Source organism: Cibotium barometz, chromosome 6, assembly GCF_041138505.1.
Source record: "Cibotium barometz isolate CiBa-2024 chromosome 6, ASM4113850v1, whole genome shotgun sequence".
In the NCBI taxonomy this organism is placed as follows: Eukaryota; Viridiplantae; Streptophyta; class Polypodiopsida; order Cyatheales; family Cibotiaceae; genus Cibotium; species Cibotium barometz.
The window spans coordinates 57,425,143-57,569,321 of NC_141051.1; the positions used below are offsets into that span (position 1 = coordinate 57,425,143).

The following is a 144,179-nucleotide window of genomic DNA, read 5'->3' on the forward strand; positions in this document are numbered from 1 at the left end:
GGAGAATTTCTTTTGAGCTTTTGTTTGATGGAAACATATTTTTGATATTAGGAGAATTTTTTTTATCCAAAAATATCTCAATGTTGAATTGCCACTCTCTAGAATTTTTCATCTCTCTAGGCAAAAACAAGGAAAAATAATATTTTCTTGTATTGAGGAATAGGGAATGATTACAAGGGATTGAAGTAGAGCCTATTCATTATTCAGGCTGAGGAGGAATCTTACAAACAAGCCTTGCTCATCCCAGAGAGTTTTCGGATCATTCAGTTCCTGCTTAGTATCTAGATCAAAGAACACATGCATCTTAGTAATGGAAAAAATAGATGAATACCATCAAGGATTATACAACTGCATACATAAAAAAAGGATTATAGAGGTGTATACGGAAAATAATGGTCACCATAAAAGACAATGGTGATACTACACCTTCCTCCTAGGATTGCCAAGTGCAACAGACAAGTCAAAAGCATTCACAATGAAGGTTGATGCATGAAAATGTGCTCATGCTTATCAAGCCCCAACATACATAGAAAAACATAATAAATATGCTTACATGTAAGATACACTTTTTTGGCAACTTCTCATTTCTAGAAGTCTAGGTAAGTACATTGTAGCTCACTTTTTATATACACCTCATAAAAGTCCCCTATTTCTCAAACCCCACTCTTGCAACATGGAATATAACATGTTTAGAGGGTTGCAATAGCCTCCATTTCTTGATTATTATGTACTTTCTTGTTGACATCCTTTAATATAAAAGGATGACATCTTGTCCGATATGTAAAGAGCTATGATCCATTCCAAAATGTGAGGGTCCATGTTACATGTCTGGTTGTGAAGGTGAATGCAAAGAGCTTGCAAGAATTGTTATCCCCCCTTCCGTTGTTGTCAACTCCCTCATGGGAGTTGTATGGATAGTTATATGTAGTATAAAACTAGCAGGCAACTAATTCCCTTGCTTCCATGGTTGTGAGCCTAGTGCCTTCCTCTAACTCCCACACATGGGGAATCTTTTTAGGAGTATGCATAATGTTGGGATCTATTTGCCCTATATGTGTAACATCATCATTGTAGAACCACACCATTTGCACCTTTGAACCTCATTTGCCAGGGTGTTTGTGCTCTGAATAAAAGCAAAGTGATGGCACACCTTTTCTAGAGCTTTTAAAGGTACTTATTACACTTGAGCCATCCATCTAGCAAACCAAAGCACTTCAGTTTTAAGTTGACAGTGTTATGGCTCACCCTAATCCTCCTTGAAACACATCCAAAAAGAGATTACACAACTGTCATCATGAGGATCTTTCTAATGGCCGAGCTCGTGACCCTTGAGGTCTCCAAGCTCTACAACTCCTTGGAAGCAATTCCACCGTGTCTCCCACGAGTGTTGTCACACCGCCGCATTGCACCATGGGTCCTCGTCCCTCCTCTCACCTCACTTCACTCACACACACTCACTAGCATGCATTAGGGAGAGAGATTAGCAAGAGCAAGTATTATGAGAGAAATTCACTTATATATGGCCATAAGTGTTGACACTCACTTAAACTGTGGCCGTTGGCCGGGCACTTTAGGCTCATAAGAGGCCTAATGCTATTATAATGACTACTGTGGCCATAAGTGTTGACACTCACTTAAACTGTGGCCGTTGGCCAAGCACTTTAGGCTCATAAGAGGCCTAATGCTATAATAATGACTACTCTCATAATATCCATGAATTACATCACTTAGGACTTCATCCTATCTTTCTGCCACATGCTCTTGAAGCGGAAATTGCCATAAATACTCTGTGGGTGACACCATTACAGGCGCCCGTCCAAGTTGTAGCTTTGGAAACTATGGCTTCATATCTTGAATGTATGACCCTTTGGTGTATCTACCATGACTCCTTGATGTAAGATAATGGCGATAGCTCTTGTTAATCCTAGAATTGGGTTGACATTCCCCCTTTCCTGATGGCGATCGCATCCACTTGATCGCGTTTTGAAGACCTTTGTATGGGAAGAATGAATAAGATTTGTCAATGATGGCGTTGATGTTGAGTGACGTTCAATGGTCTTTGTTCCTCTAGAAGGAATAAGAAAAGCTAGTTAATGAATGAATAGGTTAGTGGTGTACTAGGAATTCCTAACGGGGTGGGAGGTGGGGTTTTTTTGCGAAATGATTGCATTTTTATATTTGTGTGAGGCCCTTTTTTTGGCTCAATTTGTTTTTGGCAATCATCGGCAAGGTTAAATGTGATTTTTGTTAGTGGGGACACTAAGAGATGTTAATAATGGAAGAGAAGGATCCAGAGGAACAAGTGACACTGATTTTTGAAGTCTTCCACAAAACATCCTTGAGGATTAAACCTCACTTGCACACCCTGCTCGACCATTTATCCAATAGAAACTAGGTTTTTTGTAATATTTGGAACATGAAATACATCTACCAAGTACTTCATTTTGCCATCCTGTATAGATAATGGCACTTTACCAACATGTGCAATGGGATGTGCAGTATCATCACCTGTTTCTACATAACCTAATTTTTCCATTTTCTACATGTCTCTAAACCACACACCATGACTGATCATGTAGTTAGAGGCACCAGAATCCACATACCATATATCTTTAGATCCTAATACATCTCTTGTTGTGGAATTGAGCATGTGTTGTATCATAAATAGCTGCTCACTTTTGTCATCACCGCCCTATTTACTAGATGATGCAAAGTTATCTTGCTACAACTTTTCACTTTTAATGTCATTTTATTTTTTAAAGCAGTCCTTTGCCATGTGCCCTGGTTTGCCACGATAATAGCACTTTATGCTATTTGCACTTTAAATTCTTTGACAACCACCTCGGCCCCTCTCATTCCCCCTATCTCTAGACTGACCTCTTCCACCTATGTATGATTGTTGCTGCTCTATGAATCATTGGAATGTTATTGTCCATAATTTTAGTTTCTATGTCAGTCCCCCACCACCACCTTGGCCTTGACCATGACCTATATCTCTGCCTCTACCTAAACTAGAGTAGAAGACATGTTCTGAGATGTGTTCTTGCTTTGTGAATAAGATTCCTCACCCAAAGACTTTTCTTCTATGATCAACATAGACACTAAGTCCCGAAATGGAGGTCTTGAATGGCTTGTACTCTTTGCCAAGCCCATTTAGACGGACGCTTGCTAAGTCATGATCTTTCACCGGTACATTAATAGACACAAGGGATTCAATAATGCCCTTGATCTTTAAAGCATACTCATTGATAGACATGATTTTCTTCTCCACAGTATGTAAATCTTGTATTAACTAGTTTACTTGCCTTTGTGTTGATCTAGAATATCTGCACTAGTTTCTGTCACATGCAGTTGGAGTGTTCGCATCCTATATGTGGCCTATCATTGTGTCTATGACACTAATTTAAAGCCAATACATGACTTTCCTTGCACCTTGGTTCTTGCTAGACTGACATTCTCTTTAGGCAACTATAGAGGCTCCTCATTGTCTCCTTCGACATAGTCCCAAAATCCTTTACCCATCAGGAAATTGGTCATTCTAAACTTCCAAGCATGGAAGTTGTTCTTATTCAGCTTCTCACTGACAATATAATTGATTCCATCAGACATGTTTACTTGTAGCAACCACAAATAGATAATTTTTGGATGCAACCTATAACACAACATTATCTTCTATTATTACCACACAACGGTACTTCAACATAACCTGTATGTCACTAGATGTGACCAGACTACATATACATACACCTAAGATTAACAATATATATGTAAACAGCGTCTGCACTCCCAAAATGCACTGTTGCACTATGCAATAACTAGATTTTGAGCAAAGACAATTCTCAACTAGAACTAGATTTCGAGCAAAGACAATTCTCAACTAGAACTAGATTTCAAGCAAAGACAGTTCTCAACTAAAACTTCTCAAAAGTGCCCAAAAAACATTGTAGTAATTGAATGGAGACCAAAACACATTTTTGGCCATTAAAATGTGCATCTTACAAGCACCTCCAAGCTTGTGAGTGAAGATAGCTTCTCAATCGTTCGCAGAAATGTTTAGGTCTCGGAGCTACCTAGGGGGTGTTGTACCTAAACAAGAAGGGGAAGATATGATGATGCTCTTACCCGTGTACCACTTCCTTGCTTGATTTTTTCTTGCTTTTTGCTTGCCTCCTTAGCTCTCACAAAAACTCAAGCTTTGATATCATAAAGAGAATGCGGGGGGGGAGAGAGAGAGCTTGAGTTTCTTGCAAGAAAACACACATATACAAGAGAGAGTAAGACACAAGAGAGATATGGATGGCTGAATTTTCTTCTATCTTCTTCTCTTCTCTACAACCATATAACTAAAAAGATAAGTATATATACTATAAGGGAAAGTACTCTCCTACACTTGAACATACAAAGTTTGGTCCATAGTGTGAACTTGTGTATATGATTTGGTAGTATAACTATGCCATAACTGTAGTACTCTAAAGTGACTGTCACATAGTCTGTCATCCACTAGCTGCATATCAACCATAATCTCACCAACCACGTGAGTGGCATAAGTACAGAAGCTATCACCTAGGCAGGTCATCATCGATGCCTGTAACACTAGTTAAGCTTGATATCTCAACATACTCGGTGTGTATGGTCAAACTACACCAAGGAGTTTCACAAATCGCCTTTCCCTCCATGCCTCATTCGATTGACTAAATCCACACCTGATGTAAGACCCTTGGTAGATATCTTGAATATATAGAACATCTTTCGTCAAGTAACCCGTGACGAAAGACTTGGAAAGTGACTTGCATGAAAAAATGAATAGGTTGATCTTCTTTTCAACAATAAAATGCTATCAAACCCTTCTCCAACTAGCATTTTGGACTTGTGTTGAGGAAGAGGTTTTGACTGTCGAGGCACCCAAATTTGATTAGAACCTTCATAGTAGCCTTGAGCTACAAGTAGCTGCTTCTCCACCCACATTTTGATACTATTAAGATATCGTGATTGTGGGAGTCTTGGTGGAGTTTTCTTTAGGGTTGATGTTGAAGGTTTGGGGCCCTCCTTAACTTTGGTTGGCACTGAGGCTGCATGTTTGAGACTCATGGGCATTGTTGATGTGATGAGGTTAGAGTCTCTTGTGAAGTGGCTGTCGATTGACGAGGCCTTTGAGCATGTGGTTGTCTCCTTTGGTGAGGTTTGTCAATGAAGATGCATAGGCTCCGGGGTCTTTCCTTTGAGTTGCTTGTTAGAGATAGATGGTTTGGTTGTAGGAACTTTTCCAAGAATAGATGATGATTGCGAGGTCTTGGCACATTGAACTTTGTAGGTGAGGATGGGGTTGAAGGTGTAGAGGGGATTTTGTGGAAGAGGCTTGTATCCTTTTGCGTTCATACTCCCATTCACTTTCATCCTCATTTTGGCTTTCAGCTTTTTCAAGAGTACCCAATGCGTACATTGGCACACAGCCCTCTGACAATTCTTAATGTGGTCTGTTTAGAAACTTGTGAATCCTCACAGTCTTGTTTTATGGAGTTCTTTATGTCTTGGTATAGCTCAGGTTGAGCCCTTAAAGGTGCAAGTGCTGATGTGATGTTGGCTTTATCATGAGAGAAGAGCATTCCTCTGAATGAGGTTTTGAGAGACTGTTTTAATCTTGTAAAGGGAATTATCGAATTCCTCACGTGCTTTGTCAAGCGTATAGTTCGTACAATCTGTCTCAAATGACTCTTCTATAGAGATTATGTCTTCCTCTTGAAAGGGGAAGCGGTACTCCTCTGGGCTTTGTATTTTGGTTGCTGTTTTAGGATTGGCATTATGAGGCTCAATCACAACCGACGACCGTGTAAGACATTCAACCAAGCTAAGCATGCTCTCCTGAGCTTGCTTTTTGCGTTCCGCATTTGCCATGTGATTATTATTATCCATTTGGGGTGGTTGGGTGGGTTCTAGTTTCTTGATTAGTCTTTGTGGTGCACTGAACTAAGAGTAAGAACTTGTTTCATCCTCACTTAGTGATGTACTAGAACTTGTTTCATTCTCTGACTTTCTTTGGTTTGTCAGTTCTTCATTATGTTTACCCATGGCGACGAGATCGAATTTTCTTTTGGGTTTTTATATCCTTTGTCGCACATATGGGTGTCGAGGTTTGTGTGGTGGTCTTTGAGGTGGATGCTTCTACATCATGTATAGCTTTTGTCTCTTTTGTGTTTATGTCCCTTTTTGGGTTTTTGTTCTTTACAAACTCCTTTTCCCTGTCTTTTAATTCGACCTTGGCTTCCACAGTTTGTTGTCCTTTGTTTTTCTTGGTTTTAGAAGGTTTTGCTCCTTCTTTTGGGTTCTATTTTAAAGCATGTTCTTGTATCCATGATGATGTGTTGTCTTTTACATTCTTTTTTACTGTTTCTTGTGCCTTGGCTTGTAAACATGTAAGCACATTCAAGGGTACTGCGGCCAGTTGCCCATTTTGTACACTTAAGATGTTAAGAGTTATATTTTGTGAGACAAGTTGCATTGAAGCAACTCGTCTTGGGCAATCTTGGAACATGTGATCAATGCCACATCATTCACACGTTGGTCTCATAAGGTGTCAGTGACTATGGGCATGGAAGTATTCCAAACTATGTAGTCTGCCACCTTGTGAGGTCCACGACAATAGAAACACTAAAGTGTTCAATTAACTGCCTCCTGAGCAGTTTCTACCCTTTGGACTGTTTCTATTTGGTGCACGAGAGATGGAGGTTTTGAGTACATTGTGGATGAAGTGGGACATTTTTTAGGGTCATGGTCAAAGGTTTTACAATATATGCAATATAGAAGAATAGGTGCCTTGTATGCACAATGAGAATTGGGATGGTCGTAGTGCTTGCATTCTATACAAGGCATTTCGTTCCTCACTTTTAGAGGTATCAAGGATGTCTGGTTTTGAAGGTTTTCATCCTCTCTTAGAGATATTGGCTATAAGGTTTTAAGTAAGGCTGCATATAATTCTAGGAATGTCAATTCCAAGATCGATCTTTCTTTTGCCATTTCTTTACTTGGTTTAGATGAGGAACACCTCATAGCATGATCATCTTCTAGCATGTTGTCATCTAAATGTATTACTTCTTTACAACATTGATCGAATGTTTCCAGATTGGATACAATGATCAAGTTGTGTAAGTGGTTATTCTTTAAGCCCATCATGAAACATTTCTTCAATTGAACATTGTTTAATTTTTCCATGACTCACAACGTGAGTCCAAGAGTTTTATTCTAAGGATAAAATCTCTAATGGATTCATTTGGTTGACGCTCAATTGAATAGAGTTCTGTTATTGGACTCCATCGATCACCTTGTCTAGAAAAGCCATGTATAAAGGCTGATTTCAAGATTTTAAAGTTGGCCTTGATCACCGGCATCAATGTGATGAACCATCGACTAGCTTTTCCCTCTAAGCATAAGTTTAACGCATATACCTTAGTGGGGCAGTTGGGATTTACAAAGGCTTCGCATCTCTGTTCAAACATTTGAATGAATGGAACAGGGTCTGTTGTTCTGTCATATTTGCCCATAATTTTAGAAATTTGTATGGCCGTATTTCTGTATGAGTCACTGAGGTCATATGTGAGTGCTCTTGTTGGAAGAGACTCAGTGAGTCCTTGGGCCACCCCCCTTCCTAGACTAGTCAGTATGTCCAAAGTGTGGGCATTCAGGAAAGGGTTGGTACTTATAGAATTTGCAGGAATATTAGGCAAGGAGCCAAAGCTTGGTGGAATTAAAGGGATAGGGGGTGTGAAACCTGATGACACGCTTGTTATAGGCATGGCCAATGGTATTGGGTGGTGAATTTATGGCATAGATCTCAATGGCTCGAAGATGTCAACCATTGGATTTAGTCCTTGTGTGATCCCTGGCAGTCCCTCTATTGTGGCTATGTCGGAGTACCTAAATGCTTCTTAATGAGCAATCACAGTTTTTTTTTTAATATCCTCCCACAGTCCGTTATAACCTCAAGAGGCTTGGCATACCCTTTGTTGGATCAAATGAATGTCCATTTACCCTAATTAGCTTAGGCACTGCTATATGCACGTGAACGAGCTCTTAGAGATATTTTTTCAGAAAAAGCATATGCTAGGAACTTCTGAGATGGAAGAGGATGTCCTAAAACCTATTTTTCATCATTATCTCAAGTCGATAAATGTTTCTGAGAATTTTTTCCCTGTTTCGTAGCACGCTTTTGAGGGTGTTCCAAAAGGAATTTTGAAAAACTCTGTATGAGGGAGTTGTAGTATTTTTGGAGTACTACAACTTTGTTTCCCTGAGTCGTCTGTGATTTGGTCATTTTAGACTCTCAAAAAGTAGCCCGAATATGGCTCATCGTCGTTTTCGAGCTATTTTTTGTGATTTTTCGTGATTTTTGGGCTGTTTTTTGCCTCGATTTCGGAGTCAAATTTTGAGATTGCTAGTCGAAAGCCAAAATAGTCGATTTTAATTTCAGACGACCACGTCCAAAGTCGAAGAGCTCGATATCAGCTTTCCAATGAGCCCTAGAGCGCCTTCATCGGATATATGGTTTAGGAGATAGGGGCCTCCAAATTTTCACGCAGTCAAACTTTAAATTCACACCGTGAACTGGATTCCGTTTCACGGAAAATACAGGATTTTTTTTTAGACGCCTGATTTTTCATGGCTGAAATTTCTTTCATGGCCAAATTTTTTTTCGCCAGATTTTTTTCGCGGTTGGATTTTTTTTGTCGAAATTTCTTTCACCATCGCGGAATTTTCTTTCACGGTCGGATTTTTTTTCGCCGAAATTTCATAGTCAAAAATTTTCACCGGAATTTTTTCATGGTCAGAATTCTTCACTGGAATTTTTTTTCACAACCAGACTTTTTTCGTCGGAATTTCTTTCATGGCCGAAAATTTTTCACCAGAATTTCTTTCACGGTTGGAATTTTTTTCACAGCTGAAATTTTTCACCGGAATTTCTTTCATAGCCAGAATTTCTTTCACGACCGAAATTTTTCATCGGAATTTTCATTCACGATCAATTTTTTTTTTCGCTGGTTTTTTTTTAGTCTAGTGGGAAATACGAATTTTTCTTTTTGGAGGGGAATATTTTTTGAATTTTAAAAGGAAAAGGGTATGGGCATTTTCCCAAAAAGGTAAGTGGGAATCAAAAAAGTTAACCTTTTAATGACACCCCTTACACTCCTCATAAATGACCCCCAAAATGGATAATTTTGACAACTCATGAGCATCTACTCATTGAATGCTCATTAGCCTTAATGAGTTATGTAAAAAAGTTATTGAAGATTAATCTTTTCACTAATCTTTCTCTCTTTTATACTAATCAAGGACTCTAATTAACCACTAATCCTTAATTAATTCACACAATTGAGCACATCATTGGATAGAGCAAGGAAATGCTAATCTTTATGTATCAATAATTATGTAAATTAATCTAAAATAGGAAATTAATTAGACTCTTAATTATGGTCTCCTCTTTTAAGATAAAATTAAGCAAATAAAGTCAAATTTCTCCAATTGATGTGATTAGGTGTTTTGATGCATCTAGATGCTCTCAAAACACTCAAAAACACTAATTTTGACTACTCATATGATCCATATAGACCCCAATTAACACATTTTCTAACTTTTTGACCTCTTGAATAAGATTAATCACCCTTAATGACAAAAACCAGTCCATTAAGAGAAATTAGTCAAATTCAAGGGTTTTTTAATGGTTTTAAGAATTTTTTTTAAAATATTAAGCTACTCCTAATGCTTGCTAATACTCTAATCCAAATAATTTCAACAACAAACACACAATTAAACTAGAATTAATGATCTTAGTTCTATGTTTAACATTAAAGAGAGCTAACATTCACTAAAAATTACATTCTATTGCATTGTTTGATGCAATGGATGCAAATTAAGCCTAATACAAACTATGTGCAAGTCTTAAGAACATGAAAAATCATAAAAATAACAAATTAATCTAAAAATTAAGCAAAAAATATTCTTTTCAAAAATAAAAAAGAGAGCTATTCTACACCAAATCTCACACAAATCACCATCAAATCCATATCTTTTTCATGGGAAACCATTAATCAAGATAATGGGCAATAGGTTATGCGTAGATTAGAGGTAAAACGATGGAAAAAGCCAAGGGATGGCTCCTCGGCATCGGTGCCAAAAATGTTATGGCTCACCCTAACCCTCCTTGAAACACATCCAAAAAGAGATTAGCTGGGGGCAACTATTGTGAGGATCTTTCCAATGGCTGAGCTCATAACCCTTGAGGTCTCCAAGCTCTACAACTCCTTGAGAAGCAATTCCACCCCGTCTCCTGCGAGCATTGTCACACTGCCGCGTTGCACTACGGGTCCTCGTCCCTCTTCTCACCTCACATCACTCACACACACTCACTAGCATGCATTAGGGGGAGAGATATTAGCAAGAGCAAAACTCAATTACACAATAGGAGAATATCTTATATTATGAGAGACATTCACTTATATACATGGCCCCACAAGTGTTCACACTCACTTAAACTGTGGTCGACCGGGCATTTTAGGCTCATAAGAGGCCTAATGCTATTACAATGACTACTCTCATAATATATCCATGAAGTACATTACTTAGGACTTTATCCTATCTTGCTGCCGTACACTTTTAGCGCGAGAATAGCCATAAATACTCCGTGACACCATTACAGGCGCCCGTCCAAGTTGTAGCTTTGGGCACTATGGCTTTATATCTTGAATGTATGACCCTTTGGTGTATCTATCGTGACTTAATGGCAATAGCTCTTGTTAACCCTAGAATTAGGTTAACAGATAGGCTTCCTCCTATGCCAAAATGTCTTATGTACTCTTTCTTCTTTTTAACATCACTTGCTAGAAGCTATGGATAAACTAGAGAGAATGACCAACACCATCTCTTATTGGAGTATTTTCACTCTGTGGTGGATGGAAGTCAATTTTAATTGGTCTACCCTTTTGCTTTCTATCTCAATTTTCCATAACATACCCTGGATGGTGTGAGTTGGCTTCCTCCACACCTATTGATCTCCGTTTCTTTCGTTACACTCTTTCTCTATCTCCTTGGAGAGACCTCGGCTGCTCATACATAGGGGTAGCTGCAACAACCCCATGGATGGTTTGCACTATTTGTGGGGGAGTTGGTGTGCTTCTTGTGACAAAGTTGGTTCAACCAAGGTCTCTAGGCTAGGGCCACCACCAACATCCCTACCTAGCATATAGGCATATTGTTTTGTACTTTGAAGCAATTCAATGCTCTAAAGAGAATGCGGTGGGAGAGAGAGAGCTTGAATGCTTTACAAGCAAACACACACACACACACACACACACAATAGAGAGCAAGACACAAGAGAGAGATGGATGGCTGAATTTTCTTCTAACTTCTTCTCTTCTCTACAACCATATAACTAAAAACATAAGAGTACATACTATAAGGGAAAGTACTCTCCTATAATAACATACAATGGTCGGTTCATGTGTAAACTCGACTATATGAGTTGGTAGTATAACTATGCCATAACTCTAGTACTCCAAGGTGACTGTCACTTAACCTGTCATCCCCACTGGCGGCATATTAACCATAATCTCACCAACTATGCTAGTGACATAAGTGCGGAAGCTATCACCCAAGCAGGTCATCAATGTCTACAACACTAGTCGAGCTTGATATCTCAACACTCCCCTTGAGCTCAACTCCACACACTACACTCTAAGTAAGCTCCTAAACCTATGAAGCTTCTCTGTGCTACCCAATGCCTTCGTGAAGATGTCAACCACTTGATCCTTTGTGCTGACATATACTAGATCTACATCACCTCCTAGAACCTTCTCCCTCATAAAGTGATAATGCTCCTTAATATGCTACGTTCTAGCATAGTATATGTGGTTATTGGCCAACTATATGCTACTCATGTTGTCACAATAAATAAAAATTTCCTTATCCATGGGCTCACCCATATCACTAAGTAGCTTTTGAAACCAAGCTACCTCACAAGCTGCCATAACAGCACCCCTATACTCTGCCCCTGTATACTTGAAAAAGTAATTATTGGCTATTTCTTACTACTCCAACTCACAGTAGCACTCCCAAACAAAAACATAAAGCCACTAGTAGACCTCCTATCTACGACACTACCAGACACATCCAGGTGTGGCTTCCTAGGGGCTGTATAAACTAACTCACAAGTCTAACAATATAGCTCAATTCTAGCCTAGTAATGGTCATGTAGATCACGCTACCCACTATACACCTATACATTGTGGGGTCCTCCAAAAGCTCACATGTATCTATGGAAAGCTTTGTGTTCTGCTCTAATGCCAGTGAAATAGGCTTACACCCTTTCATACCATACTTAGACAACATGTCCAAGCAATACTACCTCTATAGTAACAAAATTCCATGAGATAATCTTACCACCTCTATGCCTAGGAAATACCATAACTCACCCAAATCCTTCATCTCAAACTTCTACTTCAAAAGCCTCATGACATCATGTATGTCAGCATCATCACTATCACCAGTTATAATAAAGTCATCCACATAAATCACTAATAGCATGATCCCTCTATTTGTCTTTTTCACATAAAGTAAAAAATTTACATTGTATATCTAAAATCCAATGGTAACAAGATACTTCCTGATCTTGTTTGACCATGCTGTAGGTGCCTTCTTCAAGCCATATAGGGCTTGCATAACCTGCACACAAAATCTGTGTGCATCACTCTCATAACCTGGTGGCTACATCATGTATACTTCTTCTTGCAAATCACCATGCCAGAAGGCATTCTTTACGTTCATTTGATGTAAAGAACAACCCTATGCTACAGCCATAGCAATGAAAACTCTCACGATAGCCCAGTTGCCATTCTTGCAACCGAGTTGAATGTCTCCTCGTAGTCAAATGATGCAATAGGTCTGCGCATAGTCCTTGGCAACCAATCTTGCCTTATACCTGCTCATTGAACCATCTGCCCTATGCTCAACGTCATACACCCACTTACATCCAATTGACTTATTTTCCTTAGGCAAAGGCACTAACTCCCATATTGCATTATATCCAATGTTGCCATCTCCTCATTCATGGCATCTTCCCATTTTTTATTTCCAACAAAACAAGTGGGCTCCAACTCTTGTATTGCTTTAACCATGTAAGCATAATGATGGGTTGTATATTCATCATATCTCAACATGTCTCAACAAGGTACCTAACCCTTATAGACGTGCGTACACTTGGATCACTTACGAGGTTTCCTCAACATAGCCTTGGTTCTCCTTACACTAGGAGTAACCACAAACGAAATGCCAAGCTTCTCATCAAGGCTCTGCTCAGAGCCACTAAATTCACCATCCACATATGAGTGACCTTGCTGCTTGGCAAATTAAGCACAAAAGGTTTATCTATCTTTTCCTTCCCTTTGCATGATACATGTACTCTCTAAAAGTGAGCAAACACCTCACTTTTCTCCTTCATAAAATAAACCCACACTTTCATAGTGTGATCATCAATGAATATAACATAATACCTGTAACTTGCAATTATTGTAGTCTTAGTCAGTCCCCATACATCTACATGTATAACATCTAGTGGCCTTGCATTGACATGCTTTTCTTGTGGGAAAAGTATGTTTGGCCTACTTACCAAGCTGGCATGCTTCACATACTTTACGCATACCATCAACATTAAACTTTAGTAAACTTGCAACAATATTTTGGGCTTGCATAAACGTCAATCGCTATATATTCACATGACCAATGCACTTGTGCCATATGTTAATATTTGTAATGACACATGTTCCATGCACAAACATGGCTGCCTTCACCTTGAGCATGTTCACATCCAAAGTAAACAACCTGCCATTTCTGTTACCCTTTGTAACCACCAAGTGACACTGATTTTTGAAGTCTTCCACATAACATCCTTGAGGATTAAACCTCACTTGCAGACCCTGCTCGACCATTTGTCCAACAGAAACTAGGTTCTTTGTAATATTTGGAACATGAAGTACATCTACTAAGTACTTCATTTTGCCATCCTGTATAGATAATGGCACTTTACCAACATGTGCAATAGGATGTACAGTATCATCACCCGTTTCTACATAACCTGATTTTTTCATTTTCTATATGTCTCTAAACCACTCACCATGACTGGTGGTTAAAGGCATCAGAATCCACATACCATATATCTTTAGATCCTAATACATCTCTTGTTGTGGAATTGAGCATGTGTTGTATCATAAATAGCTGCTCACTTTTGTCATCACCGCCCTATTTACTAGATGATGCAAAGTTACCTTACTATAACTTTCCACTTTTAATGTCATTTTATTTTTTAAAGCAGTCCTTTGCCATGTGCCCTGGTTTGCCACAATAATAGCACTTTATGCTATTTGCACTTTAAATTCTTTGACAACCACCTCGGCCCCTGTCATTCCCCCTACCTCTAGACTGACCTCTTCCACCTATGTATGATTGTTGCTGCTCTATGAATCATTGGAATGTTATTGTCCATAAATTAGTTTCTATGTCGGCCCCCCACCACAGCCCCCCACCACCACCTTGGCCTTGACCATGACCTCTATCTTTGCCTCTACCTAAACTAGAGTAGAAGGCATGTTCTGATGTGTTCTTGCTTTGTGAATAAGATTCCTTACCCAAAGACTTTTCTTCTATGATCAACATAGACACTAAGTCCCGAAATGGAGGTCTTGAATGGCTTGTACTCTTTGCCAAGCCCATTTAGACGGATGCCTGCTATGTCATGATCTTTCACCGGTACATTGACAGACCCAAGGGATTTAATAATGCCCTTGATCTTTAAAGCATACTCATTGATAGACATGATTTTCTTCTCCACAGTATGCAAATCTTGTATTAACTAGTTTACTTGCCTTTGTGTTGATCTAGAATATCTGCACTAGGTTCTGCCATGCAGTTGGAGTGTTCGCATCCTATATGTGGCCTATCATTGTGTCTATGACACTAATTTAAAGCCAATACATGACTTTCCTTGCACCTTGGTTCTTGCTAGAATGACATTCTCTTTAAGCGACTATAGAGGCTCCTCATTGTCTCCTTCGACATAGTCCCAAAATCCTTTACCCATCAGGAAATTGGTCATTCTAAACTTCCAAGCATGGAAGTTGTTCTTATTCAGCTTCTCATTGATAATATAATTGATTCCATCAGACATGTTTACCTATAGCAACCAAAAACTTGCAAATAGATAATTTTTGCATGCAACCTATAACACAGCATTATCTTCTATTATTACCACACAATGGTACTTCAACATAACCTGTATGTCACTAGATGTGACCAGACTACATACATACACCCAAGATCAACAATATATATGTAAACAGCGTCTGCACTCCCAAAATGCACTGTTGCACTCTGGTCACTAGATGTGACCAAACTATATATACATACACCCAAGATCAACAATATATATGTAAACAGCGTCTGCACTCCCAAAATGCACTATTGCACTCTACAATAACTAGATTTTGAGCAAAGACAATTCTCAACCAGAACTAGATTTTGAGCAAAGACAATTCTCAACTAGAACTTCTCAAAAGTGCCCAAAAAACCTTGTAGTAATTGAATGGAGACCAAAACACGTTTCTAGCCATTAAAATGTGCATCTTACAAGCACCTCCAAGCTTGTGAGTGAAGATAGCTTCTCAATCGTTCACAAAGATGTTTAGGTCTCGGAGCTACCCAGGGGGTGTTGTACCTAAACAAGAAGGGGAAGATATGATGATGCTCTTACCCGTGTACCACTTCCTTGCTTGCTTTTTTCTTGCTTTTTCCTTGCCTCCTTAGCTCTCACAAAAACTCAAGATATGATACCATAAAGAGAATGCGGGGGAGAGAGAGAGCTTGAGTTCCTTTTGCAAGAAAACACACATATACAAGAGAGAGTAAGACACAAGAGAGATATGGATGGCTGAATTTTCTTCTATCTTCTTCTCTTCTATACAACCATATAACTAAAAAGATAAGAGTATATACTATAAGGGAAGTACTCTTCTACAAGAACATACAAAGGTTGGTCCATAGTGTGAACTTGTGTATATGATCTGGTAGTATAACTATGCCATAGCTGTAGTACTCTAAAGTGACTGTCACATAACCTGTCATCCACTAGCTGCATATCAACCATAATCTCACCAACCACATGAGTGGCATAAGTACAGAAGCTATCACCTAGGCAGGTCATCATCGATGCCTGTAACACTAGTTGAGCTTGATATCTCAACATACTCGGTGTGTATGGTCAAACTACACCAAGGAGTTTCACAAATCGCCTTTCCCTCCATGCCTCATTCGATTGACTAAATCCACACCTGATGCAAGACCCTTGGTAGATATCTTGAATATATAGAACATCTTTCGTCAAGTAACCCCTGACGAAAGACTTGGAATATGACTTGCATGAAAAAATGAATAGGTTGATCTTCTTTTCAACAATAAAATGCTATCAAACCCTTCTCCAACTAGCATTTGGGACTTCTTTTCTTGGGCAACAATCCTTCTAGACCTATATATATATATATATATATATCATATAATACTATTGACATTAATTCATTGTCATATCATACTTTTGATTTTCCACGAGTGGAACTAATTCTTCTAAAATGGTTGGTGAGCTCAACATCCCCTATAGTATGTAATCCATCCGCATTATCATCTTCAAGGACTATGGACATTAGCTCCTTTGCAATAGTCATTTAAACCTTCCTAGGTCCTACATTCCTCTCTACCTTGATAACATCTGCCACCAATTTATTTGTTTTCTCAATATTATCTTGGAAGTCCTTGGTTGTATTGCATGCCTATGACCACCATAATGAACAATGAGCCTATTCATAGTATTATCAGAGAGGGCATTACATAATACACTACACAATCAAGTATCAATGCAATATGCAATCCTCTGGCAAAAAATGGCATGTGACTTTATTGGTTTAATCCTTTGGCAGTGGACCAAAAGCAACCTTTCTTTGGAGACAGCCTTTGAAGCAAGTCCTATTGAGTTTCTTATGATTGAGATAGAATGGGCAAGTGTTTCTATGGCACTTTAAAGAACCAATACACAGTAGCCCAACCTAAAAGTGCATTGGATAGACATATTAGTGGTCATAGGCTTTGTTCAAAGGTGGCCATCATAGTTCTGCTCCATGATGTCCATGCCCTAACATCATACAACTCCCACTCAATTATAGCTTCAGTACCCATAGATAGAATGAGTAATGTGGATGCGGAGGTTGAGGTTGAGATTATAGAACAAGTGTGGATGCAGAGGCTGAGATTGTAGAAGAAGTTTGTAGTGGCTTTTAGTTAATGACCCAAGGTGGATGTGGAGCAATTACAACACTAAATATGCTATCATGACGAGATTTTTCCCTAACTTTATCACTTCTTTCATCATTAAACTTAATATTCAGTTTGTAGGGGCTTTTAGTTGACGACCCTAGGTGGATGGGGAGCAATTACAACACTAAATATGCTATCATGAAGAGATTTTCCCTCAACTCTATCACTCCATTTCATCATTTATTTTTTTAAGGTCCAAGGATGGTGCGCTAAGTCGTCACATCTCTAATTGATGGTACACGAGCTCAATAAGATTTTGGGCACCTCTTATTTAATTTGGACATTATATTGTAAGATGTTCAATTTGGGAAAGGTTTTTTAATTGTAACATTATCTCTCTTTTTTTAAAGGAAACTCATAAAATAGGAAAGGTTTTAGGCATTATATTGTAAGATGTTTAATTTGGGAAAGGTTTTTTAATTGTAACATTACCTCTTATTTTTTTAAGGCCTAGGTTTTGTCTTGTTACTTTGTGCAACCAGTGTTGCCACAGTGGATAATGCTAAAGGAGGAGCATGAGGCTTAGGTCATCATTTGCCCCATCGGTAATAGAGCAAGCAGAAGACGCGAGCAGGGGAGAGGGTGTGTGCAGGTCCATCGTTCCTCGTCATGGTCCATCGGCAACAACAAAGGAGGCGTAAGCAGGGGAGTGGCATGCAACAAGGTAAGAGGAATGCACCCCATGTACCATATTGTGTATTACATGGGCTATTAAGGCCAAAAAAAAAAAAGACAGGGCCGTGAGCCCCATTGGTTTTGTTAGTAAAGACCATGGGGGGCTCATGACCCCTCTCTTTTTTTGCCTTGATCACCACCCATGTGAGCTCTTTTACTAATTCTTACTAAAGGATTTATGCCATGGTTGTAGCATGTGAGGAGCTATTTTACCAAATCTCTTAAGGAGCTATGCCATGAGGTTCACGTGGGTGGCTATCAAAGCCAAAAAAGAGGGGGGCTGTGAGCCCCCATGGTGTGCACTAATGCAGACCATAGGGGGCTTATCAACCTCTCTTTTTTGGCCTTTTAACATAGACCATGGGGGCCTCTTTTTTGGCCTTAATAGCCACCCACAATACAAAGTCAAGAAGCTCATAAAACAAACCCTCGATATACAAAGGGCAAGATTACATGAAGAGGAGATTGATTTGGAATGAGAGCTAGATCTAGGCAGCTACAAAATGACAAAAAGGCCCAAGGACAACAAGGAATCAAGAAGCCACCATAGGTCCCTTAGGAAATGACAAAAGGAGTGGATTTGAAGATACTAGGAAGAAACAGAGTTTTGATTAAGCAAACTAGCTAGGCCTGATAAAATACTCCCAACATGTGTTATATGGATACAACCCTTACTGAAGCCTCACAAGATATTGAACAACTATCCAAGAGCAGGCAAAATATAAAACAGTGGAACAATCAATAGCCTACAAGTAATGAAGAGGTAATGAAAAGAACTAGGAAAAGTGCCCTTAGATTGGGTGATAAGAAAAACAAAGAGTTTCTAAGCTTCAGTGAAGAATTACAAAAGCAAAGAAGACTGGAAGAAGAAGCCCAATGAAAACTAAGGTAACATTAATGATCAAGAGTTGACTTGACAAGATGAATGTGAGAAAGAAGAATCTCCATCAAAAGTTACAATAAATTAAAGCAAAGTATAAAGAGCTTTAGGAGAATACCAAGGCCAAGCTACAACACACAACAAGGCTCCTCTAAGAAACACAACACTAAGATGGAAGTTGATCTAAAAGGAGAGAAAAGGATAATCAAGAAGCTACAAAATAAAGTACAAGACAAAAAGGAGGATGCAAACTTTTATTGGATGCCTGAAGACGTAATAAAAGCCTAGAGTTCAAAGGTGGCAAAGCACCAACAAGCAGTCTAGGAAGAGCACAAGCACATGGAAAACTTGAAGCAATTACTATGGTGAGGCCCCCTAAATCATGCAGCAGACATGTAGATTTGATTAGGCAAGATTACCAAGAGGATAAAGGAGAAGCATTCCAAGAGCTGATACTCCTTCTAGGGCAAAGCAACAGCACAACCAGAGAATAGAAAGATGTCAAAGGCAACACTAAATACCAACAAGCTACGCAAAACAAGCTAGCCTAGATAAAAACACTAAAGAAAAAAATAAAGGATCTAAAGGAAGAAAATTCTAAATGAAATATAGCCCTTATAATAAGAAGGAATGCAAGAACTAATGAACCAATCATGTAGGAAAAATGGGATAAGGAGGAGAAGTTAAGAAAGGAAAAAGGCACATTTTTGTGGGTGAGTTTTGATTAGGTTAAGATGGAATTAGGAGAAGTTCTATAAGCAAGAGTTTTTCCATTTTGTACGTAGAACAACTTTGCTTAAGTGAAAATTTTGTGATTCGCATTATTTCACGTCTGTTTGGTGACTCCAAAATGGTTTTGAGTGGTTTTGTGTTAAAAATGTGTAAGTTTTCGTATCGAGACATTGCCAAGTCCTAAACAATGTTCAAGGACAAAGATTTGACCTTGGATGAACAAATACAAAGTCGAAGAGGAGGATGGAACGTTCGAGATAATGAGCTATCGAGCATCCTCATTGGGTCATTGAGGCACTAGTTGCATGCCATGAGAAAAGGCTATTTTCCCAATGTTAAAAAAACAATCTCATAGGAATGACGACCGCGTGCGAAGAAGGCTTCCCAAACACACTTTTCCAAAAAAGTGCTACATCACCAAAAATATGGCATACGGTTCAAGAAAGCTCAAGAAATGGCTACTTTTGGCTTTCCGTGTGTGAAGAAGAGATGGATTGCATAGAGGTATCTTATGCATAAGCTCCTCTTATTGTATAGAGGTATCTTATGCATAAGCTCCTCTTATACATAGAGGCCTCTTTTGCATAAAAAGCCTCTTCTTCCATGGATTGCATAGAGGTATCTTATGCATAAGCTCCTCTTATACATAGAGGCCTCTTTTGCATAAAAAGCCTCTTCTTCCATGGATTGCATAGAGGCCTCTTTTGCATAAAAATCCTCTTCTTCCATGGATTTCATAGAGGTATCTTATACATAAGAATCCTCTTATGCATAAGAAGCCTCTTCTTCCATGGATTGCATAGAGGTATCTTATGCATAAGAATCCTCTTATGCATAGAGACCTCTTTTGCATAAGAAGCCTCTTATGCAAAATCCTCTTATACATAGAGGCCTCTTATGCATAAGAAGTCTCTTCTTCCATGGATTGCATAGAGGTATCTTATGCATAAGAATCCTCTTATGAATAGAGGCCTCTTTTGCATAAGAAGCCTCTTATGCATCTATGGATAAGAGGCTTGCACATGTAGAGGTCTCTTATGCATAAATAAGACTCTTACGTGTATGAAGCCTCTTATGCATAAGCCTCTTATGTGCATGAAGCCCCTTATGCATAAGCCTCTTATGTGTATGAAGCCCCTTATGCATATAAAGCCTCTTACGCATAAGAAGTCTCTTCTTCCATGGATTGCACAGAGTTATCTATTACATAAGAAGCCTCTTATGCCTAAGAAGTATCTTCTTCCATGGATTGCACGGAGGTATCTTATGCATAAGAATCCTCTTATGTGTAGAGGCCTCTTGTGCATAAGTAGCCCTTATGCATCTATGCATAAGAGGCATGTATGAATTCACTGATGAATTCAGGCCTATTATGAGAATATAGGCCTCTTATGCATAGAGGCCTATATGCATCAAGTGCCTTATTCACATACTTGCCTATATGCATCAAGGGCCTACTTGCCTATATGCATTATTGCCTTATTATAGTGCCTTGTTGGCATTATGTCTTTGTAGTGGCCTTTTGTATGCCATATCCACATGCCATTACATGGAGAACAAGCGGTCAAAAAGATATGCATGTACATATGTTATTTTCACACCCTCAAGTGCTTTGGGATCTTTATTTCTCTTCTCATATGCATTGCCCCAATGTATAATGAGGCCTCTATGCATATGCATTACCTCATGCATAGAGGCATCTATGCATCTATTCATATGTCTTGCATAAGAAGGCTCTTATGCATAGAGGCCTCTTCTTATGCATAAGAAGTCTCTTTGCATAGCTAATTATACGTATGAAGCATAAGAATCCTCTAACGTATATAGCTTGCACAGAGGTCTAAGAAGCATCTTATGCATATGAAACCTTTTATGTATATGCATAGAGGTCTCTTATGCATATGCATTGAGGTCTCTTATGCATAAGAAGTCTCTAATGTATAGAGGCATCTTATGCATAGAGGCCTTTTATGCATATGAAGCTCTAATGCATATGCATAGAGGTCACTTATGCATAAGAAGTCTCTCTCATGGATAGAGGCCTCCTATGCATAGAGGCCTCTTCTTATGCATAAGAAGCCTCTATGCATAGCTAATTATATGTATAAAGTCTCTTATGCGTAGCCAATTATCCTCTTATGTATATGGCTTACATAGAGGTCTAAGAAGCATCTTATGCATATGAAGCCTCTTATGGGAATGAAGTAGCGCGGCTGGCGAGGTCGAGGTATGCTAGATGGGGGAATCCAATGTCATTGTAATCCTCGATGCCGTAGATGTTGTCGGAAGGAATGGAGACGATGTAAGTATGCTCACCCCAGTCGTTTCCAGGTGAGGATTTCGATGAGGGTTGGCTATAGGGAGACGAGTAGTGCGTGCGCCACAGGGTGTCACTGCCGTAGTTACCTTTGATGTCGAGAGAGGAGCTCTCGAACCAGGGGCTAATGCTGTCCATCTACACCTTTCTGGCAGCCCCACATGCGGTGATGTATGCCTTGTCCGCCACGTTCGGACACAGCACCGTTCACGTACAGCCACGCCGATGTATCCCATGCGAGCAGCTTGCTTAGAATAATAGAGTCAAACTCGTTGATCACAAGTTGTCTCAAAGAAGTAGCTTCCCGTTTAGGATACATTTCAACAGGCCATATTTGTGGTATTCACACATGTAAGGGTGGGATCACTTTTAAAAAGTTTCCCTTCAAGTGAACCTCGCAAGAAAGTAGGCACAATGAATGTTGTTGCTACTGGAATTTAACTTTACTATCATGCATACCTCAGCAACGACGTAGGTAACTAGCATGGAGTAGCATATTTCTTATCGAGACTAGGGTCTAGAGAAGCTCTAATAGGGATCAAAAATGACTTTCCAGCTGCACAATTGTTTGTGGTAGATGGTGAAAAGCTGAACTAGTATAAAGAAATGATACAATTCTTGACTGACCAATCCTTCCCATAATACATGTTGAGGGACCAGAGCAAGAAGCTAACCCTTTGATATAAGTCATGCATGGTGATATGCCGAACAACTTTACAAAATGGGAATTGATCAAATACTGAGAAGCTATGTCTCAGAGCATGAGCAACATGCACACCAAGGAGTCAATGGAGAGCATTTTTAGGAGAAATAATAGGAAAGAAAATATTCCAAGCAGGACTGTGGTGGCCCACAACAATAAGGATGCTCACACCTTTGTTGTGCCAAAGGATAGGACAACCAAATGCTTCAAACAAAATTCCAAACAATCCAATGTTGAATAAGGGTCTAGACTTTGTAGGTTTGATCAAACTAGTACCCAAAGAACATGCAACAAATATATCTTGGTGGTAACAGACTATTACACTAAATGGGTGAAAGAGAAAAGGTAATGAAGATTGCAAAGAATCATCTATAAACAAATTTACGTATAAAGTAATCATGACAAGATATTAGGAAAGAAAGTGTTCCAAGCAAGAATGAGGTGGCCAACAAAACTAAGGATGCTCACACATTTGCAAAGGAATGTGACATGTGTCAAAGGATAGGAAAACCAAATGCTTTAGACAAAATGCCACACAATCCAATGTTGAATAGGGATCTCGACTTTGTGGGTTTGTTTAAACTAGTAGCCTAAAGGATAGGCAACAAATATATCTTAGTGGTAATGGACTGTTACACTAAATGGGTGGAAGAGCAAAGGTAATAAAGATTGCAAAGAATCATCTATAGACAAATTCATGTATGAACTAATCATGACAAGATCAATCAAACTTTTAAGTGACCAAGAAGGTACTCATTTTTTGAATGAGGTGATCAAGAAGCTAACATAACAACACATGGTGATACATAAGAAGTCAACAATGCATTATCCACATGGTCAAGCAAAGTCCACTAATTGAATCCCAAAGGGAAAGCTACATTTAACATATGGGCATTTTTGTGAGAACACCGTTAGATTGACACCCTTCAGTATGGTGTATGGGTACAGTGTCCATGGAATCCTAGTGCCAAGTCTTAGGATTACTATAGCAGAAAGGATGACTTTGGAAGAATCTGAGAAGCATAGCATTGAACATTTCCTGAAAAAGTTGGGAGGTTGGTCAGTGCATGGACAACATAAGTGGTTCAAAAGAGAAGGAAGCCTTAGGTGGATAGAACTCCAAGTCCAAAATCTTTAAATAAGGTGATATGGTTCTACTATTCAACTTAAGATGGGACCACATCTATGAAAACTTAAGATGACATAGGCATGTCCATATAACGTTTGACTTAGCAAGCAAGAGAGGTTGCCAAAACTGAACAGAACTCTAGATTAGATGTGGAATAACCACCAAAATCAGGAATGGATCATGAAATTGGTGAAAAAGAAGCGGATCTAGAGGAAACGAAGTGTGCATGATGTTGGCATATAGGGCAAAAGAAAAGACAACTAGCAAAAGGACCATGATAACCAAAAATAAAATCCCTATCCAGGCCGCATGGGGGAAAAGGAAAAAGGGTAACAACTATCCAGGCCGCATGGGGGAAAAGGAAAAAGGGTAACAACTATCTTTTCACACTTCTATGAAGGCTGCATGGGGCAATCTATGTATCAACACTAAGGAGCTAAATCAACATTGGATTTTAAGAAATCATGGAGAGGTTGAACATTCATGGCCATACCATTGGAAAATGCACACCATGCACCAATGGTCCATCATGTAACTTGAATGGTTTGGGTGGAATCACACTTTCCAATATGTGACATGTTCTGTTTCTTGTGCACCAATGGTCCATCATGTAACTTGAATGGTTTGGGTGGAATTGCACTTTCCAATATGTGACATGTTCTATTTCTTCTGCATGGTTTGGGTGGAGTCACACTTTCCAATATGTGAAATGTTTTGTTTCTTGTGTATCTCCTACCTTTTGAACATTGAGCTTTCTTACATTCCATGCTCTCTCTCTCACCCACCTCTAGCTTTCTTATGTCAAGGAGGAGGATGGTGGAGTTTGAATACCTCACCTCGACCCTGCACAAGCAAGTAGACAATCACATGGAAAGGGTTAACAAAGTTCATCTCAAGAGGTTTGCAGAACTCCCATGGGATGAACTCCATCAAGACTTTAGAGAAAGCAATGATATAATATGGACCACCAAAAATGTACCTTTTTTCAAATTTATGGAGACAAAAGACACACTTTCATGTCAAACATTTTTTCAAAACCACTACTTTTATGAAAAAGAATGCATAAAACATTACTTACATTTTACTCTAAACCCAAAAATGTCCAATTAAAAAAAGAATTACAAAGGAGAAGAAACTCTTCCAATCGACTAGGACTCATTGGACCTTTTGCTAAAAAATATCAATTGTTTTCTAGCAGAAGTGTCCAGGTTTTTTTAAACTCAAATCCATACACAAGAATTTCTATATCATGCAAATTAAGCATGTCCACACATGATGAATTCCACTTTTTTTTCCCCTTTTTTGCTTTGTTTAAGCATTTCTAGATCATACTTTCCCTTGAGCATGGATAAGTTTTGTACCAATACACATTTCTACACTGCGTGTTGTACGTAGCATGTTATAAACAAACTGATAGGTGATAAAATTGACGTTGCTTTTAGACCCAATATAATTTGATGAAACTCTCTTACATGGGGCTAGTGCATTGTCAAAAATTCTTTGTATACAAAGTTGATCCAATGGTTGAATTTAAGAATATTTTGATATTAAGACAGGTAGGTATATGGAGTCCATGGCTATAGAAGAGGTTTATTGAAAGCAAAGATGTCTCTAAATTTAGATAGAAATCCAACGATCAAAACGGTCAAATTTTATATGGTAGTAAGTACTATAATTTATCAGTTTACTTTATCTTGATCTAATAGTTCAATTTAGAGTTATAGTCTTTGTAAAAACACAGTTTTTTGTTTATAACAATTAGATTTCGAGGCATGAATATGATAATAATTGTTGTTTGAAAAAAGTGATGGAACTTTGGATTCCATAATCCACTTTGTTGACAAAGTGGATTCTAGAATTCAAAATTTCGTTATAACAGACTGACGTTTCTATTGTGATAGCGAATTTTTTGTTTGAAAAAATAGAAATTTAAGTCCATAAAGGACGACAATTTCACTTTTATTGGACAAAAAAAATTAGTCCATCAATAGGAAAAAAAATTGTCAAACGAAAAAAAAAATTCTGCAATGAAAATTTGGATTTTGGAATCTAAATTTTCGTTGACGGATTGAATTTCCATCGATGAAAATTTTAATCTATCAATGGAATTTTAATCCATCGATCGAAATTTAGATTTTGGATTCTGGAATCCAAATTCTCATCAACAAAAATTTTTTCCATCGAAGAAATTTTTTTACATCGTCGGACTAATTTTTTCGTCTAATAAAAGTGAAATTTGAGTTCATTATGGACCAAAATTTCTCTTTTTCAGACGAAAATTTAATTATCATGATGGAAACGTCAGTGTGTCTGGAATTTCATATTCTAGAATCCACTTTGTCAATTTTCATAAATTTTTCAAAACGACAGTTGTCATTTTCATGGCTCAAAATCTAAGTGTTATAAACTAAAAACTATGTTTCTGCAAAGACTTTAACTCTAAATTGAATTGTTACGTTAATTCCCTTTTCCAAGTGGAGCTTCTGATAAATTGTAGTACTCCCTATTGTCTAAAATTTGACCGTTTGGATTATTGGTTTTCTATCTGAATTTAGAGAAATCGTTTCTTTCAATGATATGCTTTAATTCAATGATTAGGATGAAGTGCAATGATTGGGATAAAGCTAGTTAAATTTTTGGAGAAGAAAAAGTACCATTTTGTGATTCTAAGTAAAGAATGTATTGTACATTACATAGACATGCGTGAATTATTAGTAGTTTTAAAGAATATTAGATCTTGTATTGACCTTGTTTTTTCCATTTTGTTATTTGACATGAAAAGTAGAAATTTTTTCACCTTTAAATTAGCAATATGTACATTTTTAAAAAGAAGCTTAAAACTATGCTTATTTTATAAAAGTTATAAAAACAGTTCTCTTTAATGTCTCCAAAAGATTGTAAAATTGATCAATATTTAGGACTAGTGAAAAATCAAGATAGCTTGTTGCAAACGACAACTCACGACTCGTAAACAATTTTCATGACTCGTTGTTTGTAGATGAGTTCTATAATTCACATAACATAGTCTTTCTTTAATTAACAATAGTAGGCACTTTGTACTCATGTTTGGACTCATTTTGAATAGTGCTTTAGCTCATATGGATTAATCTCTAGAGCATCCCCTTTGCTCACATAGATTGTAGTGGGCATGTTCCACTTACGGTGTTGGGGGCTCAGCTTAGGAGAGCTAGTCTAGATCCACTGAAGTGTTGGGTGTTGACCAAAGAACAACACTAATTGTTGGGGATATAATAAATTATGGGAATATTACATGTTAGGGAGACTTAGGGAATGACTGCTAGGGAATGAATGAGAGGAGTGAGTGAATAGATTGGGGGAGAAGAAATAGCTTGAGCTGTTGCAAGCACGCACACACTCTCATAACAATGGATCACACATACACAAAGATGGAAGGCTAAAATCTACTTCTCCTTGTTGCTCTCAAAAGAGTTCTACAAAAGATAAGTGAAAAACCAACATAAGTACTAGATTACTGTGTACAAGTGGATGCCTTTTGGACTCACCAATGCACCCATAATGTGAACACGCTAAGTAGGTGAGCTAGCAAGATAAGTATGCCATAACTTGGTTGGACTAGGTAGGTGTAGTCCAGCTCTAGAATCACTGGTAAAGATCTATTATGTCAGCTACCAAACAACTCAAGTTGTGTAAATGTGGAACGATCACCCGGGTGCATCATGAGTGTGAGCTCGTGTTGAGCTTGACATCTAACACTCCCCCTTAAGGTTAACTCCATCTCTAAGACTCCAAGCATAATGTGGAATCGGCGAAGCTTCTCTACTCCCAAGGCCTTGGTGAAAATGTTAGCTACCTACTCCTTTGTGCTCACATAGACGAGATCAACATCTCCTGCCAAGACCCTCTCTCTGATGAAGTGATAACGGACCTCTACGTGTTTGGTCTGCACATGAAACACTGGGTTCGTGGTGTTACTAAGGTTGTTGTAATAGATGACAACCTACATGTCCACATGTAGCCCTAAATCTCCAAGTAGCTTACGTAACCAAGCTATCTCATATGCAGTCCCAAATCTCTAAGTAGCTTACGTAACCAAGCTATCTCACATGCTGTCATTGCAGCATCCCTATACTATGTCTCTATACTCGACAAGGCAATTGCCAGATGCTTCTTGCTACTCCATGTAACAGCACCACTCCTAAAGGAAAATATAAACCCATTAGTAGATCTTCTGACCAAGATGCTACTAAGCCCAATCTACACATGCTGTCATTGCAGCATCCCTATACTATGTCTCTATACTCGACAAGGCAATTGCCAGATGCTTCTTGCTACTCCATGTAACAGCACCACTCCTAAAGGAAAATATAAACCCATTAGTAGATCTTCTGACCAAGATGCTACTAAGCCCAATCTACACATTAGAGTATCCATACACCTACAAACAACTGTATACCAGCTTCAGAGACCATAACTCACTGTGGACCTCACGTAGCATAGTATGTGCTTCACACTATCCAAATGTGGCTTCCAAGGAAACTACATAAATTGACTCTCCAACCCAAGTGTGTAGTTCATGTCTGGCGGCCTGGTGATTGTCATATAGATCAAGCTACCCAGTATCTTCGTGTACAAGTGACATCCTCCAAAATATCACTTGTGTTTACACTTAGCTTGCCATTCTGATCCAATGGTATAAAAATGGGCTTACAACTAGCTATATCATATTTGGACAACATATCCAATACATAAAAAATGGGCTTACAACTAGCTATATCATATTTGGACAACATATCCAATACATACTGTCTCTGTGAGACAACCATATGCTGTCAGACATCCTGATGACCTCAATGTCAAGAAAGTATCATAAAAATGGGCTTACAACTAGCTATATCATAAAAATGGGCTTACAACTAGCTATATCATATTTGGATAACATATCCAATACATACTGTCTCTGTGAGACAACCATATGCTGTCAGGCATCCTGATGACCTCAATGTCAAGAAAGTATCTCATCTCAGTCAAATTCTTCATGTCAAACTTTTTCTTGAGGAGACCCTTTGCGTTCTCGACTTCCTCTTCATTATCACCCCCAATAATCAAATCATCCACATAGATAGTGTGACCACAATCCCCTTATCACTCTTTTGCACATAGAGTGAATGATCCACATCTGCCATATGAGAGCCAATGGTGATAAGATACTATGTAATCTTATCATGCATGCTCTTGGTGCCTGCTTTAAGCCATACAAGGCTTTATGTAGCCCCTGCACACATAATCTAGGTGACTCAAATCCTCGTAACCAAGTGGCTATTCTAAATATACTTCTTCTTATTGTGCAATTCACCATGCAAGGACACATTCTTTACTTCTATCTGATGTAAAACCCAACCTTTTGATGCAATCACTACAATAACAACTCTCACGGGTTGCCATCTTGGCAATAGGGCTGAATGTCTCCTCATAATCAAATGTCGTAGATATGAGCATAACCTTTGGCAACGGGCCTAAAAGGTCTCTTCATAATTAATGCAATAGGTATGAGCATACCCTTTGGCAACCAATCTCGCCTTGTACTTGCTAATGCTTCCATCTAAGTTGTGCTTCACTTTGTAGACCCACTTACATACAATCACCTTTTTACCCTTAGGCAAAGGCACCAATTCCCATGTCTTATTTGTATCCAATGTAGCCATTTCTTCATCCATGGATTTCTCCCAATGTACATGCCCCCTAATATCCTTAAAACATGTGGGCTCAACCTCCTACACAACCTTTACCATGTATGCATAATGGTGAGCTACATAACCATCATACATCAATCTTTGAATAGGGTTTTTGACCCTATTTGACCTGCATGGTCCTGGATCTATCCTTGGTGTCCTTGTGGCGGCTACCTTAGCCTTCCTTGCACCAGGTGTCCTAATAGCTGGAATCCCAAACTCATTAGGGTTTTGCTATGAGCCACCAGACTCTCAATCAATATATGAATGCCATGTATGTCAAGCATACTAAGAGACTCATCCCACCTTCTCTTTACCTTTATGTGATGCACTTGCTGGAACCTGCAAGACTAATTTTTTTACGCACCATGCCACTCTATGGTCTATCAGACAGCTGCTAGAGGGCTCTCTCTGTCCACTCAGATTTTGTGGTGCAACCACCTCCTCTTGTGCATCAGCTCCAATTGAGTCTTTTATAGCATCATACCAACTGCTCATCTCATCAAAGACAACATCCGTGCTGCTCACCTTCATCTTACATTTGACAGGGTTATAACATTTGTATCCCTTTTGCACAATGGAGTAACCAATGAACACACATTTTTTAGCCTTTGGATCCAACTTACTACATAGCTCGTGAGGAATACCAAGTATGCAATGTATTTGAATAGCAAATGTGACAAATCTAGTTTTCCTCCACAATATACTTCTCCTCTAGAGTTACAGCATGCACTGTCGGGGTCCTGTTCATAATGTAAACTACAATGGCAATTTCTTCAACCCAATCATGGTGAAGTGTGCCCTTCTCAACCACCATCAATGCACGAGCAACCTTTGTAATGTGCCTATTATTTCTCTCAAAGTGCTCCCTTACGTTCGTGTCATGTGGAAATACTTTCTTTGTTTGCTTTCCAAACTGACATGCTTCACATACTTTATGCATCCTATCCACCTTAAACTTTGGCAAACTTGTAACAATTTCTGAATTTTGCATAGACTTCAATCACTGCTCGTTCACATGACAAATACATTTGTGCCAGATATCTATATCATCCATAATACATGTACCTTGTGCAAACATAGTAGCTTTTATCTCACGTATGCTTACCCACTCTTTTTCCCTACAACCAAGCGACATTTACTGTTGTTGAAGTCCTCTACATAGCAACATCATGGTTAAAGCATACCTACAAACCCTTCTCAACCATCTGCATAACAGAAACCAAATTCTTTGTTATATTAGGTACATGACATACATGAGCCATATCTCATCTTGCCAACCTACATAACCAATGGCACATTCCCAATGTGAGCATTAGGATGAGCCGTGTCATCCCCCGTCTCTACATAGACTGGTTTTCCAAATTTTTGACATCTTTAAACCACTCACTATGACAAGTCATGTGGTTAGAGACTCCCCAATCCACATACTGTACATCATCATCATTTGTGGATACATTTGTAGTCACTCAATTCAACATGTGCTGGCATAACAAACAACTACTCACATCTATCTTCAGCCAGCTTGCTCGAAGATGCATAATTGTTTTGCTATAACGAGCCACTTCTTATGTCACTCTACTTCTTACAACATTTTGCTACAAAGTGACCTAATTTGCCTTAATAAATACAATCCTTTAAACCTAATCCCAAATGCTACCTTTGCCAATCGCCTCAGCCTCTCTGGCTCCCCCTGCCTTGAGACCAGCCTCTTTCACTTGTTTGTGTTTATTGTTGCTACGAATCATTAGAATGTTGTTGTCCACAGTTTTGATTTCCCAAACGGGCCACCACCTTAGCCTCGACCACAACCTCTACCTCTACCTGTACTTGAATTTAAGTAGAAGGCCTATTCTGAAGTGTTCTTGCTTTAGGAGGAATAGTCTTCACCCAAAGACTTCTCTTCTATGATTAACATAGTCACCAAATCCCAAAAGTTGGGAACATTCTCTCTTACAGCAATAAAGGTATTGACTAGTTTGTATTCTTTGTTAAGCTCGTTCAAAAATAGACGCTCACCAAATCATCGTCTTCCACCGAGACATTAATAAATCTAAGGGATTCAATAATATCCTTGATCTTTAAGGCATACTTTTTCTCCACTGTATGCAACTCCTATTTTACCTGCAACTTCCTTGCTTTTGTGTTTGTCTTCTAGAACATCTTCCACAGGTCTTGCCATGTAACTGATGGAGTGTTGGTATCCTATATATGCCTTATCATAGTGTTTGTTACATTGGCTAAAAGCCAATACATGAATTTTCTTGCACCTTGGTTCCAGTCTTTGAATGCTTTTATATCTACTAGAGTTGCATTCTCTTCTGGCAATTTTGGAGGCTCCCCATTGTCTCCTTCAACATAGTTCCAAAATCCTTTTCCCATCAGGAAATTGGTCATTTTGAAATTCCATGCATGGAAGTTGCTCTTGCCAAGCTTCTCACTGATAACCTAGTTGATGTTGTTAGACATCTTTGCTTACAACAATAAAAAATTTACAAACAGACAATTTCTGTATGCAACTTGTAACACAATAATATCAGCTGTAGCTCATGTATAGCAGTACTTCTGCATAATTTGTATGTCATATCACGTGACCAAAGTACATGTACATGTATCCACAATTAGCAATACATGTACAATCATTGTCTGGATACCCAAAATGCACCGTTGCACTACAATAACCATTGTTCGGTCAAAATTAGTTCAAAATCAAAACTTTTCAGAAGTGCCTAAAAACACCTTACAGCTGAAACGCCAAACCTGAAACACGAATCTGCGCAGCTAAACTTCAATACAAAGTACAATGTAAAGTACTATGCACTATGCAACATGCACCTCCACGCTGCAAAGACAACTCCTCAATCGGAGATGTGTAGCTCCTAGAGCTACCCAGAGGGGGTTATTCCCAAACAAGAAGGGGGAGAGATGATGATGCTCTTACTTGTCTACTGCTTCCTTTGCCTCTGTAGCCTCCTTTGCTTGTAGCTGCGCTCCTTAGCCTGAACCAGGCTCTCATACCATGAAAAGATTGGGGGAGGAGAGGAAGCTTGAGCTCTTGCACACACACAATTTCACAACAATGGAATAATACACACATAAAGATGGAAGGTTAAAATCTTATTCTCCTTGTTGCTCTCAAAAGAGGTCTATAAAAGATAAGCGAAAAACCGACATAAGTACAAGAGTACTATGTACAAGTGGTCTATAATGTGATCATGCTAAGTAAGTGAGCTGGCAAGATAAGTATGCCATAAAATCATTAGCGAAGATCCATCATGTCAACTACCAAACACGGCAGTGGTGTAAATGTGAAACGGTTAACCAGGTACCTCATGAGTGTCAGCTTGTGTTGAGCTTGACATTTCAATAGTGAGCACTGGAAATTGACTGGCTACTAGGGATTTAGGATGTGTTGGAGATTGAGAAGTGCCAGGAGTTTGGAAAAAACCTGCATAGGAAGGGCATAGCTGAGTGCAGTGGTCTAATCATATCTTGCAAAGAGTGTGTTTACTACGTCATATAGAAGCTATGGTCATGTGACAAGTGATGTCTAACAAAGTTGTGCACATGGAGGCTACATGGAAACTGGTAAACACTCATCCAGATCAATGCGTTACCATCGACGTAGGCCAAGACTAGACAGATATGGTGGTGAGCTGCAGCACACAAGTCAACTTTGGAGAGAAGACCTATGAGACAACAAGCTTGCACACCCACATCAAGGGGTTGCATTACGTCTCAAAGGCAAGACCCAATGACACATGATTCAAAAAGGCAAGCACTTGACTTGAACATGAGTGTACTGTATGTATGCCTCCCTCTTATCTTTGAGTGTGTGGCAGCATCCACATTTTCTTTCATTGCGTCTCGAAGAAGGCAAGTCCCAATGATACATGATTTAGAAAGACTAAATAGCATAATCTATGCATGCTTCCCTCTCATCTTTGAGATGTGTGGCAACATCCAAATTTTTGTTCGAAAACAAAAGAGGACTATTTCCTTCAGTGTTTGTAATTAGACATTTACTTGTCGATTGGTTTTCCCAAAAGAGGACCATTTCCATGAGTGTTTGTACTTAGACATTTACTTGTTGATTGGTCAAACCTGCATGCCATATTCGGCCTTTGAGAAGATAATCTCTCTATTATATTTAGACCCATTGGCTTTGTAAAGTTTTTTTCGTGAGTCTTCACGAAGATTTATTAACAAATGAGTTTTTCCATGGCTAGAGCATGAGTGGCAAGGTTTGCCATGGTTGTGGACATAGCATACATGAGATCTACTCTTTTATGTCTTCGTGGTTCACAACTAGGTATGACGATGATGTATAATGATGGACCTGCTCTAGTCTCTCCATGGTTTACAAACTAGGTATGATGATAATGATGCACTTTCACTCCCTCCCCCTCCCCCCCCTCTCTCTCTCTCTCTCCCCCTCTCTTTCACTCTCTCTATGATATGCCCTTAATCCCTTGAGTCGAGTCCTGTTGCCATTGCATATGTTGTATGATGATGATCCTACATGCCCATATTATGTATGCCATTGAAAAGAGAGTTCATTTTACCATTGCGTATGTGCCCTTTTTCTTGATGTGAGTTGATATCGAAGTTACAATGCCACTTGGGTAGATTCAAATGGTGTTGTTTGCCATGATGTAAATTTAGCCTTCGCCATTGCGTATGTTGGATGATATTATGATGATGCATGTCCCATAATATATTAATCGTTGGCTATATAATATAGGTCTCGCTCTGTCTCTCTCTCTCTCTCTCATCGATACGCAGACCCATCATCATCGGGGGATGCCCTTGAGGGAGGAGGCTTGGTATTGCCATTGAGATAGTGCCCGGATTGTTGTCGGGCGTTCGCGATGAAGCGTGGGGGAACTGCCGGAGGGGGAGCAGCGACAGCATCAGCAACGACAATGACAACGACAACGACAACAGGAGGGGTGGGAGGTTCGGCCATGGCCAAGCAGCAGCAGCAAGTGGAGGAGGCAGCGACGTCGTCTTCATCGGCGGTAGGGGGGGTGGGCGGCGTGGAGAGCCCGTGGGCGCTGGGGCGGGCGGAGAAGAGCGTGGCGAGAGGCGGGGATCATGCAACAGCAGACGAGCCGCGCGAGGGCGGGCAGGAGTCCGTGGTGGTGGAGAGGCGCGGCGACCACTCCGCCATCTGCAAGTGGACCATCGTCCAGTTCGCCAAGGTCAAGGCGCGCGCATTGTGGAGCCGCTACTTCGAAGTGGGCGGCTACGATTGCAGGCTCCTCGTCTACCCCAAAGGTGACTCCCAAGCCCTTCCTGGTTACCTCTCCATCTACTTGCAGGTCATGGATCCCCGCAGTTCTTCATCATCCAAATGGGATTGCTTTGCTAGCTACCGCCTTTGTGTGGTCAATCACAGAGATGAGGCCAAATCCATACAAAGAGACTCATGGCACCGCTTCTCTGGCAAAAAAAAATCCCATGGTTGGTGTGACTTTACCCCCTCTGCCACCGTATCCGATCCAAAATCGGGCTTCCTTGCCAACGATGCCGTCCTCATCACTGCTGAGATTCTTGTCCTGCACGAGTCTGTCTCATTCTCTAGAGAGAATGAGCTGCAACCCATGATGGCCCCAATGCCCGAGGTTCTCAGTGGGAAATTCACGTGGAAAGTACATAACTTTGTCCTGTTCAAAGAGATGATCAAAACCCAGAAAATCATGAGTCCAGTTTTCCCTGCCGGAGAATGCAATCTTCGGCTCAGCGTGTACCAATCATCTGTTAGTGGCATTGAGTACTTATCCATGTGCTTGGAGAGCAAGGACACAGAAAAATCAGTTTCCATGGAGAGAAGCTGCTGGTGCCTTTTTCGCATGTCAGTATTGAACCAAAAAGTAGGGCAGAATCACATGCACAGGGACTCGTATGGTAGATTTGCAGGTGATAACAAGAGTGGAGACAATACAAGTCTTGGTTGGAATGATTACATGAAAATGTCTGATTTTGTTGCACCGGAAATGGGGTATCTTGTTGACGATACTGCTGTGTTCAGTGCTTCTTTTCATGTCATCAAAGAGGCAAGCACTTTTCCCAAGAGTCTGGGCTCCATAGCTGGAAGAGCTGGAGCCAAAAAGTTTGATGGGCATCAAGGAAAGTTTGTTTGGAAAATAGATAATTTTACAAAGCTCAAGGACCTTCTCAAGAAGCGGAAAATCACAGGATTATGCATTAAGAGCAGGCGTTTTCAAGTGGGGAATCGGGATTGCAGACTCGTCGTTTATCCAAGAGGTATGAATTTCTGAATACACATGCATGCATGCATGCACATATTGCATGTATGTGCACGTCGGTGTACACAGGCAAAACTAACTGATGCTTTGCAAATCTGGCTGCTATTGTTCTTAAACCTAGCCTTGTACAAATTAAAAACATCACTCTTTGGTCAAAGTAGCAGGGTTACACGATCGATTTAGGATTACAATGTGCTTACCCATTGTTTCTGATTCTGGTCCTTCAGGACAGTCGCAACCACCCTGCCATTTGTCTATGTTTCTAGAGGTCACAGATCCCCGGAACACATCAGCAGAATGGAGCTGCTTTGTCAGCCATAGGCTTTCTGTAGTCAATCAGCGCTCAGAGGATCGATCGGTGACAAAAGAATCGCAAAATAGATACTCCAAGGCAGCTAAGGACTGGGGTTGGAGAGAGTTTGTCACCTTGACCAGCCTCTTTGATCAAGACTCCGGTTTTCTTGTACAGGATACTGTAGTCTTTTCAGCTGAGGTTCTGATACTCAAGGAGACTTCTATTATGCAGGAAAATACAGACTCTGATGAACCCTTAGCAACCGTTTCCGGGACTGAGAGTAGTAAAATCTTGCACAGGGGTACATTCACCTGGCGGGTCGAGAATTTCCTTGCGTTCAAAGAAATCATGGAGACCCGCAAGATTTTTAGCAAATTTTTCCAAGCTGGTGGCTGTGAGCTGCGGATTGGTAGGTCTTCACTATCACATGTCACGGCTGCGCTTCTTTAAGGGTGGTGTACTGTTTATTTTCAGATTTTTGCTGTGATCAGCTAGTTTTTCATCTTTGCAGGTGTTTATGAATCATTTGATACTCTGTGTATATATTTAGAGAGTGACCAGTCTGCAGGAGCAGACCCGGACAGAAACTTCTGGGTCAGATATAGAATGGCGGTTGTCAATCAAAAGCATGCTGATAGAACTGTCTGGAAGGAATCGTCCATATGCACAAAGACTTGGAACAACTCAGTCCTGCAGTTTATGAAGGTTTCTGAGATGGTGGAAGCTGATGCAGGATTTCTTGTGCGAGACACTGTAGTATTTTCCTGTGAAATTTTGGACTGTTGTCCTTGGTTTGAGTTCTCTGATCTCGAGGTAAGGCTCACACAGCTCTTGATTCTCTTCTGAATGCAGCCATCTTTTGCATAGCTGAATCATTTATTGACGTCATCCATTTTGCTTATTTTATGTTGATGCATTGGTTTTGTACTTCCCCTCCTTTTGGTCTGGTCAGGTGATGGTATCAGATGAAGAGCAAGATGCAATCTCGACAGATCCCGATGAGCTGATGGACTCTGATGACAGTGAGGGTATCAGTGGTGATGAGGAGGATATCTTTAGGAATCTGCTTGCAAGAGCTGGTTTTCATCTGAGCTATGGTGATAACCCACCACTGCTTTTGGATCCTTCACAACTGCAGGTCACTCTCAGAGAGAAATTGTTGATGGATGCTGGGGCTATAGCAGCATTTCTTACAGGTCTACGTGTGTATCTTGATGACCCTGCCAAAGTAAAACGACTGCTTCTCCCTACAAAATTGTCGTCAGCAGCTACTAATGGGACCAAGAAAGGTACTGCAAAGGGGGAAGCTACATCTCCAAGCTTGATGAACCTGTTGATGGGTGTGAAGGTTCTTCAGCAGGCCATTGCAGATTTACTACTTGATATCATGGTGGAATGTTGTCAGCCATCAAACGGTGATGAGTTTGCAGAGGCCAAGTCAAGGTTTGTGCAGCCGGATACAAGCCACCTTGGTGTAAAGAGCTCTATTGTTTTGAGGGCTTTTGGGGCTGCTGCATCGGACGCTGCTGCCCGAAGTCCTGCTGTTCACAGACTGGACAATGACCTTGATGCAATGATGGCAACTCAAGCAGTCCAAAGCAGTGACACACTGGCCATAGATCCACAAGTTTCAAAAGGTTCAGTTCTGCCGAGTGGGTTTCTTTCCGAACCCGTGCAGCGAGAGACTTTTGCAGTCAACAATATGAGTCATTCGCAAAAGGTTTGTGCTGCATGAATTCTCCACTACAACTATACTAACAACAGAGCTACTGGGTTTTAACGTTGTTACTTAATTTCTTTTCTGGCTGTGTCATTGTAGCCAAAGTGGCCAGAGCAGTCTGATGAACTTCTAGGGTTGATAGTCAATTCGCTAAGGGCATTGGATGGGGCTGTTCCACAAGGATGTCCAGAACCTCGAAGGCGGCCAGAGTCAGCACAAAAGATTGCCTTGGTTTTAGAAAAGGCTCCAAAGCATTTGCAGCCTGATCTCATTGCCTTGGTACCAAAGCTTGTTGACGTTTCAGAACATTCCCTGGCAGCAGATGTGCTTCTTGACCGCCTCCGACAACCTGAAGCTGAATCTGCCTTGCACCTGCCAGTACGTTGTTTGTACTACAGTGCTCTCCGAAGTTGTGTTTAAAACCGACTTTGTTAGTCAGAATTCCACTTCTGTTCATGTTATTTTTCAGAGGGATGTCACATGCCATTCTGAAAATGTAGGTACTAGGGGCTCTTAGCCAGCTGGAGGTTAGTAGCAATGTTTGGAAGATGGTGATGGATCAGGCTTTGAAAATTCTTCCTGATTTGAATGACGAGTCTCTTGCTGCTGCGATAAGTTTTGCTTTCAAAGCAGCAGCCAAGTGTCAGCGACTATCACAGGCTGTATGCATATTGTCACCTCTGCAGCTCATTCTTTTTATTGTCTTCTTTTTTGCTGTTGATCTTCTGATAAGATTCATTTTGCAGGCAAAAGCTGTTCGGGAAAGGCTTAAACGGTTGGGTCCAACTGTCTCACCTCGGGTACTGGATGTTGTTAGGAACACAGTTTGTAGTCATGTGGACATTGCGAAAGCTTTACTAAGGGAAATTGACACAGATTGTGAGCGTAGTGAGCCTGATATGGCATTACAATCTTCAAATGTGTTGTTTGAGGATCGTGATGGTGGGGCTGCATCTGAGCAGTTGCATTTGGCAGCAGCCTGTTGGCGGGTGGCTGATGTGGACATCCTTGTAGAAATGCTAACTGTACCTTGTCTAAGAGTGGAAGCCCAGCAAGTATTTGAAAGAGCTATAGCTAGGGGTGCATTTGGTGAGCATTCCGTAGTCATGGTTTTGGAGAGACGGCATGCTCAAAGGCTAATTATGGATTCCAGATGCCATTTGAATGGCTTACAGAGTGCGGAGGCATCACTATCAGGCACGACAAGCATATCTATATCCGAGAATGATGATGATTTTCCTGTAATATTTGGCTTAGGAGAAACCTTGGCTCTCTCAAGAGATGTTCGAGTAAGGGAATTTGTCAGCACATTATATGCTGTCATGTTCAAGGTATATTGTGATGAAAGTTACCGGGAGCGCATGTTAAGGGGACTCGTAGAGCATACAACAAGCAATGCTCATACGCCTCCTGATGTTGAGTTGGGCATGGATATCCTAACCTTTTTGGTTAGAGAAGAAGAGGGCACTGCCAGACCTGTTCTATGCATGATGCGTGAAGCAGCCGAACTAGCCAATGCAGACCGTGCCACTCTGTATCAGCAACTTCGTGCCAATGAGGAGGAGATCACCCAGGCTCGGACTGAGAGGCAGGGAGAAATAAACAACCTTATGAAGGAAAAAACCACATTGTCTCAAAAGCTTTCAGAGACAGAGGCAGCGCAGGCACGCCTGAAAGTAAGCTGACTCTCTCTTTTTGGTGCCCCTCTTTTGCAGGATGTGGATCGCCTTTTCCTGTATGCTTCTCAAAGTTTCTCTATATTATGTAGGGCGAATTGAAGGCAGAGATGGATAGACTTTCACGGGAGAAGAGGGATCTTGCAGATAGGCTTCGTGAGGCAGAAAGCCAATTGGATTGGGTTCGTTCAGAGCGTGATGATGAGGTGGCAAGACTAGCTGCAGAAAAAAAGAATTTTCAAGATCGTTTGCGTGATGCTGAAGCACAACTTTCACAGCTCAAATCTCGCAAACGTGATGAGCTAAAGGTATTTTGTTGCTTGTGTCCGTTGTTTGCCCAATTTGTTCTCTTGGCCATTGCCTGCGGGTACAATTATTCCTCCATCATAGCATGCCAATAACTAGATGACAGAGATTCCCAAGTGTTGATCCCTCCATATTAGTCATGCGCAAGAAGAGAAATAAATGTTTTAGGTAGCAATTTTATGCTATTGTGATGCTGTCGGCCTGCTACAGCTGGCCGACGAGCTATCATGGGGAGTATATAAGGGCTGTCACCCTTTCCCCCATTTCATCTCATTCTTTTGCATCCTGTTGAGGTCATTAGCAGCTGTTTCTGCTTCTTATCATTGTACAGCACCTACGGGCTTCCCTCATGGTTAGTTTTCAGCAATAAACATGAGTTTCGCATTTACAAGTCTTGTACCTGGGCCTACATCTGTGTTTTCTATTTGCTTCACTTTTGTTTCATGGTATCAGAGAAAAACCCTGACGTGTGAGTAGAAGAGAGCTGCGTTTTCTGATTTGACGTAGAGGCTTCGACAGTTTGCTGCGTTTTCTGCAGATTTCAGCGTGGAAGGTGCTGCGTTTTCTTCCGGGAGCAGAGGCTTCCTCAAGATCGCTGTGTTTTCTTCATCTGAAACTTGGAATTGTTGTGCTTCTGAATTTTCAGCAAAGATTGTTGATTTTTTTCTATTGATTGGATTGCTGAAGCCCTCTTCTAGGTGCTAAGGACAGGGATCTACATCTTGGAGAGATCTTCCTTCTTCCTCTCCTTTCAGTTTCCCTCCCTCCCTCCCTCCCTCCCTCCCTGTCTTCTTGCTGTGCACAGCCTGACACGACAAGTACATGCTTCGCGGAAAAGGCAAGCTTTTGTTACCTCTGAAAAGGGCAAAGGCAAAGGTGGAAAAGGGAACTCCAACAACAACAACAACAACAACAAAAGCAAAGGCAAAGGCAAGGGTAAACAGGATTCTAAGGAATCCAAGGACAAAAGCAATGAATGTGATTACTGTGGCAGGTCAGGTCAGGTCAGGTCATACTGAGGCTCGCTGCTTTGCTCATCGTGATGATTCTCGAGGAGCCAAAGCCCAAGATGCTTCTAAAGCATCTGAAAGGACAACACCAAAAATAAAGGCAAAGTTTCAGAGGAGGGAACTACCAAAGTTGCATACATGGCCACTTCTTCACAGGATTCACTCCTCGTGATCACAGATTTGATTTCTCCTGAAGAGGTTAGTGACACACCTGAAGCGGTGGAATGGGTTGGTGATAGTGGTGCTTCTGTCCGCATGACCAATCAGGCCCATATCCTGGAGGACTACCAGACTCTCTTCTTTAGTTTGTATTGGCGACAACTCTTCGCTTTCTGTCACCGGTGTTGGTAATGTTTCTTTGGGTTCCTCTGCCACCTTACATGATGTTCTGCATGTACCATAGATTTCCAAAAATCTGTTTTCAGTATACAAAGCTTCTTAGAAGAGACTTGGTGTGTACTTTGATGATGAGGTCATCGAAGTAATCGACAGGAAGATGATGAGGTCATCGAAGTAATCGACAGGAAGACTCTCTCGGTTGTTGCCAATGGAGTCCATGATGGGAGTCTACAAGATCACCAATTTTTCTTCCTAGATCCCTCACACTGATTCCCATATTCATCAGCTTTTCTCCCCCTTGATGGCTTTGGTTTTTGAGGCTAATACTTCTCTGTGGCATTCTCGCTTCGGTCTTGTACCCATTGCTGTCTTGCAGAAGTTCCATTCTAAGCAGGTTGTCAACGGACTACCTCAGCTAAGGTCTCTCTCACACATCTGCTCATCCTGCATGATAGGCAAGCATCATCGAGATGCATTTCCAAAGGAGGCCACTCAACGAGCAACCCGACGACTGGAGCTTATACATGCAGATCTTGCAGGACCTATGGCGATTGAGTCTCGTGGAGGGGCTCGATATTTTCTCCTTCTTGTGGATGGTTTCACTTGCAAAGTCTGGGTATGTTTTCTGGCTCACAAGTTAGATACTTTGCCAGTTTCGGGACTTGGATCGCGATGGTGGAAAATCAATCTGGGGGTAGAGTTTCATTCCTCCGGAATGATAATGATGGCGAGTTTGTACCATTTGATGATTTCCTTGCTTTGAAGGGCATTCATCGACAGACTATAGTTCCTTACACTCCTTGGCAAAATTGAGTTGTGGAACGGAAGAACCGGACCGTCAAAGAGATGGCTCGTGCTTTGTTGCATCATGCAAGTCTCCCTCTGCTTTCTGGGGTGAAGTTGTGGCTACCTCAATTTATCTCATTAACCACTCTCTCACAAAAGCGGTTGAGGGGATTACTCCAGAGGAGGCTTTTACAGGTCACAAGCCTTTTGTTTCTCATATTCGTGTTTTCGGTTGTGTTGCTTATGTGCATGTCCCAGATAAGAATAGGACCACTCTTGTCACGTGCATCTCTCTCTCTCTCTCTCTATTTTCTGCACATCTCCTTTCAGCTTATGCGTTAATTTCCGTCGCGAAAAGAGTGCTGAATTATGAGTATTGAAGTTACCGATTCTTCTCCAAAGCTTCCGCATGTTACAACACTTGCATCTGGATGATCTTCACAGGTTACAGTTTGAGATCCAAAGGGTACCACTTTTGGGATCCGGAGGTTGATGACATCATCATTTCCCATGATGCTCGGTTTGATGAGAGCTTGTTTGGCATTGATTCCTCTCCACCTAATGCATCTACCGACTTTCTGGATGATCCATTCTCGGCAAATGCTAGTGATCTTATACCTCTTCCACGTCCAGCTCCTCCTCCTCCTCCTTCGCTTGTTGCAACCTCGGTGCCAGCTGCTACTTTATAACCACCCGTTCTTGTTGCACCAGCTTTTGCAGCCCCCAGTTCCTCTATGAGTCCTGCTTTGACTCCGGGATTACCCTCACCAGCGCTTACTTCATCACCACTTCCAGCAGCATCGGATGAGTCCTCTACTACAGTTGGATCTTCTTCTCCACGCTTTGAGAGGAAGGTTGGCCTACCTCGGTGGGTTCAGCAACTCTTTAGAGATTTTGGTCTCACTGATGCACAGCTCCATAACCAGATGTCTACCACCACCCCTGGGCCTCGCCGCTCATCTCGAGCTTGCACATCTCATCACACAGTGAATTGTGCTCTCATGAGTTCTCTCAAGGAGATCGATGAGCTTGAGAGTCCAGAGGAGGCTCCTTCACAGCCGTTGTGGTGGCGGCAAGCCATGGAAGCAGAGATTGCCTCTATTGAGAGGAATAACATTTGGTCTTTGGTGCCACGTGAAGGAGATAGCATAGGCGGAAGCATAACTAGTAAACATATGAGAGAGTGCAAAGTAGAATGAGAGTTGGACAGGATCACCTTTTATATCAGCAGTCTAGCTTTACAATGGCAATGGCGAGCAACTGAGTGTTGAACTACGTGCAAGGGAATTGGATGAAGGAGTGAATAATGGGGAACTCCTTATATAGTGCCTTAGTGAGCTGGCCAACCGCTTACATGACAAATAAATAGGAGAAATATGCTCTTGTGTGTGTGTGTGTGCGCTATTGGGCACTGATTACGTTAGTGGGGATGTCGTAGTATCTAGTCCATACTATGCATAATGGAGTTGATAGTTATATAGTCTTGTGGGTTGACTTGCTAGAATATGCAGCGGAGATCATGACCAAATCTGGGAACACGAGCAAACACAGTGCAGAAAAACAGCACAAGAGAAGTAGAGAGATAAAGGCGTGTAACTCTGCTGTATATACACAAGAAGATCCCGGAATACAACACAATGTGGCAAGGGGGTTGTGGGGCCATTTTATATGGCCCCTGCATTGCAGTCGGCCTGCTCTAGGACAGCTGACATGCCTTTATCTCCACGACTAGCATATATATACCTGGTCGGCCAGGTATGAACAGTCGGCTTGCATGGAGAAGGTGTCCATGACCTATCACACAGTCGGCCAGCACCAATAGGCATACAGCTGCAGTCGGCCACCTACTAAGACCTCCTGCCACCACATGGCTGCCACCCAAGCCACAGAAAAATGGGGGAAAAATACGGGGAGTGAGGAAAAATGAGAAAACACCTACAAGGACGGGCACACCCACAACAGAGGCCCTGGTGTATCAGTAAAGACAGGAGATGACTTCTAACACCCCCTCTCAGCTCCTGGCTGTGAAACCAACCACAGGGAGCTGGAGTGCCGCATGAGCAAAGCCTGAGATAGCGACTTTGTGAAGAGGTCCACCGTACTGTCCTCCGTCAAATAGAACTCTAGCAAGATGTCATCAGCAACAATCTTTTCACGAACAAAGTGCCTCTGGATGACTGTGGATTCCACCAGTGGAAACCCAATCCTGCCATGTAACCTCTGCAACCTCACCATCTCACAAGCAGCACCACAACCACCCTGGTACTCCGCCTCGATCGACGACAAGGCAAAAGATGACTGCCTCTTAAAGCTCCATAAAACTGCTCCTGGGCCTAAAGTAGAACTCCTCGTGTCTGAATCTCCTCCCCAAATTGAGTCACTCCATCCGTGGAGTCGGACTCCATCCATCAATCCCCCTCCTGTGTAAAAGAGTCCATGATCCTTCGCATGCTGTAGAAACCACAAGATACACAATCCTGTCTCCCAAAGAGTAAGCTGCAAACAAGAGCTCAACTGCCCCATCAGGAAGCTCCCATCCAATCTGGTATCCTTCAATCAAATCAATGAACCATTCTGCTTCCGAGTCAAAGAGGCACCATACTGCTCACAAGGATCAACACTTGTTATGGTGGGAAGCCAAGTCCTGGAAACCTGCTGAAGACCACGCAAGGCCTTCTGAAACCTGTAAACCACCCCCTCTGAATCCGGAACCACAAAGCCTGGAGAATGTGCAACAACCACCTCCTTCTGCAAGTAATCAACTGCCACCTGCCTGGCTTTCCAAGAGATCCCCGTGGAAAGAACATACTCATCTACAGGAGTTTCTTTGTCCCGAATGCTACGAAACATCAGAGCATAGGTCACCTGTAAAGTTTCCTCTGACTGATGAACACAAGAACTACCAACATCTGTACTGGAAAGTTCCTGCCAACTGCTGCCATCAACTGGCAAGCTATCCTCCATCTGGTCTCGGAAAGCCTGCACCTGCAGCGTATTCACACTTAAGTGGCCATTACCAGATTGCCACACATCACAAAATTGAGGACCGGGGAGAGAGAGTGCTGAAAGCTTGTAAACTCCATTCTCCACTCCGCCTTCCCATACTACTTGGCCTGTTGCCTTGTCCCAAAGAGCAACAAAATGCTCATCAAACTCCACCCGTACGCTAGTCTTGCAAACCTAATGCACTGACAACACATGAGGGAACACAAGAGCAAACACAGTGTAGAAAAACAGCACAAGAGAAGTAGAGAGATAGAGGCGTGTAACTTTGCTCTATATACACAAGAAGATCTCGGAATACAACACAATGTGGCAAGGGGGCTGTGGGGCTATTTTATATGTCCCCTACACTGCAGTCGGCTTGCTCTAGGACAGCCGACAGGCCTATATCTCCACGACCACCATATATATACCCAGTCGGCCAGGTATGAATAGTCGGCGTGCATGGAGAAGGTGTCCACGACCTATCACACAGTTGGCCGGCACCAATAGGCATACAACTGCAGTCGGCTACCTACTAAGACCTGCCACCAGATGGTTGCCACCCAAGCCACAAAAAAATGGAAAAAAATGGGGAAAAAATACAAGGACTGAGGAAAAATGAGAAAACACCTACAAGGGCGGGCACACCCACAATAGAGGCCCTGGTGTATCAGTAAAGACAGGAGATGACTTCTAACATGACTACCATGAGTATATAACATGCACGTTCCTAAAAGGTGAATTTGGGCATGTTCGTGGATTTATCTAGGTATATAAATAAAAAGCCTAGATAAATGGTAAAGCCCCAGAACACTGAAGTCTGAGATGCACAATTCTAACACCCCCTCTGCAACTCATAGTGTGCAAGAGTCGGAAGAAGATAAGTCGATGAAGATGCAACCATGGACACTCTAGCATCGCGAATACAAGAATCACCTAAGAGAGAGCATCCACCAACCTGTTTCCTCGAAACAAGATGCCACCATGAACAGCAAGGAACTTTGCTTGGCCACAAATTCCTACACAAGTGTGCAGTGAACTCCAAAAATGGATGATGAGCTGTTGGACACACCGCGCCTATAATCTGTAACTTGGTTGAACACAATGCTAATCAATACACTTAAATACACTAAGATTTGAAGGACACTTGCTCATATACAAGAAGTAAATTGCTGAATTGACAAGAGACATACAATGAGCCAGAACGGCCGACCTCTCCCTTGTGTAAATTGTATTACTATTGGAGAAATTCAATACATAGCTTCACGGGCATCCATTGCCAAATCCTCCATGCCAATGCATATGAAATTCAGCATTTAGAAAACAATGGTATGTCGATGTAGATCACCAAGGAGCTGCCTTGATGCCCGGCCCGACTTCAGTGCCCATATTCTCTACCATTGGCTCTATGTTCTACCAAGCAAGGTAGCAACATCTTCAAGAGCACATAGGACAAGAGAAATACTACACAGGGCGGCTAAACAAGGAGTCCTGCCCTTCTACTGAATAAGTAATGACAACACATTGTCCAATTAGCTTACTAGTCTTCATAGAAGTTATTGCAAGCGGAAGCCTTCGCGTTGGAAGCTTTAGAAGTGTTGATATCTTCGAGTTGCCGCAATCCTTCGCAACAAAAGTCTTCAAGAGGATGAAGGGAACCTTGGGAAAGCTTCCCCTATGGTTCAACTTGAGAAAGGAAGGCTGAAATTAGGGTTTTCAGCAAAAAGACCAGAAATTACAACAAAAATGAGAGCTGTTTTGCTGAATTTCAGTCATTGGGAATGAGTAGGAGAGTGATTAGCACTTGGAAACACTCTTGGAAGCTTGGAAAACACCCTAGCAAGTTGGGTATGGCTATGGAGAGCTTGGAAATGGAGAAAAATGGTGGAAAAACAGAGTTTTCAGTCTCCAAAAATCCTCATGAAGAGAAAACACGAATTTTCTCTTAATAAGTAAGTGAATTGGGGTCCAATCAGGTGAGAGGACATGGGAAGATGCCCATTTATGAGTAAAAAGGGAGAATCAGGTCCTGGACATTGAGTCTTGTCCGCCTCGGGACTTCAGTGAGTGTGAACTTGGAAGCGGTCATAATTTATAAGTGACTTTTGGGCGCCCAAACTTTAATGAAGTGGGAACGCACTCACTTATAAATATTGGCTAAGTCTTAAAGGCTATTTGAGCCTAGATTGGGTAATACTTACCACCTGTTCACATGCCACACAACCATGTCAGCAGACAGTTTCACACGCACGGTTCACGGGCGGGCGTCTCCTAGCCCGGAACTACACATAGGTCATGCAGGCATGAAAATAGCATGCAATTTCATTTGCAGGCAAGCACATAAAGATGCTATGCAATGCAGCATTGGCATGAGCAATTTCCGTTCATGAAACCATATAAGACCAGGCGTTTTCAGGTAAGTATATGCGATACCAGACCCAGTGGAAAGCCGATCCTCCAGGCGTTTCCAGGCATGTACACAAAGGCACAAGTCCCAGCGGAAAGCCAAGTCCTCTAGATATTCCGGGCATGATAACGTCAAGTCCCAGCGGAATATCATATCCAACTATACAGCATGACACGTGTCAATCACATGCATAGGCACATTCCATAAGCCATGGACACCAATCCAATATGTACATAGTGTGAAAGCAAGAGTGAACCATTCGGGTGGCCAAATGGTGACATAATCCCCAATAGTGGACGGAACACATCATGTCCCAAAAGTCTCGAACAATGAACTTGGAACAGATCCAGTTCATAATCTTTGCTGTACCAAAGATAACCATGTCTTGCCAGATGTCTAATGCATGGAACTCCGAATCACAGTTCCCATGCACTAGTAGGTGGAGCTGTAATTAGCCCCCTCTCCTGCCCACAAGCCTCTTCTAGCTGGAAGCACATGGAGGGAAACTGCATATGTACTAGAGAAGCACGTCATCTAGGGTCTCCTGAGCCGGAAGCGCCCCTGGAGCCCTAGAAGTGGTACCAGAATTTGTATCACTATCCTGTGTCGTGTCTTTGCCTTTCCGTTGAGATGAAGCCTTGCCCTTGCTCTTGTCCTTCTTCTTGGACAAACAATCCTTGGATAGATGTCCTCTTTTCCCGCAAGAGAAACAACGACTCCGACCTTTCTTTTGAACTGTGGAAAGTGCCTGGTCAGAACTGTTAACTGACACCTTCAACTTACCCTGTGAGATGAGAACGGATGCCTCCTCCAAAAGTAGGGAGCTAAGATCATCAAAATCCATCTGAGTGGATGTGACCTGGCACCACAAAGATCGAGAAATAACATCATAGTCCGGAGGAAGCTTGGTGAGGATAAGAGCAGCCTGCTGAGAAGAAGACAAAGCAGCACCCATAGCCAGTAACTGGTCATGGATAACTTTGGCCTTCATGAGAAAAGATTGCATTGAATTGCCTTCAGGAAATAACAAGCCGTAGAGCTGCCCCTGCAAGGTAACTGTCCTCATCGATGAATCTCGTGTAAAGAGATCCTCCAATTTTGACCATACCTGATGAGCACTAGTGAGAGTTTGCATGGCCGATGAGACCTCCTCGGTGATGGTCTGCATGCATAAGCACAGAATGCGTCTTTGAGTCCCGATTTTCCCAGTCTTGTAATTCCACAGCAAATTCATCCTCCTGATCCTGAGTCCACCTCCTAGAGTTTTGAGGACACTCGGGCTTCCTTTCAGTGCCCTGAACAATGTCCCACAAACCCTTGTGGATGAACCAGACCCGCATTTGAAGCTGCCAATGAGTGTTGTTGGGTCCTTTCAACTTGTCATCTTTGTTCGTACAGGGAGGGAGCCATATCCACAGCAGCAAAGAACAAATCTCAGCTCTCAAACACTTCTCTCAAGTGCTTTCCAATGAAGCGAGGCACCAAGAACAATCAACCCCCTCTCAAACCGTAGAGAGAAAGTGGTGGGACAGCAGCAAAACAGTCTAAGATTCACTGGGAACCTCCTACCGGAAGGGCAGGGACTCGTGGAGGAAGAAGAAAATGTACAGCTACTTGTCTGGCAACTCCAAATGCAAGAGAACTCACCAAATCTGATGCCGGTGCAGAAAACACAGCCACAACTCCACCTTATACCTCTGTAGAAGAAAACGCAGCCACCAAAACTGGCCGGATAGCCACTGTAGGAGAAAACGCAGCCAAAACACTTCAAGATCTGCCTCTGAAGAGCAAAACACAGCCTCTAGGGCTGGCCGACAGCAACCAAAAGAGGGCTGGACCAGAAACGCAGCAAGGTACTGAAAACGCAGCAACTGTATGGACTGATCTGCAGCCGGAGAAGTGATGGAGGCAAAACGCACAGCAGAAGTGGGCAGATTTGCAGGGTTTGGAGCAGCTTGGACCTAAGCGTATGATACCATGAAGGAGATAGCACAGGCGGAAGCATAAACAATAAACATATGAGAGAGTGCAAAGTAGAATGAGAGAGTTGGACAAGATCACCTTTTATAACAGCAGTAAAGCTTTACAATGGCAATGGCCAGCAACTGAGTGTTGAACTATGTGCAAGGGAAATGGATGAAGGAGTGAATAATGGGGAACTCCTTATATAGTGTCTCAGTGAGCTGGCCGACTACCTCTAGGGCTGGCGGACTGCTCACAGGACAAATAAATAGGAGAAATACAATAAAATGCCCATATAAATGGTAAAGCCCTAGAACACTGAGATGCACAATTCTAACACCACGGCCTTTACATCGTCGTGTTATTGGTGTGAAATGGATTTTCAAAGTGAAGTTTCATGCAGATGGTACTTTGGACAAGTACAAGGCCCGCCTTGTTGCGCGAGGATATGCTCAGAAGAAGGCAGGTGAAGACTTTGATGAAATATTTGCTCCTACAGCCAGGTATACCACCATCAGGATTGTTTTGGCTCTGCCTGCACACTTCAGATGGCCCGTGTTCCAGATGGATGTCAAATCTGCTTTTTTGAATGGAGATTTAGAGGAGGAAGTTTATGTTGAGCAGCCTCTTGGTTTTGTGATTCTAGGACAGGACACCCATGTGTATCTTCTGCAGAAGGCTCTTTATGGTCTCAAGCAGGCACCCTGTGCCTGGTATTAGAAGATTGATGCCTTCTTGTTATGTCTTGTCTTTGAGACGGCATATAGTGACAACAATCTCTATGTGCTTCTTTCTGATGGAGATATTTGTGTCACTGTTTTGTATGTTGATGACCTCATTCTTTCTGGCTCAGATACTGGGTTGGTCACACAGGTTCAGTCCAAGCTTTCAGAGACATTTGAGATGATTGATCTTGGTCTTCTACATTATTTTCTACATTTGAGATGATTGATCTTGGTCTTCTACATTATTTTCTTGGGCTGGAGGTTTGGCAGAAAGATGACTGTATCTTCATTTCTTAGCAGAAGTATGTGAAGAAGCTGCTCTCACTTTATGGGTTGTCAGATTGTACACCTCTCTCTTGTCCCATGGATCCCAATGCCAAGTTATCCAAGGAGGATGATACACCCTTGCGAGATTCCATAGAGTACCGGCAGATTGTTGGCTCATTGCTTTACCTTGCCAACACCCGTCTAGACATCTCTTATGCTATGAGTGTCCTCAGCCCCAGTTCTCACTTGAAGGTCTCATTGGCAGGAAGCTTTGAGAGTTCTCGTTATCTTCGAGGTACTTTAGATTATCAGCAGGCAAGGACGTTGCAGTTCTTGCATACGTGGTAAGCAGCATAGGGAATCCTTTCCGAAGCAGGCTTCCAGGTGGGCTTCAAAACCATTGGAGTTGATTCACATTGACTTGTGTGGACCTCTACAGATACCATCATTGGGAGGATCTCTCTATTTCATGCTGCTTGTTGATGACTGTACGAGATTCACATGGGTCTACTTTCTTTCACAGAAGGACCAAGCTTTTGCACGGTTCAAGGATTGGCACGTGATGGTGGACAAAGAGTTTGGATTGTAGGTAAAGACTCTCAGGGCTGACAAAGGGGGTGAATTCTCCTCGAATGTATTTCTCAGATTTTGTGCAGATCCTGGCATCAAGAGGGAATTGGCCAATATAGGATCGCCTTCAGAGAATGGAGTTGTAGAACGCAAAAACAGGACTGTGGTGGAGATGGCGAGGACCATGCTGGAGCATTGTGATCTTCCTCGTCCACTTTGGGGGAGAGGCTGTGGCAACGAATGTCCATACCCTGAACCGGTCTCCAACGACTTCAGTACCTAATATGACTCCGTTTGAGGCATACTTTGGCAGGAAACGTGATGTCTCCCACTTTCGTGTTTTTGGGAGTGATGCGTATGTACATATTCCGAAGAAGCAGAGGGGGAAGCTTGGCTCCCAATCCGGCAAGCTTATATTTGTGGGGTATAATTCTCTTTCCAAGGGATACAGATTGTATGATCTAGAGAGGAATGAGATTGTTGTCAGTCGGGATGTGGTCTTTGATGAGCATGTTCCAGTATCCATTGTCGAGGAGCCGCCACTTCTTGGAGATCCAGAAGAGTCTGATGATGATTCCCAGACCATTGTTCCAGTCAATCAACCTCAGTTAGTACAGGAGGTTGAGCCCGCAGCTGGAGTAGAGCCCCCGCAACGGCAAGAGGCTCCATGATCTGTTCAAGTACCCAGGTGGTTGATGGACACGCTTCGGTAGTCAGGTGTCATGGAGTTACCCTCCGAGTGGACCCCAGAGGACGGCACTCGAAGATCGCACAGAGTCTGCGACAAAAGCAATACAGCGGAGCTTCTTCAGGTAAACTATGCTTTGATGTCTCGTATTATGCGGGACAAGGAGCCCACTTCCGTTACGGAAGCCCTGCTTCCTTTCACAGGATACTTGGAGGAAAGCGGAACTTGATGCCATCGAGAAGAAGAACAACACATGGGAGTTGGTACCGAGGCCGTTGAAACGGTCAGTCATTGGTGTCAAATGGGTCTTTAAGACCAAATATGCGTTAGATGGGTCGGTCGACAAACACAAAGCCAGACTCGTGGCTAAAGGTTATGCTCAGCGGCCAGGCATCGACTACGAGGATACCTTTGCACCGACAGCACGGATGACCACGATTCGGACCGTTCTAGCCCTTGCTTCTTCTCAGAGGTGGCCTGTGTATCAAATGGATGTAAAATCTGCGTTCCTTAATGGTGACCTGGAGGAGGAGGTGTATGTTGAGCACCCTCCAGGCTTTGTTGTTCCAGGATCAGAAGGGATGGTTTACAGGTTACATAAGGCCTTGTATGGTCTTAAGCAGGCTCCCAGGGCTTGGAATCAGAAGATTGATTCCTTCTTTATTCGGACTGGTTTTGAAAGATCGGTTGCAGATTCCAACCTGTATCTCTTTCGGGAACACGGCATGGTTACGATTATCATCCTTTATGTGGATGATCTCATTCTCACCGGGGGTCATGTGGAGCACATTGGCGTAACGAAGGCTGCCTTGTCAAAGGAGTTTGAGATGACCGACCTAGGCTTACTCCACTTCTTTTTGGGATTGGAGATCTGGCAGACCCAGAGGGGGTTTTTTGTCTCTCAATAGCTGTACGTTCATGAGTTGCTTGAGGCCTTTGGAATGGAGAACTGCAAGTCTATTACTTCGCCGATGGACCCAAATACAAAGTTAACTGTTAATGATCCTTGTGAGCCAGTTGATGCCTCGCAGTATCGGAAGTTGGTTGGTTCATTGATTTGGTTGCCGAACACCAGATTGGACTTGAGCTTTTGCGTGGGGCTGTTGAGCTCTTTTATGCAGACGCCATTGAAGTCTCATTGGGACGCAGGATTGCGGATCTTGCGGTATCTGCAGAGTACGAAGGATCTAGGACTCTTTTACACAGGAGGGGATGGAGTCAGACTCCAAGGTTGGAGTGACTCAAACTGGGGAGGAGATCCAGGCACGAGGAGATCTACTTGAGGTTATAGTTTTACCCTCGACTCAGGAGTAGTAAGAGGCAACCAACTATTGCCATATCTTCGACAGAGGCAGAGTACCGGGCTGCTTGTGGTGCTGCTTGCGAGGTTGTGTGGCTGCGGAGGCTGCTAGGCGAGATTGGGTTTCCACAGAAGGAGCCCACAGTCATCCAGTGTGATAACCAGAGTTGTATAGCTATTGCTCGGAACCCGGTCTTCCATGCCCGGACCAAGCACATAGAGATACAGTATCACTTTGTACGTGAGAAGATCTTGGCTGGTGACATCTTGCTACTTAATTGTTCGACGGAGGACAATGCAGTGGACCTCTTCATGAAGTCTCTCCCTTAGGCTACGCTCAGGTGGCACTCCAGCTCCCTAGGGTTGATTTCACAGCCAGGAGGTGTTAGAAGTCATCTCTTGTCTTTATCAGACACTAGGGCCTCTGTTGTGGGTGTGCCCACCCTTTGTAGGTGTTTTCTCATTTTTCCTCACTCCCCGTATTTTTTTCCCATTTTTTCCTATTTTTTCCATGGTGTGGGTGGTTGCCCTATGCTGGCAGGATGACCCAGAAGCTGGCCGACTGCACTTGTGTGCATGTGGAGCAGGCCGACTATTCTGTTCAGGTCGTGGACCTTTTTTTTTGGCTGGCCGATTGAAGGAGACCCAGTGGTGAGGCTGGCGGCTGTTTTTCCACTGGCTGACTGGATATATGGGGCCATATAAAATGGCCCCATTGCCCCCACATCATTGTATCTCTTGTTTTCATATTCGGGATCTTGTGTATAGAGAAGAGTTACACGCCTATCTCTCTCCTTCTCTTGTGCTGTCTATTTTCTGCACTCTACTTGCTCTTGTGGTCTCAGATTTGGTTATCATCTCCGCTGCGTATTTTGACAAGATGCAGCAGGCTGTAATGGCTGATTTACAGCCCTTTGTTGTTGTCCATGATGTCCATCATCATCAAAGATGACTCTGCCAGGCTCCTGTTGCCTTGCAGGCTCCTTATACATGCATGTTTCATAAAAAATGACATCATTGCTGCGTATGATCTTTCTATTCATGGGATCCCAAAGTCTATACCCCATTTCACCTCTGTCACCATATCCTAGGAATATGCATTTGTGAGACTTAGGATCAAGTTTGGTGCGCATTTCCCTGCGTATGTGCACGTACGCAACGCAACCAAACACTCTCAAGTGCTTGTATGACGGAGGCTTCCCTGTCCATACTTCTTCTGGCACTTTCCCACCAAGCCTCGTGTTAGGTGACCTGTTTATAAGGTGAACGGCTGTCATAACAGCTTCAGCCCAAAAACCATGAGGTAATGCAGCATGTGACAACATAGAATGGACCTTCTCCTGTATGGTCCTGTTCATCCTCTCTGCTGTCCCGTTTTGTGGAGGATCATAAGGAGTAGAGAGCTCCCTCTTCATGCCTTTAGCATCACAAAAGTCCTGAAACTGTTTGGACATGTACTCTCCACCATTGTCGGAACGCAAAGCTTTCAGTGTTTTGCCAGTTTGATTCTCAACAAGAGCAACAAACTTCTCAAACACTGAGAATGTATCACTCTTCAAACGAAGAGGATAGACCCACACCTTGCGTGTGGCATCATCAATAAAAGACACAAAATATTTTGCCCCTCCCAAAGAAAGCTGAGGCATCTCACATACATCTGTATGCACAAGCTCTAACTGAGCATCTTTCTGTCCAAGAGCTTTCTTGTGGGGGCACTGTAGTTGCCTACCATATATACAATGCTCACAAAACTGAAAACTTGAAAACTTTAGAGAAGGCAAGTAACCCAAACGAGACAATTGCTCCATTCCCTTGACACTCATGTGTCCCAACCGGCTATGCCACATAGAAATTTCCGGCAGCTCGGTTGCATTTACATTAGCATGGTGACAAACACCTGCATGCATAAAGTAAAGAGTGTCCACCTTAGAGCCTCTGGCAACAACCAGTGAGCCCTTACTAATTTTCCACTTTCCACTACCAAATGTGGTAACATAATCAGCATCATCAAGCTGTCCAGTAGAAAGCAGGTTCTTCTTGATCTCAGGCACATGCCTGACATCATGGAGCATAAGCTGTGAGCCATCTGAAAACACAAGCCTCACATCACCTCTGCCAAGAATCTTGCATGCATGGTTATCACCCAAATAAACCACTCCTTCATTGCCAGCAGTGTACCTGACAAACAAGTCTCTGCAACCTGTGACATGAAAGGAGGCACCTGAATCAATGATCCATGAGTGCATACCATGACCACCTGTAAGAAGTGAATGGGCATCAAGTGAAGACGTAAAGAGGACCTCATCCTCACTGCCACCTGCATGTGACACATTGATTTCTTCAATCTTGACTCCACTTTTGCCCTTTGGCTTTACATCTTTGGCTTCATCTTTCTCTTTGTCTTTGCCTTTTCCCTTTTCTTTTTGATCATTTTTCCATTTGTAGCATTGCTTTTTAATGTGTCCCTTTTTGCCACAATAATGGCATTCCAAATCCTTTTTCGAGCGAGACTTGCTCCTTCCCCTTTCTTGGCTTTTCCCCCTTTGCTGGGATCTCCCACGTGCATTCATTGCATTGGACTTTCCAACAGAGTTGTTTTTCCTGTTCATCTCTTCTTGAAGAAGAGCACCCTCAACATCTGCATATGACAGCATAGCATTCGAATTGCTAGTGGCTGTCCTGAATGTGTCCCAACTCTCTGGCAAAGTGCATAACAAAAAAGTGGCTTTGAACTCATCGTCCATTGCCAACTTTTGATTGATGACCTGGCTGACAATACCATTAAACTCATTTAGATGGGCTGTCATAGAAGCCCCTTCCTTCATCTGAAGACCTATGAGTTTCTTCAACCAATACACTTTGCTTGAGGCACTTTGCTGGGCATACAAGTCCTGCAATCTCTGCCACATTCCCCAAGCTGTCTTCTCTTCACGAATGCTGAAGTCTGACACAGACAACATGATAGTAGATCTTGCCAGCTCATCCATATCTTCCCACTCTTCAGCAGTAAGAGAAGCGGGCATTACACCCCTTTCTTTGATAGGCTTGTGCTGCTTTTTCTGGAGCAACACATTGTAGCACTGGGTTTGCCAAATATCATAATTATGCGAGCCTTCAAGCTGCTTGATGTGAAGCAATGAAGAGCTCTCACCTGTGGTTGCCATAGCAATATGCAACCTGTCAATGCCTGACTCCCTGCAAATGTGCAAACACTGCACCAAAAGCACACAAAGTGCTCACGGTTATTCTCCCAAGCTTTATCTCCCATTGCGGAAGCAAGAATGCAACTTTTCTCCCACTTTTTGTGATGAAAACACCAAAATCTGGTTGCTGCAGATTTTGGACAGCACCTCAAATGTGCTCTTTTGCCCTTCCAAAGTACTGTACAGCAGTACCAAGTGCTCACCAATGATGTACCAAACCTGTCCCGGCAAGTACAGCAGCTGAAATTGAACCTTTTGGTCACTCAAAACAGTGTACAGCCATGCCAAAACTTGTACAAAACTGTACCAAATTTGTACCAGCAGGTACAGTAGCAATAAATGCTCTCCTGGCTGTCCAAATGAGTGAAAATCAGACTTTTACAGTCCTGTACACTGCATGCAACAGTCCCGAACAGAAATTGGGCAAAAGCCCCTTGACTGCAAGCTGATTTCTGAGAATTCAAGGCATAAATGTCTTGCCTGCTGCTTTGCCAAGCTCAACAAGCATACAAACTTGAAAAGCCCCTTGATTTGAGATCAATTTCTGATCATGCATGGTACATTGACGCACATAAAGGCATCCAGAGTGTTCACGATGCTTCCCCCTGGTCACATATACATCAAATACATGAAAGCCCCTTGATTTACAGGCACATTGAGTGCTTGTAAGGCATCAGCACATTATCCACAGCATCAAATGCGATTGCCTGCATGCAAATCAACCAAATCGGCACAAAAGCCCCTTGATTTGCACTGCAATTTGCTGCAATTTTGCCCAAATGTGCGATTTTTCACATCATACAGCATGTATGAGTGCTTAATTGCACAATTACATCAAAAGCCCTAAATTTCGACATCCAATTTCCTGCAAATTGATCCTGATTTGACCAATTTCCTGCAAATTGATCCTGATTGTGACCAATGTCACCCAATTTTGCCAATTTTGCTCAAAAATTGAGCAATTCGGCGCCTGTATCTGCTCAATTAATGATTGCACCTGCTCAATTGCAAATCCCAAAAAAAAATTGAGGAAAATACCTTGTAATTTCTGATTTATCTTCAATTTGTAGGCTGTTGCAGGAAAAGAGGGGTTGATGATTGCTGCTTCTGTTCAGTAGGTTCCAACAAGAGGGGTAAGCAGGAATATCGCATTGAGCCAACTGCTGGATATCTTCTTGTTGACCTTGTGCGGAATATCCTTCCACAGGCCCCTCATCACGTGCACCTGGTTCGGGGAGAGCGTGTAGACCACCTCCTTCAGACGCACGGGTACCTTCCCCATCGCCCAACAAACTGCCTTGCCTCGATCCGACCCTGGCTCTGCTTTCGATTCAGGCCCAGCAGTCAGCTCGCCTGCCTTCGCTTAGCTGCCTTCGCTGTGCTGGCGCCTTCGCTCGCCTCCTCGCTAGCGCACGTGACGACGTCACAGCTTTGTGGACTTCGTTCGCCTAGCGTTTGTTCGCCAACGCTCAGCGCCACGTTTGCACGGTTAATAACGTGGTCAGTTGAGGGCGCCGCTGCTGCCTTCGCCACTCGCTCGCCTCCACGCTCACCGCACCAGCTGCTGTTTTCGCCTAGCGTATGTACGCCCAGCGCTACACTACAGGGCCCTCGCTTGGCTGTGGGCTGATGGGCAGCTAGGGCAGTCCACGCTGCTGGCTGGGCAGCAGCTGGTTGGCCAGCTCCTTTTGTGCTGCAAGGAGCAGGGCGACCAGGAATCAAAAGGCCCAAGAGCAGGCGACCAGCACAAAAGGGGGGGGGCGGCCAGCAGAGCAGAAGAGGGAGGAGAACCTGGTGACCAAAGCTCTGATACCAGTTGAAGGGAGAAACTGAATTAGGGTTAGAGTTCATTCATGGGAGACATACACAGAGAAGCACAAGGGAGAGAGAGAGAGAGAGAGTTGTGGGGATAAGTCAACTCATGAGGCATGAGTGTGTGACTCCCCTATCACACATGTATATTGCATTAGTACACATAGTGCACTTAGTACATTAAAAGTACTAAGTGTACTATGTACTATAACTTATGGGCTTGTACACACTATAAGGGTGGGCATAACGCCTTTACCCCAACAGGGAGCTGGGGTGCTGCCTGCGCGAATCCCGAGATAGCGACTTCGTGAAGAGGTCCACCGTACTGTCCTCCGTCGAACAGAACTCTAGCAAAATGTCATCAACAACAATCTTTTCACGAACAAAGTGCCTCTGGATGACCGTGGGTTCCTCCAGTGGAAGCCCAATCCTGCCATGCAACCTCACCACCTCACAAGCAGCATCACAAGCAGCCCGGTACTCTGCCTCTATCGACGACAAAGCAAAAGATGACTGCCTCTTACTGCACCATAAAATTGCTCCTGGGCCTGAAGTAGATCTCCTCGTGTCTGGATCTCCTCCCCAATCTGAGTCACTCCAATCGTGGAGTCGGACTCCATCCATCAATCCCCCTCCTGTGTAAAAGAGACCAAGATCCTTCGCATGCTGCAGAAACCACAAGATACACAATCCTGCCTCCCAAAGAGTCATCTGTAAACATGAGCTCAACAGCCTCATCAAGAAGCTCCCGTCCAATCTGGTATCCATCAACCAAATTAATGAACCATTGTGTTTCCGAGTCAAAGAGGCATCACACTGCTCACAAGGATCAACACCTGTTACGGTGGAAAGCCAAGTCCTGGAAACCTGCTGAAGACCACGCAAGGCCTTCAAATACCTGTCAACCACCCCTTCTGAATCCGGAACCACTAAGCTTGGAGAATCCACCTCCTTCTGCAAGTAATCAACTGCCACCTGCCTGGCTTTCCGAGAGGTCCCCGTGGAAGGAACATCCTCATCTACAGGAGTTTCTTTGTCCCGAATGCTACAAGACATCAGAGCATAGGTCACCTGTAAAGTTTCCTCTGACTGACTAACACAAGAACTATCAACATCAGTACTGGAAAGTTCCTGCCAACTGCTGCCATTACCTGGCAAGCTATCCACCATCTTGTCCGGGAAAGCCTGCACCTGCAGCGTATCCACACTTAAGTGGCCACTACCAGAGTGCCACCACTCATTACAAAACTGAGGACCTGGGAGAGAGAGTGTTGAAAGCTTGTAAACTTCATTCTCCACTCCGCCTTCCCAAACCACCTGGCCTGTTGCCTTGTCCCGGAGAGCAACAAAATGCTCATCAAACTCCACCCGTACGACAGTCTTGCAAACCTGATGCACTGACAACAGATGAAAACCAAGTGATGGAACATACAACACCTAGGAGGAATGCTTCCCCCCTCTGCCATTGGGAACTATCTCCAACTTGCCCTCACTGTGAACTAGAATAGTGGATGTATCCCCAATAAGAATGTGACCAGAATACCTGCAGAGATCTTCTAAATTTGAACGGGAAGGAGTCATGTGCCTGGAAGCACCACTGTCTAGAATCCACTCCCGAGTATCCGTTGCGGAGAGTCCTCCAACCTCCTCTGTAGGCATATGCTCACTTATGGTAGTGCTATGTGTGAACAGGGCTTAACCAAGGGCACTTTTTCCTGTGTGGTTTTTTCCCTTGGACATCAAGTGTGAAAGGACACTCTAACATATAATATTTTGTACTTCTATATTATATGGATGTGGCACACATGCAAGGGTTGACTTGCATTTTGTGGATACCACACTTTTGGCTCTCTCTCTCTCTCTCTCTCTCTCTCTCTCTCTCTCTCTCATTGCTGTGTGTGAGCCCTGCACCTAACCCTAATGTGCAGGTTTGTGTGTGTGAGTGTGTGAGTCCAACACCCAACAATTGGTTTCAGAGCTGGGAGCTGCCTGTGGATTTCTGCCCCACGAAAAACTGTCGCTGATTGTGGAATTCTGTCGTCGAAATTCCGTCGAAAACTGCCGTTCCGTCCGTCGCCTGCGTTTTTCCGTCTTCGGACTACCTGCTTTCGTCGGCGCTCCTCTGTCCGGCCACCGAAAACGGGTGGCGCCTCCCTCTCCAGCCGGCGCCCAGTACCACCGCCGCCCAGCTCCGTCGCAGTTCCGTTCAGCGCTTCCGTCCGGCGTCGCCCCTTCCATTCCGGCCTTCGTCGCCCAGCATCGACCCCCCGTTCTGCTCCGTCGACGTGTTTCGTTCTGGCTACTGCTCTGTTCGTCCGTCTGTTCTGCTCCGGCCTCTGCACGCAGCACCCACGCCGTTTGCTCCGTTCCGCCGTCTGCTCCGGCCTCCGCACGCGGCCAGCCTGTTCCAGGCCTCCCTGTGCCCTCCGTGCTAGTCCAAGGCCGCCGGCGGGTCTTGCCTGACAACAGCGACCGCCTCTGACAGCGCCCAGTGCGTGCCACCTGGCCCGCCCGTCCTGTGATCCGCCGCAGTCGGGACCCTGGCACCGCCCCGCCTCGTCAGCTGTGTACGCCCACATTGACGCCTGCAACTCCACGACATTCTGCATTCCTTGGCCAGCCTGCTGGCCCGTTACCTCTACTCGACTGTCTGCTCACCGCCAAGCACCTGCTTCCTCACAAGTGTTGCCAAAGGTATTTTCTGTACAAATTTTTGGTCAAGCACAAATACAAAATTTGCAGCCATTCCAGTGCAGGTCATATGTAGATTTTGCAGACACTTCTGTGCAAGTCAGATTGAAAGGAAAATTGCAGGTGCAATTTGGGGGATTTCTCAATTTGAGGCAAAATTGAAAATTGCAATTTGGGGGTTTTCAAAATTGAGCTCAAAATCAGCAAATTGAACCTCTTTCATTTGCAGAAATTTGGGGCTTTTGTGAAAATTGGCCAATTAGATGCACATTGAAGCGATTGGAGTGCATAAAAATTGGGGATTTTCAGATTGGAGCATGTAATTGGGCATTACAGCTGCGATTTGTCGCGTATGTATACATATTGTGTGTAATTGGACAATTTGGTGCAGGTTTACACTTGCTTTGGTTCGCAAACATACATTTGCACAGGACATTTGGTTCCCTGGCAGTGCACATTGGTGCTTGGTTTGCTTGCAGATATATTTTGTTGACATGGCACAGAATGCTACAGATGTATTTGGTGTACTCACCCAGGAGGACAAGCTGGATGGATCTAACTACTCCCTCTGGAGTTTCATGATCCGTAATTTGTTGGTAGCCAAAGGGCTTTGGGGCATTGTGTGTGGTGATGACACACGCCCACTTACCATACAGCCAGCCACGCCTCAAAGGGGAGGTGCTCAAAGAGCTCCTGATGTAGAACCTGCTCCCACACAAGAGCAGAAGAGATGGGACTCTAGAGATGCACAGGCCATGTCATTGATAGCCCTTTTAGTGAAAAGGACTATTATTCCGCACATTCGTTCATGCAAGACATCGAAGCTTGCATGGGACACATTGGAAGCAATGTATCAGGTACGCAACGAGGCAAGAGTTGTCTACTTGAAGAGGCAATTGGATCTTCTTTCTATGGATGAGGGTGACTCCATGGCAGATCATCTCAACAAAGTGAAAGATTTGCAGGAACAATTGCTCAACATTGATGAGGTTATCCCAGACAGACAAATGGTCACCAACACTCTTCATTCTTTACCGCCTTCCTACTTGGGCTTTCACACCTCTCTCAACCTCTCAATGAGAGGAGGTGCTGATCCCGTCACTTTTGAAGAGCTCGTGGGTTTACTCTTGCAGGAAGAGCAAACAAGAGCAAACTTATCGAGCAACCGTGGTGGAGACAAGGCATTTACAGCCAAGGATAAGGGTAAAGCAAAGAGCTTTAGGCATGGGGGACAACAGACTAGCAAGGCTGGTCATGGACAGCCCTCTTCTAGTGGTGAAAAGTCTGACAAAGGGGATGCAAACAAGCCCAAAAAGAAGGGCAAATGTCACTACTGCCATAAGCTTGGACACTACATCAGTGAATGTAGGAAGCGGATTGCAAAAGAGAAAAGGAAAGAAGCAGGCAATGAGTAGGAGACTCTTCTGATGACAAAGCACAGCAATCAGCTAATGTAATCCAGGAAGAGTACACTTTTTTGGTCACATGCACTAGTGACACACCAAGTGCTTCAGACATTGATATGTCTTGCATTGCATCTGACAGACAGCATGCATCATGGTATTTTGATAGTGGTGCTTCGAGCCACATCACTTTATGCAAAGATGTATTTTAGCACTTGGTTTATGCTTCAAATGGCCGCACTGTATCATGTGCAGATCATACCACATATCCAGTAAAGGGAATTGGTAATGTCATACTTATTGCAGCCAATGGTGCCAATATATGTATGAAAAATGTATTGTATGTTCCAGGGATAAAGAAAAATCTGCTCTCCGTCTCAGCCACCATAAACGACCAAGGTTTAAAGGTTGATTTTGAAGATGGGTAGTGTTTGGTAAAAGACCCATCAAAGGGTTATGAAATAGTCACTTCTGGAACACGATACAAAGGCTTGTATAAGCTGGACAGGTATGACAAGCGCACATATGATGCAAATACAGTGGTTGCCCACACTCCTGCTATGCATGATGTAGAGCTATGGCATGCTCGTTTTGGGCATGTAAATTTTCAGAGTTTGATGCTTTTGCAAAAGCATCATATGGTTGATAATATGCCGCCTCTTGAGTCTCCACCGAGACATGTATGTGGGGTGTATTTTGGGAAAGATGCAATGAAAACCATTCCCCAAAGATGAGCTGTTAGAGCTGAAAGTAAATTACAGCTCATACATAGTGATGTATGTGGTCCAATGCGGACACCATCCATAGGGGGGCATCTTTACTTCGTCACATTCATTGATGACTACTCCAGGTTTGCTTGGGCTTACCCTTTGAAAGCGAAAGCAGATGTGTTTACATGCTTTCGACACTTTGTAGCAATGGCTGAAAATATGTGTGCATGTAAAGTCCAAACACTCCGCTCAGATAGAGGTGGAGAATACATGTCAAATGCATTCAAGGATTATATGCTTCAAAAGGGCATTAAACACCAATGTACTGTGCCTTATACACCGTAGCAGAATGGTGTAGCTGAAAGGAAAAATAGATCTCTCATGGAGATGGCAAGATGCATGGTAATAGCACAAAAGTTGCCTCACAAATTTTGGATGGAAGCTATAATGTGTGCAACTCATGTGTTGAACAGGTGTCCAACAAAAGCTTTGAAAACCATAACACCATTTGAGGCTTGGTATAGCCGAAAGCCAACAGTGGATTATATGCGTACATTTGGGTGTTTGGCATATGCACATGTGCTAGAACAACTCCGAATAAAGCTAGATGACAAAGCAATTAAATGCATTTTTGTGGGCTACAGCAATGAAAGCAAAGGATACCGTCTTTATAATCCAACTACACGAAGGATTTTTGTCATTAGAGATGTGGTAGTTGCTGAAAATTCAGAACAGCCCATGTACAGCTTGTATAAAAGCAATGATACAGGTATACAGGACATGTTTGATGGACTTTTACCCATTGCAATTAGGGGGGATTCAGATCAGCCAGCCCCTACACAAGAAAATCCTCATGTAGAACATGTGGACCAGCCAGCTATTCAGCCCCCTTCTATGGAAGAAGTGGAAGATCTTGTCAGGGAAGAGCAAACAGCCATAGACACAGCCAAGTCAGTGCCAAGATGGTTGCTGAAAACTTTGCAAGAAAGCAAACTTGCAGCTCCACTCACAGGTAGAACAAGGGCTAGTTCCAGCCATGCTTTGAATATACATAGTGGGGAGTCTGCATTAGCAATGGGTGGTCTCTTTGATTCAGAAGAACCTTCTTCTTATGAAGAAGCACACGAGAATGAGCATTGGTTGCAAGCTATGCAAGCTGAAATTTCTTCTATCATGAAGAACAATACATGGGATCTTGTGGAATTGCCTAAAGGCAAGCATGTAATTGGAACAAAGTGGGTGTACAAAGTCAAAAGAAAGTCTGATGGTACTATTGACAGGTACAAAGCAAGACTTGTGGCTAAAGGCTAGCATGTAATTGCCTAAAGGCAAGCATGTAATTGGAACAAAGTGGGTGTACAAAGTCAAAAGAAAGTTTGATGGTACTATTGACAGGTACAAAGCAAGACTTGTGGCTAAAGGCTACTCCCAGAAAAAGGGAATAGATTATGAAGAGACTTTTGCTCCTACTTCGAGAATGACCACAATAAGATCAGTGATTGCATTGGCTGCACATAAAGGATGGATAGTGCATCAATTGGACATCAAAACTGCATTCTTAAATGGGGATTTACAGGAGGAAGTATATGTAAATCAGCCCATTGGTTTTGTAGTTCCTGGTGAGGAACATAAAGTATGTAGGTTACACAAAGCACTGTATGGGTTAAAGCAAGCTCCAAGAGCTTGGTATGATAAGATACATGCTCATCTAACCAACCAAGGTTATGAGAATAGTACAGCTGAAAGCACATTGTATGTGAAGAAAACTGATGCCGATATTCTCATAGTCATCTTGTATGTAGATGACATGCTCATTACAGGTACTAGCAAAGCACAAATTTCAGATTTCAAAGCTGATTTGAAAGCTGAATTTGATATGTCAGATTTGGGGCCTTTACACTACTATCTAGGCATACAGTTTATGCATACAGATGATGGCATTGTTATGCAGCAAACTAAGTACATAAAAAGTTTGCTAAAAAGGTTTCACATGGATGAATGTAAGCCCATTTCTACTCCGGTAGAACCAGGTGTACGGCTTACTATGCATGATATTGGAGAGCCTTTTGAGGCTGGCATTTACAGTCAGGCAGTGGGATGCCTGTGTAACACGAGGCCAGACATATCTTTTGGGGTGTCTTTGTTGAGCAAATTCATGCACAGCCCAGGCACAAAGCATTGGCAAGCAGTCAAACGCATTTTTCGTTATCTTAAGGGTACCCTGGATCTTGGTTTGTTCTATCCCGGGGGGGCAGCTTGTAGCTTTATGCAGCGATTCAGATTGGGCTGGTGATTATGATACCAGGCAATCCACCAGTGGGAATTGTTTTTTTCTTGGCAGTTCATGCATATCTTGGTTGAGTAAAAAGCAACCCACTGTTGCTACATCTACTTGTGAGGCTGAGTACAGGGCAGTCTTTACAGCTACAGTAGATTGTGTATGGTTGAGAAGAGTATTGGCTGATCTTCGTGAGTGTCATCAGACACCCACCACCATTCTTACTGATAGCCAGAGTGCTATGGCCGTGGCACGAAGTGGCTAGGTAAGTGCAATCGATCATTGCCAATTCATCATTCATGTTTTTATCATCCTAGTCCCCTTCTCATTAGTAAATTACTTTCTTGAGTAGGTCGGAATACTTCAAGGTCATGGTTAAGAAGATTGGGGAGTATGGCTCAACCTATACGCCCCCCTCATTCGAGAGCTTGCGCACTACATTGCTCGAGAAGGAGAAGCGCATTGTAGAGCAAGCGGCCGACAACACAAAGCGGCAATGGGAGAGGAATGGAGTCTCCCTCATTGTGGATGGATGGAGTGACACCCGTAAGAGGAGTATTCACGGCATGGTTGCATGTTCCCGTGGAGAGATGTACTTCATCTCATCTCATGATGCATCCGGCGCTGGGAAGAGCGCGGATGTGCTTGCGACGGAGTGGGCTACCACCATGGAGATCGTTGGCCCTGTGTATGTAGTGGGCTTTGTTGCGGATGGGGAGCCTTCCAATAGGGCGGCGAGAGCTATTCTCCAAGGTATGTATGTCCTTTTGTATGGCTCATTGCCCAAACAACCTCCTTAAGGACATCGGGGCATTACCATGGATCAGCCCGTTCATTGAGGAGGCCAACACCATGGTCTCCTTTGTCCTCAACCACCAAAGACTTCGGCATGAGTTCAACAAGAGGTCCTGTCTCTCTCTCCTCAAATATTCCGACACCCGGTTTGCCTACAACTTTCTTATGTTGGGCCGGTTGAAGGATTGTAGCGGTGCTTTGAGTGGGCTTTTCCTTAGCGACGAGTTTGTCGCCATGCAAGAGTCCCATACAAACACTGGCCAAGAGTGTAGGCTACGGGCGGATGACGCCTCTTGGTGGGAGCGTGTGAAGACCACAGATGATGCTATGGTGAGGCCCATAGTCCACCTATTGAGGATTGTAGACGCCATGCAACCATGCATAGGCAAGGTCTACGAGGCCATGGATCGCATGATAGAGAAGTTGAAAGACTTCGTGCCTGACGAAGACAGATACGAGGAGATCCATGTCTTGTGTCTAGGAAGGTGGAATTCCTACTACTCTCCATTGCATGCAGGAGCTTATGTGGTGGACCCAGAATTCCAAGGCAACAAGCAGGAGAGCGACCGGGAGGTGAGCGCTGGAGGGAGGATCATCTTGGATCGTCTTGTGCGTGATGCATCGGTTAGGCGCAAGATCAGGGACCAACTTTCGATGTACAGGTCATTTCATGGCTCCTATGGCTGTCATGATGCACAGGTTGACCGCTCCAAAGTTGGTGTTGCTCTATGGTGGGAGGACTTTGGTTCAGATGGACCGGAGCTGCAGCAGCTTGCCATCCGCATACTTAGCCAGGCCGTCAGCTCCTCTTGCTTGGAGCAACTTTGGAGTACCTACAGCCACATTGCCTCTAGGAAGAGGAACCGACTCGGGGTAGAGCATGCCAATGACCTTGTCTTCGTCAGCGCGAACTTGCGAATGCTTTGTAAGAGCGTGACCAAGAAGGCAGATTCCTTCACCGAGTGGGAGATGAGTCAACAAGAAGAGCAACAAGAGGATGAGGTGCAGGAGCAGCATGCCAGTGAGGATGAGACTGAGGATGAGCTTGATGCTTCTTTGGCACAAGCTACCCATGACCATGAGGCGAGCACTTCACGTGGATGATCATTCATGGATCATGATTCATGGGCCTTACTACTTAGCTCTAGCCTCTAGCATCTAGTCTTCAGCACTTTTTTGTCATTGACTCATTTGAGTCTGTCCATGTATTTTGCCTCCTTGAGGCTTAGTCCTGACTCCTGACTCTTGAGTCATGACTCATTTTGTATCTACTTAATTATTAATATGACTCAAAAGCTTACCATTTTAGTGTAAATTTGTGCTCATTTTGATGCACTTCCAAAGTAGAATAAGTGTAGAGTAGAAAAATTTAAAAAAAAAAGTATTTTTTGAGTGCCGTTTCCTCCCCCGTCCCCGTTCCCTACTTATGGCCGTCCCCCGTCCCCGTCCCCGTCCCCGTCCCCCATCCCTTGTGACTATGCAACCTGGTGACCACCTTGTTGACTACCTTGGAGGGAATCATTAGTTCTTTATATAAGAAGAAGAAAGGCAGAATAGTAAAGGTCAACAAAAGCTGTCACATAACAAGATTTTGCTGAAAAGTCCAAGGGCTCATTCAGAGGACAAAGCTAAAGGTAAAGCTTGCAGATTATTGAAAGAGTGCATAGAGCGGAAGCAAAAGAGCACTAGAGTGTGCTGAATAGAGAGTGCAAGAGAGAGAGAGATATGGAGCAATTATGCTGAATATACTGAAGCAATACAGTCCCAAGCAAGAGACATAGATAGTCTCATAAGTGAGGGAGCAAAATATGTACAAGACTGAATACAAAAGTGAGAGGCCAGCCCCACCTATTTATAGGTGGGTAGTGGTGGCCGACTGAGGCTGAATAAGCTGGCCGATTGGATCAGAGGAGCTGGCCGACTGGGAAAATACCAAACAGGCTGGGAAAAATCCCAGAAAAATATGTAAAATAGGGGTGGCCAGCCCACAATCAAGGGCCATGCAAAAGGGACCAAAAGGACACCAGAAATGGGCAAAAACTGGGGATGAATGTGCTAACAATTGTGGGAAAAGCAATCACTTGGAAAAGGGTTTTAGCCTAAAATTTAAATCCTTGTTTATGTGGGAAAAGAAATCATCTTGAGAAAGATTGCTATTCAAAGAAAAACATTGCTAATATTGTTGAATAGCCTTCCATACAAGAGGCCAACTATTGTACTGATGATTGGGCTTTTTAAGTCCAGTTTGTGTGTTTTCTTCTTTTGTGTGACCTGATCTCTTGTATGTCCTTATGCTTGGGATCCCATAACTGGCATGTGAAACTGGAGCCATGTGATTTATCCTTGACTAGGAAAATTGGCATTAGAAACTATGATCCTAGATTTATCCTTGACATAGTATGAGCCAATCCCTTGAGGGAGGGTTTGTTGGGATCAAGGTATTGTGTGTTAGCCACCTCCTAGAGAGTGATAGTGTCTTGTATGAAGGATTGCACAATATCCCTACTTTCATCAATCCTTGTGTCAGTTTTGTTTGATTTCATCCACCTGGATCAGACTGATGATGGCCAGTTGGCTTTGTTTTTTCAGTGTTTTTAGCTTCTATGACTGCTCTTTAAGAAGTTTGCCTATTTTTTGAGGACTTCTTTCTTTGTACAATGAAGCAATAAAACATAGCCTTTTACCAAAAAAAAGGGTAGTGTCTTGTATGTGTGTGATCCACCTCTTAGAGGGGTATCAAATAATATCTAGATATTTGTATGTGCTTGACACAAGCAGTGATGTGCAGCGCCGCGCGCTAGCATTGCCTGTGCAGCGCTGCCTATGGTTGCTTGTGCAGCTGCGTCTTAGCGCTAAAAGCCGCTTGTGACTGATTGCACGGCCTTGACTACGACCGTGTGTGCAGTGAAACTCGCGGCGGGTGCCCGGGGGACTAGGGCCTTTTACACACTTGTTGATACCATCAATGCATGTTAAAACACTTAAACATGGCCACAGCCTTAACACATATCCATCATCACTTTGCATAAAACATAAAGCTGGACAAAACATCCACAAATGCTGAAAATGGAGCTTGCACGTGTGACACCGCATAGAGGCCGGAATGGGCCGACCCCCCCCTTGGAGTATTTTATTACCCAAGGAGAATAATATCATGTACAAGCTTTGAGGGCCTTACTCTCCCCACGGGAGATGCCGGATTATCCCTATACAAATGCCATAACACAGCCCAACACAAGGCTACCAAGCCGGAACATAGGCTGTAGAAATGCCGAGCCAACAATATAATCCATATACCTCCGTGTGGGTACCGATTCTTCCAATGGCACTCATCTATTGATCATCAACATGCATCTCCTTCTCTTTATCATCAAGTTTGCGGCTTTCAAAAGCTCCATTAATGAAGAGAGAGGGCTCCAATTTATAAATTTGGGCCTCCCATGAGCTAAAATGGCAAGAGAAGGCTACAATGACAAGTGGAGAGTCACACAATAGCTGAAGTGACAAGTGTGAGGCCACTTGTCTCACTTTGATCCACTTTCTAACAAATGTCAAGCCACTTGTCTCACTTTGGTCCACTTTCTTGCCACATATCCCAATCTAAGAGATGGGTCCTTCCATATACTTTATCTCTAAAAATATCCCAAGTGGTAGACATTCTGTCATAGGCACTTTGCCAACTCTTGGTATCTGCTCAATTCAAGATGTAATGACGCGAACAGAATTTTTATCGGAGTCTAGCCAAAAATAACAACTCTCCTAAATTTTAGGAGTGTGGTCCTTTGTATTCTAGGATGATCCCCCATTCCCAAAGCTTGTACTTTTCAAATATTTAAACATCCTGGAGTCCACTAGACCCCTTTCAGAGAGACTGGGAAATGTCCAGGCTAGTGACATCCTCCCCAGCTTCTTAAAAGTTGTCCGCAACTTTAAGCTTCAAGCCATATATGCAAGATATAATCATGTCCCATCGATTGGAGGAGACGAGACAGTCTCAAAAATCCAATATAACTGAAGAATCTATGTCCCAAAGAAATGGGCGAGACTAAATAAGTCTCCATAATACCAATATCAAAATCATGTCCCAAGATAAATGGGCGAGACAAAAATAGTCCCATAAGTCCAGATATCATAATCATGTCCCAAGTAAATGGGCGAGACAAATCAGTCCCATAAGTCAAAACAGTCCCATAAGTCCAGATATCATAATCCATGTCCCAAGTAAATGGGCGAGACAAAATAAGTTTCCTGCCAACAAGACATCGGTCTACATGACCCTTGGCATAGACATAAGTCCCGTCATGTCCACTTTACCACTTGCACTCCGTGTTGGTACTCTGACCACACACCTTGGATGAGAGGTAGGCTCAAGTAACAAGATAAAACAATCACTCGCAGGCATAGATAACCTGGTGTTCCATAAGCATTTCTGCTACACATAGTTTATAGGCATTTCGGCCACCAATAGTTTGTAGGCATTTCGGCCACCAACTCACACTACCCTCTCAAGTGCCCATGTTCCGCTTGTCACTACCCTTTGAAGTGCCCATGTTCCCTTCCATTTGCTCTCTATTGTTCCACCCTCACATGGTAGAAATAATCTTCAAGAGAGCACGTAGGACAAGAGAACACTACACAGGGTATGTGAATCATGAGTTTCATAAGTCCAATGCATCCCAAATAAAGGGAGCCAAAAGGAATAATCCATCCCAGTAAAGGGAGTCATAAACATAATGCATAAACCTGAGGATGGATCCAAATCCCTAGAAAAGAAGTCGAAGAATCCATAGACCTGTATACCATAATCCTTGTATACCATAACTCTTACCACATACCTTGTGCTAACCACACACCTTGGAGTAGAGGTGGACTTTATCCATAAAAGCATCATATCCATGAGATATCCAAAGATTTCTTCTCTATAAACTCGGACAGATTCGTCCATAGAAATTGCTTGTGAAGCCCAATATCTATATTAATCTCGTTCAAGAAAGAAATCTCCATAGATATAATCCATCCCAATAAAGGGAGCCATAAACAATGTTTCCCTGAAACCATCTCAAGGCAAACAACGCCACCTTTCTCCTTGCATAGCTATACAAGGGTTAGTGAACATCAAAAACACTTCATAGTAAATAGCAAAAGCACCAACTTTGCAAACTCAAAGTATACTTAGCTTTTCTTTGCCAGGTTGGTCATGAAGCCAAAAGAAATATCTCGTCACCATCCGTGTGGGTACTGATTCTTCCCCAAAAACCACGGGTCTTCATAATAGAGTTGGTACAGCAAGTACAACTCTCCATTCAGCCGGTACAATAGGTACAATGGTTGGTACAGTAAGTACAGTGGTTGGTACAGCAGGTATAATGGTTGGTACAGTCGGTACAGTAAATACAAATGCTGGTATAGCATGTACAATGACTAGTACAGCAAGTACAATGGTTGGTACAGTTGGTACGGTGGTTGGTACAGCAGGTGCAGTGGCTGGTACAGTCGGTATGATGGCTAGTATAGCAGGTACAACAAGTATAAATGCTAGTGCAACAAGTACAATGGCTAGAAATCATAATAAATGATTAAATACCCTTGCCTTCAGTATTTCTTTGCGATGGAAGCCTCCAAAACAGTCCCCAACAGCCGGTATTCTTCATGGGCAGCCTTCAAGAGAGAGAGAAAGAGAGTAGCCATCATTAGGGCAGCTTGTAACGGTGGTAGAGGCTAGTGTGCAGCAAGAGAGCCTCCATTAATGAAGAGAGAGGGCTCCAATTTATAGATTTGGGCCTCCCATGAGCTAAAATGGCAAGAGAAGGCTACAATAACAAGTGGAGAGCCACACAATAGCTGAAGTGACAAGTGTGAGGCCACTTGTCTCACTTTGATCCACTTTCTAACAAGTGTCAAGCCACTTGTCTCACTTTGGTCCACTTTCTTGCCACATGTCCCAATCTAAGAGATGGGTCCTTCCATATACTTTATCTCTAAAAATATCCCAACTGGTAGACATTCTGTCATAGGCACTTTGCCAACTTTTGGTATCTGCTCAATTCCAGATGTAATGACGCGAACAAAATTTCCATCGGAGTCGAGCCAAAAATAGCAACTCTCCTAAATTTTAGGAGTGTGGTCCTTTGTATTCTAGGATAATCCCCCATTCCCAAAGCTTGTACTTTCCAAATATTTAAACATCCTGGAGTCCACCAGACCCCTTTCAGACTGGGAAATGTCCAGGTTGGTGACATGCAGTCCCATCTGTGACCGCTGTCTCCAGCCGGTGTGCATTAATCAGCTTGTGCAACTGGTCAATGGAATGGAGAGCAACCAACACATGGAGAGGGGCACCCTTCAGATGAGGATCACATATATGCAGTCGGAATTGCGATCGGGTGAGCGTAGGAAAAATGATGGAGAGCAGTTGCTTGGGTGCTAGAGTCAGGACCCACCCTCCACTATGAGGAAACAGCAGATGGTCAGGCCCTCACGCTGGACACTAGGAGTGAAATTGTTTGAGATTTCAGTGTCAACTATTGAGATTTGGTGCTTTTGTGTTATGGTACCAGTATCAGATACCCTTGGGAAAGCAACTACCTTAAACTTAAAGAAATTAGGCATTGAATCAACTTTGACAGCTAGTGTAAATCTGAAATATTCTTCTACACGACATTGGCACTGGGTCGTCCCAATAGACGACTCCACCTCTTCCCTGCCTCTTTTTGCAGAGTATTTGCTTCACTGATATGAGAATGAGAAGAGTACAAACAAAACAATGGCAGAATTTTGAAACACTTTCTACTAAACTACCCTGTACATGGAATCGGTCGTCATGGCACATGCATCGGAGATGTGGTGCATGTGACATCTTCATTTGCACTTAGACATACGGGCCTTACATTATCATGGTTGAGTCTCGTGTTCTGAAGAAATGAGATAAGTTGCAATTCAGTAGGATAAAAAGATTAGATAAGCTAGCCTCCAACAGGAGCATAGCATTATGGCTGAGTCTCGTGTTCTCAAGAAATAAAATAACTGTGTAGGGTAGCCTCCAACAGGAGCATAGTAGCATAGATTTCTGACATTGTTCATGGGAAGGGACAAAATAGATTGGAGGGAAAAAAATCTTTTTACCTCAATGCTGTATACATCTTCTTGACTCCTTCGCAACAGGCATTAAAGCTTTTACGTCTATTTATTTCCTTGTCTTTTTAAAAATTTCTGTTTATGTAAGCACAATAAACTGAGGCAGAGTTTGTGTTCTCTTGTAGAAACTGTCAAGTCTGTAGATCTAATTGAATTTTTGTCTGCAGAGAGTGATGAAAGAGAAGAATGCATTGGCAGAGAGGCTGAAGAACGCGGAGGCGGCTCGCAAAAGGTTTGATGAAGAACTTAAGCGGTTTGCAACTGAGACTGTAACGCGTGAAGAGGTAAGGCAATCGTTAGAAGACGAAGTTCTGCGTTTAACCCAAACAGTGGGGCAAACAGAAGGGGGACTTCGGGAGAAGGAGGAGCAAGTTATGAGATGTGAAGCATATATCGATGGAATGGAGGCCAAGCTCCAGGCGTGCCAGGTTGGTTGTTTGCATTTGTCATCCATTTTGAATATTGGTGTTTGCAGGCTGGTATCAACAGAATGCCTTCAGTTTTGATTTTGGGGTTTCTTTACAGTACTAACATATACAATGGTTCTTACACAAATAGGGACCTAACAATGCATAGTCCTGTTTAAGGATGGAAGCGAGTTTTTCCTGATTGATTCTGCTTGGTGCTAGCAGTTCTTAAGCAGACATTTATTACCAGAATACTTGTTCTAAATGGGGGAACGAATTAACACTCTGATGCTGGTCCGTTTATAACTGAGATTATGGTGGATGCTTGTCACCTGCATCATCCACAGCATGCATGTGTCATCTTGCTGGTTAACTATGAATGAATAGATGAGCATTGGCCACACGTGAGCCCTATTTGATCGGAAGGGACAGATGTCGGAGTTACAGTGAGCTTTAAGGTTCACACAGGTAGACTAGGAGCATGATTGTGACAGGAGAAATCAGTGCTTGGAGGCTATGGTGTGTGAGAATGACAGGCTGGGAACATCAGAAGCAACAGGGCACATAAGAAATAGGGTCTGGACACCAATTTGGTGCAGATTTAAGCAAGGGCAGATGTTGGCAGTGTTTGGGTCTGTATTGGAGGGCTTGGACAGCCCTTGGTCAGCGCAGAATGGTGCCCAAGGCTGGAAAGGGATTTTTTCCCATTTTAGGGTCCCCTACAGCTGGCTGACAGCCAACTGGCCTCCTGGGTTTAACTCCTATATAATAGCCCCTTCCCCTTTTCATTTTCCATTCACTGGAACCTCAGAACCTGTCCAAATTAGTAGCAAAGGTGAAGAGATCTTCCGGGCCTGTAATTTTTCAAGGAAAACCTGCAGAATTGGGGAATGAACCAGACTGAAACTTAGCTTCAGACTCTTAAATCTTCAATAAATAAAATGTTGGAGTCTTCAATGGACACACGGGCATTTAGAGATGGTATATACTTATTATTGGTCCCAAAAAAAAAGGCTAGCAATAGAGCACGAGGCCAATCAAATGTGTCCCCCCTGCAAGCAAATCGAACTGTAACTGTGTATAAGCTGTAAGTCATGATGAATCCTAACTGAGCCATCTCTTGGGAATGGCTTTCTATTTATTTTGCCCAATATGTGGCCCTCATAAACATGCCACAGTGGCTTCTCTGAGAGGAAGTCGTTCAACCATATTAAACCTTTGTAAAAGCATCAAACTGCAAAAATTAACATGCCCAAAGCATCAACTATATGATCTCATTTAGAGGAAGTCACTCAACCATATTAAACCTTTGTAAAAGCATCAAACTGCCAAAATTAACATGCCCAAAGCATCAACTATATAAACTCATTGACCTACTTAGCTCTCTTCATTGGCATATAGCCAACCCTAATCTATAGGGTGTTCACATTATATTATTATCGTCCACACTAGGCTGCTCAATGTGCGCCTGGACAAGAAAATGCCCTGCTATCTGCCAGCTCTCGTCACTTCTGCTGGTTCTAGTCAATCCATCATGGCTGTGGCCAGCAGGAACGGGAAGACCTTTGAGGAAAGAGAAACATCCAGCCACCATGAGGAGCCTCAAGGGAAACATGTGCTTCCCATACTTGCCCAAACTGCCTGCCCTTCACCCCGCTGCTGGCTGATTGGACCTGTCCACTGCCCACAGGCTGCACCCAAGTTTCCTGTGCTATCTGCCCAGCGCCCATCACTGCTGGTTCTAGTCAACCCTGGCTGTGGCCAGTAGGAACGAGAAGACCTTAAAGGAAGGAGAAATATCCAGCCATTGTGAGGAGCCTCGAGGGAAGGTGTTTTTTCGACATGCCCAGAAGTCCCTCAATAATTGCCGTGCTGAATACTGATTGTGGCCACACTTACGCTCTCCTCAATCTTGCATTAAGTGCACACTGCTGTTCCCCGCTTGATGCTCCTTCTTCTACCCTTGTTTGGTTGTGTAGATTCAAGAACAGGCTGCCTTGCCTTGCTTGATCTGTCTGCCCTCTATGTGGTGCGTTTGGCCCTCCTCCTCGCCCTTCGGCTGAGCGTCCCTTGCACATACAAGAGCTATATGGTATCGATTTGCAAAACACAACCTTGATGAAGAAAACACAAGCGTGAGGTGAAAACGCTGATGATGATGGGGTTCTTCGTGATGGATCTCCACGCCCTTATGATAAAAAATTTGCGGCCCTTCTTCCATCAGAGCTTGACGCTCTGATACTGATTTTACGTGGGTGATTAGTTGAAGCGGTTTTGGATTAGTTTATCGTGATAAAAACGCCTAATTAGGGTGTTGAACCCATGCACATACTTCTTCATGCAAGATACATAGTAGATGAAGCCTGAAGGGATGACCTAACCTACTGATGTATTCATATGCATGACTTATTTACAATGGAATAGAGATACTCAATGGTAGCACAACTCTTGAGCTCTCAATGATTGAATGAATGATATGTTCCTCAGCCATAGCCCTCCATTTATAGTGACTTTTAGACTAGTTGGTTGGCCAACCCTAATCTAGGGTGTTCACGCCATAATAATAATAATGCTGTCCACACTTGGCTGGCTGCTCATTGGGTCCTTGGAAGAGAATACAATGAAATTGGCACAACTGTCCTTACATACACATGAATTGGGCCACGCACTCGACCTCTAAGCTAGCCGATGGGTGGAAGCAAATTGCACAATGACACTACACCGGGGCTAGAACGAGGTTGACCTCCCCCTCAATACCAAGTATATTATTGCAGTATTTTATTTTGTACAATGTTCCATGTGCTCTTTAAGCCAGGTTTGCCATGAACTAAAGAAATGAATATGTGTATCAAACAATATATATTTGTTGATGATTCCGTCGATCCCAACAACGCCCCAACTCTCATTTAGTGAAGCAATCTCGAAACTGGTGTTTCAAGTCCGAACGTGTCATTAGTTGTGCCCTTACTAGCGCTTGGATTGCGGCCTTACAGTGATGATTCCATAGATGTAGAGCCTTCCCAGCAACTCCCCACCTCTCACTAAAGTGTTTTGGGTCCACATGCATTAATGTTGTGCCTGTATTGGTGCTTGGATTGTAGCCTCACAGTAATGGGAATACCGAAAATGAAGAACAAGCACTGGAGGTCATTCCTGGGCACAAAACCAAGTAGCAACGAAGTTGTCGAAGAATTTCTGTCGCGTAAACATCAATGTACTCATCGGGTGCCGCCCCACAGGCACACTATGGAAGCCCAAAACAGCCCTAAATCAACTCGACCAGCCCCCAGAAGGAGTGGACCAACTCAAAACAGGCTGGCCAGCAGCATGGGCTGAAGGGGGTACAACAGGCGTACATCCGCCGATAGATGACGTGGCAGACGTGGAGTTCGCCCTGATGGAGTAGCCAGAAAATAGATGTGGAGGGGTGCAGCAAGTTGTGCTTCGGATGATGATCACATATATGTGCTTGGTTTTGCAAATGGATGAGTGTAGCCCCATGTGTGAGCAAAAAAGATGGAGAGCTTGTGTACATGAAAGATGGCAATTAAGCTTGCATAGAGGGAGAAATGAATTGTGCATGGGATTTTAGGTACCCGTGCCTACCCTTTGCGACATGGGTGGTCACTCCTCACTTTTGGGGTGTCCAACCTACACAATGTGGCCAATAGGAGGCCCAAACAGGGTGCTCACAAGATTTGGACCCCAAGCACTTTAATAAGGTGTCCACCCATTTTTTAATGAGTTTGAACCTGCTAAGGTTATAAACATTACATAACACTTTAATAGATTACAACAAAGGTTTAGAGTGCACTTACCACCTGTTCACATGCCACAAAACACCTCAGAATACAGGGCATTTGTATGGTTCAAGGGTAGGCGTCCCAGCCCGGGACCTGTTCCCCACTCCATGTGGTGTATTGTGAGAGATCCCTATTCCCTTCTCTCTCCCTCTCTCTCTCTCTCTCTCTCTCTATATATATATATATATATATATATATATATATATATATATATGTATATATATCTCTTTATCTCTTGGATACGTGGATGAGTCTGTCACTGCACGACCCGCTAGGATTACACTTATCCTATCCACATCTACTACTTTGGTGTGTGCCTTTCGGGATTCTATTTGTCCGGTTTGTAGAGACTTATGGGAATCTGAGAGCATCAAATTTGATTCAAACATTGGATATTGGTACTAGCCCGGTGTAAGACTCTCGTGGGTCATCCTCTTGGTGAGCTCGGCATGAGAGATCTTGTGCCTTGACACAGACTTTAGCCTGACCTGGACATCGGCACTCTTGTTTGACATTGTATTCATTTGTTGTATTGGTCCTGGCTTGGAAGAGTCTGTGGTGTGCTCGGCATTAGAGATCTTGTGTCTAGACATCGTCATATCTGTTGTTTTGTATTAATTGATTGTATTGATCTTGGGCAACGTGCTCGTGGATTGTTCTTGGGCGGGGCTTGTTCCCCGCTCAATGTGGTGTACTGTGCAAGATCCCTATTCCCTTCTCTCTCCCCTCTCTCTCTCTCTCTATATATATATATATCTTTATCTTTATCTCTTGGATACGTGGATGAGTCTGTCACTGCACGCCCCGCTAGGCTTACACTTATCCTATCCGCATCTACCACTTTGGTGTGTGCCTTTCAAGATTCTATTTGTCCAATTTGTAGAGACTTATGATCTGAGAGCATCAAATTTGATTCAGACATAGGATATTGGTACTAGCCCGGTGTAAGACTCTTATGGGTCATCCTCTTGGTGAGCTCGGCATCAGAGATCTTGTACCTCGACACGGACTTCGACCTCGACATTGGCACTCTTGTTTGACATTGTATTCATTTGTTGTATTGGTCCTAGCTTGGAAGAGCTCGTTGATTGTTCATGAAATAAATTCTTGAAAATCCCCGCTCAGCGTGGTGTACTATGTGAAACCCCTATACCCATTTCTCTCTCCCCCTTTTATCTCTCTATTTATGATCATATGGAATATTTGTACCCCACAGTTGAGGACAACTGTGATATAAGAGGGAGGGAATGTAACTATTTGGTTCTCCGAGCTCTTTTCACACGATGGAACTGACGCTCGGACAATGGACAGGTTGAAAGTTGGCACTGGAAAAAGCACCAGTCTTGGTCAAAAAGCAATAACAAGTAAAAAGTCAAACTATGTTGACCAAAAGCTGAGGGCACCATTGGAGAGAAGACATCAAATTGGATCAAAAAGCTAAAAGCCACTTTTCCAAAAAGCATCTCCACGGCCAAAAAGCAAGACCGTGAAGCTATAAAAGCACAAATCAAGAACTTTGGCTATTATGACTATTTAAATGAGAAAAAGCAAAAGCAAGTAGATAAAGTGAAAGCAAAGCAAGACAAAAGCAAGGACCCCTTTTCAAGTATATAAAGAAGCCTGCATCCTTTTGGAGAATCATCAAATTTTGGAGAGCCATCTTGGGAGACCCGCCTAGATCTAACCGGGGATAGACTGGTATAGTGGAGCCTTTTATAACATAAGGTAGTACAAACAGACACGGGGAAAACACACAAGAGTTGCAATCAAATTTCGGGGGACTACCTGGGCAGAGAATCCATTATTGACTCAGCACGCATGGAAATTATTTGACTAAAAATCCAATCAATATCTATCTCAAAAAGAGATAAATTAGCCATTGTAGTGTAGGCTTTTTCTGGTGTTGTCCTAGAAGTTTCGAGCTGCTCTGGTGCATCTTCAGGATCTTCTTCTTCTTCTGTCACTAGGTTGGTGTGATTTTACTCTTCTTCTCTTGCCATCCGCTTGTAGCATCTTTCTTCAGTGTGTCCCAGCTTCTTGCAGAATGTGCACTCGATTGCTTTTCCTTTGGGTTTACCTTTCATTTTGGAAAAGTAGCCCCTCTCTATGTCATGACTAGTAGAAGCATGCTCTTGAAGTTGACGATCCTCATTAATGAGAATAGCCACGATGTCATCATATGGCATCTCTCTAGACACCGGAAGTGAAGTTATCACCTCTTTGTACTTTTCCATCTCTTCCAAGCTGGAAAAGAGATGATTTCTTGTCAATGTTGGCCCTTAAAGTAGCTAGTTGTTGGAGGAGGGAACCTATGGTGCTGAGGTGCTCTTGCAAAGTGTGATGTTCTTTCATTTTTAAATCATAGTGCTTTTTCTTTAGAAACACCTTTGAATTGTTAATCTTGTTCCAAAACAGATTTTCAAGATTGTCCCATACCTGTTTGGCAGTCTTGTCAAAGTCGACATGATGAATGAGGTCGGCAGCAAAGCCCTAAACCGATGTGTGCTAGTGCTCGGTTATTCTTCTCTGTCCAGGCTCTCACTGTAGGTGCTGTAGCTCCACCTTCAAGCTTCTCTTCTGTGTTGTTGACAACACTCTAGACTCCATCTCTTACGAGTAGGAGTTTGAATTTTGTCTGCCATGCTGGGAAATTGCTGCCAAAGAACTCTAATGTAGTTTACTGGCATCCACAAGATCACACATAGAGCTATGGAGGATGAAATATCATCATCATGGTGGAGTGTGCACTGTGTAGAAGAGAGAGAGAGAGAAAGTAAGAGGGAGAGAGATGAGATACTCAAGCCAAGAGGCAAGTTTGCACAACTCAAGTGATAGTCATTGTGATAATGAATCCATCCAAATACATGCTTTTATAGGTACCAAGGCCTTATCTTTTGACCGTAAACAAGAGGGTGTTCACACCACTAAGGACACTTGACTAGACTCCAGACTAATTCCGAAATACCCAACAAACCACCTTTCAAGTGATGGCATAACTTTAATAGTCCTGTACTCCAACACAAGCAAAGACCATACATGAACCTCGCAATTGGCTCAATGGCTCGTGAACATGGCTTAGAGGCTAAAAGCATGGCTCAGGGGTTCATAAAGCATGGCTCCATGCAAAAGATCGAGATGTCAAGTCGTGCCCAGGGGACAAAGATATCCTACATCGGCATGCCAAAACAAGAGGCTAAATCAGGGGCACAAATGGATTGATGGAGGGGAGCCTTTTATAGAAACAAGACATTACAAAATTCAAAGAGACATCCAAAAAATACTCAGATTTTGGGGGACTACCTAGGCAGAGAACCCAAGACTCAAACATAAAAAACTAAAGATTGAGGAAAAATCCCCCCTGGTGTCATTTCCAAGCAATAGATGCTTGGATCATCCTTTTTTTAATTTTTTTTTCAACTGGCCTTTGGCCCAAGATCCTCCCATAGTTGCCAAATTTCACCGCCCGCAGACAGCCGCCCGTAGGTGCATATTCATCCACCTGTAGGCGATGCCACCGAGGAAGCACCAAAGGGGTTTTGAACCCAGTCCTAGGCACATGGGCCAAGGCAAAGTACCTGGAATAGATCAGATTGATGGCTGGTTTGAAGAATCCCCAAAGTATCGTTGATGCATAGGCTTCAATGTGATATAGAAGGCCGAGGTTTTGAAAAACCCCAAATTTTGATGATTTTGAAGCTTCAAGTTGACGATCATTACTGTATTTGGAAAAAAACCCCAAATCTTGGATGGTCACTGCTGAAAACACCCAAATGTTGATCTGCAAGTACTGTTGGTCTTGTTGTATTTCTCTATGCTGTAGGTGTAAGAGTGATCATGATTATTGTTTGTGGCCTTCAGAACACGTATGTAAAGGTGCAGACAATAATAAATAATAACATGGGAATTGCCTGACAGAAAAAAAAACAGTAAAGCCCGACTGTAGAGGGTGGTAGCCGGAGGAGACGCAAGGGCGGCAATCACATAAGTGCAGAGAAAACACAGAGATAGAAGCGTTGCATGCTGTTGGTCGTGGAGCAGTAGTCCGCTTTGGAAGAGGTTGCAGCAGGGGCTTTGGGAGAAGAACGACCTGAAGATAAAAACGCAACAGCTGGGTGGCGCAGAACATTGGGTTGTGAAGGCCTCAGCCGTGCTGACGGACAGAGAAGCTGCATGGCCGGAGGAGCTCCAAGTGCAGGCCGGTCGCTGGTCATTGGGCCTGTCGGCGGAGGTGGCTGGTGGCGTTGCGGGGAAGTGCACCGGTGTTGGTGGCCTGCTGGTGGGCAATAGTGATGCAACTGGTGGGAAGGGTGATGCACGGCTCTGGGGTGTCTGAGCGAGGCGGCTCTAGGCTCTTGGGTGGCGGAGCTCATAGAGGAAAAAAAACGCAGAGCAGAGTAATGCAATGCTGATGATGGTGATGGCAACCTTCACATGCAGAAAATGCAGGAGGATGATGGCGATGGCGACCCAAGCTCTAATGCCATATTGGTATCCACAGGATAAAACATACAACTATGGAGTGCATGGCTTAGTGCAAAGGACTCAAAGGTCAAGTCTTGCTCGGGAGCCAAAGATAGCCTACATCGGCATACCCAAACAACTCTTACCCCCTCCCTCCCCCCCCCCCCCCCCCCCCCCTCGCGGCCGTAGCAGCCACCTAAAGCAAGTAGCGGCAAAAAGGGAATGATGGAGAGGAGCCTTTTATAGAAACAAGGCATTACAAAAATGGGAAAAGACATCCAAAAAATACTCAGATTTTGGGGGACTACCTAGGCAGAGAACCCAAGACTCAAACATAAAAAACTAAACATTGAGGAAAAATCCCCCCTTGATGCCGACGAAGATTCCTTTTCGGCGTTGTTTCCAAGCAATAGATGCTTGGGTCATCCTTTTAGGCACATGGGCCAAGACAAAGTACCTGGAACAGCCCAGATTGAAGAATCCCTAGACTATTGTTGATGCACAGGCTTCAATGTGATATAGAAGGCTGAGGTTCTGAAAATCCCCAAATTCTTGACGATTTTGAAGCTTCAATTTGGTGATCATTACCATATTTGGAAACCCCAAATCTGATGGTCACTGCTGAAAACGCTCGAATGTTGATCTGCAAGAACTTTTGGTCTTGTTGTATGCCTCTATGCTGTAGGTGTGAAAGTGAGATCATGATTATTGTTGGTGGCCTTCCGTACACGTGTGTAAAGGTGCAGACAGGAACAAGTAATGACGTGGGAATTGGCTGCCAAAAAAAAACGCAGCCAAGGCTGACTGCAGAGGGTGGTAGGTGAAGGGAGAGAATTAGGGTTTCATGTGGGAGACATACACACAGAGAAGAAGGGAGAGAAGAAGGGAGAGAGAGAGAGAGAGTTGTGGGGATAAGTCAACTCATCAAGTGAGTGTGTGACTCCCCTATCACACATGTATATTTGCACTAGTACACATAGTGCACTTAGTACTTTTAATGTACTAAGTGTACTATGTACTATAAAACTTATGGGCTAGTACACACTATAAGGGTGGGCATAATGCCTTTACCCCAACAACCTCCCACTTAAAGGCAAAGTGCCCTTAAATGAAGGAAAAGAAAAAATCAGCATGTACATGATAATATACAAGGCCATATCAAGTCTGAAACTGGCCTCATCCAATGCCCATCAAGTGTCTGCAATGAGCAAACCGCTCTGGAGGCAAACTCTTTGTCAACAGATCAGCTGGGTTGTCATCCGTATGAATCTTGACAAGCTGAATCTGCTTGTTCTCTATCACCTCTCTGATGAAGTGATACTTCACATCCACATGCTTCGTCTTTGCATGAAAGACAGGGTTCTTTGCCAATTGGATGGCACTTTGACTGTCACAATGCAACAATGGAATATCCCGTGTATAACCCAAATCAACCACTAACCGAGATAGCCATAATGCCTCCTTGCAAGCCTCTGTGGCTGCAATATACTCGGCCTTTGTAGCAGATAAGGCAGTGCACTTCTGCATCCTGGATATCCATGACACAGCACCTCCTGTGAATGTAAACACATAACCGGTAGTAGACTTCCGGTTATCTGGATGACCGGCATAATCCGAATCTGTGTAACCATGCAGTAATGCATCCTGTTTGCCAAAGCAGATGCACATATCTTGTGTGCCCTTCAGGTATCTCATGACACCTTTCACTGCTTCCCTATGCTTCTTGCCAGGTTTGGCCATGTATCTAGTAACCACTCCCACTGCAAATGCAATGTCCGGCCTGGTAGCAACCATGGCTACATGAGACTGCCACAAGCTGAAGCATACGGAATCTTGGCCATATCAGCCCTGTCACTATCCGACTGTGGGCTGTCCATAGCACTGAGTTTCACATATGGAGGCAAAGGAGTACTAGTCTTCTTCCCCCCGTCCATATTGAACCTCTGCAAAACTTTGCCAATGTATTCCTTCTGAGACAAATACAACACATGCTGATTTCTGTCCCGAAGTATCCGCATACCCAAAATGTGATTTGCATCACCCAAATCCTTCATATCAAAGGTCTGATGCAACCTCTTCTTCAAGGCATCCATCTCTTTACGAGATTTCCCGGCAATCAACATATCATCAACATACAAGATGAGGATCAATAGACTGCCATCCAAAGCTTTCTTGGTGTATAAGCAGTGATCTATGTCACTCCTCCTGAAATCCTGGGATTTCATGAATGTATCAAATTTATGATACCATTCCCTTGGTGCCTGTTTGAGCCCATAAAGACTCTTTTTCAACTTGCATACAAGCTTCTCCTTTCCATTCACTGCATAACCCTCTGGCTGTTGCATATATATCTCCTCATGGAGATCACCGTGAAGAAAAGCAGTCTTCACATCCATCTGAATCAAATCCAGATCATCATGAGCAACCAAAGCTAATACAGCTCTAAGTGTGGTCATTTTGACCACTGGAGAGAAGATCTCATCAAAGTCCACACCATATTCCTGCTTGAAGCCCTTAGCCACTAACCTGGCTTTGTATCTTGGCTTTGCATTAGGTGCAACTTTGAGCCTGTAAACCCACTTGCATGGCAAACCCTTTTTGCCTGTAGGCAAATGCACCAACTTCCATGTTCCATTTTTGTGCAGAGAATCCATCTTTGACTTCATAGCACGCTCCCAAAGAGCCTTGTCTGCCCTCTGTAAGGCCTCCTTATAACAAGTGGGCTCCCCACAGTCAGTGCGCATCAAGTAGTCAACCCCTGGAACAAACCTGTCAGGGGGTCTGGAGGGTCTTGTGGACCTCCGTACCCAATGACCATCATTTGCAGGTTGCTGTCCAGCCTGCATATCACCTATTGGTGGCTCTTGTTCCATGCCATAAGGTTTGAAGATCATGCTCGGTATGTCCTCTAACTGTGGGATATCCATAGGGATATCTTCTGCCATCTCTGGCTGTCCATTTGGACCATTTTCAGTACCATTTAAGGGCTGGTTTTGATGCTGTAATGGCTGATTTACAGCCCTTGGTTGTTGTCCATGATGTCCATCATCATCAAAGATAACTCTGCCAGGCTCCTGTTGCCTTACAGGCTCCTTATACATGCATGTTTCATCAAAAATGACATCATTGCTGCGTATAATCTTTCTATTCACTGGATCCCAAAGTCTATACCCCATTTCACCTCTGTCACCATATCCTAGGAATATGCATTTGTGAGACTTAGGATCAAGTTTGGTGCGTATTTCCCTGCGTATGTGCACGTATGCAACGCAACCAAACACTCTCAAGCTTGTAGGACAGAGGCTTCCCTGTCCATACTTCCTCTGGCACTTTCCCACCAAGCCTCGTGTTAGGTGACCTGTTTATAAGATGAACGGCTGTCATAACAGCTTCAGCCCAAAAACCACGAGGTAACGCAGCATGTGACAACATAGAACAGACCTTCTCCTGAATGGTCCTGTTCATCCTCTCTGCTGTCCCGTTTTGTGGAGGATCATAAGGAGTAGAGAGCTTCCTCTTGATGCCTTTAGCATCACAAAAGTCCTGAAACTGTTTGGACATATACTCTCCACCATTGTCGGAACGCAAAGCCTTCAGTGTTTTGCCAGTTTGATTCTCAACATGAGCAACAAACTTCTGAAACACTGAGAATGTATCACTCTTCAACCGAAGAGGATAGACCCAAACCTTGCGTGTGGCGTCATCAATAAAAGACACAAAATATTTTGCCCCTCCCAAAGAAAGCTGAGGCATCTCACATACATCTGTATGCACAAGCTCTAACTGAGCATCTTTCTGTCCAAGAGCTTTCTTGTGGGGGCACTGCAGTTGCCTGCCATATATACAATGCTCACAAAATTAGAAGGCAAGTAACCCAAACGAGACAATTGCTCCATTCCCTTGACACTCATGTGTCCCAACCGGCTATGCCACATAGAAATTTCCGGCAGCTAGGTTGCATTTACATTAGCATGGTGACAAACACCTGCATGCATGAAGTAAAGAGTGTCCACCTTAGAGCCTCTGGCAACAACCAGTGAGCCCTTACTAATCTTCTACTTTCCACGACCAAATGTGGTAACATAATCAGCATCATCAAGCTGTCCAGTAGAAAGTAGGTTCTTCTTGATCTCGGGCACATGCCTGACATCATGGAGCATAAGCTGTGAACCATCTGAAAACACAAGCCTCACATCACCTCTGCCAAGAATCTTGCATGCATGGTTGTCACCCAAATAAACTACTCCTTCATTGGCAGCAGTATACTTGACAAACAAGTCTCTGCAACCTGAGACATGAAAGGAGGCACCTGAATCAATGATCCATGAGTGCATACCATGACCATCTTCTGCAAGAAGTGAATGGGCATCAAGTGAAGACGTGAATAGGACTTCATCCTCACTGACACCTGCATGTGACACATTGACTTCTTCAATCTTGACTCCACTTTTGCCCTTTGGCTTTGCATCTTTGGCGTCATCTTTGTCTTTGTCTTTTCCTTTGCCCTTTTCCTTTTGATCATTCTTCCATTTGTAGCATTGCTTTTTGATATGTCCCTTCTTGCCACTATAATGGCTTTCCAAGTCCTTTTTGGAGCGGGACTTGCTCCTTCCCCGTTCTTGGCTTTTACCCCTTTGCTGGGATCTCCCACGTGCATTCATTGCATTGGACTTTCCAACAGAGTTGTTCTTCCTGTTCATCTCCTCTTGAAGGAGAGCACCCTCAACATCTGCATATGACAACATAGCATTTGAATTGCTAGTGGCTGTCCTGAATGTGTCCTAACTCTCTGGCAAAGTGCATAAGAGAAAAGTGGCTTTGAACTCATCCTATTGCCAACTTTTGATTGATGACCTGGTTGACAACACCATTAAACTCATTTAGATGGGCTGTCATAGACGCCCCTTCCTTCATTTGAAGACCTATGAGTTTCTTCAACCAATACACTTTGCTTGAGGCACTTTGCTAGGCATACAAGTCCTGCAATCTTTGCCACATTCCCCAAGCTGTCTTCTCTTCACGAATGCCGAAAAGTAAAGAGTCTGACACAGACAACATGATGGTAGATCTTGCCAGCTCATCCATATCTTCCCATTCTTCAGCAGTAAGAGAAGCGGGCATTACACCCCTTTCTTTGATGGGCTTGTGCTGCTTCTTCTGGAGCAACACATTATAGCACTGGGTTTGCCAAATGTCATAATTATGTGAGCCTTCAAGCTTCTTGATGTGAAGCAATGAAGTGCTCTCATCTGTGGTTGCCATAGCAATATGCAACCTTTGTCAATGCCTGACTCCCTGCAAGGTGTGCAAACACTGCACCAAAGCACAGAAAGTGCTCACAGTTGTTCTCCCAAAGTTTATCTCCCACTGCGGAAGCACAGATGCAACTCTACTTCCACTGTATGTGATAAAATCACCAAAATCTGGTTGCTGCAGATTTAGGACAGCACCTTAGATGTGCTCTGTTCCCCTTCCAAAGTACTGTACAACAGTACTAAGTGCTCACCAATGATGTACCAAACCTGTACCGGCAAGTATAGCAGCTGAAAATGAGCCTTTTCCTCACTCAAATCAATGTACAGCCATGCCAAAACTTGTACAAAGTTGTACCAAATCTGTACCAGCAAGTACATCAGCAATAAATGCTCTCCTGGCTGTCCAAATGAGTGAAAATCAGACTTTTACAGTCCCCACCACTGCATACAACAGTCCCGAACAGAAATTGGGCAAGAGCCCCTTGACTGCAAGTGGATTTCTGAGGATTCAAGGCATAAAAGTCTTGCCTGCTGCTTTGCCAAGCTCAACAAGCATAAAATCTTGAAAAGCCCCTTGATTCAAGATCAATTTCTGATCATACATGGTACATTAATGCACATGAAGGCATCCAGAGTCTTCACAATGCTTCCCCCTGGCCACATATACATCCAATACATAAAAGCCCCTTGATTTACAGGCACATTGAGTGCTTGACAGACATCAACACATTGCCCAAAGCATCAAATGCCAGTGCCTGCATGCAAATCAACCCAATCGGCACAAAAGCCCTTTGATTTGCACTCCAATTTCCTGCAATTTTGCCCCAAATGTGAGATTGCTCACATCATACAGCATGTATGAATGCCCAATGGCACAATTACATCAAAAGCTCCAAATTTGACATCCAATTTCCTGCAAATTGACGCGGAATGTGACCAATGTCACCTAATTGTTGCCAATTTTGCTCAAAATCTGAGCACTTTGGACCTGTACCTGCTCAATTGATGATTGTACCTGCTCAATTGATAATTGGACATGCAAATTCCAAAAAAATTGAAGCAAAATACCTCGTACAAATTTCTGAAATCAGCTGATTTCTGTTGCAGAAAAGAGGGGGGTCATGCTGATGCTGCTGCAGAAAGATTGTGCAGATGAAGGGCTCCTCAGGCGTGAGTATCCTCAAGCGTGCAGTACAGCAAACAAGCTCTGACTGCAAGGAGGGCATTGCGTTGGGCTTTGAATACAGATCTCTCGTATCGGTCCCGCTCAAGCACAGTGCAGACTTCGGAGCTGCACTTCGAGCGATGTTCGTTTTTCCAATAGATGTCGAGGAGTTGGAAGGCTGCGAAAGGAAGAATGCCGAGGGCGGGTTGAAGAAGAAGAAGCGAGGCAACCAAGGCTACCAGGCGCCGGCGTAGGGGGGCAGGGTAGGGCGCAGTCAGCAGAAGCGCCAGCACAGCCTCCGCCGTGGCCACCGCTACACACGACGGGGCCTGTTTGTTGATGCCGCCTCCGCCTAGTGGCCAGCGCTACACACGACGGGACCTCCACGGGGACCTCCACTACAGTGCTACACACGCCACATGTTTATCCAGCGGCTCCAGCGAGACGATGGTGTTTGAGCCGGTGCTGCTGCTGGGGCGCAATCGCTTCGCTACACGCAAGGGGCTTTTGCTTGTTGACGCCACCTCCGCCTCTCTGTTGAAGGAGAAATGGCTGCCCTCGCCTCCTTCTCTTCTTGCCCACCTGCCTGCGAGACTGGTTCAACGCAGGGACACACAGTCGCTGCACACTGCACAAACCCTAACAAACCCTAGCTAGCTTGTCGCAGTCAGCACAGCAGTCAAATTCGTAACCCTAAAACCAGTGCTCTTCGATGTAGAAACCCTACCACTCTCTACCACAGGGATCTCCTGTAGCCAAAGCTCTGATACCAGTTGAAGGGAGAGAATTAGGGTTTCATGTGGGAGACACACACACAGAAGAAGGGAGAGAAGAAGGGAGAGAGAGAGAGAGAGAGAGAGTTGTGGGGATAAGTCAACTCATCAAGTGAGTGTGTGACTCCCCTATCACACATGTATATTTGCACTAGTAACACATAGTGCACTTAGTACTTTTAATGTACTAAGTGTACTATGTACTATAAAACTTATGGGCCAGTACACACTATAAGGGTGGGCATAATGCCTTTACCCCAACAGTAGGTGGAGGAGATGCAAGGGCGTCGATCACTTAGGTGCATAGAAAACGTGGAGATAGAAGCGCTGCGTGCTGTTGGTTGTGGTGCAGTAGGCCGCTTGGGAAGAGGTTGCAGTAGGGGATTTGGGAGAAGAATGACCTTAAGATAAAAAAGCAGCAGCTGGAGGAGGTTGGCGCAGAGGGCTGGGTTGTGAAGGCCTCTGTCGTGCTGATGGACAGAGAAGTGGCGTAGCTGGAGGTGCCCCAAGTATAGGCGGGTCTCTGGTCACTGGGCCTGTCAGCGGAGGGCGGCTGGTGGTGTTGCAGGGAAGTGTGCCACTAACGTTGCCAATTGCAGCCCGTGGAAGGGGTGGCGCACGGCTCCCGGGGGACTGAGCAAGGCGGCGGAGCTTACAGAGAAAAAAAATGCAGAGCAGATTAACACAACGCTGATGATGGTGATGGCAACCTTCATATGCAGAAAACGCAGGATGATGATAGCGATGGCGACCCAAGCCTCAGCTACCAGAGCAGAGTAACGCAAGGCTGATTATGGGGATGACAACCTTCACATGCAGAAAACTCAGGATGATGATTGGGATTTACAGCAGTTGGGGCAGTTGGAGCAGAATGACAAACACGCCGGAGCAAGGCAGCGAACAGGGTGGTGGTGGAGCAACGATGGAGACGGTGGAGCACAGAGAAGCGGCGGCGGCGGTTCTCTCTACACTCACGCCGCCTGGGGGCAAAGTTGAGGTGGTGTGCTGCCCCAAAAAGCCGGTGGTAGTGTTTTCATAGGGCAACTAAGAGGGCTTCTCTCTTTGATACCTTTTGTGGGTATCGTTAGGGTTAGCAGATGCAAAGCCTAAGCTATGGAGGTTCAAACTGAATCATGATGTTGTGTGTAGTAGTAGTAATGAGAGAAGGGTAGAGAGACATAGTTCATAACATAATACGTTTAGCAAACGCATACGCATTCGGGCATGTAAGAATGTTTCGAGTATGTTTCAGTCCTGGGCCGAGTAACATACGTGACCAATATAATACCTCATAGAAAGGACGAGATTTAGACAAATAGATACAAATATACATTGTAAACTCAAGCTCTCCAAGTTCCATTATAAAAACTTACAAAGTTACAACTTACACGTTACATAAATGCTCATTATGTGGACCGATTTTCGATTAAAAAAACATAGCAACTTTCAAAAAACGTAGAACCTTAGAAAAGCATTAAAAAAAAAAGCAAGTATGAAAGACGAGTTTCAAACGCGTATGTTGCAAACGTTTGCAAACGTTTGCTTCATGAAGCAAACGCGAATGTTATGAACTATGTAGAGAGATAAGACAACAAAGCTCAAGAGATTGTATGCTGGTATTAATTGACTTGAAGCTTACAAGGTACAATGCTTTTTTAGCCAAACTGCCTTATCTTTCTCAACACACAAACCATGCGGCAACGATACATGTCTTAACTGATGACATCATTTCTTACACACACAAAACACTTGGGTGGCTACAAGAGGTGGTTCACATGTACTAACTCACTCTCACATAAGTGAGTGTTCACACACAGGGTGGACTTAGGAGATGGACACACACACATACGATTGCGAATCCCAACAAACCACCCTTGGGAGAGAAGGTGGAGATGTATCAAAATAGGCCTTCAATAGGCACGGTGATTTGGGCTCACTGGCATGACTTGATGCAAAAGATTACAGTGGCCATGCGCGACGTGATACAATAGATCACAGTCAAGCTTGCAAATGGAGCTTGACCACACATGACTTTAACTTACAACAGTCTACTCAAAGATCAATCCCCTGTGAATTTAGACAGGGATAGACTGGAGTCTGGGATAGTGGAGCCTTTTATGACATAAGGCAATACAAACAGACACAAGAAAAACATACAAGAGATACAATCAAATTTCGGGGTACTACCCTGGTAGAGAACCCGTTATTGAGTCAGCACACATGGAAATTATTTGTCTAAAATGCCCAATCAATATCTATCTCAGAAAGAGATAGATTAGCAATTGTAGTGTAGTCTTTTTCTAGTATAGTCATAGAAGTTTCCAGTTGCTGTGATGCTTCAAGATCTTCTCTTCTTCTGCCACTAGGTTTTCGTGATTCTGCTCTTGTTCTCTTGCCATTCACTTGTAGCATCTTTCTTCGGTGTCTCAACTTCTTGCAGAATGTGCACTTGATTGCTTTTCCCTTCGGTTTACCTTTCATTTTGGAAAAGTAGCCCCTCTCTATGTCATGACTGATAGAAGCATGCTCTTGAACTCGACGATCGGCATCAATGAGGATAGCCACCATGTCACCATATGGCATTTCACACCACTACATTTCACACCACTAAGGACACTTGACTAGACTCCATATTAATTCCGAAATACCCAACAAACCCCCCTTCGGAGTGATGGTGGAGTTTCAAGCACAACCTTGAATAGTAGCACAAGTAAAGACTATACATGGATCCCACAACTGGCTCAGTGGCTCATGAACATGGCTCAGAGGCTAAAAGCATGGCTGGCTCAGTGCAAAGGACTCAGAGGTCAAGTCTTGCCCGGAGGATAAAGACAACCTACATCGGCATACCAAAACAATCCCTCCCCTTGCCTAAAGGAGGGGCGAAAAGGGAATGATGGAGAGGAGCCTTTTATAGAAACGAGGTGTTACAAAATCCAAAGAAACATTGAAAAAATACTCAGATTTTGGGGGACTACCTAGGTAGAGAACCCAAAACTCAAGCATAAAAAACTAAAGATTGAGGAAAATCCCCTCTCCATGGTGATGAAGATCCTTTTTCGGCATCATTTCCAAGCAATAGATGCTCGGGTCATCCTTTTAGGTAGATGGGCCAAGGCAGAGTACCTGGAACAGCCTAGATTGATGTCTGTGTGGAAGAATCCCTAGACTACCGTTGATGCACAGGCTTCAATGTGATATAGAACGTTGAGGTTCTGAAAAACCCCAATTCTTGATGATTTTTTTTTTCGAGAAAAGATCCTTTCATTAGTTATAAAAAACGTCCGTTAGGCTACAAAACCTCTCCTGCTCATAAGAGGGCAGAGCAGAGATCCAATCAAGGCAGCAAGGAAGACTCTCCCTAGGTGCAAAAAAGTACAAATATCAGTACAAATAACTGAGAGGCTATATCATACAATAGGAGGGGGGAAAATCCAAACAGGTGGCCTGTAATGCCAACGGGGGGTACCCGCGTGTAGGGTATAGAAGGGGCCGCTGCGCCAAGTGGTGTGAAAGGCCTGGCGCCGCAAGATCGCCGCATCCGAGTCGCCCCAGATGCGGTCATACTGTCCTCGCAGGGTGTGGATCAACTCCTGCCAAACCCCCCGAACAGTCTCTGCTGGTGGCTCCAGTCTCCCCTCGAAGGCCCTGAAACACCGGGCTGTCCAGGGAATAAGGCGAGGCTAGCCCCTAATGAATCTGATGGCCTGGCTGTCCTGCTTCGTCTCGTATCCCAGAGCAGGCCTTGTCGAGGTCGACCAAGCAGCGGCACCCCACGTATACATGCCCTCTGGAGAGAGGGGCCAAAATGCGCAGCATCTTCAGCCAGATCTGCTGCGCCTGTGGACAGTCCCATAGGCAGTGTCTCTGTGTCTCCAATGGGTGGCCGCATGGGATGCAGGCCGCCGGAAGACCACTGTAGACAAGCCAGGTGCCAACTGCAGAGCCCCTGTGGGCAACCAGCCACTGGAAAGTCGAGATCCTGCGTGCCTATCGACTAGCCCAGGGCCTGGTCCAAAAATCCTCCAGGAACTCCTGTGAGAGTCCCTGTAGCCGCCAATGCTCCGATGCAGCTGGAGAGACCATCCTCCTCGCAGTCGAAATATGCCTCCCCAACCGAACAATGTACTGGAAAAAGGTGATCTCTGTGGCCTCGGGGGACGCATAAGGATCATGCCACTCGTACTCGCCAGGGTCCCACTGGAGCCGGGGGCCAAGGGGCGCGCAGCATAAGCCCATATGCGCCAATCAGAGTCCACATCTGCAGGGTCTGGATCAATATGCCACTTCCGGGCAGGGGCGGCTACTACCCGTATCCTCTGAACGATGCACTCTGCTACCAAAGGCGACTCCGCCTCCACTCTCTGGATCTCATAGTAAAGGCGTCTACCATCCTCAGTGCAAACTCTGACAGTAATCAGGATCTCCAACTGTGTAAAGGCTCCCATCCACCGTGGGGCCGTTGGCTCAAAAGGCGTGAACCACTTCTCAGTGAGTGCCTCCTGAATGTCATCCCTCATAATCAGCCCCCCTCTGAAGTGGCTCAGCCTCTCCACCTGGATCTCCTCTGGGAGACTGCAGAAGGCCTGCCAGTCTCCAAAACTGCGTGCTGGGCCTGTCGCCAATGGTCCCCAGGCTAGACGAGGCTGAGAACCCAGCATATGACCCTGCTCTGTGCGTACCGTGGGACTCCAGATGAGCGGCTGTCTGGCCCGCTCCTTATCACAAGTAGGAGGTCTCTAAGAAAGCCTCGGTCTCACAGCAGCTCCCAAGCTCGCAGGATGCTCAAGGCAAATCTGTCCTGCCATCCTCTACTGAGGCCTGTCCTCCTCATCTCTATGAAGATCCATCGTATCTCTGGTGCCCAAGTGCCCCTTGTTGGGGGAGCCCTAGCCTGCAGTCGCTGAAAAAGAAGCTCCTTCCAAGGCTCAGCGCCTGGAAGCAGCCCCCGAACAATAGGCTTCCCCAATAAGGCTCTACTCTGATCAACTGGATCTATAATGCCCAAGCCCCCTTGGGCCAACGGAAGAGTAATAACTGCCCAAGCAACCTTAGCCCGGGCTGGCTGACCATCCCGCCGAGACCAAAGAAAGTTCCTGATCAGCCTCTGTACGTGGCTGATGCAAGAGCTCGAGAAGATCCAGCAAGACGTGATGTACCACATGGTCGCTAAAAGCACCTGATTTGTCACCACCACCCTCCCAGCCAAGGATAGCCGAGCTGTACTCCAATACAAAAGCTTCTTCCGAATGCTCAGAAGAAGCGGGGCAATCTGCTGCTCAGGTGACCAATCAAGTCCAATCTGGCATCCCAAATACCGCACTGCTGTGCTAGGAGGAATCCATCTAAAACCCGGGTCTGGGCTCCATGCCGGAATGGGAGCGCTACTGATCCAAAAGGCCACTGTCTTGCGCCAATTGATCAATGCTCCCGAAGTTGCACCAAAAACCTGTAGCGACTTCTCAGCCCTCTGAAGATTGGCCTCGTGGTCATGCAAAAACAATCCCGTGTCATCAGCAAACTCAGAATCGAGTAGGTCCTCACCCCGGAGTGGGAGCTGGAGTCCTCTCAAACCAACCTCCTCTGCTGTCAGATACATGCTCATAGCCTCAGCAAAGAAGAGAAAAAGAAACGGGGCGAGAGGGCACCGCTGACGGACTGATGTGGTCAACTCAAAACTCGGCCCCTGTCCTCTTGCCATCAACACCTGGCTACGAGCTGTGGAATATAGAGCCGCCACTCCTCGAATCCAAACTGGCTCAAAACCCAGGCGAAGCATAGTGCCCTCTAAGAAACCCCAATCGACTCTATCGTATGCCTTCTCAAAATCGAGAAGCATCACGACCAGGTCCTCATCGAGAAATCTAGCTCGGGCCGTCGCCTCCCAGAAGGTGAAAATGTTGTCAAGGATACTGTGCTCCTTGACGAATCCTGTCTGGGTAGCATGAATCAATTCCCCAAGAAAGGGCTGGATCCTCAAACTGAAGGCCTTTGCCAGGACCTTGTAGACAGTATTGAGGATCGTAATAGGTCTCCAATGCCGAATATCATCTGACACTCCCTCCCCCTTGGGGATAAGAAAGATCAAGCCCTCGGAAAAGCTCTGTGGCATCACCCCAGTGTCCAAAACATGACTGAAAGCCCCTGCGGAGGCCTGGCCCCAAAAGGTCCCAATAGTACATAAAAAAGGCAGGTGTCAATCCGTCCTCCCCAGGGCAGCTATGGCGCGGAAGGAGACCCTCAAAGCCTCAACAAGCTCATCCTCTGAAAGAGGCTCACCCAGAACTGTGCGCATACGATTTGTGACCCTCCTCTGCACATGGGCCCACACAGTCTGTCTGCAAGCATCACGTGCCTCCGTGGCTGGCTCCGCTGAAAGCAGGTCTCTATAGAACTCAGTGGCATGGCTCTAATCTCCCCGGGCTCAGTGGCTAAAGATCCGTCCTGCCTCCTGAGCTGGCGTACTCCTGCTCGAGCATGGCGGGGTCTGGTAATCTCAAAGAACTCCCGAGTCACTCTATCACCAAGCTGCGTCCACTGAGAGGCCTGGCAGTAGAACTCATGTCTCTGCTCCTCTGCCTCTCTAACCTCCTGGCGTGCCTGGCTCAGCTGGGACGCCACCCACTCACATGTAGGCTGCTGCTCCTGAAGGCGCTGGAGCGAAGCAAGGCTACGTCTCAAGCGACGCTCCCGCTCTCGTGTCTCTCCCAGTCGTGTCAAGGCTACAGTGTGCAAAAAAGAGCCGAGCTCGATGAGTCCCTGGGCTCACTGGCCTACTGCATCCAGGTTAGAGCTCTGGCTATCATGCCATATCCTCTCAATGTCCTCAGAAAGACTGGGATTTGTAAGTATCCTCTTTGGGATCCTCAACTGCAAGCTGGTCTCCCGTGTCCTCTCCTCAAGTGTCAAAATAACTGGCGCATCATCTAAAAAAGAGGTGCCAGCGAGAATGCCAACGGAGCCCCCTCGCTCCCCGAACCTGTCGCCCACATAGAAGCGATCAATCCGTGATAGATTAGTCCCTCCCTGCCGGCGATCCGATCGGGAGAAACTAAGACTGTCCTGAGAGCGGGAGAAAGCCTCATGCTACCATGCATCAGTGATCCGCAGTGTCATGCAAAATCGCTCCCAAGCTGCAAGCTCCGTGCCGTGCACTGTAACATGACTGCCTCCCACCCTATCGGCCGGGTCCTCAAGCATGTTGAAGTCTCCCCCTACACACCAATGTGCGGCCTCGGGCAATGCATCTGTAACAAGGGTCCAGAACTCTGCTCTGGCACTAGCATGGTTGGGCGCATAGACATTGAGCACGCCAAAGCGCTCATCGTGCATCCTCAGAATAACATACTGTGCTCTACCAGGCACAATGACCCCGCGATCCACAATGGCATGCCGCCATACATCCGCAATGACCATACATACTCCTCCCTGCCCACCCAAGGGGCCAAATCCTGCAGACCAAAATGTGTCCCATCTACCAGGCATCACCGAACCATATCTCCGAATCCTGCTCTCACTCAAATGGTGTTCCTGCATCATCAGAATATCAATACTGCCCCCAACCAGGCATCTCTGAAGCTCCTGCCTCAAGCAACCACAGTAACGTACATAGTGTGCGCCGCCAAGGCCCTGTACATTCCATGAGATGATCCTCATGGATGACCTGCTGAGGTGGAGGCTGTCTCAGCCATACGGCGGGCCTTCGCAAGCGGCTTGGATGGAGAATAGTCCCCATCCGAGCGGCTACGAATCTGCCCACCCGGTGTGCTGCAAGAATCTCGGATCAGGCGCCAGTGGCTGTAATCCATGGCGACTGCCTCCCACTCAGAGAGAGCAACCTCGTGTATGCATACATAACCAGGGTCGCGTGCTAAGTCTGCCACTATGCGAACCACTAAATGACAAATCCCGGAGGCATCCGCACTCCCGGTATCAAAGAAATGACACGTGTATTGTCAGATGTTTTCATTTTACTTTTTCTTCTAGTTTTCCAGGGCTCAGTATATCCATGGTACGATTGTATTACTTTTGGTCTCAATAGGCCCTTGGGGTCTTCCGTAGACGTTAATATTAACTTTCTTTCTTTCTCTTTCTTTTGTCTATGCTTGCGCCTGTGCATACTCCAAAATGGTATTAGATGTCTAGGTCCCAGCTGCCCATCTGCATTTTTACTTCCCTCTCCTCCTGCGTTTTCTTCTCCTATTGCCTCTTAAGTGTTCACATTAGCGGTTTTCTCATGGTGGTGCTCCTGCCCCATGCAACCCCTGCAAGGCGACAAGGTGCAAGTACAAGGTGGCTGCGTTTTTCTTTTCTAAGCATTTTCTGCAGTGGCTGGTGGTGTAGTGGCTGTTTTACAGCAGGGACAGCTTCTGGAGGTGGTTTATTCGTGTGTGGTGCAGCCTGACAAGCGGCCTCAACAGCCCTGCTTCTTCCCCGGCTTCCCCTCCCTCGGTTGGGTGTTTCTGGTGAGTTTTGGTGAACTGTTTTGCTGCTGTCCAGCTCCTTTCTCTCTCAGATTTGAGAGGGGGCTGATTGGTCCTTGTGCTTCTCTCTGTTGGAAAGTGCTCGAGAGAAGTCTTGGAGTGCTGAGATTTGCATTTTGTGCGTTGTACTTTGTCATTGTGGATATGGCTCTCCCTTGTACGAACAAGGAGGACAAGTTGGATGGAACCAATATGCAGATCTGGTTCATTCATAAGGGTTTGTGGGAGATTGTTCAAGCAATGAGAAGAAGCCCGACCGTCCTCAAAACTCGAGACGTTGGACCTACGTTCAAGATGGATTTCTTGTGGAATTACAAGATGGGAGGATTGTGATTCGAATGCGCACTCAGTGCTTGTGTAGACCATTACAAAGGAGGTCTCACCGGCCGTGGAAGGCTTACCAGTGCACATCAAGTTTGGTCCAAGTTGGAGGATCTCTATGCACGAGATTCCTTGATGAGGGCAGTTACTTTGCAAGGGCAACACTATAGTCTGGCATTTCCTACTGGTAGTTCTATGCAGTCCTTCCTTATGAAGGCCAGTGTCGTTCATGATCAGTTACTGGCAATGGGTGTTACCTTGTTCTCTGCTCTGTTGGCTGCACTTATCCTCACGAAGCTTCATCCGGAGTACGATGTGGTTTCTCGAGCTCTGCTATGCTAGGTCACAGAAAGCAAGTTGGATTTTGATGACCTTAGCTCCCTTCTCTTCGAATAAGAGTCCATTCTTGTTTCACAGGGAAAGGTTAAGAATGGTCAGGATTAGGCACTTTCTACAATGCAGAAGAAAGGTCGGAGTCGTCTTCATCCAAGAAGAAGGGCAAAGACAGGACACAAGACAGTGATTGAGATACTTCTAGTGACTCATCCAGGGCTCCCAAGGCGCTTTTGGCTCGGGAGGACCAAGATGGTGTTTTTCTCTAGTTATATAGATAGTTTTCCCCCATGTGCTTCCAGCCAGAGGAGGCTTGTGGACGGGAAAGGGGGCTGCTAGCACCTCCATTTTCTGATGCATGGGATCGTGAATCAGAGTTTCAAGCATTAGAAATGTGGCAGGACAAGGTTAACTTTAGGAGCTATGAGCTAGATGTGTTCTAGGTTCATTGCTTGGTGTAGCAGAGATTATGGATGGGATGTGTTCCGAGTTCATTGTTCGAGGTTTTGGGATGTGATGTGTTCACAATCCACTGTTGGGGGATTATGGGTGTGGTTTGTTCAACAGCTCATCATTCGATATACTTGGAGTTCACTCCACACTGGTGTGGGAATTTGGAGCCAAGCAAATTTCTTTGCTGTTCAAGGTGGCATTTTGTTTCGAGGAGTCGGGCTGGCAGGTGCTCTTTCTGAGGTGTATCTGGAATTGCACAATACTGGAGTGTCCATGGTTGCATCTTCATCAACTTATCTTCTTCAGACTTTTGCACATTATGAGCTGCAAAGGGGGTGTTAGAATATTGTGCATCTCAGTGTTTCGGGAACTTGGCCTTTTTTTTTGAACAGACTTGTCTTTTCTCATGTTTTATGGGTCGTGGGCTGCTGTCGGCCAGATCATGTGCAGTCGGCCAACTTCTTGGCCTTCCTATATCAAGGGCCTCCTCCATCACTCTTGTTGAATCCAATCCCACGCACATTGTAATGCTCATTTGTTGGCTATTGCCAGTGTAGGCCTCTTGCTAATCAAAAGGTGTAATCAAAAGGTGAACTTGTCAACAATAGCGTGGGGGAAAGTGGGCACTAGCAGAGGGTTTGCTTGCGGAGTGGACGGTGCGCACCATTGTGCCGATCCACAAAACAGGGGATATGCTCGATCCGAGCAACTACAGGACGGTTATGGTTGGCCACGTGTTGGCCAAACTCTATGGTGCAGTGTTGGAGCAAGAGCTTAGCTTATATGCTGAGCGAGCAGGTTTACGCTCATCAGGGCAGGCAGGCTTCAGGAGAGCTTTCTCTACCACTGACCATGTATTCACTTTGAGATGTATGATTGATCAGGCCAGAGTGAGGAAGAGAAAGCTCTATTGCTGCTTTGTGGATTTCCGCAAGGCATTTGACACAGTACCACGAGAGAGGCTCTTTCAACGCTTGCAGTCTCTTGGCATACCAGCAGATATGACATGGGGCATCTATGCATTATATGAGCAAGTTTTTGGGCGAGTGAGATGCCCAGGAGGTATGTCCCGAGACTATTGCTAGCACCATTGGTGTGAAGCAAGGATGCCCACTTTCCCTCACGCTATTTGGGTTATACATTGATGAGGTGGCTGACTTCATTACACGGGGAGGCGGAGATGGAGTTGATCTAGGAGGTACCTCAGTACATATTATGCTTTATGCTGATGATATTGTATTAGTGTCTGAGTCTCCAGGAGGTCTACAGCAACATCTACATGCACTCGATGAAATCTGCACACAGAGGGGTCTTACTGTGAACCTTGGGAAAACCAAGGTTATGGTCTTTCATACATCGAGACACGGCAGGAGTCAGCTGACATTCACTCTCGCAGGACGCCATGTGGAGGTGGTGACATCATACGTGTACCTAGGGGCTACCTTCTCTGCAGTGGCCACGCGCTTCACCATGGGTTCAGCAGCCAGAGCCAGATTGACACGAGGATATGCAGCATTGGCTATGCTAGAGAGACAGTGCCACCAGGTGCATTTTCAGGAGCCCCGGACGAAGGGGTGGCTATTTGACACATTAGTCACACCGACACTGATGTATGGAGTAGCGGTATGGGCGCCAGGACTTGCTACCCATTGGTGGACACAGATAGAGAGACCACAGGTCCTCATGATGGCACGCATGATACGCAGCAAACCGTCAGTACCTCATGACATTATCCGAGCAGAGTTTGCTGCGCCTCCTATGATGGTAGAGGCCATATTCGAGACTATATGCCTGCTAGATAGATTCAGAGAGATGCCATAGGACAGATTGTCATACAGAGCTTTTGAGGCATCTAGACAGCTGGCTGAGGCAGGAGACAGAGGATCATGGTATGCACAGGTCACACACTGGTTCTCACAGCATGGCCTAGACATGGATCATCTACCACCATTCCAGTATGACAGGGATGCACCACATATCCGTCCCCCTCATAGTGAGAGGAACAGAGTATTAAGATAGGACCTATGACAGCTCTGTACACGAGAGACATGGATATCACCTACACAGCCTCTTCCACCGAAGATGCTATACTACAGAGATCACTTCATGAGTATGATTGATGATGGATTTATAGAGAGGCCTAGAGACATGGAGGGCTTTTTACCACACGGCTCCCGAGTAGCTATTGGTCAGCTTAGAGTCTCATCACATCGATTGGAGATCGAGACTGGCAGAGCAGCACGGATCCCCCGAGAGAAGAGGGTATGATTGTGCAGAGGAGGAGAGTGAGGAGCATTATGTATGCAGATGCAGAGCATATACAGCCATCAGAGAGAGATATCCCATTTTATTCAGAGAGCCACATTCGCTACACCAGATCTTTGAGGCAGCAGACCAGCGCATATTGGGGAGATTCATTCTAGACATATAGCGTCACAGAGAGACATCATTATAGGCTCAGACAGCTCCAGAGGGGGGACGACAGACACACATTACTACATTTTTTAAGAGATCCACCCCACTCCCAGCCCCTACACAGCAGGTAATCACTCTCTAGAGAGCAGACACTCAGAGCCCGCAGGAGACAGAGGACACCTGGCTTTCGGACACCACGCCTATACCAGAGAGATGACAGAGATCAGAGCTCAGTTTCACAGAGAGGGTGCGGAGCGACTGGCTCGCTTCAGAGCAGACCCAGGCATGTTCTTCAGCGAGCTGTGGACACCCCCTTCATTGATGTATACCATTCTATACCCCCAGTATGGTACAAGATGGAGCTAGCTAGGTTGCATATCATGATTGTATACTCCATGCATATAGCTTTGCATTCTCCTAGTAGTAGAGCTCCATCACCTTCCCCACTTATTGTACTTATTGCACACCCAGATTCAGCTTTTTTAGTTCAGTACTTTTTCATTTTGTTGGGATGACAGAGGATACCCCACACAGGTACACTGATTTGTCTCATAGGCCGAGTTCAGTCTTTTGGAAGACGTTAATAAAATCTTTCTTTCTTTCTTTCTTTCTCTCTCTTGCGCGCGCACGTCTATGCTTCCGCAAAAAAATGCAGCCAAGGCTGACTACAGAGGGCAGTAGCCGAGCTCTCTTTCTCTCCATTTCTTAGCAGTGTTAAAGGCTGTAAGATGCATTGCTGATCTGAGCAACTCTCTTAGAAGCTTGGTGCATTCTGGAAGAAAAAAGAGCACCTACACCTATCACAGATCTTAGCCTTTGGGAAGCCTATGCACGACAGTAGCATGGAGACGCGTGTATTGTTGCTTTGTGGATTTCCGCAAAGCCTTTGACTCCGTCCCTCGATCTCGTTTGATAGATCATAGGACGCTTGCAGGAGCTCCAGTTCTCACATGCGATGATATGGGGTGTGATGGCACTATACGAGGTAGTACTCGGCCGAGTACGTGCACCCGGTGGGACCTCGGGAGATATATGTAGCACTATTGGGGTTAAGCAGGGCTGCCCACTCTCACCTACACTCTTTGCCCTATACATTGATGAGATCGCAGTATATTTGTGGATAGTTTTGGAGGTAGAGGTTCACCATTGGCTCAGACAGTAGTGCCCATATTGCTATATGCTGATGACATTGTCTTGATCTGAGATTCAGCCGAGGATTTACAGAAACACTTAAATGCATTGGAGAGATTTTGCAGGGAGAGAGACCTTACAGTCAATTTGGGCAAAACCAAGCTTATGGTCTTCAACACATCTTATGTAGTTGCCTCATGATTTTCTTTCATATACAGAGATGCCTCGGTGGAGATTGTGCAGAAGTATGTGTATCTAGGAGTCACTTTTACAGGCCCTTTGTTTTGCATGACCAGAGTTGCCACTGACTGACTTGCGAGGGGGCACGCCTCCCTAGCTCGTATGGAGAGAGTGTTTCCAGGCACATTTCCAAGAACCCCGAACTAAGTGCTGGCTCTTTGATACTCTAGTACGACCAACGGCTATGTATGGTGCAACCCTTTGGGGGCCAGGCCTAGGGAAGGATCACTGGAGGAGCATAGAGAGGCTGCAAGTGATGATGATGTCACGCATGATCAGGAGTAAGCCATGTGTACCACATGACATTCTACATGCATAGTTTGGGGTGGCCCCACTGGTTACAGATGCCCTTTTTCAGATTGTCACTTATATTCAGCATGTATACATGCTTGATAGAGATCGCCTCCCACGACTAGCACTAGAGTCCTCTATACAATTATACGGCGAGAGGGAGAGGGAGCGATTGAGACGAGCTGGACTGCTCTCCTCCTCAGCGACACGGCCACCACCATTATCGACACATGCACGGTACTCTGAGGTAGTCAAGTGGTTTCATGCACATGGCACACAGATGGACCGTCTCCCCCCGTTTCAGTATAGCCTGGATTCCCCATACCTTGATCTCTCACGTCAAGAGATCAACCAGATCATTCGGTTAGATCTACTCGGGCTACACATACACCAGACATGGGTGTCTCCGTCAGAGATTGGTAATAAGTATAGAGATCACTTCTTGAGACTCTCCGAGGATGGATTCTTTGAGATCTCGGGATACATACAGATACACATGTCACATGCCATGCGTATCATGATCGGCCAGCTCAGGGTATCCTCCCACCGCCTCAGAATAGAGACTGGCAGAACTGAGGATATCCCACATGAGGAGAGGACATGCACATTATGCATCACAGGAGCAGTAGAGGTTGAGGTCCATTATATGCTCAGTTGCTCGGCTTACTATGAGATACCGGGGAGATTCCATTGCCTCTTCCGAGAGGGATTCGGACCACTCACACGGGTGATATAGTTTGAGGATCACAGGTGCTTGGGCATGTACTTGATGGAGCTCAGACGACATAGGGATATAGTGTTGAGGCAGCATGCTGAGAGACAGCCCTGGCTCCGACAGGACACCCCACAGAGAGCCATCACAGATTTCTTTGTGGTACATACATCCACATCGGAATCTACTGCCCACAATAGTTCCTCTACTACGACATCAGAACCCACCATCCATACCCACGCTTGAGCTCGACGCCCAAGAGGAGTTCTTAGTGAGAGAGCTCAATCCATTCTACGAGCCAGACGTCCCCGAGCCAGAGCATCACTACCCTCCACCACACAGAGACGGATTCGTGAGGTTCTCCACCGACATGTTACGCTCCCATCACAGAGGCCTGACATTCACTCCACCATTAGATCGGTTCTGGCCGAGGTGGGTATCGACATTAGCTGATCACAGCATATCTCACTCTACACAAGATCGTTTGTTGATCACATGTACTGTCAGATGTTTTCATTTTACTTTTTCTTTCAGTTTTCCATGGCTCAGTGTATCCATGGCACCATTGTATTACTTTTGGTCTCATAGGCCCTTGGGGTCTTCCGTAGACGTTAATATAACTCTCTCTCTCTCTCTCTCTCTCTCTCTCTCTCCGTTTTGTTGGGGTAAAGGCATAATGCCCACCCTTATAGTGTGTACAAGCCCATAAGTTATAGTACATAGTACACTTAGTACTTTTAATGTACTAAGTGCACACTGTGTACTAGTGCAATATACATGTGTGATAGGGGAGTCACACACTCAATATCATGAGTTGACTTATCCCCACAACTCTCTCTCTCTCTCTCCCTTGTTCTCTCTGTGTATGTCTCCCACATGAATTACTCTAACCCTAATTCTCCCACACAACTGGTATCAGAGCGCAGGCAAAGGCAAGAGCAATTGCGGACTGAATTTCAGTCGCATCTGTTGGGTAGAGTTGCTGCAAAACCATACAGGCGCTGATTTCTCTCCTGGCTGCTGAGCTATGCAACAAGTGTGGCAGGCAGTGCAAGAGTAGCAGCGCACAGTGTGTAGACAGCCACACAGCCAGTCGTAGGCTTGCAGCAAGGCGCCTGGCCACCTATGCGAGTGGCGCTCAGCAGCAAGGCGTGTGACCACAAGGTGTGTGAAGCGAAGACTAAGCAGGCGTGAGCGAAGCGTGGAGTTCCAGCGCACAGCAGGCGGACACGTAAAAGCAGCGCCATTCAATTGTCCCGTGGCGTACAGCAGGCGAAGCGTGGAGTTCCAGCGCACAGCAGGCGAAGGCAGGCGCATACCTGGTGCGTGTAATCGTGGAGACAAGCTCGTAGAGCGAAGCGTGGAGTTCCAGCGCATAGCAGGCGAAGGCGGCGGCAACTGGGCGATTTCAACTGTCCTGTGGCGTAAAACCACGTCTACAAGCAAGCGTCGAAGCCCATGCGTGTTATTGCTGGGCGATTTCAACTGTCACGTTCACACGAGCAAGCCTGCCTGCACTTCGCTGCCTGCTGAGGAGAGCTTCATAGCAGCCAGCCATCCGTACATCAGCTACAGCAGCTTCATCACCCCCCTTCTGCAACAGCATCAGATTTTCTGCAATAGCAAAAATCATCAACCCCTTTTCCTGCAACAAAAAGAAAAATCAGAAATTACAAGGTATCTTGCTTCAAATTTTTTTTTTGGGACTTGCAATTGAGCAGGTACAATCATCAATTGAGCAGGTACAGGTGCCGAATTGCTCAATTTCTGAGCAAAATTGGCAAAATTGGGTGACATTGGTCACAATCAGGATCAATTTGCAGGAAATTGGTCACAATCAGGACCAATTTGCAGGAAATTGGATGTCGAAATTTGGGGCTTTTGATGTAATTGTGCAATTAAGCACTCATTCATGCTGTATGATGTGAGAAATCGCACATTTGGGCAAATTTGCAGCAAATTGCAGTGCAAATCAAGGGGCTTTTGTGCCGATTAGATTGATTTGCATGCAGGCAATTGCATTTGATGCTATGGATAATGTGTTGATGCCTTACAAGCACTCAATGTGTCTGTAAATCAAGGGGCTTTCATGTATTGTATGTATATGTGGCCAGGGGGAAGCATCACAAAGACTCTGGATGCCTTCATGTGCGTCAATGTACCATGTATGATCAGCAATTGATCTTAAATCAAGGGGCTTTTCAAGATTTTATGCTTGTTAAGCTTGGCAAAGCAGCAGGCAAGACATTTATGCCTTGAATCCTCAGAAATCAGCTTGCAGTCAAGGGGTTTTTACCCAATTTCTGTTCGGAACTGTTGTATGCAGTATTCGGGACTGTAAAAGTCTGATTTTCACTCATTTGGACAGCCAGGAGAGCATTTATTGCTATTGTACCCGTTGGTACAGATTTGGTACAGCTTTGTACAAGTTTTGCCATGGTTGCACATTGATTTGAGTGGGGAAAAGGTTCATTTACAGCTGCTGTACTTGCCGGTACAGGTTTGGTACATCATTGGTGAGCACTTAGTACTGTTGTACAGTACTTTGGAAGGGCAATAGAGCACATTTAAGGTGCTGTCAAGATTTTGTTGATTTCATTACATAAAGTGGGAGAAAAGTTGCATTTGTGCTTCCGCAGTGGGAGATAAAGCTTGGGAGAACAACTGTGAGCACTTTGTGTGCTTTTGGTGCAGTGTTTGCACATTTTGCAGGGAGTCAGGCATTGACAGGTTGCATATTGCTATGGCAACCACAGGTGAGAGCTCTTCATTGCTTCACATCAAGAAGCTTGAAGGCTCACATAACTATGATATTTGGCAAACCCAGTGCTACAATGTGTTGCTCCAGAAAAAGCAGCACAAGCCTATCAAAGAAAGGGGTGTAATGCCCGCTTCTCTTACTGCTGAAGAGTGGGAAGATATGGATGAGCTGGCAAGATCTGCTATCATGTTGTCTGTGTCAGACTCATTACTTTTCAGCATTCGTGAAGAGAAGACAGCTTGGGGAATGTGGCAGAGATTGCAGGACTTGTATGCCCAGCAAAGTGCCTCAAGCAAAGTGTATTGGTTGAAGAAACTCATAGGTCTTCAGATGAAGGAAGGGGCTTCTATGACAGCCCATCTAAATGAGTTTAATGGTATTGTCAGCCAGGTCATCAATCAAAAGTTGGCAATGGACGATGAGTTCAAAGCCACTTTTCTGTTATGCACTTTGCCAGAGAGTTGGGACACATTCAGGACAGCCACTAGCAATTCGAATGCTATGCTGTCATATGCAGATGTTGAGGGTGCTCTTCTTCAAGAAGAGATGAACAGGAAAAACAACTCTGTTGGAAAGTCAAATGCAATGAATGCACGTGGGAGATCCCAACAAAGGGGAAAAAGCCAAGAAAGGGGAAGGAGCAAGTCTCGCTCGAAAAAGGATTTGGAATGCCATTATTGTGGCAAGAAGGGACACATTGAAAAGCAATGCTACAAATGGAAAAATGATCAAAAGGAAAAGGGAAAAGGCAAAGACAAAGAGAAAGATGAAGCCAAAGATGTAAAGCCAAAGGGCAAAAGTGGAGTCAAGATTGAAGAAATCAATGTGTCACATGCAGGTGGCAGTGAGGATGAGGTCCTATTTACGTCTTCACTTGATGCCCATTCACTTCTTACAGGTGGTCATGGTATGCACTCATGGATCATTGATTCAGGTGCCTCCTTTCATGTCACAGGTTGCAGAGACTTGTTTGTCAGGTACACTGCTGGCAATGAAGGAGTGGTTTATTTGGGTGATAACCATGCATGCAAGATTCTTGGCAGAGGTGATGTGAGGCTTGTGTTTTCAGATGGCTCACAGCTTATGCTCCATGATGTCAGGCATGTGCCTGAGATCAAGAAGAATCTGCTTTCTACTGGACAGCTTGATGATGTTGATTATGTTACCACATTTGGTCGTGGAAAGTGGAAAATTAGTAAGGGCTCACTGGTTGTTGCCAGAGGCTCTAAGGTGGACACTCTTTACTTTATGCATGCAGGTGTTTGTCACCATGCTAATGTAAATGCAACCGAGCTGCCGGAAATCTCTATGTGGCATAGTCGGTTGGGACACATGAGTGTCAAAGGAATGGAGCAATAGTCTCGTTTGGGTTACTTGCCTTCTCTAAAGTTTTCAAGTTTTCAGTTTTGTGAGCATTGTATATATGGTAGGCAACTACAGTGTCCCCACAAGAAAGCTCTTGGACAGAAAGATGCTCAGTTAGAGCTTGTGCATACAGATGTATGTGAGATGCCTCAGCTTTCTTTGGGAGGGGCAAAATATTTTGTCTCTTTTATTGATGATGCCACATGCAAGGTGTGGGTTTATCCTCTTCGTTTGAAGAGTGATACATTCTCAGCGTTTCAGAAGTTTGTTGCTCTTGTTGAGAATCAAACTGGCAAAACACTGAAGGCTTTGCGTTCCGACAATGGTGGAGAGTATATGCCCAAACAGTTTCAGGACTTTTGTGATGCTAAAGGCATCAAGAGGGAGCTCTCTACTCCTTATGATCCTCCACAAAACGGGACAGCAGAGAGGATGAACAGGACCGTTCAGGAGAAGGTCCGTTCTATGTTGTCACATGCTGCATTACCTTTTGGACTGAAGCTGTTATGACAGCGGTTCATCTAATAAACAGGTCACCTAACACGAGGCTTGGTGGGAAAGTGCCAGAGGAAGTATGGACAGGGAAGCCTCCGTCATACAAGCACTTGAGAGTGTTTGGTTGCGTTGCGTACGTGCACATACGCAGGGAAATGCGCACCAAACTTGATCCTAAGTCTCACAAATGCATATTCCTAGGATATGGTGACAGAGGTGAAATGGGGTATAGACTTTGGGATCCCGTGAATAGAAAGATTATACGCAGCAATGATGTCATTTTTGATGAAACATGCATGTATAAGGAGCCTGCAAGGCAACAGGAGCCTAGCAGAGTCATCTTTGATGATGATGGACATCATGGACAACAACCAAGGGCTGTAAATCAGCCACCATTACAGCAGGAAAACCAGCCCTTAAATGGTGCTGAAAATGGTCCAAATGGACAGCCAGAGATGGCAGAAGATATCCCTATGGATATACCACAGTTAGAGGAAATACCGGGCATGATTTTTTAGCCTTATGGCATGGAACAGGAGCCACCAATGGGTGATATGCAGGCTGGATAGCAACCTGCAAATGATGGTCATTGGGTACGGAGGTCCACAAGACCCTCCAGAGCTCCTGACAGGTTTGTTCCAGGGGTTGACTACTTGATGCTTACTGACTGTGGGGAGCTCTCATGTTATAAGGAGGCTTTAGAGAGGGCAGACAAGGCTCTTTGGGAGCGTGCCATGGCTCTTTGGGAGCGTGCCATGAAGTCAGAGATGGATTCTCTGCACAAAAATGGAACATGGAAGTTGGTGCATTTGCCTGCAGGCAAGAAGGTTTTGCCATGCAAATGGGTTTACAGGCTCAAAGTTGCACCAGATGCTAAGCCAAGATACAAAGCCAGGTTAGTGGCTAAGGGCTTCAAGCAGGAATATGGTGTGGACTTTGAGGAGATCTTCTCTCCAGTGGTCAAAATGACCACACTTAGAGCTGTGTTAGCTTTGGTTGCGCATGATGATCTGGACTTGATTCAGATGGATGTGAAGACTGCTTTTCTTCACGGTGATCTCCATGAGGAGATATATATGCAGCAGCCAGAGGGTTATGCAGTAAGTGGAAAGGAGAAGCTTGTATGCAAGTTGAAAAAGAGTCTTTATGGGCTCAAACAGGCACCAAGGGAATGGTATCATAAATTTGATACATTCATGAAATCTCAGAAATTCAGGAGAAGTGACATAGATCACTGCTTGTACACCAAGAAAGCTTTGGATGGCAGTCTATTGATCCTCATCTTGTATGTTCAATCACGAAGTGGAGTTTTATATATGAGTACTTTGAATCAAAGTATATAGTACACTAAATATACTCCCATTAATAGTGAAAATGTAATATATATTTGTAGTTATAAAGTATGATCCACAAGTAGAATCAAAGTATACAGTACACTAAATATACTCCCATTAATAGTGAAAATGTAATATATATTTGTAGTTATTATAAGGTATGATTCACAAGTAGAATCAAAGTATACAGTACACTAAATATACTCCCATTAATAGTGAAAATGTAATATATATTTGTAGTTATTATAAGGTATGATCCACAAGTAGAATTTTATATATGAGTCACGTTTGAAGTAAAGTATATAGTACACTAAATATACTCAGGGTGATGCAAATCACATTTTGGGTATGCGGATACTTCGGGACAGAAATCAGCATGTGTTGTATTTGTCTCAGAAGGAATACATTGGCAAAGTCTTGCAGAGGTTCAATATGGACGGGGGGAAGAAGACTAGTACTCCTTTGCCTCCATATGTGAAACTCAGTGCTATGGACAGTCCACAGTCGGATAGAGACAGGGTTGATATGGCCAAGGTTCCGTATGCTTCAGCTTGTGGCAGTCTCATGTATGCCATGGTTGCTACTAGGCCGGACATTGCATTTGCAGTGGGAGTGGTTTCTAGATACATGGCCAAACCTGGCAAGAAGCATTGGGAAGCAGTGAAAGGTGTCATGAGATACCTGAAGGGCACACAGGATATGTGCATTTGCTTTGGCAAACAGGATGCATTAGTGCATGGTTACACGGATTCGGATTATGCCGGTCATCCAGATAAGCTACTACCGGTTATGTGTTTACATTCACAGGAGGTGCTGTGTCATGGATATCCAGGATGCAGAAGTGCATTGCCTTATCTACTACAGAGGCCGAGTATATTGCAGCCACAGAGGCTTGCAAGGAGGCATTATGGCTATCTCGGTTAGTGGTTGATTTGGGCTATACAGGGGATATTCCATTGTTGCATTGTGCCAGTCAGAGTGCCATCCAGTTGGCAGAGAACCCTGTCTTTCATGCAAAGACGAAGCATGTGGATGTGAAGTATCACTTCATCAGAGAGGTGATAGAGAACAAGCAAATTCAGCTTGTTAAGGTTCATACGGATGACAACCCGGCTGATCTATTGACAAAGAGTTTGCCTCCGGAGCGGTTTGCTCATTGCAGACACTTGATGGGCATTGGATGAGGCCAGTTTCAGCCTTGATATGGCCTTGTATATTATCATGTACATGCTGATTTTTTCTTTTCCTTCATTTAAGGGCACCTTGCCTTTAAGTGGGAGGTTGTTGGGGTAAAGGCATAATGCCCATCCTTATAGTGTGTACAAGCCCATAAGTTATAGTACATAGTACACTTAGTACTTTTAATGTACTAAGTGCACTATGTGTACTAGTGCAATATACATGTGTGATAGGGGAGTCACACACTCAATATCATGAGTTGACTTATCCCCACAACTCTCTCTCTCTCTCTCTCTCCCTTGTTCTCTCTGTGTATGTCTCCCACATGAATTACTCTAACCCTAATTCTCCCACACACATTTGCTACAATAATATGGAGTGCGAAAGAGGCGGATTTACAGAGAATAGAACGTTTTTTGAGGAAGGTATCATGGACTTGGTTTTCTTCATCTTTGAACAAATTTGTCTAGATTGTTTGCTATAATGTATGTTCTCTTTTTATTGGAAGGTATGCAAATGGGAATGCACACATTACATGTTCACTTTTTATTGGAAGGTATGCAAATGGGATTAGATGCAAGGGCGGCAATCATGTAGGTGCAGATAAAATGCAGAGATAGAAGCGTTGCATGGTGTTGGTCGTGGAGTAGTAGGCCGTCTGGGAAGAAATTGCATCAGGGGCTTTGGGAGAAGAATGACCTGAACATAAAAACGTAGCAGCTTGAGGAGGGTGGCATAGAACGTTGGGTCGTGAATGCCTTAGTCATGCTGACTTACAGAAAAGCAGCGTGGCTGGAGGCGCCCCAAGTGCAAGCGGGTCATTGGTCACTGGGCTCCTCGCTTTGATACCATTTGTGGGTATCATTAAGGTTAGCAGATGCAGAGCTTAAGGTATGGAGGTTCAAACTGAATCATGATGTGTGTGGTTATGAAGAAGGGTAGAGAGATAAGAGAACAAAGCTTAAGAGACTGTATTTTGCACTCACAATGTGATGCTTGTATTAATTGATTTGAAGCTTCCAAAGTACAATGCTTTTATAGGCAAAACGCCTTATCTTTCTTAACACAAACCATGAGGCAATGACACATGGCTTAACTAATGACATCATTGCTTACACACACAAACACGTAGGCACAAGAGGTGGTTCACATGTACTAAGCCACTTACTCACATAAGTGAGTGTTCACACATAGGGTAGACTTAGGAGATGGACACGCACACATATGACTCCGAATCCCAACAACGACGTGGCGGGAGAAATGAGAATGGCTAGGGCGGGTAGGAGGAAGTGGTGGGAGAGACAAACATCGAATGTGGGATGGCGAAGAGGGAAGAGGAAAAAAAAGAGGCGACGTGGAAGCGGGACGATGAGGAAACTGTGGGCGAAGAGGCGAATTGGAAGTGGTGGAGGTGGTGAAACTGCGGGCGCCGCTCAGCCCCGCCAGCATGTTATCATGAAGTCCCCAAGCGGGCAACAGAGGAGGAGGTCGAGTTGGAGAAGATGGAGATGGCGCCGGTGCGAACTGGGCGAAGCAATAGGAGGTGGTGCGAACCGGAATATATTAGATCTGATACCAATTATGGGCGAGGCATGGTGGATGGAAGTTCATGGCTCGCACAGAGGGATAGAGTGAAGAGTGAGAGGAAGGGAGATGGTTTGCACAACTCAAATATGGTGATTGATTAATTGATTTACTTCAGTTGATTACAATGCTTTTTGTAGGCTTAGTGCCTTATCTTTTGACTCTATCAAACTCATTAGCTGGCATAGCCATTGGCAGCACTGCTTATGTCACACGCACATAATATCTCAGCCTAAGAGGCTGTTCACGCACATACACATAAACATATAAGGGCTTTTTCACACACATGGAGCTCCGATTCCCAACGCAGCCACTGTTGCCGGTTGTTCCACCCACTGCTGCCACAACAACACCTTGTTCAGCTGACCTCCACCTATGCAGCGCTGTTGCTCCACCTGCTGTTGCCTGTGCAGCATTTGCTGACTGTTTCTGTTGTCTGTGTAGTGCCTCTTCCTGTTGTTGCTGTGCACTGCGTGCTGCCAACTGTTTCACAGTGTGTGACGCCACCTGCTTTGCAATGCCTGCTGCCACCTGCTGCTTCTGTGTCTGCTTTGCAGTGTGTGGCCATGGTTCTGTTGCCACTTGTTTGTTGATATGCCGCTTATCACAACATTACTAGCTTTGTTAGTGTGTTGCTTATCATAGCACTGCTAGCTTCGCTTGTGCACTGCTTACAGCACCGCTTGGTACACGGTCGCTTGTGCGCTGCTTACAACACCACCTAGTACACGTAGGGTTAACTGAGCACTACAGGTTGACCAAGCGTGAGAGAAAGAACCAACACGTCAACATACTCTTGAACTTGGTCTTGAACCAGCTCCGAATGTTGGTGAAGGCAAGGGCAATGGAGAGCTTGACAGGAATGGAAGAGTGCAAACAATTGACACACAGAGTGTTGGCGGTGGAAGAAGCTCACATGTCAAGTGTTGAGTGTGTGAGAATTAACATTAACAAAAGGTTACACACCTAAAACAAAGACCCAAGAAGAATGTGCCATGTGTCCTTAAAAACATGGCTAAAGGTGGCTATAAGGTTTAAAAACCATCTAACTAATGCCTATTGTGCCTCGCTTTAAGAAAGCCTTACTCCCACATACATATTCACTACAAAATGTAAAGATCTCCTACAAGCTAGGCCTTTTTAACATATGATAATTTTCTGATTAGAGTACCTTTATGTTATTGCAAAATTGAGGCTACTGCAGTCTGGATTTTACATAATCGTTGATTAAATCATCAAATCCTTGGCATTACCTTTGCAAAAATTTGGGCTGTTCTCCAAATTTTGAAAAAATCAGCAAATTATAGCTCCATGAGCTACAAGAAATTGGGACTTCTCAAAATTGGCATAATAATAGCTTCTAGAATCTAGCCCATTGAGAATTTGGGGCTTTTCTCAAATGTTGAGAAACTCATCAACCGACACAAGAAAGCCTTCAGCGTCAAAATGAGCATGCTACACCAACAAAAATCTGGAGGTTGTTCATTACAGCTTCCAATTCGTGCAGTTTGCCTTGGCTCCCAATCCTAAAAAGTCTGCTGGTCACCTAGCAGAAGTGACATTGTCTTGGCAACATTGACGCAATATGCCTACATCGACATATCATCAGCATGGAAGTCATTAAACGCCCAAAAATTTACCTTACGTGTATGTGTGAGGCAATAAGGGTTCTTTGTCCGGGTTGTCCCCTGCAAAGATTTGTAAATGTTTGTGTGTTTTGTGTGCCTTCACTTTCTAAAGGCTTCATGTTATCCTTTATCCCTGTTCGGAGCAAGGGATGTGATGAAGACCTAGCCTTGCTGCTTCAGTCACTTGTTGATTGGAGGATGGTATGGGAGGTGTGCATGGCTAGATCGCTCCCTTGCAACATGTGATGGAGTTAAAAGGTAGCTACTTCCTTTGTGTGTTGGATCTCATCACCTTCACTCCGAAGGGGGGTTTGTAGAGCTTCGTGTGTGTACCAGCTCTTAGTATTTGTTAGTGTGTATGTGTGAACCCCTACTTATAGCTAGATATTATGTGTGAATGTGATAAGCAATGATGTCATAGGTCTATTGCCCCACATTGTGTGATGTGTCAAAAGATAAGGCTATAAGCCTGTAAAAGCACTGGACTCTTTGAAGCTTTCATCACATCTAATCAAAATCATTGAGTCAGTGATGCATATGCTCTCTCGTTCATCTTATCTTTCTCTCTCTCATCCACTCAACACCATGGATGTCTTTCATCCTCATCAGCTCCAACCAGGCATTTCCCCCATTTCCTCTACAAATAAATGCGATTACCTGTTTGGTCAACTAGACATAGGTTACCCTAAAACCAATATTTCCTATACCTTTAAACCCTTGGACAAAATTTAATCAACTCGTGCTTATGCTAGACCATCATACGAATTTGTTACAATGGTAAATTATCTGAGAACGTGCCTCATGCTGGACAAAACACAAAAACATGGTTAGTAACTAGCTTCCAAATATTTTTAATTAGTCTTCAACACACAAGAATTGATAACACCAGGTTTGACATGACTTTAAAAAACACCCTGCCAAATCCCCTTGATCATTTGGTGTAGTGTTTCACCCAATCCCTGAACACGATACTCTTATCTTTTTAAATCTTGCCTTAGACTAGAGCTTGATTTTGATGTCAGGCTGATCTGTAAGAAGATGAGGTCAAGGATATGGAAAGGCCCATCCTTTCCAAGGGAAAAAACAAAAAAATTCTGTCCAACAATCCGTCAATTAAAAATAGGTTTTTTTAAGGCGGCTTCATGAATGTGTTCAGCTGCTCATCATTTCCTGGTTCATTTTCAGTTGTCACTTTGGCCTGTCAGAAAGCTTATGAGAAATGTGAGTAAATGTGGTGGTTGATGAAAAGTACGTGAAAATGTGGAGTCTGTTTAGGCTTGCTTGCTTGCCTATGTGGGCATATAATGTGGCAACTGGCTTACTGTTTGAAGATGGTCCAAAGTTGCTCATGTATACTTTGTTCTCTCTACTCTAGTGCGATGTATCTACTTTAGCCTCGTGGTTGATGTATTGTTTTGAAGAAATGTTGCAGGTGTCAAATAATGAAATCGTGTAATTGGTTCTGTCTATTGATGAAGGCTTTGTTTTGTAGACTTACATACAAACATTGGAAGCATCATTGCAAGAAGAGATGTCACGTCATGCCCCACTTTATGGAGTCGGTTTGGACGCCCTGTCTATGAATGAATTGGAAACGTTGTCTCGCATACATGAAGAAGGCTTGAGGCAGTTACGAACCCTACAGCAAAGGAAGGGTGGTGGTGGCGAAGTAATGGTCACGAGCCATCTTGATTCTTTGGTGAGTCTTTCTATGTTGCCTTCTCCTATTGGTATTTTTCCAACACCTACCGTAGCCATGGGACTGCCCCCTGTAGGTGCTAATGGAGTGGGAATGCATGGAAATGGGCATTTAAATGGGACTGGAGGGCCATGGTACGCTCCAACTTGATGGAGCTTTCTTACATTTCTTTGATTTTCCATTGGTGGCAAAGGGTTTGGCTATGTTGTCATGGAGTCTAACAAGATCTGTACCATTCAAAGTAAGGTACCTATGTGACTGCTGCATAAGAGCAGGAGGCAGGCCTTATTCCACACCGTATCACCATAAGGGTGAAGGTTGGACTCTGCAGAGTAGCCAGGGTGCAGAATGGCAATTTTTCGTAAGTAAAGAGAGGTGGTGACAGTTTCCATATATATGGTGGATGCCCAGAGACTCAAGTGGGCACCTTAACATACAACTCTCTTGGGTGTTAATCAGCCTTTGTTTGTGCCATTCTAAGTACTGGTCCACAACGGGGTGCTAAAGCTGCTTCATTTTGTGTCATTCACATTTCTATGAACTTTGAGGAAAGATTGTTCACTAAAGCATTTGCTGCTTCTTACGCGGTGTCTCTTATTCAAATTGAGCTTGTACATCTCATCGAATGAGCTACATATGACCTTACAAAGAAGTTCTGTCCCGGCCTTTTTGTACAGTCTTTTAACATCTGCATTTCACATTACTTTTATGGTTGGCATGCGCTTAACAAAGAGTCAAAGAGGAGAGGACTACGATAAGGTTTGGATAATGCAGAAGTCTTGATGAGTGCTAATTTCTATCCGAAAGTGCTGTCTGGCCATCTTGTTTCCCACACAGAGAAACATGCCCACAACGTACTTCTGCATGAGTTTGCATGCCCTCCTTGTGCCCCACGAAAAAGGATTACCACCTGCCTTTAACAGGATCCTGCGAGTTTAATAAAATTCACCATACAGAACTGCCTTTGGTTTGGGGACCGACAATACGCTCTCGCCAGCACTGCTTGTTTGGGCACCGACAAGGCGCGCTTTGCTTCTCTCAGTGCTAGTTTTGAGACTATGGGATGCCTGACCAGCTAGCACAGCTATAAAGCCTAGACTGCTACAATTTAAGCTATATTTAAACAACAAACAACATTCTTTTTCCAATAATTTGTTCTTCTGGTAAACCTTTTTAGGCAATGTTTGATGTTGTGTTGATGTAGCTGCCTTTTTAGTAGTTTACACATATAGCCCACATTTTGCAAAACATCTAGTTCACCATGAAGCTTGCAGCATGAACTGCACTTGAAGATTCAGTTCACTCCAATTAGGCCTTAATTAGCAAGAATTAGCACTAATTTGGTCTCGTGTAATTTTTCCTCTTTTGAATGGATTAATTAGTGACCTAATTAGTGAAATTATTTTGGGCTAATCACATCTTCATGAGATCACCTTTGACTTTAGTTTGTCAGGTATGGAAACCTTGGCCATTGAACTTATCAGGGCATTTAGAATGAGAGGCCATAGCAAAAGTGGATGCCATAGGAATGAAGAAAGAAATTAATTTGTGTTCTTCTCACTTCCCAAAAAAAAGGCTCATGAGAGCACTTGAAAATGTTGATGAAGTTGGAGTGTTGATGTAGCCCTTCAAGTGTTGATGAAAGGACCTTATAGGCATTGGTTGAGGAAGCAAGTGTTTGATTGGGAAAGAAAATCACGTCTCTTAATTAGTATGCATATTTGGGTGATTGACATAGGGGTTGGTTATGTATGCATACATCTGACGAAAAAGAAGTAAAGGCTTCTTGAATTTCACACCACAAATGCATAATTAAAAGCACACTCCTTGAAGAAAAGTCATGCATACAAGTGATGGTGGATTTGGTTTAAGTCGTGATTCAACTATTTGATACCTTAAGTTTGGCTCCTTTCTCGGTGTTTGCCAAGGCTTTATCTCTTTCTTGTCTAGATAAATGAGAGCCTTTTCTTTTCAAAACGATGGAGCATTGTCTCTTTCAATGTGTTTTGATCTGGCTTGAACAAAGACTTGTTGGCAAAAAGGAACATGCATATCTATAACTTCGACAAATCGAAGCACTCCATGGGGATGATACCATTCATCCGAACGTTCTTGGGTTTGTGCTTTCTTGGTGGGCCAAAACTTCTTTCTTCATTGGAGTGTAATCATTGTTAGAATAGGAATTTTCCATGCTGGTGGTGTTCAACATGTAGATTGGAGCAATTTCGATCTCATCGCTTGCGTCTAAACAAGTTTCTATATCTATAGTTGCTAAAAAATGTATCAAATTCTTGAAGTTTTCTAGCTCATGAAATGGAGTTTTTGAGGTCATCCTCTAAGAACCTATTGCAAGTAAGATAGATATTTATAGTAGTTGACCTTGTACTAATATCGCATTCTTTTACAAGTATCCATCCACTCACATGATGAACTTCTCATGTTTTGAGGATTCCTGTTAAGAGAAACGGTTACGCTTTTTAAGATAAATAGGATATGTGTATCCTACTTGTGAACTTAATTAGGTTCATTAATGTATAGGTTTTCAAAGATGATGTCATAGGAAGTTGATTATTGAGTGAAGTTCATTGCAATAAAAGTATGGAAGTTCATGATAAATATTTTGCTTTTGAAGTCGCACAACAGGTGCATTAGTCTTGTGGTCACATTGTTGCTTAATTTGCTTGCTAAGTTGATTTGTTGATAAGAGGTTCTTCTTAAGTCTCACATCATTTTTTGTGATTGTTGACTACCATCAAGGTTGCGGTGGTTTTGTTCCTTTCGTATATAAGTAGTGTCGTGTTAATATCATCACTTTCAACGTAGTAACCCAATATATTGATAGGCACACTGCGCATTCCCTTCCGTGTCTTCGCACTTAATTGTTTACCGAGTGAGGTTCACACATAGACTTTCATTCATTTAGTCCTTTAACTCCCTTCATTAGCTCAAGGTACCTTCAATTAGAGAGCTAATTGAGCATGAAGTTTTCCATCCATCTAGTTCATTAGGTCCTCTCATTGGCTTCGGCTACCTTTGAGTTGGGAACTTATGGAGATTTGGACTTGAGAAGGAAGGTTGAAAGTCAAGCAGCAATACAAGGTCAACATTCATTTATGCTTGGTGTGGGATTGAGTCCTACAATTATATATGATACGTGCACCGGTTCCTCATTTAATGGTACTCTAAGAATAGAGTATTTATTCCCAATAATTTAGAACCGTCTTCAAAATCATCCACTTAGTGTTGTTGAAGGTTTGTGTACTTAAGGGTTTCATTAGGATAAATTTCTAAGACAAGTAAAAAGTTTTTAGTTAGACATGTGACGGTTTCTCTTTTATTTGTGCTTGGCATTATCGAACTAATTTCTAGGTTTCTTAAAGTGGTCTCTTCTCCTCTATGGGATTATGATATTCAACTATTTTCTTTGGAACTTGTGAGTCAATTCGAAGTTTCAACCTCGGCCATTTAGCCTAAAGATGTAATTTCTTTACCAAAATGAGGATAATGAAGACAACAGTGGTACTTGTGTCTTTGCCAAAGCCACTTTAAACCGTGGCTTAGTTGTCACTGTTGCTTATGCATTAGGCTATGCACCTTTGGCTTCTTGCTTATGGCTTTTTTCACAACCACCTCTTCCTTGGAAGTAGAAGCTTTAGCTTGCGTTGGAGCTTCGGGGTTCGTTGAAGGCTTTAGCTTCTTGGCATGCATCTACCCTTCGTCTTGTGATGGTATTTAATAGATTGATTTGTGTTAACCACTCCGTAGGTTGACAAGGTTCCACTCGCTCAACCTACTGTAAGGTGGCGCTTTGCCATCTTACCTGCTCAAATGGGCACTTATCTTTTGTAAGACAACGTTGGAACATCTAAAGCGGTCGTAAGACTTCGTGTACATACTTTCTTAAGACTAGTAATAGAGGTCGGTCCATTTTTAAGTTTGATTAGTCTAGTGTGAGAACTAGTCACATGTAGATAAGTCATTTTTGACAATAAGCAATAAGCAATACACAATCATTCTAGAATACTTGTGAGCTCTTCTCTTCTCTCTTCTTATCTTGCTTGCTTGATGGATGCATACTAGATAGCATTGTTTATAGATTTTACTCTTGTATTAGCTTCCTCTTCTTCCCTCGTCTTCTATGAGAGAGAACCATCGTAAAGGGCCATCTCTTTTTGCCTCCATCTAGGCTTAGAGAGCTCTATCTTTACCACATTGGCAAGGAGTATTTTGGTGTGACAATGGAGTGAGAATACGACAGACAAGCTAGCACATTGACATAAGAAAGTTACATTTGTCATTTGAAGGTAAGACCCAATGACATATGCTTTGGTAAGGCTAAGGTAAGCTCTTGACTTGAAAATATTTGGCACTTGCCGGGGACTAGCCTAGGGCTTAGCTCTTTTCATTGTTCATTTCCAAGCTATTCGGATTGCCCAATTTTACTCAGTGTCGATTAGGAGGGCATACACTAAAAAATGGTTTTAGAGGTGTTGATTAGGAGGTCACACTCCAAAAAACATACGGTTTTGAAGCCTTGGATGTGTTATTTTTGTTTCTTTTGATTTTGATTTAAATTTTATTTGCATGTGGATATTATGTTTTCATTAGCTTCCTCTTCTTCCCTCGCCTTCTGTGAGAGAACCATTGAAAAGGATCATCTCTTTTTACCTCCATCTAGGTATAGAGAGTGCTATCTTTAACCCATTGGCAAACAAGGAGTATTTTGGTGTGACAATCGAGTGAGGATGTGGTAGACACGCTAGCACATTCACATAGGAAAGTTGCATTTGTCGCTCGAAAGAAAGACCCAATGGCATATGCTTCAGTAAGGCTAAGCTAAGCTCTTGACTTGAACATATTTGGTACTATTGTCAGGGACTAGCCTAGGGCTAACTCTGTTTATCTGTTCATTTCCAAGCTTTTGGAATTACCCAATTTTACTCCGTGGTCATATAAAAAAAAAAAGATTTTGGAGGTGTTAATTAGGAGGTCACACTCCAAAAAACATATGGTTTTAGAGCCTTGGATGTCTTATTTTTGTTTCTTTTGATTTTGATTTGAAGTTTATTTGTATGAGGGTATTCTGTTTTCATAATTTGGAAGAAGAAAACCTTGGTTTCTTGGTGATTTGCATGATTTTGGAGCTCCAAGGCTTAGATTTCATTGCATTAAGACAAAGAATAGCTTAGTAATGGTGATTAATAGTGGAATAAACTTTGAAAACATGAGCATTAAGTTTGATTAGGTGTGGGTTAACTTTTATTCCTGCGTTTTTTCATGCATTGTTTGAATTGGTGGCTTAGAAGCATGAAAAACTAATAAAAAATAATCAAAAAACACTTAAACACTTGTATAACTACCATTAACCAGCATAAGAACCCATAATGATCCCTTATCAAGTCTAAAAATATTTAAAAAACTCTAAAAACCAAGCCAAACGAGCTCTGGGGTTGGAGACGTGAGTTCACAGTCTTGCGAAAAAACACGAGTCAACACACATGAGCTTGAAGATGTGAGCCATGAGCGTGGAGACTTGAGTGAATTAGACGTGAGTCTAGAGGTTGGTATACCTAGAATTTTTACCAACCAATTATTAATGCCTTAAAGACTTGTAAGAAAATACCTACTTATGTCATTTAAGGAATTTCTTGACATACAATCTGTACCAGCTATAATTTTTAAGGAAAATTCTTGTCCTTTGTAATTGTTGGGACATTAGAGTACAATTATTGCTCAATAATTTTAGACCAACTTTGTCATAGTCTTAGTGCATAAAATTTTGTGCCACAGGTAGGCTTATTTCATAAAAATAAAGTACACGAGCCTAGTTCATACAAGAAAGGTGTGAGACTAGTTTATATAAAAAAGCCATGAGCGTAGACTACAGATGTGAGTCTGGACATGTAGGTCTAGAGGTGACAACCTAGAAACGTGAGCCCAATGTTTTAAAAAGCTTCAAAAAACCAAAAAATGCAAAACTCAAAAAATATTAAAGCTTACAAAAAACCAAAAAATGCAAAACTCAAAAAATATTAAAGCTTACTTTTTTGTGTTACTTTTTTTTGTGGGGATAGCTTGAGCAGAACATACATGTCTAAAATTAGTTTGAAATATGCATCAGAAAACACTAGAGATCCGTTTCACCAGAGTGAAACCCCTTGAATGACTAACATTCAATAGAGCACTTCCTCGTTAAGAAGGCAAACCTCCTTCCGATCCACTGCAAAAGCGTGGCGCTTTGGGATGAGATAAGCCAACTAAATGTGTGTGAAGGAGCGTTGGAATAACTAGAATCATGAGCCGCCATGGTTTTCCGAACTCGAGAGTCACCACCTGGATCTATTAAACGTGTAGAGCTTATCTATACCAATGTCTTTGTGAAGATATCATTGCATGATCCTTTGTGCTCACGTGTACTGACCTACATTACTTGTTAGAACCTTCTCCCTCAATGTACACAAAATGATAATCCACCTCAATGTGCTTTGTCCTAGCATGATAGAATGGGTTACTGGTGGCGAGCTCTATGCTATTGATGTTTTCAAAATAAATGACAATGGCCCTATTCAAGGACTCACTCATCTATCACAAAGTAGCTTTTGAAACCAAGCTACCTCACAAGCTGCCATAACAGCACCCTTGTACTCTTCCTCTATATTCTGCTTGACAAGGTAACTGTCGGTTGTTTCTTAGTACTCCAGCTCACAGTAGCACTCTAAAAAGTGAACATAAAGCTGCTGGTAAATCTCCTAGACACCATGTATGCTAGCATCAGTATCACCAGTGATAATCAAGTCATCCACATAAATGACTAACATGATCCCTCTATTTATCTTTTTCACATAAACTATAATTTTGTATTGGATATGTGAAATCCGATTGTCAAAAGATTCTCCCCAATCTTTTTTGACCATGCTCTGGGTTCTTGCTTCAAGCTTTACAAGGCTTTGTGTAACCTGCACACAAAATTTGGATATGCATCGATCTTATAACCTAATGGTTGTATCATGTAAACTTCTTCTTGAAAATCACCAATTTAAGAACACATTATTTATATCTATCAAATGTAAATACCAAACCTTCACCCTAGCTCTCACGGTTGTTGCCATTCTTGTAACTGCGCTGAATGTTTTCTTGTAGTTAATGCCATATGTCTACGCATAACCCTTGGCAGACCAGTCTTAACCTTATATCTGCATAGATTCATCTGAGTTATGCTTGACCTTGTACATCCACTTATCTTAAATTACCTTTTTATCCTTAGAAAAAGGCACTGATTCTCATGTTGCATTTGTATCCAATGCTTCCATCTCCTCATTAATAGCATCTTCAAATAATTTGGCATATTCTTTGCAGGCACATTAAGGCATGAGAAACTTCTATGATGTGCCTATTTTTGTTTTCTACAACACCATTTTATTGCACAGTGTATCTACATGTGAATCGCATCATGATTCCCTCCTTTCTTAAGAAATCATTGAAGTCATTAGAGAAATAAACTCCCCCAACCCCATTCAATCTTAAGCACTTTATTTGCATACCATTTTTCTTCATGATCAAGGCTTTTTTCCTTCACGACCAAGGCTTTAAATCTCTAGAAGTGAGTAAACAATTCACTTTTCTCATTCATAAAGTAAACCCACACTTTTCTAGTGTGATCATCAATGAATGCAGCATAGTACCTACAACTTAAATTTTTGTAATATTGGTCCCCATACATTAGAATGTATGACGTGTCTCACATATTTCACATACTTTGTGTATATCATCAAGCTTAAACTTTAGTAAACTTGCAACAATATTTTGGGCCTACATAGACTTCTATATATTCACATGATTAAGGTGCTTGTGCTATATGTTAATATTTATTAGACGATGACACCTATCCCATACGCAAACATATTTGCCTTCACCTCAGGCATGCAAACATTCAAAGTAAACATCCTGCCATTTCTGTTACCCTTTATAACCAAGTGGCACTAATTTTTGAAGTCTTCCACAAAACACCCTCGAGGATTGAATATTACTAGTAAACCCTATTGAACCATCTGGTTAATAGAATAATAGAAATCGAGTTTTTTGTAATATTCGAAATATGAAGCACATATTCGAGGTACTTTATTTTTTCATCCTGCATAGACAATGGCACTTTTCCAACATGTGCAATGGGGTGCACAATATCATCACCTACTTCTATATACCCTTGTTTTTTTATTGTCTACATAGAGGCGCCAAAGTCCACATACCAAATATCTCTCGATCCTCACACATCTCCTATTGTGGAATTGAGCATGTGCTACATCACAAACAATTGGTCACTTCTGTTCATCACCCTATTTACTTGATGATGCAGAGTTCCCTTGTTGCAACTATGCATAGTTGCCTTGCTACAACTTTCCACTTTTGATATCTTTTTGCCTTTTATAGTAGTCCTTTGCAATGTGCCTTGGTTTGCCATAATAATAGCATGCTATTTTGCTTACGTTTTTATTTCTTTGCCAACCATTGTAGCAAGGCAACTATGCATAGTTGCCTTGCTACAACTTTCCACTTTTGATATCTTTTTGCCTTTTATAGTAGTCCTTTGCAATGTGCCTTGGTTTGCCATAATAATAGCATGCTATTTTGCTTACGTTTTTATTTCTTTGCCAACCACCTCGGCCTCTCTGGCTCCCCTAACCTCTAGAGTGGTCTCTTTTACTTGTTATACATTAGATTCTTGTTTATTGTTGTTGCCTATGATTTTTGTTTCCAAAATGACACGCACCTTGGCCTTTAGATGATGATCTGCCTCTCTACCTCTACTTGTATTTGAGAGAAGGTCTACTCATATGAACTTCGAATTATTCATCTCCTCACAGATGAGGAGAGAAATGTATTCCTGAAAATCATGAAAGTTCTCTCCAATGGAGGTTTGAAACTAGCTATATTAATTGCCAAAACCATTCAAGTTTCGTGGTTGCATCTTGTTAAACTTGTAAAAATCTTCAATCTTATCGTAAAAGTTTGACACCAGATATCATTGATGCCATATCATTGTCATCTACATCTACTCATGATCCAATAGAAGCAAGGGCATTTGCAAGTCCTTCAACCCTCACTTGAGTAATCATTTTTACTAAGTTTCCCTTTGGTCACATTATGTAAAGAGAATGCGGGGGAGAGAGAGAGCTTAAGTTCCTTGCAAGCGAACACACACACACACACACACACACCCACACGCACACACACACACACAAAAGAGTGCAAGTTGCAAGAGAGAGATGGATAGCTGATTTTTCTTCTTCTATCTTCTTCTCTTCTCTACAACCATAAAACTAAAAGATAAGAGTACATATATAAAGGGAAAGTACTCTCCTACAATAACATACAAAATGGTCAGTCCATACTATGAACCCGACTATATGAGTTGGTGCTATAATTATGCCATAACTCTAGTACTCCAAAGTGGATGTCACACACACCAGCCTGTCATCCACTCGCGATATATCAACCATAATCGCATCAACCGTGCCAGTGACGTAAGTGCGTAAGCTATCACACACCTAGGTGGGTCATCAATGTCTACAGTAGCACTAGTTGAGCTCGATATCTTAACACTCCCCCTCGAGCTCAACTCCACACACTGCACTCTAAGTAAGCTCCTAAACTTGTGAAGCTTCTCTGTGCCTAATGCCTTCGTGAAGATGTGAGCCACTTGACCCTCTGTGCTGACATATACCAGATCTACATCACCTTCTAGAACCTTCTCCCTCCTCACAAAGTGATAGGGCATCTCAATGTGCTTTGTTCTATTATGGTATATTGGTTTTCTGGGGCCAACTATATTGTACTCGTGTTATCACAATAAATGATTACTTCTCTATTCACAGGCTCACCTATATCACCAAGTAGCTTCTGAAACCATTCTGAAACCAAGCTGCCATAACAACACCCTTGTACTCTGCCTATGTACTTGACAAGGCAACTGTTGGTTGCTTCTTACTGCTCCAACTCGTAGCAACACTCCCAAATGAGAACATAAAACCACTGGTCCTGTCTGGGTTGCAATACTACTAGCAAATCAGCATATCTGTGTATCCATGTAGCCGTATCTCTATACCAGCCTTATAGAAAAGTCTATAATCAACTGTGGTTATGTACCTGAGAATATATCTAGCCACATCCAAGTGTGGCTTCCTAGGGGCCTACATAAATTGACTCACAAGTCCAACATCATAGCTCAAGCTTGGCTTATTAATGGTTATGTAGATCAAGCTACCCAATATGCACCTATATGTAGTGGGGTTCTCCAGAAGTTCACATGTATTTGCCAAGAGCTTTGTGTTCTGATCCAATGGCACTTAAATAGGCTTATAGCTTGTCATACCATACTTAGATAACATGTCCAAGCCATACTGCGTCTACAGTAATAAAACGCCATGAGGTGATCTCACCACCTCTATGCCAAAGAAATACTGCAGCTCACCTAGGTCCTTCATCTCAAACTTTTGCTTCAAAAGCCTCCTGACATCATGTATGTCAGTATCACTATCACCAGTGATAATTAACTCATCCACATAGATGACTAATAGCATGATCCCTCTATTTGTCTTTTTCACATAAAGTGAAAAATTTTCATTGGATATTTGAAATCCAATGGTAACAAGATACTCCCCAATCTTATTTGACCATGCTCTGGGTGCCTTCTTCAAGCCATTCAAGACTTTGCGTAAGTTGCACACAAAATTTGGCTGTGCATCACTCTCATAACTTGGTGGTTGCATCATGTATACTTCCTTTTACAAATCATCATGCAAGAAGGCATTCTTTACATCCATCTGATGTAAAGACCAACCCTTTGTTGCAACCATAGCAATGACATCTCTCACGGTTGCCATTCTTACAACCGGGTTGAATGTCTCCTCATAGTCGATGTCATAAGTCTGTGTATAGCCTTTGGCAACTACTCGTACGTGATACCTACTCACTGAACCATCAACGTTATGCTTGACTTTATACAACCACTTACATCCAATTACCTTCTTTTCCTTAATAAAGGCACTAACTCCCATGTTGCATTTGCATTCAATGCCGCCATATTCAATGCCGCCATATTCTCATTCATGGCATCTTCCCATTCCTTATTTCCAAGTGCCTACTCAAAACAAGTGGGCTCCAATTCTTGTATTGCTTTAACCATGTAAGCATAATGATGGGCTGTATATCCATTATATCTTAACTTGTCACAATAGGGTATCTAACCTTTGTATACTTGCGTACACCTAGATCATTGCTAGGTTTTCTCAAAACAGTCTTGGTTCTCCTTACACTAGGAGTAACCACACAGAAGGAATACCAAGCTCCTAATCAAGGCTCTGCTTCGAGCCGCTAGAGTCACCATACACATATGAGTGAATTGGTGACAGATTAGGCACAAAAGGTTGCTCTATCTTTTCCTTTCCTTTTCATGATACATGTGTACCTACATCTGTCCTCAACCTGCCTGACAATGGGCTAACATTGGATCCATTGTTAGAGGACTCTCCAAGTCCACTAAGCACCTATGATTGCTGCTCTACATGTGATGCAACTCCATCACTTCTTACAGCTCCATCTTCTGTTGCCTTCACTGCTGGTGCATAGCAACTACTCATCTTGTCAAAGACAACATCTTTGCTTACTTGCATCTCATAAGTGGTAGGGTTATACCATCTATAGCCTTTCTGCTCCATGGCATAACCAATAAAGATGCATTTCTCTACCTTTGGATCCAACTTTGTTCTTACTTCATTAGGAACATGCACATATACAATACAACCAAACACTTTCAAGTGAGACACATCTGGTCTTATGTATATAAGCTTCTGTTCTCAGGCATCATACCATGAATAACTGGAGTCGGTGTCCTGTCCATAATGTACACACAGCAGTTGCTACTGCTTCTGCTTGATAATAATGCGGCATATTCTTTTCAGCCAAGGCACGTGCCACTTCTGCAATGTGTCTATTTTTCCTTTATGCAACACCATTTTGTTGCGGAGTGTACCTGTGCATATAAACTACCTCTTGATTCCCTGTTTTCTCAGGAAATTATTGAACTCATTGGAGAAATATTCTCTCCCACCATTTGATCTCGAGAAGTTTATTTGCATGCCTTATTCCTTCTGGACCAAGGTTTTAAATCTCTAAAAATGAGCAAACACCTCACTTTTCTCCTTCATGAAGTAAACCCACACTTTCCTAGTGTAGTCATCAATGAATGTAACATAATACCTGCAACCTATAGTTGTTGCAGTCTTGGTCGATCCTTATACATTTGAATGTATAACATCTAATGGCCTTGCACCACTGACATGCTTTTCATGTGGGAAAGCATGTTTGGTATGCTTCACAAACTTTATGCATACCATCAACCTTAAACTTTGGCAAAGCTATAATATTATTTTGGGCTTGTATAGACTTCAATCGCGCTATATATTCATCTATCTAATGCACGTGTACCATATGTCAATATCTGCAATGACACCTATTCCATGTGCAAATATGGTTGCCTTTGCCTCAGGAAATTTCACATCCAAAGTGAACATCTTGCCATTTCTGTTACCCTTTGTAACCAAGCGACATTGATTTTTGAAGTCTTCCACAAAACATTCTTGAGGATTAAACCTCACTTGCAGACCCTGCTCAACCATCTGTTTAACATAAACCAAGTTCTTTGTAATATTTGGAACATGCAGTACATCTGCCAACAAGTACTTCATTTTGCTATCCTGCATAGACAATGGCACTTTACCAACATGCGCAGTGGGATGCGTAGTATCATCACACCTGTTTCTACATAACCTAGTTTTTTTATTTTTTGCATGTCTCTAAACCATTCACCATGCCTGGTCATGTGGTTGGAAGTACCAGAATCCACATACCATGTATCTTGAGATCTTGACACATCTCCTGTTATGGAGCTGAGCATGTGGTGCATCACAAATAACTGCTCACTTCTGTCATCACCTCCATGTTTACTAGATGATGCATAGTTGCCTAGCTGCAACTTTCCACTTTTAATATCATTCTGCTTTTTATAGCAATACTTTGCCATGTGCCGTGGTTTGCCATAATAATAGAATTCTATGCTATTTGCATTTTGATTTCTTTGCCATAATAATAGAATTCTATGCTATTTGCATTCTGATTTCTTTGCCAACCACCTCGGCCTCTTTGGCTCCCCCTGCATCTAGGCTAGCCTCTTCCACCTGTGTATGATTGCTATCTGTGAATCATTGGATTGTGTTCTGCAAAATTCTGATTTCCTTGTCAGCCACCACCTTGGCCTCGACCATGACCTCTACCTCTACTTGAATTAGAGTAGAAGGCATGTTCTAATGTGTTCTTGCTTTGTGAAGAAGAGTCCTCACCTACAGACTTTTCTTCTATGATTAGCATAGACACCAAGTCCCAAAAATTGGGAATATTCTCTCTGACTGTAATGGAGTTCTTGAATGGCTTGTACTCTTTGCCAAGCCCATTCAAACAGATACTCACCAAATCATCATCTTCCATCAATACATTGATAGACCCAAGGGATTTGACAATGCTCTTGATCTTTAAAGCATACTCATTAAATAGACATGCTTTTCTTTTCCATAGTATGTAGCTTTTGCTTTAGTTGTAGTTTCCTTGCCTTTGTATTAGTTTAGAGCATTTGCACACCAAATTCTACCACGCAACTGCTTGAGTGTTGGCATAATGCATGTGTCCTATCATTGTGTCTGTGACACTGATGGAAAGCCAATACATGACTTTCCTTTCACCCTAGTTCCAATCCTTGAACGCCTTTATGCTTGAAGTGGTACTTTAGCACACGCTGTAGGTCACTAGATATGACCAGAGTACATGTACACATACACCCAATATCAACAATACATGTGCAAACACTGTATGCACTCCCAAAATGCAATGTTGCACTGTAATAACTAGATTTTGACCAGAGACAATTCTCCACCAAAAATGTCTCTGATGGAGATAATTCTCCACAAGAACTTCTTGAAACTACCAAAATACCTTGCAGAACAGAGATCGAAACGCGCCCACAACGCGATTTTGGTCACAAAACGTCAATACAAAGTACTACGTACACAAGCACCTCCAAGCCTCCGAAGACAGCTCTCAATTGGAGATGTGTATACAGCTCCCGGAGCTACCGAGGGGTGTTGTACCTAAACCAAGAAGGAAAAGAGATGATGATGCTCTTACCCATGTACCGCTTTGTTGCTTGCTTGTTCTTGCCTCTTGCTTGCTCCCTTTAGCTCTCACACAAACTGGAGCTCTAATGTCATAAAGAGAATGCGGGGGAGAGAGAGAGCTTAAGTTCCTTGCAAGCAAACACACACACACAAGAGAGTGCAAGAAGTAAGAGAGGGATGGATGGTTGAATTTTCTTCTTCTATCTTCTCTTTTCTACAACCATATAACTAAAAGATAAGAGCACATACATAAATGGAAATTACTCTCCTACAATAACATACAAAATGGTTGGTCCATAGTGTGAACCTAACAAATGAGCTGACACTATAACTATGCCATAACTCTAGTACTCCAAAGTGGTGGTCACACAGCCTGTCATCCATTGGTAGCATATCAACCATAATCGCACCAAACGTGCCAAGGGTGTAAGTGTGGAAGCTATCACCTAGGTAGGTCATTAATGTACGCTATAGCACTAGTTGAGCTCGTGATATCTCAACATTATGCAGTTGCTGCTTTAGCTGTATCTTCCAAGCTTAAGTGTTTGTAGTATTTTACATCTTCACCAGGTGTCCCAAGCTTCCATAGGTGTTTGTGCATCCTATATATGCACAATCATAGAGTCTATCAAACTGGCAAACAACCAATATAATAGCACTTTTTGGCTCTTTCATGCCATGTTTTATATGCATGCACATGCCATGGGGTTGGATTTTTTTTCAATAATATCTCACTCTTTTCATCACACCTATGGTGAACTCCTAATATCCTTTTCCCATAAGGAAATTGGTCATCCTAAACTTCCATGCCTGTAAGTTATTCTTGTCCAGCTTCTCGCTCACAATTTGGGATAGACTCTCAGACATGGTTACCTATAAAACAACTTACCCAATAGTGCTTGCAAATACTTTTGTACTTACAATAAACTTTGTAAACTTCAACATAGTGGTACAATGGTACCGTTACTGTAACTATATATAGAATGGTCACATAGACGCATCTAACAACAACTAGCAAATTTTAGATTCTATGCACAGATTGTTCTTTACAACCAAATTTTTCATACAACTTTGCCCTGACAAAAAATTGGGCATATAGAGTCAAAATCAACACTTTCTTAGAGAGGTGAAAGTATGAAAGGATATCAAAAAAGTACTCTTTTTGTTGGCAAAAGAAAAATGTAGTACTAAGTACACATTATGTACTAATTCTTATATATTTTCACATTAAAAAAGGTTAGTTAAGGTGAAAACTTTTGGCTATGTAAAGAAAATTTGAGTTGAGAATTCAATTCCATCCACACATCAAGGAAAAGATCACAAATAACATTAGCAAAGTTGATTTTAAGTTGCTTTGACAGATTCCCTTTGCTCCGAGGATCATGCAACATGGATCTCTCTCTCTCTCTCTCTCTCTCTCTTGCTCGCTCGCTCGCGCACGCATGCACACACACACACACAAACACACACACACACACACACACACACACACACACACACACACACACACACACACACACACAAACACACACATCAGCCTATGCTTTCTTGAAATCTGTAAACACACACACACATATTAGTCTGTGCTTTCATGAAATCTGTAAAGTTCATCTCCACTAAAGTATTACCTTTAGCTATGGGTTTGATAGTTGTGGTGCTATGCCTAGTAGCTTAAAAAGCAATAGGTTTGGAATCAAATGCTTTGCCCCCTTTGATCATGATGTTATCTTCCAGTTGGATGGCATTAGCTGTAACTTCATCCCATGTGACGATTTCTCTTATGACCAAGTTGCTATAGATCTCCCCATGTTTTAGCTCATGGATGAATTTATCAACAAGCAGTTGATTATTTGAAAAGCGTTCATGGGGGTTGCAATGAGAGTTCAAACGTTGAAGCCGACTAATAAAATCTCTAACTGACTCTTCTTTCTCTCTCTCTTTTCTTTGTGCAGCTGTGAATCTACACTTCATAATTTCCCTTAATGCATGAATTGTTTTAGGAACAATCTTCTAAGAGCCGCAAAGTTCACGCATTCCTCAGCCCTAAGAGCTCTATACCAATCCCTAGCTTTACCATCTAAAGGTGTTGGTCTTGGGAATCTCCTTTTGTTCTCCTAGGACCTCATAGACTTGATCAAACACTTCAAGATGTCTCCTAGGGTCTTTGATTCCCCGATGAATTTGTGAGTTAATTTTGCTATCTGTGTAACCCTTCTCGAATGGCTTTGGCAAAGGTTAATGCAAGAAAATTGGATCCCTTTGAATGTTGTACATAGTTACTGTATATGCTTTTTCTTTTTAGATAAATAGATGTCAAGGACATGGATGGACATGGAGGTTTGCTAAATAAATCTAAGGGTATTTTCCCATTGGAGTAGTATGGATTGTAAGTTAGGCTATACAAATGAAGTTCTTCTTCAAGTTTCCACCAATCTCATTTTGTTCTCCTAGGGCCTCATAGACTTGATCAAACACTTCAGAATGCCTCCTAGGGTCTTCATCCCTAATGAATTTGTGAGTCAGTTTGGCCAAGGACATGGATGGATATGGAGGTTGTTAAATAAATCTAAGGGTCTTTTCCCATTGGTATGGATTGTAAGATAGATTGTACATATGAAATTCTTCTTCAAGTTTCCACCAATCTTATTTTGTTCTCCTAGGGCCTCACATAATTAATTAAACATTTCAATATGTTTCCTAGGGTTATCCTTGATGAATTTATGATTTAGCTTGGCTATCTGTGCAGCCCTTTCAGAATGGCTTTGGCCACCATTGATGCAAAAAAATATGATCCCTCTGAATGTTGTACATAGTGTATATATTCCATTTCTTTTCAGGTAAATAGTGGCCAAGGACATCGATGGACATGATGGTTTTGCTGAATAAATCTAAGGGTCTTTTCCCATTGGGGACTAGTATGGATTGTAAGGTAGGTTGTACATATGAAGTTTTTCTTCAAGTTTCCACCACAGTATGCCAAGAGTAGAGCAAAAAGGAGATCGAGAACAATTCAAAAAATCATACAAGTACAACTCAAGTATAATTCAAAAATCAGGGGTTTTAAACCGAAATCTTGAATAAAATTCAAATATGATCTTTGAGGGCTCTTCTCTAAAGATTTGAGAACACTTATACCAAAGATCATTCCATTTGGTCTTCATTTGGACATATAGATGATCAGTTTTCAATTCAAGCCATATAATAAGAAACAATAAATTTGATCTGATGTGAGGGTTTCAAATAAAGTTTAAGGAGTTTGGCCATCATTAGAAACATCAGTACTAAAACCTTGTAAGGTCAGAACCAAAAATGAATTAGGTTTGTCAATGTCAAAGAATTGTGCATAATTCAGATTTCAAAAATAGGAGAGTTTTCCAGTTTGCATCCAAACATGAATCTAATCTATCAAATGGATAGAAGACATCATGGGAAACACCCCTACAGAGTTTCATAAGGTTTGGATTCCATTTTGGTCATCAATAGCTCAAATCAAGTTTTCATGGCAGTTGATAATTTTAGATTTTAGTTGAATTCAGGGTTTCAACTAGAATACACAATGTGGATCAACATTATTAAATTGAGCCACACACAAGTTTTGGTCCAGTTCCAATGAGAAAAATGTGACCAGCCATGTATTTTAGAAAAATCAGATGTTTTACTGGTTTGGAGGTAAGCTTGAAATGCATGGTTGAGTTGGCATATGCTGTACACATAGGATATCAGCTATCCAAGCAAGAATCTGCATCAGATGCCAAGTTGGGTGCCATGTAGACATGTTGCTAGAATCATGGAGAGGTAGATTTAGGAAGAGGGAGAAATATTAGGAGGCACCCCTTTCTTGCCCTTTTGAGAGTCTTTTGAGGAGGAACAAGTCAAAATAAGTTCTAGAAGAGGAAGAAAATGAGTGCAGATCATTTTGGCAACATGAGAGTCACACCTAACATGTGTACAACACCCATGTGTGGATAAGAAATTCCAAAAAATAAGAAAGCATGTTCTTGCAGGTTGAGGATAACAATTCATTGAAGCAGAGCATATCATCATCAAGGAGATACGAATATATGCACTTGTACCTCTTGAGGAAGATGCCTTCTCTCTATTTTATTTCATATTGCTGATCTCTGATTTGAATCTGATCCATGAGGTGGAAACATGTTCTCTCCCTTGTTATTCGTGTCTTTTGAGGAAGTTATTGAGCTTCTGGGATGCTGAGAATAGATGCCATATGTGACTGTGCAACAATTCAGAAGATTTCAAGTTTCAGAATCAAATTTACACTGCTAATTTGAGTTGGAGAGTTTTCTTGGTGGGGATAGAGATTCCTTTTGAGTTTTTTTCACAAGGCTATAGTCTCAAGCTTGTAATTCAAATCATATATGAATATCATCTTTCTTGAGTTCTTGAATTTCTCTCTATAGGTGTTTAAATCAGTTTCTAACTTGACCAATTCTTTTCATTTAATATGATTTGGGCTTTGTAAGTGGTAAAGAGAGAGGATATGCCTTGGATAAGACTTAGGTTTCTTTGCTAAAAAGGGTTTTTAGCTTGTTTTGGTCCAAGCCATCTTGTGATTACCTACTAGGGTCTCTTGTTGGCACTTTGGGAGAGCTATGACTACTATGAGTTGAAGATGTCTTACCTTGCTTGTGGTTTGAGAGGCTTGGGTGATTGGGACATTGATCCCTAGGGAGGTGTTGGGTTTGAGGCTTGGGCTATTAGTAGTTTAGTTAGTTGATGGTTGTTTTTTCTTAGGGGTGTGCAGGCCATCTCTAGAAAAAATCAATTAAAGCAAGAAGAAGAAGGGGATCATAAGGAAGGTAACCCTTACTTTTCTATTAGGACATGGTCAGAGACCCTACAACCTTTTGGAATACTTAAACATAGGAAAAGGAAAAAACATCACATGGTCTTAGCTTTACGAGTTAGCACCAAAGATGAGGAGGCGATGGAGTAGGGTTGTTAGCATCAAATTACCCAAGAAGAAGAGAAGTATTCATTTGATCAAACTCATTTAAATTTGATCAAACTCAAGCCACAACCTGATGTGGAACCCACCTTAGATGCTTGGATAAAAGGACACATGATTTCAAAGGTCTACATAGATGGTGGAGCATATGTGAGTATTATGATTGAGGATACCATGCATAAACTTGGTTTGAAGACACACTCATCCTCTCTATTCAAAGTCAAGTTGGCCAATAATTTTAGGGTAAGGTATGTTATTGGCTAGGGTAAGGTATGTTGGAGTTATATAAGCTTTGAAAATTACAATGTGTGTGGTGTAGAATCTAAAGTGGATATGCATGTGATGCCAACAAAAGGGAGAAGGTTAGCCCATCATACTTGGAAGGTCATGGTTGATAGCTATGAAGGCTATCCAAAAATGGGAAATAGGTTTGCTTGTACTCAAGCTAGAGGTGGAAGGAAACAACGAAATGCTAGTCATCTATGATATGAATCAGGGAAAATAGGTTAAGATGAACTATGAGACTACAATGGATGAAGAAACTACAACTGAATACATCACTAATTGAACAAGAATCTACCATTTTAGATGAAAAGGATTCTAGTGTGTTGAAGTATATGGTATAACTCTATGCAATCAAGAGGAAATAGAACCCCCTAACAGAAAATTAGAATATAGGAAAAAATTAAAATTAAAAAATCAAGCATGAAAAACTCAAGATTATTTCCAAAGATCTTACTCTAGTGGAGCAAGAGTAATATCTAGCCATGCTTAAGAAGTTCCTATATCAGTTTATTATTGAGTATACTAAAAATAGAGGAGTTCAAGGATTTAGCCACCATATAGATCTCAAGGAAGGAGCCCAGCCTCTTGTTCAAAGATTGAGGAGGTTGGGAGTCATTCAGTATGAGGTTATGTTAAAGAAAGTGAACAAACTATCAGCCTGCTACTACTACTGGATTCATCTATCCTATAGAAAATTCTAAATGGTGTCTCCTGTTATCATAACACTAAAGAAGAATGGAAAATGGAGAATATGCGTGGACTTTAAGCACCTTAAATGAAGCAACCAAGAGGGATCATTTCCCTCTCCCAATTCAAGATGAAACCAGTGAGGTTGCAGGTCATGAATTTTATATGGTATCTCCCTGGATTTTTTTAGATCAGAATAGTTGAAGAAGATCATAAAGAGACAACCTTTGTGACCCCTTGGGGATACCTTGCATACAGAGTAATGGCTTTCAGATTGAAAAATGCCCATGCTACCTTTCAGAGGTTTATGAACCATGTATTTGAGCATTTTTTTTGGAGCTTCTATAAGGGTTTTCATGGATGATTTCAATATATATAGCAGTAGGTCTACACATTTGGAGAAAGTGGAAACATGTTTCAAAAGGTTGGATCAGTTAGGAGGCTAGCTAAAACCTTAAAAATGTCATGTTGGAGAGAGGAAAGTTACTCTTTTAGGGCATGTGGTGTCTGAACAAGGGACTGATCTGAAAAAAGTGAAAGCTCTAATTAATATGCATCTCCTAGAGATACCAAAGAGCTCATGAGTTTTCTTTAAAAGGTAAAATATATGGAAAGGGTCATAAATCTTCTCTCTCAACTAGTCTTTGAACTTTAGCAAATGGTGTATTTTTTGAAAGCTTTCATTGGGGAGATTATGAAGAAAATTAGTTCAAGTAGGTCAAAGAAGTTTTACCTACTCTTTCTACCATCATGCCACCTGATTGGAATGCCATATTGTACATAGGACCTATCATAGGATCTGATTTAGTAGGTGCAATGCTAATGTAGAAGGATATAAAGCAAGGTCAAAGAAGTGCTACTACTCTTCCTACCATCATCCCACCTGATTGGAATGCCATATTCTACATATAGACTAAGCATAGGACCTAATTCAGTAAGTGCAGTGCTAATGCAGAAGGCTGTAAAGCAAGGATACATGAGACCTATCTACTTTGCAAGTAGACTACTTCATACTTAATGAAAGAAAATATTTTGAAGTGGAAAAGATGATGTTATCTTTGATTTTTATAGTAAAAAAAATTAGATCTTATCTTCTTCCTAGAGAGTTTATGGTTATCATTTATGAATCTACATTTCCTTATGTGGCACAACACATGAAGACCTCATCTAGAATAGCTGAATGGATTATAGAGCTTTAGGAATTTCACTATACTTTCATGGTGGAAAATAGCACAAGATCTAGTCTTGGTGACGTTATGACATACATGTATCATAAAGAATAAAAAAGGAGAGGATTTGAAGTCAAAGAGGAGAGGTTTATGTCTGATTTAGTTGATGCATATACCATGTATATTCATGGAGCCTATAATAAGGTAATATGATAGAGTAAAGGGAGGAATTATCATACTTGATCTAGGTGGAAGAAAAGTAGTGCAAGAAACATTTCAGCATACAGGGATAGGATCTAATAATGCGGTAGAATATGATACTCTTAAGGTAGGATTACATAAATGTAAAGGACTTGAAATTCAAAAATTGATGTCACAGGGGATGCTCTACTAATAGTTAAGAAATTACGTGGTACTTGGTGGATCAAATCTGATTCCTTAAAAATTTGGAACATGGAAGTGAAGAAGCTAATTCAGCAATTCAAAAATGTGAATCTTAGGCATGTACCTGGGGATTTCAATATTAAGCTGATGCTCTTGCTCAAGAAGGATTCAATGATGATCTGATTTGTTAAAAAGTGACTTTAGAGATGTATCAAGGGCGTGAGTCTTTATAGGATGTTATTTACTTCTTGTTACATGGGGAAAGTCCAATTCGAATGCCAAAGGCACAGAAAATTCCGCTTGTAAAGAAAGTTATATCATTTCAGATGATTGGAGAGCAGTTATATCAAAAAGGGAAGGATAAAATTCTTAGTAGAGTTTTATTATCTGAAGAGATTTCACATATTATGTATGCATGTCATGATGATAATTCAAGTGAACATTTCATATTTGACCTTGCAGTTAGAAAGATCTTGCAAGATGGATATGTATGGACAAGTCTACATAGAGATGTGAAACAGTGGTGCAAAGGCTGTTTGGGATGCCAAAAAGCTAGAAACAAAAAACTAATATCAGAAAACTGAGGGTTCTTATTTAGAATCAAGGATTGTTTACTAAATGGGGAGTGTATGCCATACGACCGCGACATACAGTGGCAAGGTATACATTTTGGTGGTGGCTCATGGGTTGAAGCTATTGGGACTAAAAGACTCACTGCTCAGGTAGTTTCCAAGTTCATCTATGACAACAACTTTGTTTGATTTAGAACACGTTTTGGGAGAGCTATCACCATGAGTTAAAGATGTCTTACCTTGCTTGTGATTTGAGAGGCATGGGTGACTGGGAGATTTATGCCTAGGGAGGTGTTGGGTTTGAGGCTTGGGATGTTAGGAGTTTAGTTAGCTGATGATTGTTGTTTCCTAGGGGTGTAGAGGCCATCTTTAGAAAAACTTAGTCACCGTCTCTCATAACAAGTGCCATGCTTTCAGTTAATACCATTCTCTCTAAGGATTGTGCAAAGGAAACTAGGTATGTTGGTAGAGTAGGTGCTGGTATGAGGGGTGCAACAAAGGGTGCCAATATAGGCATAGGTGTAGCATGTGGTAAAATATGAGGGCGTAGTGGTCTATATCCTAGCTAGGCTGGGCAAGTAGCATCTGGAGGTGGCATGGGTCCCACTCTCCTATAGCTAAGTGAGAATGTGGTGACATTTTTGTGGCTATGGTAGTATCATTCTCACCCTAGGATGTGAGTGGCATGGTAGTATCATTCTCACCCTAGGATGTGAGTGGCATTTGTGTACTAGAGTGGAACATGGGAAATGGAGGTTGTGAAGTGGACACTCCTCCCATGTCTTGGTTGGCAATGGCAACTGTATTGGGAGCATGAATTGTATGCATAGGGGTGGAAGAAACTATGGTGGTGGCTATCATGGTAACCATCGTGGGCATGCAGATAAGAGGCAATGATGTTGCATTAGTCACAGGAGCCGTATTTAGTGGTGTTTCACACCAATCACTGGATATCAGGAAGTGTGGTAGCATTGTCCTGTGGAGAGGAAGAAATTATGGTGGTGGCTATCATGGTAACCATTGTGGGCATGCAGATAAGAGGCAATGATGTTGCATTAGTCACAGGAGCCGTATTTAGTGGTGTTTCACACCAATCACTAGATATCAGGAAGTGTGGTAGCATTGTCCCATGTGGAGAGACCTCTAGGATCTAGGAAGGTGAAGCTCGTGCTAGCTAGTTCTTAGGTTCCTATATGGCCTTATAGGATAGAGAGTGTAGTCTGGTCTAGGGTATGGCTAGTAAAACTACAATAGTAGGGTCTTGTGGGCTTACAGGAGGTGTTACCATTTCACTCATTATTATGGGGGACTTTATAGAGCTTTGGATGTCTCGACTTGATCCATAGATCTTTGGATCCTTTCATGTTCAATGATCCTATATATGTATTCAAAGATACCCCGCAGATGTTCCTCCTCAGTCATGGCTTTAAAGACTATCTGGACAATCTCTTCCCCCAAATAACATTGTACGTTTGGGCATTCCCAAAAATCTATAGAGTTTCTGTTGCTACGTCGTACTCCCAGTCTTTTGTGATTCGACATTGGTTTAGGATTTACATGCCTAGTTTCCTCTTGGAGGCATGTGCAATGTCACCACTCGTGTTAGGTATCACTTGTGTAGTCCTAGCTTAGGACTGGTTTTGTGAAGATTGAGCTACCTGGGCCGCTAATCATTGTTATGCCAACTGCAAAGTCTCTTCCTCTTTTGCTCTAGTAGCTTGAATTAATTCCTCTATTGTTTGCACTTCTTCCAAATTTTTACCATATGTAGGAGGTGGGTCAATGAGTAGAGTAATAGTAGGTGGGTCAATGGGTAAATAGTAGGAGCTACTTGGATAGGGATATCAACGTGGACACTTTCTCTTTACAACGAGGCTACATCTAATGTTGTTTTGGAGTCAACCTCAACTCCTCCATTGATGGGATGGTATGTGTTGTAGAGTGGTTTAGAGATAGCAACCAAAGCCAAGCCTCTGAGATAACTCACCATATGACCAAACAAGCTAGAAGTTGGTCTGGCGGCGGCTGACACGGTTGGGGCAGGGCCTTCTCTCCCTAAATCTTGAGAACCTTCCATTGAGTCAAGTTCAGACGAGGTGTCATTGGTGGCAAGTTTAGGATCCTGTACTATGTTAAATTGGGTTCCAAGAGAAGGTCCAAATCCTAGAGTAGGCTAATATGTTCGTAGTTCAATGGATGCATTGTCCTTTAAATTGGCCTCTAAAACACGTCCAAACCGTAAATGCATTAGGGCTGGTCGGGGACAAAGGAATTAACAAATTTTTGTTTATTTATTTTTTTGGATGTTAGGGGAACTTGTCCAAAGTGGGTTTTAGAAAATTCTGAACACTTTGGGAAGAGTTATGTATGCACTTTTTCTAAGATACCCAAGCGCAATTTACTATGTGAATTTCAAAAATTTTGGGGTATTGTACAAGTACCAACGTGATCCCTACGGCCTAAAATGGGTATCTAGAGAGTTTGTGCATGCACTTAAAAAAACAGGTTACCAAGCGGCACAATAATTTTTTTGTTTTTTTGTTTTTACTTTTTACTTTTTTATTTTTATATATTTACTTTTTATGGTTTCAATTTCGATTTTTGATTTCATTGAAAAGGGGTGGTGTCAGGATTTTTAAAATTTTCCTAGAATATCTCCCTCTTTGGCTTGGTACTTAAAAGCCTATACTACGCATTAAATACTGCCAACCACGTAGGGCTAACAACTAGTGGCCCAAATTATAGGGAGATTAAGCCAAGTTAATTAGTGTTAATAGCATTAATGTAAAAAATGTGGAAAACTTACAAAACACAAAAATTAATCCGGTTTGCAAATCCTACCTAAATCATTATTTTCTCCGTGTAAAGCCAAAATTGGGATAAACCCCATGCCTACAAACTAATTTTTAGGTCTATTTAACTAAATTCATTCAATTTCAAGCCCAAATTATTGTTTTTGTATGTGCAAATTTTAAAACTGAACAAAAATAAAAAATTATAGAAATTGACCAAAACAAGAATTCTAGAAATTAAAAGACACAATTTAAGGGTAACAAGAAAACTAAAGACAAATTTGTTAAGATAACAAGAATATGCAATAGAAACAAGAACAATGCAACAAAATAAAGGGTTTTCTGAGATTTCATTTCTACTCCTTTCTTGAAAAAACTAGAAATGTAAGAAAATTAAACCAGTCACAAGCATTCAAAATGCATTGTGGCTATGTGGTGGGACTATTCCCCGACAGCGCGGGTGACGCCATTTATGGTAACTCATTGCACCATGGAAAGGGCATAGGAAACTGCTCTTATCATGGGGCCTTGCCTCACCATCCTTAAGAGCACACGGAAGCTCAATCAAGAAACCAATATGCTATGGTCTAACACACAAAGCACAGCCAAAGTGTGTCACTCACCTCGTGAATGCTCATCGATTTTTCGTGGGTAGCATCGTGGAAGAAGCGCTCAAGAGCTCCACCTCCTTGCTGTGCGCCAATTGATCAATGCTCCCGAAGCTGCACTAAAAACGTGGAGCGACTGCTCTGCCCCGCTGAAGATTGGCCTCCTGGCCATGCAAAAATAAACCCGTGTCATCAGCAAACTCAGCATCAAGCAGGTCCTCCCCCCTGACGGGGAGCTGGAGCCCTCTCAAACCAACCTCCTCTGCCGTCAGATACATGCTCATAGCCTCTGCAAAGAAGAGAAAAAGAAACGGGGTGAGAGGACACCCTTGACGGACTGATCTGGTCAACTAAAAACTCGGCCCCCTTCCTCTTGCAATCAGCACCACCTGGCTACGAGCCGTGGAATATAGAGCCCCCACCCCTCGAATCCAACCTGGCGCTCAAAGCCCAGGCGAAGCATAGTGCCCTCTAAGAAACCCCAATCGACTCTATCGTATGCCTTCTCAAAATCGAGAAGCATCACGACCAAGTCCTCACCAAGAAATCTAGCTCGGGCCGTCGCCTCCCAGAAGGTGAAAATGTTGTCAAGGATACTACACTCCTTGACGAATTCTGTCTGGGTAGCATGAATCAACTCCCCCACCAGGAAGGGCTGGATCCTCAAACTCAAGGCCTTTGCCAAGACCTTGTAGACAGTATTGAGGATCGTAATAGGTCTCCAATGCCGAATATCATCTAATACTCCCTCCCCCGTGGGGATAAGAAAGATCAAGCCCTCTTAAAAGCTCTGTGGCATCACCCCAGTGTCCAAAACATACTGAAAGCCCCTGCGGAGGCCTGGCCCCAAAAGGTCCCAATAGCGCATAAAAAAGGCAGGCGTCAATCTGTCCTCCCGTGGGCAACTATGGCACGGAAGGACCCTCAAGGCCTCTGCAAGCTCAACCTCTGAGAGAGGCTCACCCAGAACTGTACGCATACGATCTGTGACCCTCCTCTGCACATGGGCCCACACAGTCTGTCTGCAAGCATCCCGAGCCTCAGTGGGGCTGGCTCCACTGAAAGCAGGTCTCTATAGAACCCAGTGGCTATGGCTCTGATCTCCTCGGGCTTAGTAGCTACCGATCCATCCGGCCTCCCAAGCTGGTGGACTCATGCTCAAGCATGGCGGGGCCCCGTAATCTCAAAAAACTCCCCAGTCACTCTATCACCAAGCTGCGTTCATTGAGAGGCCTGGCGACGATAGTAAAACTCATGTCTCTGCTCCTCTACCTCTCTAACCTCTTGGCGTGCCTGGCTCAGCTGGGACGCCACCCACTCACATGTAGGCTGCTGCTCCTGAAGGCGCTGAAGCAAAGCAAGGCTATGTTTCAGCCGACGCTCCCTCTCAGGGGCCTCTCCCAGTCGTGTCAAGGCTGCAGCATGCAAAAAAGAGCTGAGCTCGATGAGTCCCTGGGCACACTGGCCTGCTGCATCCTGGTCAGAGAGCTCTGACTATCATGCCATATCCTCTCAATGTCCTCAGTGAGACTAGGATCTGTAAGTACCCTCTCTGGGATCCTCAACTGCAAGCTGGTCTCTCGTGTCCTCTCCTCTAGAGTCAAAATAACTGGCGCATGGTCTAAAAAAGAGGTGCCAGCGAGAATGCCAACGGAGCCCCCTCGCTCCCCTAACCTGTCGCCCACATAAAAGCGATCAATCCGTGATAGATTAGTCCCTCCTTGCTGGCGATCCGACCGAGAGAAACTAAGACTGTCCTCTTGAGAGCGGGAGAAGGCCTCATGCTGCCATGCATCAGTGATCCTCAGTGTCATGCAAAATCTCTCCCAAGCTGCAAGCTCCGTACTGTGCACTGTAACATGACTGCCTCCCACCCTATCGGTCGGGTCCTCAAGCATGTTGAAGTCTCCGCCGACACACCAATGTGAGGCCTCTGGCAATGCATCTGTAACCTGGGTCCAGAACTCTGCTATGGCACTAGCATGGTTGGGTGCATAGACATTGAGCACGCCAAAGAGCTCATCATGCGTCCTCAGAATGACATACTGTGCTCTACACCAGGCACAATGATCCCGTGATCCACAATGGCCTGCCGCCATACATTCGCAATGACCATACATACTCCTCCCTGCCCACCCAAAGGGCCAAATCCTGCAGACCAAAAGGTGTCCCATCTACCAGGCATCACCGAACCATATCTCCGGATCCTGCTCTCACCCAAATGGTGCTCCTGCATCAACAGAATATCAATACTGCCCCCAATCAGGCATCTCTGAAGCTCCTACCTCAAGCAACCACGATAACGTATATAATGTGTGCCGCCAAGGCCCTGTACATTCCATGAGATGATCCTCATTGTGGATGACCTACTGAGGTGGATGCTGTCTCAGCCATACGGCGGGCCTTCGCAACAAGCGGCTTGGATGGAGAATAGTCCCCATCCGAGCGGCTTCTATGAATCTTCCCACCCTTGCGATGTCGGTATGAGCAAGTTCATCGTCTTTTGGTATTTTTGAATCTCATGGAGAGCCACAGTCCCAAGCTTTCACCTACACTTGTGATGTTGCTGCTATTGTGGTGGTTGGACGGGGGGTACTCCACATCCCACTTGGGGTGCCAAACTCTCCTAGCAGTTTGCTTGGTGCGAGCCTTGCTCTTGGAGGTGAGAGAGAGAAATCAAAGATGAGAAATGAGGTGAAATGAGGGTTACCTCCATAATTATAGATGTAAATTTATATATTTTCTAAATTAGCCTAGTGTCTAAAATTGTTTCCCCTGAAACAGAAATTCAAAAAGAACTTTCCAATGTGTAATTGGAATTAATTGAAAATAGGTATAAAGGACCTTAGCCTAAGGGTCCAGATTTTTAAAATTTTTTGGATTATGGTACAATTATGGTTCCTATGGACCAATAAGATTAATCCAAATGTATGGTTTGAACAACTATGGAAATACTCGTGTATCATTTTGTGTTTTCATGTTTTTCTTCAGTTCTACTCAACTAGTTGTACTTTATACAATGTACCGGATTTGGATATTTTAAGTTTCCTTGTTTCCAATGTTGTGTACCGGACTTGCCCATTGATTTGAATATTTTGAGTTTTCTTCATTTATAATGTCAGTGTATATTCTTATATTTTCCTGGAAAAAAATTTGCAAGTGCATGTGTATGTGTAGAAAAAAATTGACGCATGGTGTGCATAGATCATAAGGGACTGAAATTTGTTCTATGCATAGATCATGTGGCTTACATCATGAGCATGCATGTGCATGTGCAAACAAGTCCATGTGCATGTGCAAGTGCTATTTTTTACGATAATATTTTTTTCTC

At 43.2% G+C, this 144,179-nt stretch overlaps 1 protein-coding gene across 4 annotated transcripts; it reads left to right on the forward strand.

The window, feature by feature from the left end:
* Positions 1-34,260: 34,260 nt before the first annotated feature.
* On the forward strand, positions 34,261-116,676 carry LOC147637893 (uncharacterized). Of its 4 annotated transcripts, none has more exons than XM_086799726.1 (11): positions 34,261-35,811; positions 36,041-36,517; positions 36,620-36,921; positions 37,061-37,828; positions 37,928-38,206; positions 38,329-38,490; positions 38,575-39,504; positions 39,597-39,812; positions 73,043-73,303; positions 114,957-115,163; positions 116,617-116,676. In XM_086799726.1, the coding sequence occupies exons 1-11, from the start codon at positions 34,413-34,415 to the stop codon at positions 116,659-116,661; spliced, it is 5,046 nt and encodes a 1,681-aa protein (XP_086655852.1). In that variant the 5' UTR covers positions 34,261-34,412; the 3' UTR covers positions 116,662-116,676. The 4 variants fall into 4 exon arrangements, with proteins under 4 accessions (XP_086655852.1, XP_086655853.1, XP_086655854.1 ...); XM_086799727.1 differs by having other exon boundaries at positions 116,609-116,653; XM_086799728.1 differs by lacking the exon at positions 116,617-116,676 and adding an exon at positions 115,406-115,812.
* Positions 116,677-144,179: the final 27,503 nt, after the last annotated feature.

Coding starts and splice junctions, on each gene's coding strand:
- LOC147637893 (XM_086799725.1), top strand. CDS start 34,413: ATGAAGCGTGGGGGAACTGCCGGAGGGGGAGCAGCGACAGCATCAGCA. Junction 35,812..36,040: donor ACTCGTCGTTTATCCAAGAG/GTATGAATTTCT, acceptor CTGGTCCTTCAG/GACAGTCGCAACCACCCTGC. Junction 36,922..37,060: donor TTGAGTTCTCTGATCTCGAG/GTAAGGCTCACA, acceptor TGGTCTGGTCAG/GTGATGGTATCAGATGAAGA.